Source organism: Scomber japonicus, chromosome 18, assembly GCF_027409825.1.
Source record: "Scomber japonicus isolate fScoJap1 chromosome 18, fScoJap1.pri, whole genome shotgun sequence".
In the NCBI taxonomy this organism is placed as follows: domain Eukaryota; kingdom Metazoa; phylum Chordata; class Actinopteri; order Scombriformes; family Scombridae; genus Scomber; species Scomber japonicus.
Genome location: NC_070595.1, coordinates 8,006,964 through 8,134,624, shown reverse-complemented (window position 1 = coordinate 8,134,624; position 127,661 = coordinate 8,006,964). Strand labels below are relative to the sequence as shown.

General features: G+C 40.2%; 9 protein-coding genes across 10 annotated transcripts; 7 read left to right on the top strand and 2 right to left on the bottom strand.

The window, feature by feature from the left end:
• The first annotated feature begins 42,798 nt into the window (after positions 1 to 42,798).
• Positions 42,799 to 55,726, top strand: tlcd4b (TLC domain containing 4b). 2 transcript variants are annotated; one of them, XM_053338759.1, is made up of 7 exons: positions 42,799 to 43,083; positions 46,204 to 46,356; positions 49,600 to 49,689; positions 53,283 to 53,341; positions 53,676 to 53,770; positions 53,886 to 53,959; positions 54,094 to 55,726. In XM_053338759.1, exons 2-7 carry the CDS (start codon positions 46,211 to 46,213, stop codon positions 54,443 to 54,445), a joined length of 816 nt encoding a protein of 271 aa, XP_053194734.1. In that variant the 5' UTR covers positions 42,799 to 43,083; positions 46,204 to 46,210; the 3' UTR covers positions 54,446 to 55,726. The 2 variants fall into 2 exon arrangements, with proteins under 2 accessions (XP_053194734.1, XP_053194735.1); XM_053338760.1 differs by lacking the exon at positions 42,799 to 43,083 and having other exon boundaries at positions 46,093 to 46,356.
• Positions 55,727 to 66,871: 11,145 nt separating this feature from the next.
• Positions 66,872 to 77,662, top strand: cnn1b (calponin 1, basic, smooth muscle, b). The gene is made up of 7 exons (XM_053338757.1): positions 66,872 to 67,102; positions 71,778 to 71,899; positions 72,028 to 72,094; positions 73,550 to 73,687; positions 74,065 to 74,181; positions 74,536 to 74,682; positions 75,831 to 77,662. The coding sequence occupies exons 1-7, from the start codon at positions 67,043 to 67,045 to the stop codon at positions 76,074 to 76,076; spliced, it is 897 nt and encodes a 298-aa protein (XP_053194732.1). The 5' UTR covers positions 66,872 to 67,042; the 3' UTR covers positions 76,077 to 77,662.
• Positions 77,663 to 78,522: 860 nt separating this feature from the next.
• elof1 (elongation factor 1) lies at positions 78,523 to 79,903 on the bottom strand. Its single transcript, XM_053338764.1, has 3 exons — positions 79,788 to 79,903; positions 79,623 to 79,693; positions 78,523 to 78,762 (listed from the first exon to the last, which is right to left on the bottom strand). Exons 1-3 carry the CDS (start codon positions 79,901 to 79,903, stop codon positions 78,698 to 78,700), a joined length of 252 nt encoding a protein of 83 aa, XP_053194739.1. The 3' UTR covers positions 78,523 to 78,697.
• Positions 79,904 to 82,930: 3,027 nt separating this feature from the next.
• Positions 82,931 to 85,927, top strand: tmem205 (transmembrane protein 205). The gene is made up of 4 exons (XM_053338763.1): positions 82,931 to 83,010; positions 84,096 to 84,211; positions 84,326 to 84,489; positions 84,674 to 85,927. The coding sequence occupies exons 2-4, from the start codon at positions 84,112 to 84,114 to the stop codon at positions 84,974 to 84,976; spliced, it is 567 nt and encodes a 188-aa protein (XP_053194738.1). The 5' UTR covers positions 82,931 to 83,010; positions 84,096 to 84,111; the 3' UTR covers positions 84,977 to 85,927.
• A 3,497-nt stretch (positions 85,928 to 89,424) lies between these two features.
• Positions 89,425 to 98,630, top strand: rab3db (RAB3D, member RAS oncogene family, b). The gene is made up of 5 exons (XM_053338762.1): positions 89,425 to 89,715; positions 94,027 to 94,263; positions 97,620 to 97,738; positions 98,228 to 98,352; positions 98,443 to 98,630. Exons 2-5 carry the CDS (start codon positions 94,027 to 94,029, stop codon positions 98,628 to 98,630), a joined length of 669 nt encoding a protein of 222 aa, XP_053194737.1. The 5' UTR covers positions 89,425 to 89,715.
• Positions 98,631 to 102,814: 4,184 nt separating this feature from the next.
• On the top strand, positions 102,815 to 107,182 carry epor (erythropoietin receptor). The gene is made up of 8 exons (XM_053338753.1): positions 102,815 to 103,072; positions 103,295 to 103,430; positions 103,817 to 103,983; positions 104,638 to 104,789; positions 104,933 to 105,089; positions 105,285 to 105,372; positions 105,461 to 105,548; positions 105,831 to 107,182. Exons 1-8 carry the CDS (start codon positions 102,970 to 102,972, stop codon positions 106,569 to 106,571), a joined length of 1,632 nt encoding a protein of 543 aa, XP_053194728.1. The 5' UTR covers positions 102,815 to 102,969; the 3' UTR covers positions 106,572 to 107,182.
• Positions 107,183 to 109,313: 2,131 nt separating this feature from the next.
• Positions 109,314 to 111,827, bottom strand: swsap1 (SWIM-type zinc finger 7 associated protein 1). Its single transcript, XM_053338758.1, has 2 exons — positions 111,483 to 111,827; positions 109,314 to 110,090 (listed from the first exon to the last, which is right to left on the bottom strand). The coding sequence occupies exons 1-2, from the start codon at positions 111,759 to 111,761 to the stop codon at positions 109,521 to 109,523; spliced, it is 849 nt and encodes a 282-aa protein (XP_053194733.1). The 5' UTR covers positions 111,762 to 111,827; the 3' UTR covers positions 109,314 to 109,520.
• Positions 111,828 to 112,106: 279 nt separating this feature from the next.
• znf653 (zinc finger protein 653) lies at positions 112,107 to 117,948 on the top strand. Its single transcript, XM_053338832.1, has 10 exons — positions 112,107 to 112,402; positions 112,604 to 112,644; positions 113,948 to 114,265; positions 114,410 to 114,942; positions 115,044 to 115,221; positions 116,607 to 116,691; positions 116,821 to 116,932; positions 117,030 to 117,144; positions 117,223 to 117,322; positions 117,452 to 117,948. Exons 1-10 carry the CDS (start codon positions 112,107 to 112,109, stop codon positions 117,627 to 117,629), a joined length of 1,956 nt encoding a protein of 651 aa, XP_053194807.1. The 3' UTR covers positions 117,630 to 117,948.
• A 3,739-nt stretch (positions 117,949 to 121,687) lies between these two features.
• Positions 121,688 to 126,702, top strand: tspan34b (tetraspanin 34b). The gene is made up of 8 exons (XM_053338761.1): positions 121,688 to 121,728; positions 123,945 to 124,022; positions 124,294 to 124,509; positions 124,670 to 124,744; positions 124,841 to 124,948; positions 125,053 to 125,193; positions 125,292 to 125,384; positions 126,278 to 126,702. Exons 2-8 carry the CDS (start codon positions 123,966 to 123,968, stop codon positions 126,335 to 126,337), a joined length of 750 nt encoding a protein of 249 aa, XP_053194736.1. The 5' UTR covers positions 121,688 to 121,728; positions 123,945 to 123,965; the 3' UTR covers positions 126,338 to 126,702.
• Positions 126,703 to 127,661: the final 959 nt, after the last annotated feature.

The following is a 127,661-nucleotide window of genomic DNA, read 5'->3' as shown; positions in this document are numbered from 1 at the left end:
TTTCCCTTTTTTGTTGTCAAATCTACAGGCGTGTTCATGGTCGTGTGTCACACAGCTCACACAGCCAGAATCTAAAAAGTCAACAAAGCAAACATAAGTCAAGTTAACAAAATGCTGTTGAAGTTAACATGCCAACAAACAGATCCATAATTAAACATCCAGCAGAGACAGAGCAACATTAGCATTCATTTGGAGTCATGTTTCTGGCCACCTGATGACTGTACGTCCAATATTCACTCCCATGTTTTAGTTTTCAACAACTCCTGAGGGAAATACCTGGCTCTTTAGCCAGGCTATGTTAAGAAGCTAGTAGCTAACATTGTCTGTTTGTCATTGGGTTCTGGGTAGTGTAAAGTGAGTGGTGTCAGAGGTTTTTCCCTGAAAAGGTCTACCTGCAGTGACTGGAAATAGCAATGTTTCAGTTGAATGAAAGCAGTAGACTTGTGGCCTCTAAACTAGGATCAGGTATCGGTATTCTATACCTTTTAATGTATCGACTGAAATAAAACAATACCAAGTAGTATCAAAACGTCTCCTGTCAAACGATACCTGCAATCGATCCTTTTTGTACCCAGAGCTAGAAAATATGACTATTTGTATGACTTTCTCATAGCCAATCAATACAAGCAGTCTTTGATTTAATGCCACATGATTGGGCCACTGCCACAGCAGCCACAACCCATCTGTGGTGGTGAAATTGTGGTGAATTTGAGTTAGCGTGCCCTAGTTGAGCAGTCAAGACGCCAAACATTCTGCTGAGCTGAGAACTACCAGTTCTCCATATTACACATGGTCATTTGATGCATTGTCAATATAAAATTGTTGATTAGTAGAGGTTTGTACTGGTTTGGTTGGAAATCTATGCTGTCCCCAAATTGGAGAAAGATTTTTTTTTTTTCTAATCTTTGTGCACACATGTTTTTAAAAAGTATCCTCTGAGACTTTGGAGGCTCTGTAGACATCTGAAAAGAACACTAGGAAGTTTTCTTCTTTTTTTTTCTGAATAAAAAGTTTTAATACCGAACCATGACAATGGTGATAACATTCCCTTGATGGTTGTTTGCATATAGATGCACTATATGCATGTAACCATCAAGAGAATGCTACCCTTACATATCGCATGTGAGAAAGTTAAAGTGGAAGTTTACTGATCATTTTGTACTTGTGAGAAGTTTAATTTCACTGAAGAAATATAAAAAAAACTATGACATGCTGTTGACTCAGACAGCCAGGACACTTATACCATGTACCTGCAAAGTTGTGAATTGGAGTCAGACTCATGACCTTTGCTGCATGATCTCCGTCTGAATCATATTTTCCCTTATTACTTTCCTGTCTTTAATATCTCGAAGAAGCAGAAATGCCAACAAAACATACATGACGTCAGTGCCCTCCTCTCATGTGTGCATAATCTCAGTAAATCTTCACTGATGCAGTCGGTCATTATCAGTGTTCACTGTGTGAGCGCTACTTTACTACAAGAAATACAAAAACAAATTTTACACCATAAGTATAAAAGCCTCCAGATCATATTCAGGTCAGAATATGTTCCCCTCTGGTTCCACCATCAACTCCACAGCTTCACTTTCCTGTAAAGTCTTTAGTGATTCATGTTTGAAATCAAAGAGCAAACACGCCGCAATTGACTGACATGTGAATAAGAAGCACCAGTCTCCTTCAGATGAGGGAGAAACACGTTTCCTTTGATCCTGTTGCAGCAAACCCTCTGTTTTGTCAAGATTTGTGTGACGAGAACAATAAATGGATATTGCAATAAGAAAAAGCTGTCTGTGTCAGTGCTCTCTTTGTTTTGCTACAGTAATCATCCAGTGATTTGGTGTGATGGGATTTTTCTTTTCTTACATGTGGGCTGGTGTGTTCATCTTGTGTATATACACACAGGTGTACTCTCTCTGTGTGTGTGTGTGTGTGTGTGTGTGTGTGTGATTGCCATTTTGCCGTTTATGAGGGACCCAGATTTCACAATCGCAGAGCTTTAGTCCAATCAGAGGGCAGATGGCTTCATCACTGCTTCTTTACTCAGTTATTGAGTCAGCTTACAAGCTTTTCCCAGACCTTTCAACCTCACATTATGGACTTCACCACCAGATGGATTTCTCAGCTGTCAGATTAAGGAGGCAATCCACATTGTTGAAAATAGAGAGGGGTCATCTCTTTGACAGCAAGCAGCAAACTCATCAACTGATGAAAACCATGAAATGTGGATGACAGCTTCAGAAAAGGCTAGTAAAGGGACCTTGTGTGAAGATTATTTACTCGGCTTTTTATTCATTATTTGGGATTTTTCCCCTCATAGTCATGGTTTAAATCTGTTTCAGTAAAAGGGGGTTTCCAGCAATTTAGTATTGCATTTACAGTATGTTAACTTTAGGGACATGGGAGTCGTCCACACCACATTTTTGCTCTTTCGTTGTTGTTGTTTTCTTTAACTTAAAGCAAATGTATTCAAAGTTTGTTATCTCAGTCGGTATTCAGTTTATAATGAAATAATAATAATAATACAATTAATAAAACACTGTCTTGACCCACCAAAAGTGACATCTCGGTTAAGGAGGCCTACTATGTGCCATGACAGGCTCAGCACTGCCATCATGTGGTTTAATGTCTTTCTCCCCAAGACACATCTTGAATGAATCTGCTGAAATCATATGAAAGATGTATGCAAGAATCTCAGTATTTATTTATTTTTATATATATATATGTTTTCAAGTAATTTGCACCTTTATAATTCTCTCGTATGTCTATAAGGAAAGTGGGATTGTGAGTAATGCTGCCTGTATATGCAGGAAATAACAACACCATAAATCACATGAAATGTATGCATCAAACTAAAATCCATGCTCGCTTTCTCTCTGGTGACTTTAACATATTCCTGTTGGGAGTATCTATATGTCTCCTGTCACTCTCTAGAGGTTATGCATTTGCAGGTTAAATCCACAAGATGGCAATGTACATCATGGACATTTAGTTGTATATGTTTTGAAGGGGCTACAGAGAGTCTCACCAAGCATTCATCTTTTCAGACATCTTACATAAAGAGATTTCTCAAGCTGTGTCATGAAGTGAAAGAAGGAACAATTGTGGTCGTTAATGAGAAGATCTGCACCTGTGTATGCTAATGAGACATAATGAGATCCATTTTCTTAATGTCATAGATAATGGAAACAATTACTTACACATCAAATGTCTGCACACCCTTCACTTTACATGCATCGATTTCCACAGCCGGCGTCTTTTCTGTCTGATTTTAGGAATTCTTGCCCATAAAACCCAAAGAAACACTATGCACGAATCGCACTCAAAACCTGATCAAAGAAACCTTACAGTACAACTGACACTAATTGCAGCCAGCTCAATTCTCTAGACTTTAGAGAGATGCACCTGCAATTCCTAAAAAACCCTCTTCTTGACTGAATTTAAACGACCACCAAACATCCCAGTCAGAGAGGTTCAAAGGATGACGCTGTTTCCTTGGTGAAATCCCACCTGCAGCGTCTCTCTGCCTCTTTTTTTTTTTTTTTTTGTCCATAAAGGCCTCATTAGTGTGGGCAGCACAACTCCCTCCGTTAGTTTGCTGGGAATTTTAATTCTACTGTGTTCTTCACTGCATTCCAATCAGAAGAGTTTTCTGGTATTTTTAGGTAATTTTATTTTCAACCAGTCTGCTCTTTGGGGGTTTAAAGGTGAACGTGATCAGTGTGTCCAAATACAGTGCCAACACAGTGCTGTGGATTAACAGTGTACATGAGTGGAAGAAGCTACAGAGAAAATGGACTAGAGAATATGTAAATAAGTCATATTTCTTGGAGAATAATCATGTTTTTCCTTTTTGCAAATGAAAATGTCTGATATTAGAGTTTTTGCTGTTATTATTCTGAGTAAGAAAAAAATGTCGTAAGTATTGTTTCTGGTCATTTTACATTTATCTACAAATTATATTGTAGTTTTACATGCTGATTCAATATCTTTAACTTTGACTGTTTTTAGGATGGAAAAATAATTAATTACCAAGAAGCTCACAGAAAATATAATAGAACAATTTAATCGCCTGTGAAAAAAAAAAGCTTTTTTGGTGGAAAATTAAAAAATTCTAATTACAGCTGTAGTGGGGGGTCTGGGGGATCTATGACAATAATCAAATAATCATAATGATCAGCATAATTAGACTTACTGACATTTTAATTACTTATTATTTTTAACCGACATATTGCTAACCCCCTCCCCCAAGCAGCAATTACCTGGTTATAGCTTTAGCTAGTGTAACTGACAGTTTGGTCACACTTTGGATTTGTCGACCTATCGGTGAGATACTTTGCCTTAAAAGAGTTTAGAGCAGGGGTGTCAAACATACCGTGCGTGGGCCAGAACCGGCCCAGCAAAGGGTCCAATTCAATCCATACTGGATAACTTTGCAAACTGTGAAAATGGCAGAAAAGTAATCCCAGTTTTTCAAAACAACACACTACTTTTCTTACTTATTTTTACTCACCATTCACAGTCAAGGCTTCTGATCTTCCCGTGGACAGCCAGCTTAAGACAACTGACTTGCAGCGTGATTCAGATCTGAAGGACAAATCTTCCTCGATTGGCTTGGACAGATTTTATTAGCATTTCTTACCAGGGTACCCCTAGATGGTTTATCGTTATATTATAATGTGTATTACATATATATTATATATTATTTATATGGTTTTACTGGTCCAGCCCACTTGAGATCAAATTGGGCTGTCTGTGGCCCTGAACTAAAATGAATTTGGTACCCCTGGTTTAGAGGGTTCTGCTTTTTCTCCTAGCCTTTCATAAACTAAAAACACAAAAGAAAAGTGTAAGCAATGTATTAAACAGTGTGTTTCTCTGCTCTAATACAAGTGTTATATGAGTGTTACTTTCAAAGCTAAGATAGGAGTAATAGTATATGGGGTTATACATCATGTAAAAACACAGCCCTGTTCACAGTAGTACCTCCTCTGTGTAGTATTCCCCACTGGAAAGCTGGTCCTAGATGCTAACAGGATTTAGGCTAATGTTAGCAGCTCTGTTCAGGGAAGTTTTACACCACAGCAACCACTGGTAACGTTACCCAAGATAACTTGACAAACACGTTATTCTCATAGAGTAAGTTATCTTAGAAACCTTATCTTAGACAGGTCACATTAAAAGTGAAAACTTCCTCTTTGAAAGAATAGACTGGTACATGCTAAGTAGCCAAACAGGGTAATGTTAAAAAGAAATATGTCTAATTTGCTTTGTTTTACTTATCATATAATACTAGGACTAACTAGTTCCACACTGTAATACAAGACCAATACTCTTAATTTCCATTTCTTCAACATGGATCATGAACTAACCGGCATGCTAACTTTAACCTTTAGACTTTTAGCACAATATAATTAATATAGCTATAAAGTGCAAGTTATGACTCTTTTTTTACAAGATTCGACATTTATGAGTCAGCTGGAAAACTTAAAAAAGTTGACAGCAAAACTCAAGAGCTAACATCAGCTTAACTAGCTAGCTAGTTACAGCTCATAAAATCTTCCCATTGTCATTTCAGACAGGAGATTGACGAAGATGGACGAAGCCTATACTTTCTCCTACACCTGTCCTGAATCATGATTATTTTAAAAAGAAGGAGAAAAAGTCATTTTGAGTGGTTTATCAGCCACCGTCATCATCATTCAGCCTATGTGCAGCTCAAGGGTGGAAAGCTTGACAGGTGTAGCTGAAGGGCCAGGGATTAATTGTCCTTTCACAATTCATACCAGCCTCTTTAGGAAGTATGTTGGTTGTGGACAAGAGCAGAAAGGGTTAACGGATAAGTTTGCAATTTTTCAAGTCTGTCTTAAAACAACAACCTAGGTATTATGTAGACAAATACATTCAAAAGTTGATCTGAGGCTAATAAAAGCTAATATGAAGCTTCAGCAGTCTCAGTTAGTCACATGTGCCACGTTTACAGTCTTCTAGCATCAAATTCCCTCTCTGTGTTTTCTGGGCAGCATTTTTGCTGCAGAAGAACTGTAAAATATATCGACTTGATTTGTTTGACTCATTTGGACGACTGAAGCTTCATATTAGCTTTGGGTAAATTTTAAGCACAGAAGGAGGCTTGTGGCCCCCATTACTTACGTTATGAAGGATCTTCTAATGATCAGTATGAACAGGAGGAATGATTATGGCAAGAAAAAAAACAATTTCAATGTTCATTTGGGCACCTGACTGTTGTTTTAATACAGAAAAAAATGTGAATCTGCCCTTTAAACCCACTTTATAATGTTTAGATTAAAGCTGTTACAGAAACCTACAATCTGTGTTAATGCAGCTCATTTTCAATCTCAAATATAATTTGCAGGCCCTGTTTAATATTCTTACTCCTGCATGTTTTTTTGTGAGCAGGAGGAAAAGCAGAAAGAAGAAAAGGCACCACAGAAAAAAAAATCTATAACAAGCAGACAATGGGGCATTCCCACTCGAATCTCAAATTCCATCCCGTCTCGTGTTTGTCTTCTATCTGCTGGAGACGGGACCTGTTTCTAAAAGCAGGTGCTGTGAGTTCAGGGCATCAGTTTCCCCTGACAGTTTGGAGGTGAGGCGTAGTCAGCTGAGCTGTTCCATTGAGGAAGTTGCACATGTCATCATCGTGGTTAAGTGGAGGAGAGGAGGAGAGACAAGCTGGATGAGTCATGATGGGACAGACAGAGACGTGGAAGAGGGAGGAAGGGGAGGGATGAGTATACGTGTGTGTGTGTGTGTGTGTATGTGTGTGTGTGTATGTGTGTGTGCGTGTGTATATGTGTGTGTGTGGTGCCAGTATTGAATTTGTATAGAATGTAAGCTACAGAGCAGGTGTAGACCAAGTTATTATGTTTCTTCTCCTCACAGCTCTGCCTCTTATTTCCCTCTTCTCTATTTACATGAAAAATAACACTCAACGGCATACACACTCATGTTTTCCGCACATGCACACACACACACACTCTCTCACATGCACAGATACCAGATGTCAGCTCAATATTAATTTAGTTAAATTATAATTGTTCAGGCAGAACTACACGCTGACACAATGAAATTACACATAACCGTGAGTTATTGATTTTGTGTTATGTGCAGAGGGTGTGAAATAAATTGAAAGTATTACTACAGCAAGTCGAGCAAAGTGTGCAGCGCCGACAAGAACATAATGTATACACTTAAATCGTCCCTCTAACATGACTAGCAATTACAGACGCCCATTGAAAAAGCAGGAAGATTCAATCAGGCAAAGTTGAGACTCAGATCCAGCGGTGGAGCGGGGGTTAATTAGTATACTTGGCTTTAACCAACCATGCAGGATGTTGAAGGGTTGAAGGATAATGTTTGTTTAGATACACGGGCGCAGTGTCCACAGATAATGTCTTCATTAACTATTGATGCGCGCAAGCGAGCGAGCAGGCAGGCAGGCAGGCAGGCGAGGCCGATAGCCCTCGTGCAGCACTAACACTGCATCTCTTCCAGCACCTTTCTTCCTCCCTCTCTCACTCCGTCTCCTCCGACTCCTCTTGCTTTATCTGAGCATCCAGGAAAATCTGTAAACCCCCCCCCCCGCACCCCCCACCCCAGGCTCCCAACCTCCAACACCCCCACGGTTTTTCACGCCTGCATTCTCCTCTCTCTCTCTCTCTTTCTCAACCCCCCTCTTCACTTTTCACTCCCCTCATCTCTGTCTTCATTCTCTCTTTCTTTCCCTCTCTTTCACTTGAACATAAGCGCAAGGTACACACTGCCTGCCCCCCCCATCTCCAAACCCCCACCCCCCCCCACTACACACACACACACACACACACACACACAGCCCTTCACTCCTTGCATTATCTTTCCCGGAAATTGCATTTCCAGCACAGCCAGGGCCCCATTATGAAGAGGGAGCGACATGCTGTAACCTTTTTAAAAAGCCATTAGTGATGCACCTGCCCCTCCCCTCACCCCCCCCCCCCCCCAACCTCTCCCTCCCTCCTTCACAGCACCCACCACACCACCCTCACCCTTAGACCCCCCCCCCCCCAACCACAACCAACCCTCACCCTTCATACATAGCCCCCACCACCCCTTCCTTCTCCCTTGTTTCACCCTCCCTGACCCCTCCCCACCCTTATGGCAGCTGTAATGTTATTAGGCCGTTTCTACAGCCATTACTCGACCAGCTTCCCTCCACTATTCCCCCCACCCCACCCACCCCCAGCTGAACATGGAGCAGATGCAGAGGGAGCAGCACGGGGCGACGGGTGCGGCGATAAGTGTGCAGAGGGGTCAGGTGTAAAGGAGGGTTTGTGGAGAGGATGGCTGGATGGATAGGATGGGATAGGATAGGATGGGAGGAGGGATAAAAGATGAATGCATGCAGTGGAAAATATAGGAATGTGAGCAAGAGAGAAGGGAGAGGGGGAGCGCAATCGATAAAGGTAAACAATGAACTGTCTATCTCTCCACCCCTCACCCCCCCCCTCTCCCTGCTCCCTCTTTTTCGGCCCCCTTATCTAAACACAAACAGCAAACTGTAACACCGGAGCGCCGCACACGCGCACAAATATGTAAACAGGCACACATGCGGCAAAGCAAGGGGGGGGTCGATACACAGTTAGTAGTGAGCCTGTCGGAGGAGCACTATTGTTGTTGCACTGTCATGTAGTGTTGTAGTTGTGGACCACACTGGCTGCATTATCGTCCAATTAGAATGCAGAGACTAGCCAAGGAGGGCAGTAAAGAGGGGAGTGGAGTGCCATGAAGCAGTGAGAGACAGAGAGAGAGGGTTGAGACAAGCCAGGCACACAGACAGACACTAAATCCAATTGCATGGGCAGGTTCCAGGAAGCGGATAGTGAGAGATAGAGGAGGTGGAGGAGGAGGAGGAGGAGGAGGAGGAGGAGGGGAAAAAAGTCTTTTTCTTCCCTTCTTCTTCTTCCTCTGTATAGCACACAGCAGAGCCCTAATGCAGCAGCTGTAGCTTAACTGTAGGCTACTGTACAAGCCTCCTCTCCTACACAATACAGCTCCTGCTCGGCTCAGCCCACTGACTGACTGTCAATGTGATGGAGGTGCTGCACTTCACCGAGGCATAGCAGGAAAAAAACCCAGAGGACACAAATCCATAAAAACAACCCAGTGTATATTTTATGATTCTGCCCACTTAATAAAAATCCCACTATCACACGGGGAGGATGTTCATTAAAAATAATTATTGGCAGGATGACTGGCCGTTCATACGCAGGCCGCTGTGTGGGGTGACTGCAGAGAGTGTTTATATGAATATCTCCTACGTCTATATATTCAGACTGCTAATGCGATCCTAATGCCTGGCAACGTATCGATCAAACTGCAAGAGATGTTGAGATAGGTTTAAATGATGGCCGGTGCTGGCTGTTAGGTTTGTAATCCTCCTCCATACAAGTCCCCTGTGTCTACTGGATGGTAACAGGACTTGATTCACTCCACTGTAAGTCACTGAGGGCACCTTCCTACCCGCACTGTCTCTTTGTTCCTATCTATCTATCTATCTATCTATCTATCTATCTATCTATCTATCTATCTATCTATCTATCTATCTACATGTATCCATCAACAGTGATAGAGTATTCAGATCTTTTATTTAAAGGACGTATGATAGATTTTTTTATATTGAAATAAACCACACAACTATGTTTAATGTGATGAGGTATTACCCAATTACGCAGTTCCCTTCCGTTCTATGGCTCTATTATCATCTTCCAGCTCATAGTTTTGGTTTTAATGGCCTATCACTTTACTATTGCTGCCTTCAGTGTCACTGCTTGCATAGTGTTGTTTTTATTTAAAGCAAAAAAAGCTCTATAGTTTTGAATTTTTCATTATTTTTTAAATGTTTTAATTATTTTTTCAGTTTGTTTTTTTATTTCAGTTTAATTTTAGTTAGTTTAACAAGTGATTAACTAGTTTTATTTTGAGGAATTTACTAGTTTTATTTCAATTTTTGTTTAGTTTGAGTCTTAGTTTTAGTTTTTTTCAGTATTAGGAGGAAAGTCTTGGTTTGCCTATTTTACGATCAACAACAGGACAAAATCTGGGTTCAGTGTACAAATGGGACATATTTTTAAAAAAAAAAGATAATATTCAACATTACAAAAGGTACTTTCTGCAAAATCAAATGGAAAAAATACATTCAATGACAATTTACAATTTGCACATTCCGTTTCAATGACAGACAGTTCAGACAATACTGCCTATTTTATTATTTTATTCTTTAACTATTAACAACGCTCAACCCACAGCAGAGCTCAGTAATTATCACCTGGAGCTACATCAAAAGCAAAACTTTCAATGGTCTGCATTGATAGCCAGAATGACGCTGATTTTATCTGCAATTCTGTTAAGTTTTTGTTCATTTTGCATTGTTCATTGTAGTTTTATTGTTTTTATTTTTGTTTCGATTAATGAAATTATTTTTTCACTGCTAGTTTTAGTTTTAGTCTTAGTTTGCCTTAACTATAATAACCCTGCTCAGCATGAATGACAAACATAGAAAAATACAAACATATAAACATACAAAGGTAGCAAATAGCAGGTAAACATAGTGGAGCAGTTAACCACTAAAGAGCCAGATATTTACCCCAAGAGGTGTTGGAGACCAAACACAGAGCTTAAAGCAGCTTTACTTAATAGCACTTTTTTTATGATAACCATTTTTTAATGACTGTAATGTCAGATAGAGTTGTTCCAGTAATGCTGGCATCGGTATCAGCGAGTACTGGAGTCCAGGCACTAATACCACGTAATTTATTAGAAATAGCAATCTATTTACTGGTTAGCTCCGTTAGCTCTGACACACTTCTTCTTCGCTGCTCTTAAAACAGTTGCGCTTTGCTGCCATCGGCAGCTGCTGTTTTAGAGGGGCGAAGAAGAACTGACCACCCGACACCTGTTACAAGGAGCTAACGTTAGCGCATCATGTTGGCAGTTTGGCTTCCACTTCACAGTGGATTTACTTAAGTTGCTGTTGCACTACTGTTTTATACTGTTCTATTTAAAAATAAATGGCTTCCATTTCCTGTATTCATTCATGTTTTACAAAGGGTTTAACCTGAGCCAGGCCTTACCACAATGATAATCATATCACAGTCATGCAGGCGTAGTATGATGTAGTATGACACTGGTATCTGTATCTGTACTCGGTGTCGGCCGATACCCACAGCACAAGTATCGGTATCGGGAGGGAAAAAATGGTATCGAACATCTCTAATGTCAGAGGCATCAGTCACAGTGATGAACCTACAGAACTATCAGCAATTCTGCAGCTCCTCTTAGTTTTACAGAGCTTTATTATATCTGTTGAGCTGAAACGTTACTGTTCTAGTTCACTCTCACAGCTCTCATAGTGTCCTTTTCGGTCGCAGCAGGAAGCTGTTTTCAGAGGAAAGAACCCCACTGTACACTACCTGCTCAGCATCAAACAGCAAACAAACATAGTCAACGACTAGCTGGTGAACATAGTGGAGCACTTAGCAGCTAAAGAGCCAGATATTTCCCCCAGGAGTTGATGGAGAGCAGAAACAGAGCTAAAAGAGAGTGAATATTGGACTTACATTCACCGGGTGGACAGGAACACGGCTCCAAATGAATAATAATGTTGCTCCATAACAGCCAGATGTGGAAATAAACAGCCGCCTTGTCAGTTTAAAAGAGGACAATTTAGCAAAGTTGTGTTTTAAAGCTTGTTGGCTAAAAAAAATAATCAGTTATTACAAATTTAAAGGTGCCTAAGGTCTTCTCACCAAAATGTGTTGTGTGTCTTTTTTTAAAAGATACATTTTTGAGTATTTTTGCGTTTAATCTGATAGTGGAAAGACACACAGGAAAAAAGGAGGATATGTAACAAGGGTCCACAGGCGGAGTTGAACCAGAGACGTTGTGGCTACATGGCATGTGCTACAACCATTCATCTACCACAGTGCTCAAAGTGTATCTTGAGGTCTAACAAACAAAGTGTTGGGTACATTAAACTTTTACTCTAAATTATGCATTGCTTACACCCAAGTTCGCTTACTAGCAGTCTTCTTCTTCACTGCCTTTTTGTTTATGTGTTGCTACATCTGTTGGTGCATTAGCCCCTCCAACTGTCGATCAGTGGAGTAGCGTAAAACCGTAAAAACATTAGCCATAGAACTACCAGTGGTCCCCAGGGTACCTTTAAATGAATTTGGTGAAGCATCATAAGCAAAATGTACTTTAAGTATCAAAAGTAAAAGTGCATGAAATTGCATCTTCTTTGTGTAGGTAACAAAATAAACCTTTAAATGTTTACTGTTAACAGTCTTTAATCATTATATCTGACTCTGAATCTTTGCTCTCTTTTTCATCTCTCTCCACCTAACCACATCAGCCCATCCTCTCTTCCTCCCTCTTTCTCTCTCTCTCCAGACACTGACACCAAATCCCACAACAGACGCCCTGCCGATCGATACCATGACATCATCAGGGGTGGACATCATCAGTGGGCTGTGGGCGAGGTGCTGACCTGACAAAACGCACACACACACACACACATGCAAACACGCACACTGTCATCCGCGTGCACACACAGCAGGTCCTGAGGGACTAAACCGAGCTGAGCTTCTTCATATCCCATCCCAACCTGTGTAACCCCTGCCTGCCTGCCAACGCTGCTGCTGCTACTACTGCTGCTGCTGCTGCTGGTGGTGTAGTAGATCTGACTGATGACAGGCCCAGGACCTCTTTCACACACACGTAAACACATGGACACACTCCGAGCTAATAGACAATTAGGACATTCCCCTTGAGTAAGCTGTTGAGAGGAGGCCAGGCTGATGGGTGTAAGTACAGTGAAGACAAAGTACTGCACTTTGAGACTGTTAAAAAGCACTGCAGCTGTCATATTTGCACTATTCCCCCCCCTACTTATCAAGATAATGAAAAACAAGTGTATCATAATCCTAATTGTGTGTAATCAAGCATTTTAAGACAGCTATACAGAGCATGAATGTCACTCTCCACTGGTCTATCTGACAACAAAACCTTTTTCATTCCAGACTGACTGACTGACTGCCTGACTGAGTGATTGACTGACAGACCTGGTTATTGTCTGAATAGGCCCAGACAATAGATGTACATGCAGTTTTATGTCGGTACTAGTTGTATGAAGCTGTCACTGGCTCAACAGCCAGCTGGGAGGCTCGGATCTGAAGCTGGACAGCCCGAATAAAAAAAAAAAAGCAGAAGCGGAGTCTATATCCATAAAGCTAGAAAAACAACTCCTAGTCTGCTTAAGATAGCTGCAAACAGGAAAATCACTCAGTGTTTGTGGTTGCAGGCTTGGCAGTGCATTTCAGCCTTTAGACAGACACACGGATTGACACGGAGAGACAGGAAGGAAAGGAGGGAGGGTGGGGCAGCAACTAGTGATCTTTTATGGAATAGAAACATCTGTAAAATGTTCTACATATTGCTACATTTGTCTGCCACTATAAGTTGCCCCCCAGCGTTTGGAATTTTGCGGAAGCTCTGCTTGTCATGTATCTGAAGAATGAGGCTCCAATCTTAGAACAACCTAGTTTGACATCCAAGACTCACTGAAGAATTAGTGGGTAAAATTTAACTTTAATCCTATCTTTAGCATTCATAAGCAGTGTATACACATTTAATTACTTGTTTATTACACACTTTAATATAGTAATAAGCAGATATAAGGGCATTTTTAAGTGTTATACATTTGTGCAATTGTAACTTCTTCAATGATGTATCTGTACCTAGTGAATAAACTGGTTTTCATGATTGATCGTACAATATAACATAGCTTTAATCATATTTAATTAAATAGTGTCATTAAGGCCTTTATTAACTGTTATACACACATACACAGGCTGGTTTAAAACTGCTGGTAAATGTGTTAAAAACTCATGAAGACATGTTGAGCTTAAAAATTCAGTATTGACTTCAGAAATAGCAAAAACTAAATTTGAACTTAAAGTCCACTTCCACTTTCAAGATTTCTTCTGGACTTTCAGGCACATCTGGTGGCCTTCATCAGCAGATGGAGTTTGCACAGTTGGAGAGTGGAAAAAAGTAGAAATAACAATGCGGAGGAAGAACTCAGCATCATGGACTGACGTACCGTCTTGTCAGACATACTGTGGCACAGTATTTATGGCAACTGTGGGGGGAAATTTGCTTGATTTTTTTTAGCAGGTAATTCATCCATTTTCAAAGCTATTTCAGTGAGGAAAATATACAAAGTGTTCCACATCTCATTTGAAATTATATTCAAATACGTTTCTGTCAAGCAGGAAATGTATTCATTACATGTCTGCACCCTGCCTGTTTTTTAAAGCACATTTTCGCTTCTCTGAATCCGAGATGCTACACGGATGTAAAAAATTCAAAAACAGTTAAGTGAAAATTGTTTTATTTTATTTATTTATTTTTTTGGTTTTGATTTGATGAGCCCCCTTTTGAATCATGCAATCACTAGTCATGTTTGTTGATATTGTTTGGTGATGTCAGTACCCAACTGAGCAGACCTGACACCAACTGTCACTGTTTACCAACCACATGGTCATAAACCTCAGACTTAGATTATAATGCAGTTGAGAAATGGTAACACCTTAAGCTTACATGGAGAATGTGATTTGCCTTCACTTTAATGTGATATGACAGGCAAGGTTTCATTTCACCGCTCATTTGATTGCCCATATTGACTCAATTGACCAACTGATTCAATACATATCAGTTGAGATCAAAGTGCATGTTAGACGAACTGGAAACCCTATAAATGGTAAAGATTGTTTGTTTGCCCTGTTATAAAAGTTTTGTTGAAGGTGTATCTGCTAAGACCTTTAATAGGCTAGTGGGAAGAAAAATGAAGAAATAGCTCATTTCTAATCACTGTTTGATCCATTCTTAAACATAGTCTTGAACCAAGTTTTTCAGCATGAATTTGTGACATCATTATAATGAAAGTGAATTAACCGTTAGCTAAACCCTTCACAGTTAAGCAACCCTAACAAGGTACAGCAGACCCCCAAAAGCTGTGGTGATATGTAATATAAGTGATTCTCTGTATGTTAAGAGTATAGAAAATTATGGTGGTGGGGGTTAGCCTTTTTGAACACAGTGTTTGTTTTAAAGTTAGCTGCAATCATTAGCATGTTTGGCTAATTATGTTAATGCCTACAGAAGTTTAACCAAATATTAAATACATTTCATACTACGTTATTTTGTGGGATGATGGGTTTTTTTAAAGCCCTGTTTACAACCAGCACATCCACTGTGTAGTATTTCCAGGCTTTGTAGAAGCTGATACTGGATGCTAACAGAATTTAATAATCTTAATAATCTTCATTGGATTTGAGGAAGTTTCTACTCCAGCAACCCCAGGGAATGTTACCAGAGATAGCATTACGCTTACCAAACACATTAGTAGTCGTCATCCTAAAAGCGTTCTGTCCTGTAACAGTCAAAGTAAAATATACTGATTGAAAATACACTCAATAAACCATAAATCAACATGCATACAGTACACTGCAATACAACATTTCTATATTTCGATGCCTTAGGACATGTGTTCATATAGTGTTTTTCTATGGTGCTGGGGAGCACTTCATACCAGCACTTTTTCAATGAAGTACCATGTAAGGGCACAACATATTACCACTCAAACCACTGTTGTACAATAGACTAGCATTGCCCTTTTGCTCCTTCTCATCAATTTGTTATTCTTAGGTTACTATCTATTTGTTTGACATTGTTTTTTACATGAGCACTAACCAGAAGATGCCCCATTTAATTTATGATTAGGTACTTAAGAAGGAGCAATAGTAACGACACCAGTGCTTTTCTTAAAATAAAAATATTGACAGTTGTCACGCAGCCAGCGAAATAATCACTGGCTAGAAATGAGGTGTCTGCCTTTGTTTACCTCTGGACAATAGACTGTAAAAAATAATGAATGTAGCCACTATGACGTCACCAATTGGTTTGTTTACTCCCGTTTTAAAACCTCAAATTCAGCATTTTGACCATCACCATCTTGTTTTTATGGACCCAGAAGTGACAATATTTGGACAAGAGGTTGGAGCTGATCCTAACCCTAGCGTTAGCTGCTACCTCGGTTAGCACAGTACATTTGAAGTCTATGGTAACTGTGGTATTACTACTGCTAATGCTCATTTTGACTAACCAAATATGGGCTTAAAACTAAATGTCGGCTACTTACCAGAAAAACTGAACAGCTGATTCCTTAGAGGGTCTTAAGTGACTGAAATGTTTCAATTAACTTTCATGCACTAAAAAAAACACTAAAATAGCAACAATTACGCCTATACTCCTAATCTGGGGTTACATTACGTTATGTACCCTACATGTCGCCGTGGTAGACTTGTCAATTACAAGGTGGGTAGGCCACCTGTATTGAAGAAGTCTTGAAACTAGCTGTTGTGACCATAAACTCAATAGGAAAATCTTCACTGAGGTTATAAATCAAGTGAGAATTTTCTTGTAGACTTTGGTACAATTGGACTGCTTTTTGTAATCAGTGGAGTCGCCCCCCACTGGCCATTTAGATAGTACTCAGGTTTAAATCACTTCGGCATTGGATTCATTTTTTAGACATGGCACTTCCCACTTGCTCTGAACCCACTGTTTCAATCATTACTAAAAAAAATTCCATGTGTAAATCTGCCTCCATTATCAATGTAAACTGCATATGCAGGAATGGAAAGCTTGACCAGCATAGCAACAGTTACTAAGGGGGTCAGTGCTAAGAAAACGGTCAATTGAGGCTGCCGGCATTGCTTTGGTATGTGGGATATGTCACGCTCAAAGTGACTGTATCTCTTGATGTAACAGGGTGCCATTTCAGCCTGTCACCCACAGCCTGCTGCCGGACCAGATGAGACCATGCAGCGGAAGAGAGGGGAAAGCAGCAGGGTGTATCACACCTCTCCTCCAGCTCAACTCCACGGACTCCCCATGTGTCCTTATATGTACAGTAGCGTGTAATGTATGTGCCTCTCACTTTAATCTCCCCTGTCACTTAAGCCCGGGGCAGACGTTGAAGAAAGGGGAGACTTCTATTCTCAATTCGTCTCCTGTACTAGAGCTCCTTTTCTATCCTCCTGTCCTTTCCCTCCCTCCTGCCATCCCATATTCTTGTCGTCCAGAGAGGAAGGTACAGGGGCGCGACCCTTTCCCCATTCCCCCTCTCTTGCTCAAACATTGCACATTCAGAGTGTGTGGTGCAACACAGTGAAGTGGGCCCATTGAGCCTGTGTGCTCCTCCCTGCATGAATGTATGCGTTTGGAGTGAATTGAGCTTGACTTTGAGTCCCCACGATCCCACCCACCTCCTCTCCCACCACCACCACCTCCTCCTCCTCCTCCTCCTCACCCACCCTCCCCTTCCATAGCAGGTGGCGCCACTGGCAGCGGGGCAGAGAGAGGGCTTTGATTCCTAAGCCAGTGGACTCAGTGCATATTCAAACTAGGGCCTTTTGTTTGTTGCTGCGAGGCCCGAGTCAGACTCGCATGCAGAGAATACAAATCAGACCTTTGACAGGAGCAGTTAACCTGCCGCTAAATATAGCTGCCCTGGGTCTGAAAGAGATGGAGGGAGCACAGGGAGAGGGAGAGAGATGGAGGGAGCACATAGGGCGGGAGCGATGTAGAGAGTGAACAAAGGGAGAAATGAGAGCCCTTTTTTTTCTTTCTGTATCACCATCTCACATTTTCACATCCTTTGCTTTTCTGCACTAAAAAGACAGAGCCGAATAGCCTATATAAAAGTATACGGATATGACTGCTGAGCCATGCACTGAAGAATGTAAAGCCAGTGTGATATGTGTGTGTGTGTGAGTGTGAGTGTGAGTGTTGAGGAGGGGGCAAAAGAGAGAATGAATATAAAAAAACAGTCTGAGAGAGAGAGAGAGAGAGGAGCATGGTGGTGGGGAGAGTGGCAAATGAAAGATAGGGAGAGTCTGTTTAATAAAGCAGCAATCTTGAGGGAGCGAGAGTGAGGGAGAGGAGGAGAGGGAATGAGAAATGTGCTCATACCACAGGGATCTGAGCAGACTGCAAAAGAGGGGAGAGACAGAGAGGAAAGAAATTAGAGAACCAAAAGAGCCAAACAGCCAGGAAACAGGACAGGGAGCGGGACTTACAACTCTGCTGGTCCTGTCTGGCCTCCTTAGCCTCTCGGATACAGACACCTCTTGCCACCAGGACCACAAAAAAGGGGGTGAAAATGACCTTAGCGGTTGGATGTGGGAGACAATTCACATCATGTGTATTCACGGCTGCCACATTATGCACCCACAGTTCATATATGGTGAAAATTCAAACCTGTCTTATTGATTGACGGACAGGCAGCATGCAGCAGTATTATGTAATACTACAGCTGTATCAGCCGCAGAGTGATAGATGGTCAGATGTGTGTGTGTGTGTGTGTGCTCTTTCCGCCCCGGCCTTTCTAAGATATAAAGTAGCCTAAATCCGCCTTCAGTGTCAGCCCAATAAAACCCTATATCCTGATACTGTTTGACAAATAATAAAACCATGATGAATGGTGGCGCAGTCTCACAATATGCCCACCTCGTCAGCTATACTGAGCCATTATGGAGCCGCAACCACTTCCACTACCACTATACCGCTTGGAGTACCACCTCTACTTCCACTACCCAGGGAGCTGAGCTGTGTAATCCCTGGCAGATAAGGAGAGGTTTGGGGAGATTTGGGAAGCAGAGATCCCGCTGAAGCTGCCAGTCCTCTGCTGTGGAAATTCAACGCCTGGAAATCCCATGGGATTGGATTAGGATGGATATAGAGCCAGTCACTGAGAAGTTGCTGTCAGGGAGCTGCAATGCACACAGTGGGCCACAACACACACACACACACACACACACACATATATATATATATATATATATACACACAGATTGTGCTCTTGAATGGGCAGGCGGTGAGACTTCCTTTACTTGTGCATCAGGCAGTAATGCACTTACCGGCTGTCCATCAGCTCCTATTATGTGCTGCTGATGAAAAAAGTCTGCTGAGACCATTTTAAAGCAAAAAAAAAGAGGGGGGAAAAAGCTAGATGGGCCCTAATTTTATGCACAATGGTGATTTTGTAGCAGGGGAGGCGGGACCCAAAATTAATAACAGAAAATGTCGATCATTCCGCCCAGAATTTAAATGCGGGGCCATCTGTAATTTTGAAAAGTTAATTAGCCTAACGCACAACGCGGTCATGTTCAGGGCAAACGGCTCCAAAGTAGAGCTCTCCAGGCAGCCTGCCACTGCCTAATGAGTGTCTCCCGGTGTGCAGGTTTATCATCTCAACACTTTGGTGAAGGTTACATTTGAATAATTTCCAAGCCTTAGTTAGAGACTATTGTTTAATGTGCTTATTATAGCCTAATGGAATTAAGACATTGAGACAAAAGAGAGGGAGAGGCCACGCAAAGTCCACCATGTACGCTTTTTACGCACAGGCTGTTTGTGCTGCTGCTGATTGGAGCTGTAAAATCATCATTATTGCTATTATTACTATTATTCTAATGATCAGATCTCCTGTAAATAAACATCTGAGCTGTCACTCTGTCTTGATCAGTGCACATCAGCATCACGATCATGTGTGAGGCTGAATCTCCTCTCTGTGAATCGTTGAGTCGCCTCCGCCGCGCCCCTTTGACCACGCTTGATTCGCAACAATGGGAGGACAGGAGGGAGAGAGAGAGAGAGGAGGGGAGGAGGGAGGGAGGGAGGGAGGAGAGAGGAAAAAGAGAGAGAGAGAGAGATGAGGGCAGAAGCAGCCAGAGATTCCAGGATCTACAGGGAGGATAAAGGGTGTAGAGTGTCTGCCTCTCGGATCTTTTTTTTCCCCCCTTCTCCCTTTTACCTTCATTTTTTTTCCTACAAGGGAGAGGCTCTTTTTTTCAAGGGAGGATGGAGAGAGAGAGAGAAAGAGAAAAAGAGAGAGTTAGAGAGGGGGCGTTTCCCCCCCCTCTTCAGTGTGATTTCCAGATATTACCAATACACTGGCGTCGACTTGAGCGCATGAGGAGGAAATTGACAGACTTCCAACAATGGGGTGAGTATGGAATAAAAAAAAATCCTCTAGAGATGCTGCCTCTGCTCCTTTTTCTTTCTCTCTCTCTCCTCTTCTCCTCTTTCTAATTCTGCTGCTGCTCGCCTGCTTAATGCTGCCATTCTCTTCATAATCCGTTTTCACTTTAAAATGCTGTGTAATAGAATTAACGCAGAGCCGTAAGTCACGCAGAAATGTGCGGCCAATATGGCTCCAGTGCACCGTGAGGAGCTGTCAGTTTTGTCAGGTGGGGCTTATCCAAATGTTTGACCACCATAAAGAACAAGCTCTCCTCGGTGCAGAGAAGCAAAGCGCTCACTGTTTAAGAGTCGCACCACAAAAGCCAACAGTGGTGTCATGGCATAACCTTGTCAGAACCATGCCTTTTCTTTCTCTTTCTCTTTCTATTTCTCTCTCTTTCTTTCTTTCTTTCTTTCTTTCTTTTTTTTGTGGTTTTATTCATTCACTTTCCCTCATTTAGCAACTCGCTTCCAAGCTTCTTTTCTTTTCTTTTTTTTGGGTTAAATTTGCGCAGAGAGAAGTAAGATTTTATAAAAGAAAAAAAAAGAAGAAGAGTTGGACGTGACTTCGCTTGTTGCTTACAATTTGCACTTCTCATCCTCTTCCTAACTGAATGGCCTTTATATTGTGTTGCAGATGATGAAATGGACTTTATTTCTCTTTCTAATCAAGCTCAGGAAATAATTAAACACTAGAAAATACAAATAAAGAGAAAAAAAGAGCAATTTTTTGTAATGAACAAAAACCACCTTCACTTCTTTAGAAATCCATTTTTATCATGTGTGTGTGACTGAAATGAAGCTCCAAATTTGACGTGTGCCAGGACTAATACACTAAAAGCACAAAAGCTGATGTGTTAGTGGATGTACTGTGTGTCTACTTGGGGCTCTCAGGCCTTCATTTCACATTCTCTTTCATGTTTTCGCAGCGATCTCGTGTGTAAGTTTTGTGTCAGTATCTATGTGGGCTTAAACACGGCTCTTTAAACTCTACATTTGTATAAGGCGGGAGAGCTGCTCTGACACAAGGGCTTGCATAATGTGATGTCCTCCTTCAATTGATTGCTTTCAGCTCACTTCAATGAAATATTCAGGCTGCTCTCTCCTATAGATTCCACCCTTCCCTCCCCTCCTCTCCCATCGGTGAGTCGTGTAATTCAATAATCAGTGAATTATTTCAATCTTGTATAAAAGCAGTTCTGCCTATAGGTTATAATCGATTGAATTCAGAGCATTTGCAATTCAATTCAGTTGGTAGTTTTTAGCAGCTTGTATGTGTGTGTGTGTGAGAGAGAAAGAGAGTGTGTGGCTGTGTGATGTGCACGTGTGTGTGTGTGAATCTGCGTGCCGTAGAGAAAGAACATCAGTTTGAATGAGTGTGTGTGTCTATGTGTGTGTGTGTGTGTGTGTGTGTGTGTGTGTGCGTGTGTTTGTGAGCCTCCCTGCGTGCCTCTCCGTGTGCATGCATGCGCTCAGCCCTCAGGCACGTTGGCAAGCATGAACTCCCTGAACTCAATCCTTGTCCATTAAATTCCTATTGATCAAGCAGCAGAGAGAGACATAAAGTTCCATCTCCTCGGTTTTCATGTGGGCTCGGCTCGGAGCTAGCGCCCGTCTTTTTAGACTCTCTTACCCCCTGTAAAGAGGAGAAGAAGAAGAAGTAGAGAGAGGAGAGAGAAGGAAATAGGAAAAAAAAGATTGGTTGAAGCCTTGGGAATCCATTAGAAGAGATGGATGAAGAGAGAGAGAGGAGGGGGGGAAATAGGAATGAGCCAACAGTTGATTACTAAATTGTAGTTAGTGCTTGTGTGTGTGTGTGTGTGTGTGTGTGTGTGTGTATAAGTGTGTGTGTGTGTGTGTGTGTGCATTGGAACACATGATTACATGTGCTTGAATGTGTTTAATTGTGAGCGTTTCATTTTGTGTACATACACAAGCATGCTCATGTGTTTGTGTGTCTGTGCTTTTTTTTTGCGCAATGCACGTGTGTGTGTGTGTGTGTGTGTGTGTGTGTGCGTGTGTGTGTGTTGCTGTACATGAGCAGAACGGGGGAGACTTCCATTTAGTAACGCAGCAAAGCAGCACATACTGTATCTCTCCACTGGGAGCTGTCCTTGGTTCTGATCCGTGGCCCTCCTCCTCCTCCGCCTCCTCCTCCTCCTTCTCCTCCTGCTACCTACCACCCACCCACCTCCCCCAACAAACACACACATACACACACACACACACACACACACACACACACACACACACACACACACTCCCCCCCAATCATTCCCTTCCTGCCCTCACCCCCCCTCCCTCTCTTTCCTCCCCCTTTCCACCCTGTTGATTGACATCCACATACTCTCCATTTGGCTCGCTAAAGGCTCTGTGTGTGTGTGTGTGTGTGTGTGTGTGTGTGTGTGTGTGTGTACATGTGCATGAGAGCTTGTGTGTGTATACATGCTTCAGCTAGTGTGGCTGGTGGAGGTTTTTTGTTTTTTTTTTTTGGTTGGGGGGGGCAGTGTGGGGGAGGGACTGGGCCATCCTCAGAGGGCCTTGAGCGGAGAGGATGCCGGGTAGAAAAAAAAAAAGCAAGGAGTGAGAGGAGGAAAAACAAAACATCTGTGTGGTAATTGGGCTCCCCTTAGTATTGTAACGCATACATTGACATCTGTTTGATAATTGGCTACCCTGGCTCCTCGGCGTGTGTCATGCTAAATGCCGGTTTGGTGGAAAGCAAGAGAAAGAAAGAAATGAGGAGGGGTGGGAGGGACGAGGAGAGGGAATATGTGCATGTGTGTGTGCCAGTGTGTGTTAGTGTGCACATGCATTTGTGTGCGTCTGAACCAATGGGGGGAAGGGACACTCACATTTGTTAGTATTGTGAAAGCTCCACAGGTCTCCTGTGCACACATTGTCTCTTTCATAGAAGAAGGCCCTACCTATGCGTTGTCTCTGAGCGGAGGTGTGCGCGAGTTCACAGCATGCATTTAGCCTGGCAGATCAAAAAATATAAGTGCTAAGTGTCAAGTGATTGTTTACAGCCTCTTCTGCTCAGCCTCTGGGGTTTGCTAGTGCTGTGATTCGAGCCACAGACCCAGAAGCGATATTAGCTGCTTCCGCAATTTGTTCAGAGCTTTAGAGGGGAGAGGCCGTCAAATTGCATAGATAAATATGTTGAATAATTGATGCGGTGCATAGTGGGGAGCTGTTTGGGAGCACGCTGGAGATTGCCGGTGATGCCTGTGCAGCCTCGCAGACAGTCTGTCTGTTTCAGACAAGCCTGGCGTGTGTTTCTATCCTCACAGGGTCTACACATTACAACACTTACTCTTATCCCGACGCTCTCAGATGCACACTCAGATCTCGCGCAATCAATCCTCAGTGTGTGGGTCCAAGCTTGCGGGTTTTACAAAGGGTTTGTGATGTGAATTTTTAGATCATCCTTTGCATCTCTTGTCTAGCTGAGGTGAGGAACGACTCGTATCAATAGGATTCATGTTTGAAACTCCTTTCACCTCGTCATCAGACGTGAAGGTTTAAGCCTCTGCTTAAAAAAACTAATTCCTAGTAATACCTTATAATACCTACCTATTCTGTAATCCTGTAGATCTATACAAGAGTGTCAGAGCTTATAGTAATGGGTGAAGGATTAATTTGGGGATTTCTCTTAGATGACACATGGGAAGTGGTTGGATTGATTCAGAGAAGACCAGCTGGACAGACCTCCAGGACAGTTAAGAGCTAAGATGTTGAGTCCCACAGGAGGCACGAGATCGAGGAGTTCGTCCTCGCTCCATCTCCTTCCCTAATGCTGTCTAATGTGAGAGCTTATGGTGAGTGGAAGCAGAAGAAAGAGTTGTAAAGACACAGGGATTTGAGATCTCAGGGCCTCGGATCCAGGAGGGTACTATCGGGGGCTCCAACCTCCTATGAAGAATCCGAACGTTTTCAAAACCCTCTCGCGCCGCTTTTTCTTTGCCGTTCTTGCCTTTTCATCCTTTTTTTACTCCACCCTACCCTACACACACCCCCCCTTTTTTTTCTTTTTTTTTTTGAAAAAGTGTGGTATTTCACATGCAGAGGTGTTTAGAATAATAGCAGGAATCACTCCTTTCATGTAGTCTCTTTCAGTGCAGAGGAGCGCGCCGCGGTGTTCTCCACCGTTTGATTCCGGGGCCTTGAAGATGCGAGGGCAGAGGGATGTGAAGACTGCTTATCTCTTCCTGACACAGCCAATCATGTCGTAGAATGACAGTCCGAACCCAGCTGATACCCCCCCTACAATCCCCTACCGCCGCTGCCACCACCACCACCACCACCGCCACCCTCTTCTTTCTCTCACACACACTCCCTCCTGCTCTCTATCCATTCCTTCTCTCTCATCTCTCTTGAAATTACACAGTCTCTTCCTCTTTTTTTCCCTCCTCCTCCTCCTTCTTCTTCCCATTCTGTTCCCTGACATTTCCCTTATTTCTGTCTCCCTTCGCTGCCTTTTCTTTCTCTTACTCGGATGCTGTCATGTTGCCTCACTCTGTCCTTTTCTCTCTTTCTCTTTCTCTTTCTTTCTCTGGCACACATTGGAAAACATGCACGCACGCGCCACCTCCGAGTCTGCCTCTTCCTCCTTTAAAAAAAAAAAAAAAAAAGCCTCCCCTCTGTATCTGTTTTTTTGTTTTCTCTGGGGTTTTTTTTCCTGATTCTCCTCTCATGTGTGCAGCATGGGGGCTCGAGCTCGCAGCACTGCGGGGGCAGCCCTCACTCCCTCAGATGTATGCGTGTGCGACTGTGGCGCTCGCTGATAAACACAGGGACAGGAATGGCAAAGCTCGCATCTCCCACTTCCTTAATCACACTCAGTCAGGGTTCCAAGCACACACAAAAAACAACAACAAAAAAAAATAAGCAAAACTTTATTGCGCCGTAGTGTGCAGTGACAAAATGACTATTCATGTAGGCACGGCAGTCCATCACACAGCCATATCTTCTCTCTCTATTCTCTCTCTTCTTTCTCTCGTCGCTTGCCTGGTGCTGACTGCAAATGTAGCTGGTGTGGCGGGAGACATGGCGAGGAGCACGTGCTGCGTTTTTATTGTCGCATTGTAGTTGATGCTATTAAAACAAAAGAGGTATTTACACTCAGAGAGGAGTGCTATACATTACAGAAGGTGCAGGCATAAAGCAGACATTTACACATCTATACATACCTATATTTAGATGGATATAACTCTAATTTTAAAGATTAATTACTCAATAATTATCTGTAGTTTTCCTCTCTTAAAGCAAATTGAACTTTAATATATCTGCAATCTTTCCCCATGCAGTATTTGTCTTGTCTTTCATTGCAAATGATTTCATTAATCAGTCCCAAAAGAGTTGTGTTCTTTCCCTTTCTCTTTCTCTTTTTTTTCTTCTTTTTCTTACAGGAACTGGACACTTTCAGCAGCTTATGAAATCCCCACCCTTCCCTCCAGCTCTCTCTCCTGCTGTATAGCGTCACACAGAGGAAAAAAAAAAGGGGAATGGGGATGGGAGGAGAGAGTGAGAAATAGAAAGAGAGAGAGAGAGAAGGTGGAGTGGAAGTGAGGTGGCGTGACCGTTTGCTCCCGTCTCGACCACGGGTATTCTTGGGTTGATAATACAGATGTCGATGTTATTGCTTGAGAATACGCGTAGCTGAGCGGAAGCTGTCCTCGACGATGATGAAATGAATGCTCCTACCACGTTCCACGGGGATGTTTAAAAGCGACCCTTCATCCAGGTTGCGAACTTTGACGCGAGGAGCATCTGTGTCGGCGATTGTAATCCTCTCCTATAAAGTCCTGCTTGTGGTCCTCCTCCTCCGCTGCTACCCCAGACTTGCCCTGCTCCTCCAACCCCGGCATCCTCTCGGCCTCTGCAGGAAGTAAGATCCTTCCAAGCGTGCATCACACACCTTTTTAGCTCTGATTGTTCATCCGCTTGACAGATGCCCTTATCAGAGTGCGTGGTGAAGAGGGGAATCCAATAAGTGCACACGGTAGAGGGAGAAGGGGGGTTGGCTAGCTTGATGCTTAGGTGGAGGTGGAGGGATGGGGAGGCTGGGCCCCCGATGGCAGGAAGACACAACTCTGCACGACAGGACAGAAGGTCCAGCAGTTGCACTAGCTCCTGTGGCTCTCTGTGTATAAGGTCACAGTAAAAGAGCAAATCCAATATCCAGACAGGCTGGCAGGCAGACGGGCGGGCAAACAGGCTGGCGGGCAGGTAGGGGCACGGGCATGAACGCATTTAGAAAGTCAGAGATAAATCTCAGTCTACTCTCAGCTGTTCTCCAAGCTGCCTGGAGGAGGGGCTGCGAGAAAAAGAGACAATAAGACAGACAGACAAATATCCACTAGCCTATGTATGAAAAAGCCTGTGTGGATCAAGAATTCTGTTAAAAGTACACTACTCATATACAAAAAAAACACTATGCTCTTAATGTTATTTTTTTGGTGATTTACTTGTACTGTCTCTACTTCTACTATCATGCAGGGTGGTCAAAATTGTCAATTTCCCCCACTCTCACTGCTAGTTTGCAGGGCATTGGATCATATTAGTGTTATTGTAATGGGGTGTAATAAGATTATTCAAATCCCTCTATTTCACAGTGGGTGAATGTGATGGTGGGGCTCATCCATGTAAAAGGGCCCTTTGACAGAAACTGTGTCTGTGTGCTAAACCCTGGAAATTCCCAGCCAAGAGGATTCTCCACGCCACTCCCTAGAGACTCCACTCACATCAGCACCACTGTCTCTCTGTCACTGTGCATGCATGTGTGTGTGTGTGTGTGTGTGTGTGTGTGTGTGTGTGTGTGTGTGCATGCAATTTTCCTGCTTCTTCCTCCACACAGCAATTAAAGATCCAATTGATTTCCCTGCCTACACTGATTACCTGCTTCACTAGTTTGGTTTTTCTATGATATCTGATTTAATACTGTGATTATATACAGGGAGCTGACACAATAACACAAGCGCCTCACATTTTAAAACAATAATACTACAATTGTCAATTAATTGATTTGGACAATCAATGAATTTAGTAATTCTTCATGGAAAAATTCTCATTCCATCCTTTCATATGTGAAGATTTCCTGTGTTTTTTTCCCCTCCTTTGTCTTATATGATGGCTGAATTTCTTTGGATTTAGAATTTGGAGAACTTGTAAAAGGCGTTTAAAATGATTATCTTAAATATTATAACATTTGATAGTCAGAAAGATTAATCAACTAATCAAAAAAGTATTCAGCAAATTAATTAATAATGAGACTAATTGTTCGTAGCAGCCCAAAGCATTTATTACCAAAAGTAGTATCTTTTTTTTACTGGCTATTGTATTGTATTACATTGTATTCTACAGGTATATAAGTCTATCCACTCCCTGTGCTCGCTGTAGCTGCTTTATCTTGTTAACTCCATGAGATATTGGTACCACTCGATCTTCCACTTGACATACCATTGGAATTATGTTTCTCCTGGCTGCACACACATGAACGTGCATGGAGACATTTACGCAGCTGTTTCTTCAATACTTGTTTTACCTTTACCTTACCCTTTGTCTCAGATATAGACTGACAGGAATATATGGGAACACAGATTGGAAGTAAACGTCTAGTTTGCTCCAAATTTGTACATATTAAGATGACAAACAATACCCTGTGAACATCTTTAGGGGTCAAAAATGTGGTGCTACCAGTTGATCAGTTTATGTGGAGAAAGTCTACATACAATCATTGCACAAGAGAAAACGATTCCCCACCCAATCTGTCTTGTATTGAGGTTAAGAAATAATATTGATTGAATTGGGCTCAATCAATCATATTGATTCATGGTGACATTATTAACATCTGTAACCTCAGCCACCAGAGTTCAAAATTACCTACGCAATTGATCCACCCCGCACAAAGTGTGTGGACTGTCCTGAATACAAAATCACAGTCACCTATAAGGCACATGATAGGTACGTGGCGCAAATGTACTCACGAGCAAGAGCCCACTGTAATGACCGCTTCCTGGGTGTCTAGAGTGTGATGTCATTTCCTCTTTTGAGAATTGGGAATTTTGTTTTGATGGGAGAAGAAGCATGTCCGAGCCTTGTAGCCGGCATTATGTTTAAAGTATATTTCAGAGCAGCTCCCTGCGTCAAAAAGGATAGGGTATGTTGAACCCAACCAATGGCATGGAGGCCTTAATGGTCCAGATGTTTAAAATGGACGTGTTAACAAGGTATTTTTCTATCTTAAGATGTAAAAATTTGACGTATTCATGCGGACATTGAACAAGATGGTCCAATCTGACTTCCATCGAAATTGAATCAATTAATGAGATTGGTTGATGCACAAGTCCCCATGACATGCTACTGATATTTGCAGGATGTGTGCATACAGACTCCTCTGTGAGCTTCTGTGACCAAGAACACCCTTCACTGTAAAGGTTTCCATCGTTTACGTGTTTCTTCAGAGAGGCAGAAGTCCAGTCTACAGCCAGTGGCTCAGCAGTGCTTTGAGCTTAATCCATAATGTTTTATAATAACATTCGCAACGCAGCACGAAACAAACCTAGAATGATAGGAATATCAGCACAGTATCGTACCAAATAGTGCCACGTAATTTTGACCCCATGATGAAACTACAAGATAAGTTTATGGATCACCAAAGTTATTAGAAGGGTTAGGGTTAGGGCTTAAGGGTTACCCTAACCATTAGAATTTATCTTGGGGGGGAGGGGGCATTAATGTGTTTACTAAATGTAATGGCAGTCAATCAAATAGCTGTTGAGACATTTCACTCAAAACCACAAATATCAATCTCATGATGGCTCCAGAGGAAAAGAAGATGTCAAAATAAATCAGAGGGATTCATCCTCTGGGGGTAATGAAGGTCTGCCAATCTATTCGATAGATGTTGAGATATTTCACAAGATAGTGAACTTTTGACCTGCTTGGTGGTGCTATATGAGATCAAGGGTCCATCATCAAGAGTCCATCATCAAGGGTCCATCGTCAAGGGACCCTGAATATTTCCATAGCATATCAGCTCAATCTATCCAGTAATTGATGAGATATTTCAGCTTGGACTAAAGTGGACCAATAAACCTATATCGCCATCCCTATAGAGCCTGCTAGCACGGCAGAAAATATATTCATATACAGTACAATCAATGACCTGTTTCAGTTTCTAGAGAATATTATGTTGTTCAGATGCACAATCAATTGAACTGCCTACACTGTTCTGTATAATCAGTGACACTGCATACACACCCAACGCTCATATCACCTATATTTCTTCATCATTCACTTCCTACAGGGCTGATTATGAACGCCATTAATCTGTTGTCTTTGCTCTTCAATAGCAAGCTGCCTCTCAACAGGAATGCAGCGAAACAGGGCTGACAAACAGTCTGCTACACTGCATCTGTGTGTGAGCCCACATCAAAGCAACCTCCTTCAGACTCCACCTGGTCAGCTGGAGCCCCTCCTCCCTGACCCACCATCCATCCATCCTCCTCCTCCTCCTCGGCACTTCCTCCTTATCCGACCCTTTCCCTCCGTCCGAGCCATCCCCTCTATACCTCCGCTCTCCCCTCGGTCTGCAATAACCACAGCACTAAAGCAAACACAGACAATGGACTCTGAATGAGTAAGTACATCTTGGATGTGGCCATGCGGTGATAGCAGTAATTCCCCCCTCGATGGGTCACTCCATTACAATTACCCTGTAATATTTATCCAGACAAACAAAAGGCCTGATGTGTGCAGGAGTGGCTGGAGGGATCTGATGGATAGACGGATGGAGAGAGAAAAAGATGCTGCAGGTATAGAAGGACGGAGATGGAGAGAGAGAGAGGGAGGAGGGGATTGAGGGAGGAAATCACAGTGCAATAAGAGCCCTCTCATTAGGGCCTGTCTTTATCACTGTGCAGCTCCTATGAGACGTGGCAGATGAGAGGAGGGAACAGAAGGCCAGGAGGAGAGCAGAGCTCAGATTAGGATCCTTATTGCTATGATAATCACTGTTTGTCATCCAATGCGCACATTTCACACCTGTGGTAAATGTATGAGCGAGAGAAAGAGTGTGAGAGGAACAGTGATAACAATGTGTGTGTACTGTATGTGAGTGTGTTTGCATACGTGTGTATTTCTGGCACGGAGGGCGCGCACGTGAACGCAAGTGCGGACGCATTTAGAATGAACAAATAGATAAAGATAGAATTAAATAAATAAGTAACAATCACATGCATTGCTCTCGGTGCCTGGCAACCGGATCTCTCCGTTGCCTTGGAAACAGTTGCTACAGAATGTGAGGTGATTGGCAACCGTGACAACGAGGAGGGAATAACATTTGACCCCGCTTGCTGACGAGGGGAGGCTAGTTGGGGGTGGAGGGAGGGGAGGTAGAAAGGAGAGGGTGGAGGGGGGTTGGGGGGGCAGAGGGTGAAAAAGAGAGAACAGTAGATAGAAGATGGTATCAGAGAGGGCGTATTTAGAAATTCATCCTCTGAAGCTGCCTCACTCTCACTCCTTTCTTAACACACACAACCTCTTCTCCCCCCCTGGCTTGCACATGCACACACACACACACACACATACACACACACACACACTCTTATTCTCACTGATACAGTAACACCATGCATACAGACGCACACATGCACGCACACACGCTTGATGCTTTAACATACCAGCACTCGTGCCAACCCAAACTCACACTCACCACCCACCACCATAGCGCACACACACACACACACACACACACACAGTTGTCTTCAGGACTCGACACATTACACACTTAAATCTACACTTCCCAATATCACATGTAAAAATCTGCGCAGGGTGTGTTTGAAATGGCATGAAGGTGTGTCTGCAAGCAACTGCGAGTGTGCGTTGGCTCTGTTCGTGAGTGTTATCCAACACTACACTGCATGCACACTTTTAGCACTAATACAACCACAAACACTATACAGTACAGACACGTATTAATCAGGGAGCCATTGCTTTGCTCCTAAAGGTACACTTTGCCAAACAGAAGGCAATGCGAAATCACAACCGAATCATGTGCCAAGAGGAGAAACCCCCCCCCCCCATCTTTCCTCCTCCTCTTTCCCATCCGATTGCACTTTCCGTCTTTCCATCCCCCTCTTCACTCTTCCCCTCTCTCTGCCTGGCTAAACTAATAAGGGTGTGATTAATGGTCTGCTAATTGCTGTAATCTCAGTTAATTAGAGTCGAGATTCTTCAGTGGTAGAGTGCTTAGGGAGAGATGCATGTTGCACTGATCTGGAGGTACAGAACTGGCAACACTCCACGTAGACAGAAAAAGAGACGTACTCACAGGCACGGCAAACCTGAATAGTGTAGTACAGTAGTACTATCTCAGTCCAAGTCTCCCTTTCTTTATTTTACACGCCTGAGCACACGTACAGTACAAATGATGCTGTTTGAAACGGTGTACAGGTAGAGCAGAGGCGTTTAGATTTGTAAAGTATACAACTGCACTATAATTGTTACAGTTTGGTCATTTTCTTTGTTATAGAAATCATCTGGACCCAATCTGTTGATTCATCATTTTGTCTATAAAATGCAAAAGTGAAAAATTATCCCTCATTTTTTTCCAGAGTCTAAAGTGACATCTTCAAATATCAATCCAAATCCCAGGTAAATATCATGTAGGACTAAGAAAACCAGAATAGATTCTCACTCTCTTAAAGGTGGGACCATGCGGTGAACGTTTGGTTGTTTTTGCTTTAAAAAAATGACTGAAATAATTATTTAGTTATCAAAATGGTTGCAGATTCGTTTTCAGTGAATCATTTCTGCTTTAGTCTTAATTTTTTATCAAATCTTGTAATCTAGAATTCTGTATTTTTATATCTCTCATTTGTACAATCCAATATGAGGTGTGTTATTTGACATATTGGCAAGATATCTTGTAAAATTGCAGATTTTTTATATAATTCAGATTCTGTAATGTTATTTGTCAAGTTGTTTGCTGTTGCTGAACGCTTAAAACACACTTTAAAATGAGACTTTAGTGTAACTCAAAGTTTTGCTGGTCAAATGAAAATAAATATAAATGGCATATATATTTAACATATTTGATTGTTTTTTCTCATATAATTACCTCTTTTTTCATCACAATTTAAATAGGTCTTCAACTCATTTTCATATAAAGAAATCCACAAATTCTTGCCTCTTTCACCCAAACTTTAGTTTTAATATTTTAAATTCTAGTCATATGTAAGTAGTAATGCCTTGGGTTTATAACTATGAATATTTCACTCAGTTTGAAATACATTTAGTGATTCACTGGAACATGTACACACAGGTTATACAGTATCTGGGGCATTTTGTGTTTGGAAATTATGTAACTTTATATTTTCCTTAGGTTAAATTCAAGGGTAATATTTGAGTTGAGCTGGTTCGAATGTAACAGCAATTCTCTCCAATGTTATGAATAACATAATAGGATGTCACTCATGTTTTCACGCCTCCTGTTTAAAAATGAGTGACATTATTTGACATATTTTCATTGGTTAGTCTAAACTGTATTTTTCTTTAAGTGTATTTCTGATTTTTGTAAAGGTAAGCCTTCAAATCTTTGACCCATATTCACTCTCTGGTTCCACTGCCTGGTGTGTCTTTCTGGGTGTGTTTTTAACTGAGAGGTGTGAAGACTGGAGCCTCAGCCCTGAGGATATACATGTACCCAGTGTCACGCACACACACACACACACAGTCACTAACACACAGACCCTCACTTGCGCACAGACACAAACGCATACACGCTCTGGTAAGCACTCCCAGTCTCTCTCTCTCTCACACACACACACACACACACACACACAGAGCAGATGTGGCAGTGTGGATGCACATGTATCTAACGCCTTATGCCTCTACCAGTGAGGTGGGCTCCAGGTAAACCGGAGTGACAGCTAGGTGTCTGTGGGACGCTGTGCAGACGTGTGAGGATCGGGACAGCTGGACTGCCGCCCAGATGTGGATTCGTCAAACGTACGGCCCGCGAACACACAGACACACACGCACCAGATGTGGCAGCAGGAGTCATAACACAGAAGGCCCCAGCTGTGCACATGTCAAGAAAAAGGTCATGAAGGACCACCTCCTCTTGTCTGATGGCACTCGTCAAACTTCCTGCGATGGAGGACAAATGGGGTTAAATCAGACTGACAATAGCTGCCAGTGTGTGTAAAGACTGACAGGCGCATATGAACCTGTGTGTCTGCACGTACATGTTTTGTTTACTCGTGAGTAGCTTTTCTTCTGCTTTTTGTTAGTTGTTTCAGTAGTTAGTTTGGTTGCGTGGGTGTAGAATGGAATAGATTGCGCATGGCACCACACAAACTTATGGCACCCCCCCCCCCCCTTCCCTTTTTTTGACGCCTCCACACACCCCCACACACATACTGAGACCTGGCATAAGCTGCTCCTCTACCCATTCGTGTCTAACTACTTTACATTCCTACCACCAATATTATGTAATGTGGCATAATGCTAAATGTTAAAATTCAGCCTTGCAGGAGATCAGTTCTGTCCGGAGGGATTTGGAAGTTTTAAGATTAGTTGCTCACTCCTTCCGCTTCTTTCTAATAAACACAGGCCATTGTTTAGAGTAATGCACTGATGTAACAGCCATTGAGTGAATAGAGAAGCTACCCCTCTCTGGGCCCAGAGCAGTACAGTTACTGGAAGGCAACATCAAGCATGCCATCTAGTGTTCATTATCAGAATAACAACTTCTAAGCACTGGGTGGAAATTTGCAGTCACTCTGTAATCACACTTCTTAATATTTACCTGTACATGTGTGATTGCTGCATATCCCATCATATCTTTTATGGCAATAGGTCTTCCACATGCTTTAATAAGTATAACTATTTATTTAAGCTTTCAAATATTCAACTTCATAAGAACGTGATTGGATGTAGTTCCTCTGCAGCGCTTACAAATGTTTCCCATTTCTTTCTTAATTCTTAAAATAGAAATTAATTTGATGATGGTTCATTTGACACTTTTGATAATATAGTAAATATGTTGGTCCTTTCTAAAGTGAAATTGCAACAAATAGCTTCTCAAATGTGAATTTTTGCATTTTTAAAGATAATATATAAATAAATATATTTGGGTTTTGCCCAACGAAATGTTATCTTACTCTATAGAATATTGTGCTGGCCAATTGTTTTGTATTTTCTGTCATTTTATGAAACTTGACAGATTAATTGATAACAATGATCGTCACCTGCACCTCTCCTGTACTGTACATGCAAAACTAATCACACCTGGCACACAATTTCCCAGCTGCTTCTCATGTTCAACAATGATATCAATAGTACCACTATTGTCCAGTTTTAAAGCACTTCATATGAGTCATTCACTATTAGATTAGAAGCACTTTTACTTCCAGGATTGCCAGGACCAAAGGGAATCTATTAATCAAAGCCCCACCCATTCCCACCTCAAATTTCTTTCCATCATTTCCATTTATTTTTTTCCATTTTAATTTTAAATCCAATCTTCAAATAGTTGGTAATATCTGGGAGGAATGTGAGGGTGCTGCGGTTCAAACTTTAAACCTCAAACATTTAAATAATAAGGAAGTAGTCTTGTGAAAATTCACAGATGGAAATATGGAGGATGTCAAATCGTTTATCTGCCCATGGCGAACAACTTTGTCAATTCACGTCTGCGATTCTGAACAACAGCAGCTGCCAGCAATTGCGCACATTTTCTCCAGAAAATGCACCTTCCAGTTTATAATAGGCTTCTGGCAAAGCTACCCTACCAGACTGTTTATTCATGAAATGCTATGTTAAATGTATTATTTTGTGTATATAATGTCGGAAAACACACATGGGGTCTTCTCTTCCCTTTGGCTGTGAGGCTGTTGCTGTATTTTGACCTTCTCCCACTGCTCAAACGCAACAATTAAACTTAAGACAAATTTAAATTGCATGTTTATTTGTTTGAATAATAGCTGTTTTTGACTCACTACCTGCAGTAGCGTGCTAATTAGTCTCCTCCTGAGATAATTAAATATTTCGAGCCTTGGTAAGTTCAAACATTGCTCAGAGTGCCCAGGGGAGGTTAATAATTACTGTAATTGACTATAGACGGCAGCATAATGATTTATTCTGCCAAGTGTTTTCTTGGGATTACAACTAATGTTATTGTTTTATAAATGCGCCAACTCTCTTCATCAAATGGGGAGCAGAAAAAGAACTCGGCATTAATATATTAATACGGCACATGAATATGATTTACATTAATACTATCACATGTGTTTCTGCACTGCGTCGTCTGAATGTCTGCTCACATATCCCGAGGGCACACACTAAACATATAGTCATACTATTATTTCATAGTAAAAGCATGTAACAACAGTATTTGTATCCTCATGCTGCACAAATACGTCCATACCATTAAAATATTTAGGTTTCTGCCATGGGCATTTTACACAGAATTTCCTGTACTTGAACATTCTGATACTCTTTTCCTCCTGGATCAGACGGCTCAGTATTTTCTCATTATTCTGTATATTTAGCCATAGTTCTAAGTAAAACCTTCATCTCTTTTTCTTTTTGCTCTGCTGTTTTATGTGTTCTATCCAGATAATTTCATTATCCTTTGTGGCCTTCTCCCAGTGCCTGATTGTGTTTTATAGGTTATCTGAGGAAAAAGATCCAATCAAGGCTCCAAATGCCCCTGACCTCAGGGCAGAGCCGGTGACATTTCCTGTGTGTCTGCTGCTCTGTCTCATGACTGCGTCTAGTGAAAAGAAAGACAGACTGCGGCTCTGCTTTTTGCCGATATGTCCATTTCTACTGAGGCAAATGAGCTTTGATGATTTAACCCTGTTATATCACAAGCCGAATCAAAACATATGAATCCCCAACTTTCACAGTGCAGGGTTAAACGCCAGAAACAGTTGTTTATTATGATGAAGTTTTATGTGTAGATATAGGATTTTAGAAATATATCATCATCCAGAGTAATATCACCCTGTAATGTAACTGCTGCCTTCTTCAATTTTTTTGTCCTAGACTATAAAGAAATCCTGTTTTTAATTATGTGAATTTATCTGAATGGAATTTTTGCCCTGCAAACTGCCTGTAATAGAAGGAAGAAATATAACCTTTAATTGTTTAAACTGCAGTTTCTGTACTAGTGTAGAGCAAGCTAATCTTACTATCATAAATAAAATACTGTTTAAGTTCTTAACTCACATACTTTCAACCTAGAGGGTTAGATGTATGCTTTATTGATTGTATTTTTTATCAGAATGTTCCATTTGTAACATTACAATTGAAAAAGCTTTTAAAACTTACAAATGATCTTGACATCTTGCACAATGAGTTAGGCTGGATTTCCTGGAGAGTAAACTTCCCCATTAAAGAGCTAACGTTAGCTAACGCAACACTTAAAGCTGTTAACAACACACAGAGGATTTAATACAAGTTAAATGTGAGCTGGAAGGATGAACTCTCACCAGTGTGGTTAGAGTTAGATTAAGGTAAAGTTTAGGGTTATTAAGAAAGACAACACATTCCCCAAATCTCTGGAGAGAGTCACAAATTGTCCTGTGGCTGATTCAAACTACCACCAACCCTAATACAATGGTTGTGCTACTAGTGAACAGGGCTTTTTTTTAAAACATGAACTGTAACCCGCACGCCAATACCTAACCTTCTAAGTAACTCTGAGTAAGGTTAAGTTAGCTAACATTTAGCAGCTCACAATACTGTGGCGCCACAGAGCAGACAAACATACTATTTATTCCCCACTGCTGACACTTTTTCCAAACTGTTTTTGTACACTGTATAGCTCTAACAACAACACTGCGTCATCATGTGTAGAAATCAGACGCTTGACAGGCTTTCAGTGTCTAATTATGGTGGCTAAGCTATGATTGCACAACCACTGAGTTTAGTGAAAGGTCACCTCTCAGGAAATATAAAGAGAACATGACCTCTGTGTCCTCAATTGTGGCTATGGCCCTGGTCAGCTCACGATTTCATCAAAACTAGTAACCACAGCAGTTACTGTACATCTACTATTGTTTCCCCAGGGGTACAGCAGACTCTGCAGATTGTTTCTTCACTTCACTGTATCTTCTTCTCCTGCACAAACAAGTGTTTTACCAGCTCACCTCACCATAATCAAAGATCCAAACCATAACTGGTTGTCTCCACACATTCCTGTATTAAATATATGTACAGTACAGTATGCTGCTCTGCACAGTATATGAACATCCGCTGCAGGGCTACTGTAAACCAATTACCTCTTTGCCCTGGGCTACAAGCCAAACACACGTCCCCTTCCAGCAAATGACCTCAAGCTTGGAAAAAAAATTCCACTTCACACAGACTTTCTGCCTCATCTAAACAGAACCAACAGGGATGGCGTGGACCCAAAGACTCAGCAGGCCTGCAGACTTCTACACTGCCCCACTATGGCTTGCCCTTTGTCCTGTTGTACACCTTGATGAGAACAAGCCTCGAGCCTGCAGTGAGATGAAGTAGCCTGCTGTATTAAATTACTCTCCTAATGCAATAAATAGTGTCATTGTTGTTCTCATTATCATAATCATTACAGGTTAATTACAGTAAGTCATCGGGGACATGAAATTTCCATGCTGGAAAATGTAAATTAAGAATTTGTTTAGTGAGTCTGCCTACATTAATTAAATCGAATAACAAAAGCTTTCGAGAACCCTTCAGAGATTTTCTTTTAATTTCATAGAATGGTTTTGTTTACTGATTAGTAACAGTCATTTTAGGCATCAATGCCGTACAGAGTTTGAATTTGCCTCCATTTCACACACAGTGTAAAGGACTCAAAGAATGCATGTAATTATATAACATTAATGTAATATGACAAAGTCAATGTGCAATGTGCACCACTAAAGGGTCAGTTCATTCAAATTAGACAACAATACATACTGGTCATGAAGATAATAATAAACTTTAATAATAAACTTAATTGCTATAGCACCTTTCAAAACCATACTAGGTGCTTCACACAACACAATATTAACAGAATAACATACACAAAACACAATAAAAACAATAATGATCAGGTATAGATAGATGAAACATTAAACAATAAATAAAACAACAAAAAGCAGCAGTCATACAATATTACAGAAATGCCTATCTGTACAAGTGGGCCTTTAAAAGCTTTTTAATATGAGGTACCGACTCAACTGACCTGATGCTGAGGGCGAGTTTATTCCACAGAGTTAGGACTACAACAGTAAAAGCATGGTCTTTAGTTTTAAGCCTGGGCCTTGGAACGTGTAACAACATCTGATCCTCAGATCTGAGGGATCTTGGTGCATAAGAGGATGTGAGAAGTTAAGAGATGTAAAGTGGAGCCAGACCATGTACGGATTTGAAGTTATTAGTAAAATTTTTAATTGAGTTCGATTGGGATGGGGAGCCAGTGTAATTCAGCCAGGATGGGAATGATGTGTTCTCTGCACATTATGTGGAATGTGGAAATAATTATCCTGGAAAGGACAATAGTCTATCTATCTGTCTATTATTGTAGTCTTGGTTGTCCAAGTTTTGAGATCTCCGTCTCTTACAATGCGTGAACAACTTCATGGTTGGATTAAAGGAGACCAGAAGTCATTCATCCAATGGAGGATGAATGACAAGCAGTAACAAACTAGCGCTCCCTTGTGGTCATTGGATCCCCTGGCCATTGAATCATGCATACATTGAATTTTACAGGTACTTTTCATTCAAGTAACATAATTAAAGTAAAAAAAAACATTTACTGATATATTGCACTTAAAGGTGCAGTGTGGATTCAGTGGAATCAAGCGGTAAGGTTCCTCCAAGTGTGGAGGAGAAAGTACAGTGACTACAAAAAATGTGAAAGGCCCTCTTTTGTGAAAGAACCCGTGTTTGGTTTGTCCGTTCTGGGCTACTGTAGAAACATGGTAGTGCAATATGGCCGCCTAAATGGAAGAGTTTCATTCTAAGGTAACAAAAACACAACAATTCTTAATTTTATTCACTAATTAAAACATACTTGTGAATGTTATATTCCATGTCTGCCAAGTCTGTTCTGCTTGATGCCACTAAATTCTACACACTGCACCTTTAAGTACAATTTTGAGGTAGTTATCACTTGAGTGTTTCCGTTGTTATGCCACTTTATACTTCTATACTGCATAACATTTCAAAGTTAAATGTAACTTTTTACTCCACATTTATTTGACAGCTTAAGTTACTTTTCAGATTAAAGTTGTACATTAAAGCATATCATATATCATGATTTTATCAAATATAATGGGACTATTAAAGATTAAATCACCCAACAGAATATGAAGTAGTTACACATAGATGCATCAGTAATAATAATCCAATAATATGATATATAATGTATCAATCACAGGGGCCATTTTTCTGAAAAGACTTTTATGTATTTTGCTGATGACACTTTTATGTGCTTTTACTTAAGTAGGATTTTGAATGTAGAACTTGTATTGCTACTTTTTCTTGAAGCAGGTACAATCAATATTTTCATATTGACAATGGATCAAATGACTGTTTGTAAAAGGGTGCACTAATGGTGACCAACCTATATTTGTCTTCTGTCTGTAGTTTCCCTCCGCAGGAATTACAGCCACTTCCCCCTCTTTGTTGCGGTTTTACAATCCACAACTTTATTTACTGTTTTGGTTCTCTCTTGGCAGCAGGAAGTTTGTTTTCAGGAAGAAAAAAAACGGGAAAAGAAGTGGCGACTAAAGGGACCGAAAACAGAGCTAAAAGGGATTGAATATTGGACTTCCATTCTCTAGGGGGCTCAAAACTTGTCTCCCAATGAATGCTAATGTTGCTCCATATCTGCTGGATGCATAAATAGGCAATTGCTTGCTAAATAGTTCAGCATATGAGCTTAATATGGTGAAAAAATGTGATATTCACAGCTTGTTTCTGCTGCCACCAAAGAGCCCAAAAAATCAGGTAAATTGCAAATGTAAGTATAGGATCTGAGTCACACTGTTTATTGAAGCAGGTGTTGCTGTTTAGTATACTTTATCTCAAAATCTGGGTTCTTTAGTATTTTTGGTGATCAGATTCCAGACACCTTGACAATCCAATGCACCAAGAGAACCAAATGAAAGCACACCCAGCTACTGCTTGCATGCTTGCTCCTGTCCTATTATCTGTCATTATTCAAACGCATTATTTTCTCGGCTCCTCTTTATTTCACTGCGCCGCTCCCGTGATTGGCATCTGATCTGCTCTAATTAGCAGCTGATGTTTAGTAAATCTGCAGGGCTCTTCATTGTTAGAGAAAGGATTACATTCAGCCTGTCTCGACACACTCTTTCAATCGACACAAATATCATTTACCCATCTCTGTGTGCTTTCTCACACGCTGACTCGCTCAACCAGTCAGTCTCTATGCTTTTTGTTTCCTCTCTGCTAGACTGGTAAGGAAATATTAAAGTCATTTGAATTTTTTACACTGAAATCAAATTATCTTTAAATTTGTATTGCATCATAAACTCATTTTATCGGGGCTTTCTGGTTCTAATCGACCCATAATGTCTAAGGTGTCTCTTATCTGAGGTTTTATCTGGTTGCACATTGAGTTAGTAGCTCTTGGCTTCACATTTCTGTCTCTTCCATTTTCTCAGGGAATATGCACTCCATTTTTCAAAAATGCCTAAGCCTGCATGCTCGCTCACCCATTCATTTAATAAAAGGTACGACTACTTCTCACTCTCTTCATTTCACTGCAATTCAATAAAACCGATACCTCAAATGTATGTCATTGTGTCTATTTTAACTTTGCTCAAAGGGGGTTATTGAGCCTTTGGCGCCACACAATGTAAGCTCAAGGCTATTTCCACTAAACATGCAGGATGTGAAAAGCCTTGAGAGCTCTATACGGGCCAGTACAGGGAGTGTGGGAGAAAATTCCTCTCCGTTTGTGCGATGGAACCAGACAGACAGCCTTGACTAACCACCATGACAAAGAACAACATACTCAAAAAAAAAAAAAAAAGTCATTCATTTCAATCCACGTGTCAATTCCGTCAGTATGCTCACAATGCAGCTTAGATTTGACTTCTGCCTTCACTGTGTGTGGGTTAGATGTTTACTCCTAAATGTACCCGTTTTAAGGAATTCACCAGGTGTGTCCATTTCCTACTGCATTCCAACGTCTTTTGGTTGATTATCACCAACAAAGAAACCAGACTAACACCACACTGCAAGTCATGTGATCACTATGCTGCAGGACGGGAGCTTTTCACTGCTTATTAATGAACCACACTAGCCCCAGTTTGTGCCTCACATGTATTACCATTAAATTTAAGTCACAAAGTACGTTTTACACTAAAATAAATCCAGAACAATTGTTTAACTATACATATTGCTGGTTTAGAGGCCATTTCAAAAATTCTTAAAAGGCTCTTCTAAGCATCTCAATGCACCATTAAAATATGTTGAATCTATTTCTAAAGTTGGACCACTGACTAATTTTGTTTTGAGATATGAAACTGAATTTTAAATGTGTATTATCACTTCTATATATGATTTCTAAGCCACCTGGATAGGAGAAATAGTTGTAACTTGCGTAACAGGTTGAAAGTCTTTTGTATCATGCTGCAAATGTACACACACACACATACTGTTCACAGTTCAGTTCATTTAAAAATAAATAAAAATAAAATGTATATACGTATATATACACACACGTACATACACACACACACACACATATATATATATATATACACACACATACATACATACACAATAATAGTAGTAATAATAAAGAAGATAGCAAGAACATACAAAAAAATTTCCAATGGTTAGAAGAGTATTTGAAGTTTATGAAAATACCTTCTGAACTGTGGGAGCTTTGGTTGGCTTACCTGGGTTCTTCAAACATCTGTGGTTTTTTATTTATTTTATTTAAATGCCCGCTCTGTGTCTAAACTGTAATGGATTAGAAACATAATCTGTGGCTGCACTCTTTAAGTGTATTTTACATTTTTGAAGGTAAGCTGTGCAGTTTCATAATCATAAACACTGTTTCACCTTCCAGTCACTGCATTATGATAAAAGACAGATTCTTCAGGCTTAAGGAAACAGATTGGAACTTGCTTGTGTTGTGTAATCCGTCACAGCACCCTTTCAAGTTTGCATCATGCCAATTATATTACAATTGAGTGGTGACTCAGTTACAGTGTAGAATAGATTGATTTTTTTTTTTAAAGGTTTCTACTGTTTTGACTTAAATTACCAACAATGAATGCAGATTGCAAGCAAGTTACCTAATAGATGTCTGGAAATGAATGGAAACCACAGCTGTGATAGTGGAAAAATAACACAGTCAGCAGCATGGTTTAATGAATGAACAAATGATTTGTAGTAAATGGGGTAAAGCATGCAAAACCACTATCCCAGCTGCGGTGGGTTATCGTCATCTTATCATTATAAGGTTATCAATAATACAGCAATGTGGCCTTTGTTCCTCGTGGGCGTAGCCTGTGCCTTGAGGGGGCGTGTGCACGCGGTTTTGGGATAGGAGGTGGAGGGGCTACGTGTCGACGTCACCGACCAACTCTTACTGTCAACGCCAAAATAAAAACCAGTTAAAACTTTTCTAATCGGACACATCAGTAGAAAAACACATGGCAGTAAGGAGACGTTGCCGTGGGGGAGAGTCGTGTGTTGTCTGCGGGCTGTGATGGTGGTTCGGCGGCGGCGGCTCTGTCTGCGTAGCACGGGAGGCTGTTTCTCTCTTTCCTGGGGTCGCACAGGGAGAGCCAGCGGGCTGTAACAGTTTAGCCGACTTGCTAGCTAACGTCAAGTTGTAAGAAAGTGGAGAAGACGGCGGCTAAACGGGAGCTATATCCGCCCTACACAGACCTATGCGACGGATAGCAGGTAACAGAGCTGTCTATATACCCTTACAACACGGAAGGTATAACGCTGACCGACGCCTGTTGTGTTTATCTTCCCCAATTTAGATATATGAACCGTACAAGTGTTTGCACTGCAACCGCTCTGCGCCTCCTCCGTGGCAGCAGCAGACGTAGCAGTTCGCACAGTTTAAGCCAACAACTTTGCTCTTGTTAATCAGCGGGTTGTGACTCGACCGCTTTTTTATTACAACTCGTTAAAAAACCCTGCCTTACTTGTATTGTAACGCTCCGTTTTTCTTTACGAGTGATAATGTGGCCGATATCCACGGTGTCTCCGCGGCTTCGCCATTCTCAACAACTGCCCTGCAATGCCTTTATTATGCACTTTGCAGCCGCCGCTAAACATATAGGAATTATCGAGGAGAAAGAGCCACTTTACTCTTTTTAAATATACCTTTTAGACTTTTAAGTTGCACACGCCCGCTGCTTTTGTGCAGTGAACACTATACTCCAAATCACAAGATGAGTGTGTTTCTTTCTCAGAGTTTGTGTGCATAAAAAGGGGAACATCCCAGTCAGCTTAAAAAACACCCGGCTGTAATCACTATTTATTCATCAGTATTCATGTCATGACTCAACCTGCCTGCAGAGATTGGTCAGCCGGAGCTGGCCGAGGATTGTGCTTGAAGAGCTGCTCCACACAGCGAGTCAAACCCATTGGTGTGGTGTAGCAATGCGGTAGACATGGGGCCGGTTTACATTTCCAAAGGAACAAGGGAGGGTGGGGGGGAAATTGAACCGCTATTATTTATGTTAGGTCGATATGTCACGGGGTCACGGTTTGCTGACAGCAGCAGGATATTCCAGCGGAACAAGGTCAAACGTGGACGGTAGAGCAGCTCTCCTGTCCGGGCTGTCAACCGCAGTGAGGGAGGCTCTCTCTCTCTCTCTCTCTCTCTCTGTATATATATATATATGTATGTGTATGTGTGTGTGTGTCGCTTCTTCCCATGGGGCAGTGTGAACCAGTCTGCCAGGTGAAGAATGCCAATGAATTATTCAGGCACATGCAGCATATGATCAACGTGGCCCAGGGAATGTGCATAGCTGCTGTAAGGGAAGGACAATAAGAGGCACTCAGTGTGTTGTGGCTTCCTCCAAGAAGAATAATGCCAGCCTCAGCTTTCCTGTTGAACATGCCAGTTTTGTAGAAACAGTGGAGAAACAGTTGTACGCCCCGCAACCACTTCGATTGTGTGTGTGTGTGTGTGGGGATCAATTATGATCCATGATCCGCTTTGAAGTTCTTTCTGCAGATGTTTCAAGTGATTGCAGAGCTCAGCTGTGAAGCTTTGAGTAGGATGATTGAACTATTTGTGGCAGCATGGTGTTTTGCTTGTTTGTGGCAGCATGGGGTTTTTTGCTTGTTTGATGCACTTCATCTTGAGGGGCTTTGTTCTCCTCAGCAGCTTGTTACCATGCTTTGTTTCCTTCTATTTGACGGAACAGTATGCACACATGACATCGGACATTTTTCGAGTAAAAATAGATCTTTAATGTAGGGCTGCGTGCCTGCAGTGTCATGCGCTGTCCTGAGGCTATACTACTTATGTTGCTTTAGACATGGCTATGATACATACATTTTCCCACCTTTCTTGTGTACCAATCTCTAATAATCCTCACTTTGCGCAATCCTAATCGTCAGCTCTCTTGGTACAAGTGGTTTTCCGGGGCTTGCATAATTTCAGTAGTTTAATCAGAATTCCTGGACCTTTCTCGGGCCAGAGTCCAGACAAGCACAGCGTGTGATATGTTGTAATAGCTGAGAAAACCGATGAGAGGTCAGGCTGAGGATGAACTGTAGTATCCAAGGTTTCCTGTAACTTTTTTTTTATCAGTTTTGTGGTGTCATCCCACTTGCGATATCTTTTCAGCTTTTGTGAAGGTGGAAACTGAAGATTAGGAGGAAGGCTCCCAAGGTGTGCCCTATGTCCAGATATCTAGTCATCAATCCAAGCTCAGGACTTTGAATTATCAGGACAACTGTACTTCACTTCCTATTTTGTCTAGGAGTCCTGGCAGTGAGTTAGCGGGTTGTTGATGCTCTGGTCTGACCCTGAGACATCCGGCAGCTCCCAAACAAAACAGTCCGAATTTTGTTGTTGTTAAACTTAAACAACTTTGAGATAACAATGACATTGTGAGAAGTTGTGCCATCTACTTAAATGAACCTACTCCGCTTCTCTCATTCAAAAACGGGCCAGAAAAGACCAATTTTTTGGACTATTTCACACTCCATATTTCCCAATTGAAAAGACAGGTTTCTAGTCAGTTGACCTAAATGAGGACAAACATGTCTCTTCAGTTTTTGTGTAAACTCTGTACGATTGTGTGTTTGCACATCTGCATACAACCTCTGTGTTTGCTCTCCTTTTGTTTCAATTCCTGCCAATCCACGACTTGACCCTCGATCCGCTGTTACCAAAAACACTTGAACGCATGAGATCAAATGAAACAAGCAGAATTTAGGCCTAAAACTGAGCAGTGTTTCACAGCCTCCGTCTCGTCAGCTGAGCCCGTTGCTCCATCTTGACAATCCTCTTTTCTTTCCTCGCTCAGCCTTTGTTTTCTTCTCAGGGATTTTTTTTAGCATGTCCCAAACAACCCACTGTAATCCCCCTTGCAAAATATACATAATAATGAGGATTTTTATTCCCAATCTAAACGCCATGCTACGTACTGTATTCACTACACCCCATAACTTTTTTTCATTTATTTTTTTCTGTTTTTGCACTCAACTCCAGTGCCTCTCTTTCTTTCTGCCTTTCATCTTCTCTTCCCTCTCTATGAACTGTCCTGCTTGTCTAAAGCTCTCATGTCACTTGCATTAGACAGCCCATGTCTTCGGCTTATATATTTTTTTCCCCTCTGTCTCTTTCCCTTTCTTCTTTTCTTTGTGAACTGGATAAAGCACGTAGGGTGCCACTTCTCCCTCTCACCGCCGCCGCCGCCTCAGTCTGTCCTCTGGCGCTGCCCAGGATGACTGACAGTCGTCGATTGAACCTGTCCATGTGTGTCACCCTCTCTGTATCCTCTCCTCCTCCCCCCCACCTTCCCCTCTCTCCTCCCCCGGTGTGTTTAGGTGAGTGATGGAGACGAGAGAGTTGACCGTGGTAGCTGGCAGCTTCGTGGGTTTCCAGCTTCTTTTCTCCGTGGCCAGTCCTCTGCTCTCGTCCGCCACCTCGCAGGGTTATGGACGGCTGCCTCCCACCAAGCTCACCGAGTGGAACTCCAGGTGTGTCCCGTTTCTCCATCTCTGCAGGCCGCTCTTAATGCATCTAACCTCTAAATGCTGTCACTTTCATCTAGGGCCCTGACCAATGCTGGATTTTAGGGGCTGATGCGGATACTGATATTAGGAAGCAAAAAAATACACTATCAATATATTGGCTGATAATGTATGTACAGAATATATACATTAACCCGCATTATTTTTGCAATGATCCCAAAATGTGGTTATCAAACACTTGGATATTGATATGTTCCAGCTTAAAAATAAATTTATGGTCAAGGTTAGGGTGTAAAATGACATCAATGCATATAAACGTACATATATTAAACTTGAATTAAGAAAAAGGATCAAATATACATAAAATGCTGCTTATATAACTTTTAAGAAATTAAAAAAATATCAGCACATATTGGTACGATATGATATATCTGTGATAGGCCAATATCAGCTGGTAATATCAGCTCACCAATGCATCGGTAGGGCTCTAGTTCCATCTTTGTACCACATGGAAACCAGAGCTTTTTGTCAAAATGCTGAAAGCAGTTTGACAACAAATTTATAATAATATAACATGATTCATGTCAAACATTGGCTGTTTCCAGCTTCTTAAAAGTTACGGTTTGTCATATGTGATATTTCAGCAAATAAGATGTGACCTTTGGCTTTAAGGAGATAGTGATGGACGTTTTAATACATTTTTAAGACAAATGATGTTGAGATTGATAATGTAATGATCACTGGTTGCATCTGATTCAATGTTTTGTCAAATTTCCCACAGCTTAAGGTAGGAATGTCCAAAATTGTTCCGTAAAGGGCCACGTGACTGCAGGTTTTCATACCAACCAAGCAGGCTCGACTCATTTAATCAACTGATCTCGGCCTTCAGATCTCAAATGTCTGTCTCCTGATTGGTTGGAACAACAACCCTGCAGGCACGCGGCCCTTTTATGGAACAGTTTGGACATGCCTGGCCTAAGGTGACATCTTCAAATGTCTTGTTTTGCCCAAACAGTCCAAAACCCCCTGAAAATATTCAGTTGTCTCTCATACAAGAAATGCAAATCTTTGCACTCAAGCTTGAAAAAACAACTAAAACCAGTAAATGATTATCATGAGCCCGGTCCTGCTGATTGATGAATAGTTTCATTTCTCTTTTGATATCCAGTGGTGACTTCCAAACAACAAATTAGTATCCAGATGTACCAAATTAGTAGATTTGGATACTAAGTTAGTGAGTAGATGGCAGCTTGAAGTAATAGCATAGCATTTGCTGGTGAAATTACGCCTCTGCTCTTCTCCCCTAAAAGGTTTAATGTTTTATTTCAAAAAGCAGGATTTTAATGATGTTAGTAGAGGTGGTTTGTTTCACACGAGGTGGCCCGCCTCCACTATGAAGCACTGCAGAAAACCTTCCTTATGTTCATGTCATGGTTACAGGTTTTTAAATACAGTTCATCACTCAAAAGCAGTTCATTAAAAGTAGTCAGTGAGTCAGTGAACTCTCACTGGATGTAGTGTTTTGTGATCCAGATGTGAAAGACATACTTGAATGGACGTTTTCCTCTCAGATATTGCAGATTCTAGCAAAAGAGCGCCCACCAGCATCTCTTTGTGTATTTGATTAAACTGTTCTGGATTTACAGTTTTTTTATGACGCGTGCACCAGTGTCATAAAACCATCCCGTCGTTCTGCTGAGTCACTCTTCCCTAGAACAGGGTTGTTACACGGTCGTGACACCCTGACCATACTGACCTCCACTGGGAAAGCAAACAGCAGCGCGTTTGGTGATGTGGCTCTGACCGAGACAGACCCCAACACGCCTGCGGGGGGGGGGGGGGGGGGGGGGGGGCTCAACATCATTCCGCACAACTACAGCTGTGAAGCAAAAGGCCTGGCGGGGCGCGATCCGGTTTCAAGTTTCAAACGGAAAGCTTCAGGGGTGAAGTTCAGAGGGCAATAAATTTTGTAGTTGTGTAACGCATTTCACCGACTCACGGCTATTGTTTTCATTATCCGTCTGCTAATGCTCACATATAATCCTTCATTCACACAACCAGTCGATATTTTTGAAGTACAGGCCGCATTGATCGAGTAGTGGTTGCAAAAACAGTCAAAGGTCCAGGTCCTGATGGTTCACCTTTTTAGAGTGGTCTGCTGTTACATAACATCCAGCACTCAGTGTGTCAGTGTGTTGTTTATGTAACCATGACTTAAGTGCAAGGAGGGAGAAAGCATTTCAAAAGAAAGAGTGGGGTCACATGCTTGATGTTGAACACAGCTGCCACAACTACAAGACTGTTTTTAATATAGCCCCCCTCCCCTCACTCCCTTTTTTTCTGTTTACCTCACTTCTTTTCTTTTTTTCTTTCAAATATAATAAAGAACATCTCAGTATAAGAACCAGAAAGTGGCTGCAAGATTTGTAACATCTCTTCGCCAAAGCCTCACAACATTGTATAGAATGTTCCCTTTTAAATACATTGCATTTATTTTCCGCTTTCTACCGTAAAGAAGCACTCACACTAAGCCTTGTGAGTTCTCGTCAAGCAGAAATTATCTACGCTTTTTCTTTTTTTAGACCAGAAATAGTGTGATTGCTTAGATGTGTAACATAGCCCACACAGCTGAACCACACTCGTTTCGGCCAAGTTCCTCCATGGCCGTTTCACTCTAAGACACTTCACAGTCATTTTTTTGTCAGTGCCAGCAGTAGTAATGGACTCATCCAGTCATATACAGTAGCTGATCTGTAGAGCCGGTCTTGGCCGGGGCTCAGGCCGGCCGGCTGCTGCTGCTGCTGTTCCAGCTGCCTGTGAACTGGGGCCCGCCGTGCCCCAGTGGGCTGCATGGTGACAGTGGAGGAACTGTGTTTCTGCTAGAGGACAGATAAGAGACACTGGAGCTCTGGAGTATCTCTTCAGTGGTCCAGATAGCTACTCCAAAGGTCAGGCAGGATGCTGTAACAGCCCTGATAAAATAAGAAGTTGACGTGGACATGGACACAAAGAACACGTGTAGCAGAGACATATGCACGCCCGTATTTAATGATTGCCTCTTTATTTTGTTACGATAAATCATTTTATTTACTACAGTGTGTGTGTGTGTGTGTGTGTGTGTGTGTGTGTGTGTGTGTGTGTGTGTGTGTGTGTGTGTGTGTGTGTGTGTGTGTGTGTGTGTGTGTGTGTGTGTGTGTGTGTGTGTGTGTGTGTGTGTGTGTGTGTGTGTGTGTGCCCATCTATCTCTAGGTTGGTGTCGACCGTGCACGCCCTGATCGTGGGTTTGTTCTGTTTGTACATCCTGTGGTTTGACGACGAGGTCAACGCCAACCCCGTCTGGTAAGAGGAACTTACACTACAGCATATCTTAAGGCAGCAGAAAAAAAGTGTGAAATGAATTAATACTGACAGTTATTTAATTATGTAAACTGACACTCTAAAGCAATTAAAATAAAAAAAAAAAAAAAAAACACAGACACAGTATGCTTTGTCATTTTGGCAGGTTTAAAAGCACTTTTAGGAGACACCTTATCTGTCTTTTTTGTTCAGAGAGACAGCCAGGAGTAGCTCACAGGAGAAAGGAGGAAACAGATGAAGGTGGAAGAGTTTTTTTGTGTTTGTTTGTTAGTGAAGGATTGTCAGAGCTGGTAGGTAATACCTTTTTTGGAGTCAGAGCAAAACAGTGAAAGGGAGCGGGTGGATCTAATGTGTCAGCCGAGCCTCCAGAGAGTTGAAGACTCAGTGGATTTAGCCTCTGATTATTGTCTTTACTCTTTCCTCTCTGTTTCTCTCTTCTACTCTCTCTGTGCTACTGCTGCTCCGTCTTACTTGGATCACTGACTTCTTCACTCTCCCGATATCTCCAGTCAATCTCTCACTTCTCCCTTTTTACATTCTTGTGACACTCCTTCCTCCTCTTCTCTCCCTCTTTCCCTTTTTCCCTCTGTTTCGCTTCCTCTTCGGCTATCTAGCAGACACACTAGAATCCCACCAACAAGGCTCCTTTTCATAGCAAACAACAGCAGCCTAGTCTTCACCCCCCACCCCCCCCCAAAAGAAAAAAAACCCTCTATGAGAGTCTCCTCCTCCCTCTAGCTGTCCGTTGTAGCAGCACCCCACATCTCTGTGGCTGTCGAATCAATGCAGCACACCTCCCTCACTCTTATTGTCTCTCTGTCGGCCCCAGCCAGCACCGCTGATGGAGCGAAAAAGAGGAGAAAAGAGAAAGTGAGAGGAGGGGGAGGTCAAGAGGGAGGAGCGAGGGGACTAAAGATGGCGGGGGGGGGGGGGGTTACTAGTCTTCATCTGCTGAGTGTTCAGGTGTTTAGCATCTTAGCCCTCCTCCCTGAAGCTTTTTTTTAATGTACAGTTTTTCTTACTAAATTTAATGCATTTTTTTCCTATCACATGATTTCCTTCAGCTGCCGTGAAGAAAAAGGTGATTTCTATGTGAAAGTAGTACCAGTAGTATTATAGTATTCCCGTTCCAGCTTTAGCCGGCGTGCAGTTTTGCCGTTTATTTCTTAACTCCCTTTTTTTCCCCCCCAGTTATATTTCTCAACACCCCAGCCCGATCCCTCTGTAAAAACACCGGAGTGGCGCAAAAAAGCATTAATTCTCCAGTCAATCTGATTATATCGCAGCATCATTAAGACCTGTCACACATGCAAGCATTGTTCTCTCAATAGAGCCCGGAGTGGCCAGATCCAGGCTGTTTAGAAAACCCGCATTGTTTTCAGCTGCTCGGGGGCTCTTTCAGCGTGTCGCTCTGGCCGCCGGCTCGGGCCTTGGCTGTTATCATAATCCATTCAGTTAACGAGCAGCGTGTCTGACCGCCCCTCCGCCCCTTCTATCCACCCCTCTCTCTCAACCACCATCACCACCACCACCTCTGCTGCATTTCTTGATTGGCTTATCTGGACTTGAACTTAACATGTGCAGGGCCAGTGTGAGGGAGCACATTTCAGGGTCATGTTAGGTTAAGGTCAGCACGTACGAAATGTCCAATATAAACTCGACATTAAAGACATTGAGCCTCATTATTATCCTGTTTTTATGGTAAACTAAAGATCTAAAAAGCTGTAAGATTAATTTAACATTGCAGAGCTGGAAGTCCAGCTGTTGAGTCAGTAGTAATAATAACAGTAAAAAATATTACTACATCTGTCAACACCATGTCATCACAGAGCTGAGCGGAGACGGAAATAAAGTGGAAATAGTTTGACATAAAATTTTATGCCTTTTTAAGAAAAAAAAAATTCTTGGACGGCAGGCAACTAAGGCGACGTGACAGTCACAGAGATGTATGAGAGAACAGAATCCAGGACATTCATCACAGGTGATGTTACAACAGAAGATGTTCCATTGAAAAGAAAACCCTGAAATGCAGCTGCTGCATTGTAAAAAATTTACAAGCAACTACTGAATATTCTCCATAAATTGTCAATCCATTATGTAGCAAACGCAATATAAATTCTACATATCATTTTACATTTAAGTTAGTTTTGTGAACATATTGGAACTCCCTTATCATTTAGATTTGGCTATTGTAACTCTCAAAGGCTAACAATAAGGAAGGATTGGCTATCAGTATATGTCATTTTTATAATTATATAACATCTCTTAAAATCATAATCATAATTGCCACTTAAAGCTAATCTGTTATTAGAAGTGGTTTGAGAGACTCGTGGAGTTCAATGTTCTTATGACAACTCCTGTGTAAAAGCCTCCATATCTCATTCTAGGCCAAATTCCAGTCAGTTAAGCATACGTTCAGAGAGGAGCGTAGCTTTACCGTCCATCTAATTAGGATCACACCGATTTGATTATCAGGGAGCCTTTGGACTGTGACAGCAGCCGGCAGACTCTCTGACTGTAGCCGGCAGACTCTCTGACTGTCACGCTGGCAGGAGAGCTTACATTTGCTCGCTGCATTTCTTTCTTTCGTAAAGTGATACAATGATCACTTTAACAGGATGTGAACCTAGCGCTAGACTTGTGAAACCGAGATTAGATTAGATTCATAAGGGGAGCAAGAGACACAATGCTTCATTAACAGTGCGAGCAAGTTCTGTACAAAGTTGCCTAGTCGGGGCAAAGAAAAGCCTCAAGGTGTTAGTGATGTAGCAGAAGATGCATTTATGTCTCACATGCCTACAAATACAGGCATATATTCCACACTGTATCTACATGGTTAAAATACAAAGGCAGATGGCGAGGTGAGTTATCTCTGGTGAAACGGGCAGGGTAAGGTTTGACATCGGTGAGCTCAGGGTCATCTGTTGGGTAAGGTGTGTCTTCAAGCAGCAGACGCCAGTTTGCATTCAGGGTGTATACAGTGTGTGCTTTCACAGGGTTCTGTTACACAAGCCGTCCGCCAGAGTCATTTGCTATACGATACTCGCGACTGACACCGGGATCAGGTGTCCGTCAAAGCGAAGACATCCTCATTCTTATTTTGAACAATGTTATTTGTAAGGACGCCGAACGGTCACCAGAGCAACTCGTGGGTTCATGAACTTGACCTGACCACAGTTTATTCAGAAGGGTTGACAAAGGAGAGAAAGTCAGTCAGCAACGCATATATTCAAATATACAAAGCTTACCACAAACAATGCTGATTGCAGCTGTTCTTCTTAATCAAGACCTAACTATGTCACAAGGTTATCACAGCAACTCATCAACGTTACACAATCATTAGACAATCAACCTGGAATGACCTTTCTACCCGATTCCTGATTAGTGTGTCCACAGTGCTCGTGTTCTCTTTACAGGAGTAGATTATCGATCAGAGAAACTGATGTAATAGTTTTTTTTAGATGTCTTTATAGCAGCAAGTAGCTTCCTCCTCCTTGTTTGTTTGTCTTGAGGGTTGTATTGTTACGCCCATGTCCACAGTAGTGTTTACACTGTGTTTCTTTGCTGTTCCACAGGGGTGACCCCGGCCTTGTCAAGTTAAATGTAGCCATAACATGTGGCTACCTACTTTATGGTGAGTTATTTCTCTTTTTATAAGTCTGTTGATCATTTTTCCTAGCTCACAGTCCATAAGGGCAGTGAGTCATTGTGTTTAGTGTTTACACTACACACTAAACACAAGACCTTGATTAACTTGACTATACCGTAGTAATAATCTCAAATGCAACAGTGCTGATTTTAGATTGAATACTGGTCAGCTTTTAAAGAGGTGTGGCACTGCACTTTAATAACCTCTAGTTCTCTGATTCACCACTGGTGAAGTTGTTATGTACATAATCCTCCTCCTAGCCAAACAGACATATCAGTTTGCTGGTTCTCTGTCCAACCTCTCTCACCCTGTTCTCTAGACCTTGTGCTGCTAGCCTGTAACTGGAGCACAATGGGGGACAGCTTTTTCGTCTGTCACCACTTGGCGGCGCTGTACGCATATGGATACGTGCTGGTGAGTCTACCGTTCTTCTTCAAGAGTCAGAGTGTAGAAACTGAAGACGGGTGATTTATTTAAGTCTCATATTTAATAAATGACATTATGTTCCTGTGTGTTTGACTGTTTGCAGACACGCGGCGTGCTTCCATACTTTGCCAACTTTCGACTCATCTCAGAGTTATCCACACCTTTTGTGAATCAAAGGTGAGTCAGCCCCACTTGTGAAAATAATCCGCTTCTCTGTTCTCAACATATCCCAGGATTCATATAAAGCTTCACTCACCATATGGCTGACATATCTTCCACGCTGACATTTCTTAATTACCTTTTCCCTCCAGGTGGTTCTACGAGGCATTAAAGTACCCCCGCTCACACCGGCTGGTGGTATTAAACGGCGTTGCCATGGCGGTGGTCTTCTTCCTGGTGCGCATCGCTGTCATGCCATCGTACTGGGCCAGTGTATTCGCCACCTTTGGCACTCCAGACTTTGAGCGGCTGGGTTTGGGCGCCCAGGTGGCATGGATCACCTCCTGCATCGCCCTGGATGTTTTGAACACTATCTGGATGTATAAGATCACCCGCGGTTGCTACAAGGTAATCACCGGGAAAGGAGGACGAAAGGTTAAGGAAAGTGCGGAGGCGTCGCCCTCCCCAGACAAGACGAAGCACATCAACAACCACACGGACTAAAGAGACATAGAGCAGAGAACACTGGGACAAAAGGACATAAGCGAGGATTGAGGCTGGACATCCAGGAACCTCACAGCCTCTCTCTTTTTGCTGAAGCCTCTGTGTCCCTCTCATACCACCCCCCCACCGCAACCCTCCAATCCCCAACCTCAGCTCTTGACCTCTTTGAAGTTGGCTAGTGGACGGGCTTACGAGTCCTCAGGTCCCCGACACCTGACACGAGACAAAAAGGGGACTGCTCTCTTGACTCACTCATAAACCTTTGCAACCTCGTTGTTGCTCGGCGACAGATTAGCATCCCACCGGGCGATGACTTTCGGTCGCAGATAGCAAGGTAGAGCTCACAAGCACACTTTTAACTCCGTCTGTCACTCGTCCTCTACTGTCACCACCACCACCACCACCATCACCTCCCGTCTTCCTCTCTGTCTCAACTTCAGCCAAAGCCCAATCCTCTGAAGTGCCTGCGAAAGACAGGAAAGCAATAAACGTGGAGTAATAAGATCACAAAGTGTAACCGAGCTCAGCCACCTTCAGAAGACAACCATCCCTCGTTCGCCATCGCTCCTGACACAACCAGATTCTCCTTCTGATCTTCTGCTGACCCCCCGAACCCCCTCGTTTTTCTTTTCATACTCCGTCCACACACTTGAGGAGACGTGGCCTACGACAGAGTAAATAACTCTCACATCAGACCCGTGCAGCGTTTGTGAATCTATAGGGCTCTTGTCTTAAACTCATCAGACCTCACAAAAAAAAAGAAAAAGAGACAGACAGACAGAGAGAATAACACCATAATGCCTCTTCTATAGTATCACCTGCTGTGGCCTCCTATATCACCAGCCATGCCCCTCCAACCTTCTTTATAATTTGAACTACAAGTCAGAAAACACTCTAGCCTAAGAATATGCATGCAGGAGAGATAAAGACACATACAGACGGGAGACTCTCCAACATCTTTAGCCTTCTCAGTATTCATCGTATCGGCGTCACTGTGTTGTACTTTGCTCTCCTCGTGTACAGCCGCCTGTTTTTTTTTTTGTGTGTGTTTTTTTTTTTTTTTTTTTTTTAAGATCTGTCGTTGTTTTCTTCTATTTTCACACAAGCCTCAAGCCCTCAGCAGTCACGGTAACATGTCTAACTCATGTAACATTTATCACAACCCGCTGCCTCACTGGATAGAGCTCTGCTATCCAGCCTCAACTGTTTCTTGGGGTTTTTTTTGGTTTCGTTCTACCTCTCTCCCACCCCCCCCCCCCCCTTCCTCCTCTTCCCCCTTACCCTGCCTTACAATGATTTCGTCAATCCCTTCACGTCACGAGTTAATCAATTTAATGTTGGTTTATAATTTCTTTCTTTTCTACTGTGAAGAGTGATTTTTTTTTAGCCTTTAAAACACAGTATCGTCTGTGATATCACTGGTTCGGAGGGCCCGAGAGAGCTTCTCCCCCTCCGCGTCACTTTTTTCTTGCAAAACTGTGTCCAGTGTATCCTTGTAGAGAAACACCCACAGGGAGGCTTTTACACTCCCATTTGTCTTCTCATGTTCCTTCTGTTCTCAGTGACTCAGAGAACCTAATTGAGGAAGAGAGACGTGGATGTGTGTGTGTACTCGTGTGTGAAGTTCTTCCCCCTCAACCTTTTTTTTTCTTTTGCAAACTAACACATACAAAAAGTCACAGTATATGGTGCCCTTTTAAAAACAGACATGGTGCTCTTTTCTTTCTTTTTTTTTTTTTGCAGAAGTTCTGCGATCGGAACGCTAGCAATATGCGTACAGCAGCACAGACTGGTTTCTGGAAATCTGCATGTTTTTGTTTTTACTGTAGAGTAAGTCATCACTATTAGAGCATGATAAGATTGACATATTTCTGTGATGCCTTAGCGAATAGTCAACATAGATGAATAACATCTAAATATAAATTAATCTAACGCAGAAAAAGGGGGGTTTGTCTTCCGAAACAGTTAATGTTTTTGCCTCTTAGAGTGTACTGAAAGCATGTCTTTTTGATTCCCTTCTCCTCTCATCTGCATGTTTTTATATACACATGCAGGTGCTTTTTGCGTATGGTAACCCACTATTTGTCACCACATTTCTCTATATTCTGGACGGCATTGCTCGGTTTTTACAACTTCATCATTATAGTCTTGTCGTTGTACTCTTGTCAGCAGACGCTAACACAACTTCACAGCTGATGTCATGACAGACAGAAATACAAGAGGGTTGTTTTTCAGACTGTAGAAATAGACGACAGGGACGGAAATCTACAAAGGTTAGGTTTGTACTCCGGCTCGCGCGTTTTTTGTTTTCCTTCTCGCTCAAGTCTTTCAGTCTTCTCTGCCGGGAAGGTAGTTATAATAGTCTGAGAACGTCTCATGTTTTTCACTGTGGAACTAAAAAGCACACTCCCCGCGGAGCAATAACTCAGTGATCTCCTGTATTTCTGTCTGTCAACCACAGAGGACGGGCTACAGTATCTGGTGCCTTTACACTAACGGTGGATGTGACACAGTCAGATTTGGATCAGCATGAATTTTTTTATGTAATATCCAGCAAATTCGATTTTCACTATTAACTCCTCTGTACTCCGTATGTATACTCTATGTATATATTTTTATAATCTGCCTGCACAATGATTAATCCGGCCAAGTATTATAATCCAAAACTGCTCCCTCTCTGGGGGGGAGGGGGGGTCTGTTTTGTGTTGATTTGTTTGCTTTCTTGAATACAGGGGTATGTCTCGATGAATGTCGTCATGGGTTATATTTAGTGGCATTAAAAAAAATGAACTTACAGTATCCAAGGTGATGAGAATGGAAATCAAAATATATATAATATATATATTTTTTTGACACGCTCTTAAAATATACAGATAATTAATAGGTAGGCTAATATCTCATTTCTCTGGCCTCCTAAACTCAAAGCTGTGAATAGTTGTAGGATTTAAACTGTAATCTCGTTAACAGTCAACAAAACTAGGAAGAATCTGACTAAAGAGAAGAATGGGGAGGTGTATGGAGACTGGCTGACCAGTGATGTGTTGGATGTCTTTGAGTTAAGACTGAGACTGTTCTCCGGAGCAGATCTCGTGCACAAAGTTAAAAAACTAAAGTACGTTGTCTACTTGGTTGTCTAAAGACTGGAAGAAAAAAAAGCAACTGGGAGTTTTTGTACTTGTCAGGGTTTTCTACAGACTATATTTCAAGCCCTTGTATTTGTGCTGTATCTCACAATCTGGGGTCATATGAAAATTGACAGAATGAATAAATAATTTGATGAGGCTGCTATAGTAAGGCTTTGATCTGTATTAAGTATTGTATCAGTTTAGAACAACCACATTGCCTTTTTTGTTTCTTTGGGGAGGCCAACGTTCATTATGTTCTATAATGAATATATATATATATCAAAACATCCTGTTCTGTGATCAAATATTGCTACCAGATGCACACTGTACTAATGAAACCACTTCATTTGGATGACACGATGTCTTTTCTCTCTGAGGTACATTACTCTAACAAAGCTGCATCAGGATTCGGTACTGAAACGTTAAACTTTGCTGGTCTTCTCAAAGTTACACGTGGTATTAAGGCAAGTATTATTTTTGCCCCCTATATTTTTTTTTTGTTCTTTTTTAAGATCTTTTATTTCTCCATAGACTGATCCTATAGGTGAACAGGTGATAAAAAAACAAATAGGATGGAATGAATTTCAGTGTCAAAGATGACAGCATTTGTGTAACAGTAACTGATAATCAAATGACTTTACCAGTTGATTTCCTTTTCTTTAAATGACTTGCCAGTGTGGCTTATTTCCCTTCCCCTTTTTATTTTTTGTCTTTTAATTCAGTGCAATTTCTTATTATGATCTGTCTTTTTTTTTTTCTTTTCTTTTTTTTTTCTCTGGAGATTTTAATGTGAAACGGCGCTACACTACACGCAGGCCTTTTTGGGGGTCCCCTGTCTGAGCATTACCTTGTGACTCGGATGGTAGCCGTCTACAATGACCACTACTAATGATCATGTAATTGTAGTGCTGAAAGCTGAGACTTACTTGAAAGTGTTGTTCTTCAATAAAGTTTGAAGACGAGAGAAATACAGCTGCTGGACTCTTATTCATTGTGACTTCACCTTTAAATGTTTATCCTTTTCTTTTCTTACTAATTCATCAGTCGTTGCTCATTCTCAGTTTCGGGGCAGTGATGTCAGCATGGCAATGTCCCAATGTCCCAGTTGCATACAGTATAACATATCCATGTTCCAGTCATTTGTTAGCTGTAGGCTTGTAGTATGACAGTTTACACAGGCAAGCCAAGAGCAGCTACAGGTAGCTAGCACTACAGTGCTGTGTGTGTGTGTGTGTGTGTGTGTGTGTGTGGAAAGATATGGAGGCATTCAACAAAAAAGGAAAAGTGAAGTACAGGCTTAGAATTAAAGGGTCAAACAAGAGGATTGACTGAAATAGGGATGAAAGAGAGATATATAGAGGTGCGTGGAGAGTGAAATATTTCGAGGGTGTCTGAGAGCTACAGTAGGTTTGTGATTGAAACCATCTCCTCTGTGTGTGTATATATGTGTGTGTGTGTGTGTGTGTGTGTGTGTGTGTGTGTGTGCGCACAGTTGGTCAAGGGGCTTGGTCAGAGTCCGTGCCTGAGGAGCTTTACCAAACATGGTCACATAACAGAGACTCAATGAAAATTTCCTCCTGTGCTACTACAGCACACATTCATAGTGCAGAGTTTCCGCTCAACTTCAGTCATGCACGGGACAAAAATCATCACCTGCCTGTCGTTGTACACACAGAAACACACCTGCACATGACATACACATGCCGTCTGTCGTCGAGCGATTTAACACAATTACTATCACGTTACAAGCACACAAAGAAGCATGTGCGGCATACCTCAGCGTTGCAAGAGAGCACCAGTCTCTCACAAGTGTTTACCTTCCGTCAGCTGTGTTTGCGAGACGTTTTAATTTAATGAATTCATACCTATAAATGTCAAGTCATCTCTTTCCTGCTTTACAACTTTCAATATATGTGTTTTGCTTCTTCTAAGCACAAGCCAGACACCACAGTATATCAAGCCAGTTGCGTTCAAATAAATAGATTATAAGGATATGCCTATTTCAAGAGGAATTCATGCTGAAGACCTTTCCCAGACTTGAGGAAACAAAAACATATCAAAAATCAACATTCCAAGCTTTGGAGAGGCTATAAACAGAGCCAAGTTTACAAGGTGCTTAAACACTTGGCTGGAGTTGATCGAAATGACTTTTAAAACCAGCTTGTTAACAGGCAGCACCTGACTGTCACCACCTACCTCACCCAAAGATGTCATGAGCACGTCCCAGCCTGTGACTACGAGCCAAGATTAAGACGTGTGAAAAGAACTGAAAGCAAGGAAGCGAGGATTTTGTCCTACATCAGCACGTCACAGGTACTACAACACAAAGAGATTTATGACATCTGGGGGTAATTCTAATTAGAAAAAGATGAATTTTCTGAATGTTTCTTTGCAGTCAGCGCAGTTGAAGTGGAATTCGATATATAAATACCAAAATACTCTGAGTGTAAGCACAGAATGAAGTGGAACTCATCATTTCAAGTGTTTTAACAGAGTAAATTGGATATATCAGTTGAAAGGAGCAGAAACGTCAGCTTAAGTTTAAATACTGAAAGGAGTTGAAATGTCACCCTAAGTGTCACTTATCAATTGAGCTAGAAGTGACATTTGAAGCGGAAGTCCAAGATGAAATCAGAGCCAGAATCCGGTTCATGCATTAAAACTGTCCTGACGTGTGAGCAGTAAGTGAAAGTGCTGAAAGGAGCGGAAGCGACAGCTCAAGTTTAAAAACTGAAAGGAATTGAAATGTCAGCCACTAATCAATGGGGCTCGAAATGTCATGTGAAGCGAAGACCAGGAAAAAATTAGAGATGGTTAATGTGTTAAAACTGAAAGAAAAGATCATGACGTGTAAGCAGTGAAAGCAGTTGAGGTGAGTTGTGTAGTGTCTTTTGAAGTTAAAGTATTGAAAAGTGTCAGCTGACGTGTAAATGGTCAAAGTAGTTGTAATTTCAGTTCAGTGAAAGAAGGTGAAATCTAAAAGTGGTTGAACTGTCAATTTAAGAATAAAATCAGTTAAAGTGTCAGCGAAAGATGAAAGCGCTTCATACGTAGAGTAAGATAATGAGGTTTGAGTAATGAGTAAAGTTTGAATGAAGTGGAAGTCTAGAGAAACAATTGCCGGTTCAAGTGTATAAACTGAAGGGAAATATCAGTGTAAGCAGTGAAAGCAAAGCAATGGAAGTTTCTGGGAGTTGATTTGAAGGAGTATTTAAATGAGTTAAAATGTCAGGCTGACAAAAACTGTTGAAATTCTCATTGGGGAAGATCTGAAAGAAGTTTAACTCAGTTTAAGAATAACAATTGTGACATGTACTACTATTAAAGCAGTCGAAGTGTCAGTGAATTATGTAGTTCTTCAAATATAAGTGTAAGATAGTGAAGTTTTGAAAAGGAAACTTCATTACATGTTTTGAAGTTTGAATAAAGTTTCGAAAGTATGATGAAGTAGTTGAAGCACAGTAAGTCTCCAGAAGAACAAGAAAAAGAGAAATAATAATGATATAATTACAAGAAAACGAGTGTTTGTAGTTGAAGGCGGACATGCTAACCAGTGATTGAATATGCTTGGCTTTTATTGACCAAATCCAGGTTTGTATGAGGCGTCCTGTCCTATTGTAGCGACAGGTTGGAATTATAATGCCATGAACTCAGCCTTCAGAACTCTCTCTGTGTTACGTAGGATCTTGAGGCCTTCTACCATAAATAGCCAGACGGAGTGGAGTGAGGAGAGGGGTCGATGAGTGGGTGGAGGGAAGGAGAAACAGCTTACTGTGGAAATGCCCTTCTGAGTTTCTGAAAGTGTATTAATCTCCCCCTTTCTCCCCTCCTCTCCCTCCCTTTTTGTGTTTTTTGCATCTTTCTCCCTAAACAGTTTTTTCGTCCTTGAAACTATCGCCTGCGTTTCATCACAGTTCACGACTCGAAAAAACTTCAACTTTTGCTGATCTTTGCTGATCTTTGCTGATCTTTTCCTCGCTCTGAAATACTTCTTTCTGCGTGTATGTCGAGAAAAAAAAAAGAAAAGTGAATCAAGAGTGAAACAGTTAAAGTGCTCTCGCCATTTGAATTGAGTCATTGAAAAACACAGCCTCATAAAACAACCATTTAAAGTTAGAACACTGTAAATACAAAGCACATTATCGCTGAATTTCTCCCTCCGGTTGATAAAACTGACACATTTATTGTCTTTTCCTTACATGAGCTGTCTTTACTCATCAGCTACCATCCACGTGACACTTCGCAACACAGTAAATGCGCCCAGAAGTAGCCGATTAGCTGAAGTGTCAGATGAACTTAGAGCCAACGTAAACAGTGAAGCCCACCTCGCAGTGAAAATCAGACTGTGGTCTGTTATTTTTAGTGTGAGGGATTCCTCTTTCACAAGACATTACATCTTTATCCCTCTCCCAGCCTGCTTAGGCCCTTCCCTTCTCCCATCATGCCCAAATAAAGTGTCCAAATTCCATGTGTGTGCTTCTTCTTCTCTCTGTGAAATGTTTATAAGACCCTCGCTTGGTGTGTGTGTGTGCCTCTGTGTGTGCGTTCATGTGTGTGTGTTTGTTTGTGTGTGTGTGGAAGGCGTGCATAAATGAGCCTCTGTTTCTCTGCGCTTTTGTATGCAGATTTCTACATTCCAGCAGGCTGTTTATGGTAATCTACTGTGCTTTGATAACCTCGATTCATCCCAGACACACACACATAAAAAAAAGACAAATAACAAAAGTAAAAGTTTAGACTATATTTTAATAGCATGAGGTAGAAGATTAGCCAGATAATGAGGTCCATTATGGTGTTTCTGTATTCTTCTCTGTTGGATATTTACTAGCTGCTTGTTGGAGCACTGAGCTCATCAGGGCTGTAGCCAGAGTGTTATAAAATACTGAGGTCATGTATCCAGATTTGACCTGTGAGTGTGCATGTGAAATGTTTAATATTTTAACTTTATTTTTCTTATTTTCTATATCAATTTAACTTTAATCATACTTCCTGTAAACCATATCAAAGCCTTCATCACACTGCCAGAGGTGTAATTCTGGAGGAGAAATAATAAAAACCCTTTATTAAACGGCATTGTTATATTTTTATTCAATATTTTCTGGCTAAAAATGATCAAATTTGAAATATTAAGTGTGTAAATGTCAGGATCAGCGTTCAGATCCCATCGTGGGAGATTACAGAATTTAAACTCATTCTCAGGTTGTTAAAAACACTTAAAAAAAAAGAAAAAAGAAGCAACCTCAGTGTCTTCAAATGCAACCACGACCACTGCGCTCATCAGGCTGTCTCTCTCTGTTAGTACATGTCAGGTGTATTAGTGGATAAAGCCTTGAACATAGTGCAATTACACCCGCTACTCTCCCCTTTATCAGATCTGTCCATCACACTACAGTACATCTTTATCTCTATTTGCTCCTGTGGGATCAATATCAATCAGCTGCAGGATTTAGCCGAAGTTTCCATATTCCCTACAGAAAAGGTCATGTGATGTGTGTTTTTATTCTTCCGTCACCTGGCTCTTTGATTCCAAGGAAAAGCACAGCTGCAGCGTTACATTGTGAACATAACTGTAGTGTTGTGGTCAGTCGAACCCTGTCATGCAGACCGTTGCTCTGCACTAATTATTCTCAGCTGTGTGTGTGTGTGTGTGTGTGTGTAAATCCTCTGCTGACTGATTGAAGCCCTGTGCATTGTTGCTGGGTAACGATGTATGTCCAGTAATCTTGCATTTGCACTCTATTCATTGTCTATCACCACTACCTCAGCAGCTACACATCCCCTTGTACTGTAACTCGGCTCTTTCTGCTCCCCTCTTTTCTTTCATCCGTTTCATCCCTGGCCTTTTCTAGAATGTTCCTCTCCGGCTCCACCCGCCATATCGGTCATGTGTCTGGTGGTGACACACATGCAAACACACACAAACACACACACACACACACACACACACACACACACACACACACACACACGCACACACAAAGAAAGCAGAGGGTGATTCATGCTCTCCGGGGAGCAGCCGAGCCGCCTCTTCTGCTAACCCCCCTCTTCACCCCTGACTCTCTCTCTCTCTATCTCCACTCTTCAGACCCCCTGAATCTGCCGCATTCTTGTCCTTGTCATCCGCCTGCCTGCCTATGGCCGTGAGAGAGGAGTAACACATTGGAGTAAAATAGAAAACCACCTCATTGTTCCCAGAGTGACGTCAGAGGCTCCACAGTAGCTTCCACGCACATACAAACACATGTCAAATATGCTATGATCAATCCTCCAGCAGTGAATACAGTATATACACACAGTATATTCTAGTCACGACAACAGCGAGAGCAAAGAATTCAAGGTGATCAATAGCCATCTTTTTACTGTGAGAGCATTTTAAAACTGATTTTTCAGGATTTTCCTCCTAGTTAAAAAAAAAGTTATTACCTTAAAGAAAAAAAAAGCTTATTAAGTTAGTGGCCCTGTGTTAGATGAGAAGATTGATACCACTTTCATATCTGTGTGTTAAATTTAAGGCTACAGTGAGAAGTCAGCACACAGATTGTTATGTGTCGGCCTATTTCTTGACTGAAAATGTTAAACTTTTCCTTTAATTCTGAATTTTTTAATAAGAAAGCAAAATTCTGTAGATGCCTTGATCCAGCATGTGAAACCAAATTACACCACATGTTAAAGAGTTAAAGGTTAAAGAGTATAATTATACTGTATAAGATACTGTGGGATCATCTGTAATGCTTTTACAACTAAAGAATGAATGTGGTTGAAGTGTGTTTCACATCACTGTCACCAAGATGCTGACTGTGGTTTGCTGGTTAGTTTGTTAGTGTTAAAGTTTTTGTGGTTGTAATGCTATGAAGAGAGGTTTGCAAAAACCAGAATAACAGCATCCTTCGAAAGTGAAACAGTTCGGGGGATTTTATGAACACTAGTCCAACATCCAAGTACTATGATGCAGGTGTGTGAAACATGTAAAATAACACGGAGAACAAGTGGAGAGTAGTTTACAGTCATGTAGCTTGTGAGGGTCTTGAAAAAATCAAATTGAGCCCTAAATTGCTCACAAGTTTACAACTAAAACCTAAATCAGACTAACATTGAGACTGAACATTTATTCTAGACCTTGGAAATAGTAGCTGGTTAAACAATCTCACCACAGGCTCAATTTAGTAGCTGCTCTAGAGCTTTTGACCATATCCCACCAGAGAATTTTAAGGACTTTTCATTCATATTGGCTTAAAATTAAGAAAAAATAATGATTTGATACCACTGAATGGCAACATAACAGCTATCCTGTGAGACTGTTTTGTCAGCCGCTGTTTACGAGGTCAAGTATGAACATCAACATAAGATGAGAAGTCCTTGAAGTGCTCAGAAGAGCGGAAATTTGAATATTTCGACACTTCCATGGCAACATGAGCAGCTACACCTGGATGTGGACCTTGCCAGGAGATTATTTTGTCAACATCATCATTTCTTAACTCGGCTTGTCTCTCAGATTTTATGTTGGCCCTCTATTAGCATTCAGAAGGTGTTCATAAGCAGGTTTAGATATAATTGAAATGTAAAAATCATTGTCCTATTGTGATAAATGTAGTGAAAATGACTTATAGGAGATTTCAGACAGTTTGATAATTGCCTAATGTATCTTATCTTTCAGAAGAACATCACATAAATAAATGTCCTGGATGGCATGGAAGATGTCTGGACTGTCTGTTGGTCCACCACTTTGGTCCAGACTGAAATATCTGAACAAGTTTGATTGATTTTCATTCAATTTTATAAATATTTATGGTTCAAAGATGATGTGACCTTCTGACCTTTTCCTCAGTACTACCACAAAGTTCACATTTTTGTTGTGAGTCAAACATTTTAACAAATAACCTAATAACCTAACAAACTCATATTATGACATCAGTGACTCCCTCCTGCACTCTGCTTATGTTTGCATATGTCAGTATGCTAAAATGAACAAACAGTTAGCATTGTCATTGTGAGTATCCTGTCAGGCATGTGTGTATTATTTAGAGCCATGGATTTTTGGGGTTGATGCCAATACTGATATTAAGGAGTAAAAAAAATTCTGATGTCAATATACTGGCCAATAATCTTATATATATATATATATATATACAGAATATACTGTATATATAAACACACTTTTTATAAAAATGTGGTTATCAAACACTTGTGACAAAGATATAAAATAGAGGTGTTGATATTTAACAGTTTAAGAATAAACTTATTTTTTTATAAAAAATGACATCAGTGCACTAAAACAGTAAACTTCACTGGGAATATAATATGTGTATATTAAACCTGAATTAGGAAAAAGGATAAAACATATATAAAATGTGGCCTATATATCTTTTTAAAAATAAAATCGATATCTCATGGATTAAATACTGATGCTGATATACAATACATCTGGGATAGGCCAATATCAGCTGATAATATCGGTTGACTGACATATCAGTCAGGTTTTAGTATTATTGAATTAATATTTTGACCTATATCAATAGTTTAGTTTAGTTCAGTTTAGTTTATTAGGATCCCCATTAACCATTGTGCTGGGCAACAGCTACTCTTCCTGAGGTCATCAATTAACACAGAAAAAAACAATACATATAAACCCACAATATTACTACAAAAAAAGATGAAAGAAAAAACAGAGCATGCAAGAGAGTAGCGATATATGTTCAAAGCATACAGGGGGAAAACACAGTAGAAAGAGGAAAAAGAAATATAAAACCACACAAATTTAGATTGTAAAAGAAAGCTAAAGAAAAGGAGAGAAAGTCATCCTATTAATTCAGGATGACACAGTTGGCATTATCATCATCATATAGCCTACTAATAATATTCAGTCCGTTTCAAATTTGATATTTTTCACATGTTTTTATTTGTAGGACATCACTGTATTATGTCTACGTGCATTTTGCTTGTATAGTTTTACTGTAACTTGATGATTCATCACCGTTGAATCAAACGGAGGGAAAAGTGTGTTACTGATGCTGACACGCATTGTAAAGCTCTGACTGATCACTGCGTATGACAAATGACATAACTCTTCACAAAGTGCATCTGAACGCGAGTAAAAAAGCATCCCCATTACTTTGCCCGAAGGTGGAAAAAGTGACACTGATTAAATCTAATACCCGAGCGGTGACATCACTCCCCCCGATCAGCGGAGACTGCGCCCTGATTGGATGACGGCCTCAGCCAATCACAAAGCACACACATGGTAAGAGTTTAAAAAAGATTCAGAAAAGTGTCGGAAAGTTGCCCTGAACGCCTCACCAGCAGGTCCGAGCACGACCAGCGAACAATAAAAGGAGATACCAGCGGATTTGTTCGGGACTTTTTTGCCTGTGCGCTTCCCCTGTGCTCCGGACTAACAGCTGAAAACCTGCTGCTCCATTTTTAAAGCTCCCCCTCTCTCTCTCTACTCTCACTGTATATAGACAAAAACAACAGAATGACAACACATTTCAGGAGCGGCCCGGCCTTCGGACTGTCTGCAGAGGTCAAGAGTAAGGTACGTTCTCCTTTTTCTACTTTATTTTGAAGTTTGTTTAGGATATAGGTATGTTGTGAGTGGTGTGTATTGGCGCCTGAAGTGGGGTCAGGGGTCCCACAAGGGTCGAGGATAGGGGCCCCTGCATGACTACGGATACTATAATCCCTATAGTAATCCCACTGTGACTGAATATTTTTATTATTAAGTTATAACTAAACACAAATCTGGTGCTCCTTCAAAATAAAATCCTATAAAGTGGGTTAAATGGTTGTAACATATCTGAGCTTTTGGCATGGAGAGAACATAGGATGGTGATGGATGAAACCTGCTGCATCATAGATAAAAAAAACAAACAAAAAAAAACACAAACTTTTACCAGACAATGTAATGAATCTTATCTCAAGGTCTTTTTTTTTTTTTTTTTTTTTTTTACATCTTAATTGGATCCAGTTTTGGATCCAGGTTGTATGCTTGGGAACCAGCTCTGGTGACACAGTCCTGCCTTACTGATAATAGATCACACAGTGAGGGAGGTGATTGTTTTGGAGCTGAAAGTAGGTCTTACTGGCCAAATAATCTGAGTGATTAGGAAGGGGTCAGGGCATTATTAGTCTGTGAGAGTGCAACCACGACTGCCAGGAGGTTCAACTTGTACTTTGCATGTGCTCTGTTATTCTGTTGTTATTGTTTCACTGATGTATTTGGCATTAAAGAAAGCAGACAGTGAAAGTTATGGCTTGTTGTAAAAATGATGCTAATGAGTCAAGAATGCTTGGGTTGTAAAACTAAAGATACATGACGTAGATTATGAGTATGAATTAATAGGTAGGTTGTTCGTTTTAAAGTGAAATAGAGCAACATGGGGTCAGCGGTAAAAGAAGTATTTAGATCTTTTAAAGAAGGTAAAAGTAGTAGTACCACAATGTAAAAATACTCTATTAGAAGTAAAAGACCTGCATTCAAAATCCTACTTAAATAAAAAAGAATTAAAATACCCTAAAAATGAAAGTACTTGAGACATGAGAGTTGGCACCTGTCAGTGTTATATTATGTTATTGCACATTATAATATTGTGTTATTATTTTTGATGATTTAAACATGTAAACCGTATAAGATGTTGCCAGGAGACGAGTTGGAGCTAATTTTGGCTATTTTTATACATTATTTTATTTTTACGGTATTTTAATATAAAAATGTATCAGATTTCGTAAGATGACGATGCAGTAAGTAGCATGTGATAGAAATATAATATTATAATATTAAGTAGAAATACACACACCCTCCCATATCCTTAAATGATGAAAGTGACCAAACTTTCGAGGTCTGATCTGAACTTTAGTACAGTTCCAGTCCGCCGCTGAATGACTGAAGTCTGTATGTTGGGATGAGTCAGAGCTGCTGACAGTCTGTGTTCAGGATGAGAAAGGTCAGCCTGTGACTATTCCAGCACCCAGACCATCATCATCATTGTCCTGGAGCTGGAGCTGGAGCTGCCTCTTCCCCGAATGGTGCCATCTCTCATCGGTCCTTTAATCTCACACAGAGGTGCACGGCGCGCTATGAAACCCTGCATTCCTCTCATTGCTGTTATTCATCTACAGCAGGGTCACAGTCAGGAATGGAGGTTTTGAGAGATATTTTGAGGCCATCTTTGTATTTTGGATGGTGGATTATGCTCACAAAGTCAGGGGAGAGGAGGTGGAGGTGGTGGTGGTGGGGGCGGGGCGGGGTGGGGGAGGGGGGGGTTAAAGTTTCAAGGTATCAAACAGCTGAGTAGGAGGGCTTCTGGAGGTCATGAAGTTCCTGCAGCGTTACATCACAGAGGAGCAGAGATGCAGCAGAGAGACTGACAGGTACATCAGCATAATCTAATGGCCTTTTAAGGAGTGACCGGGCTCTGACTTGGAACTTGAGAAAGTGTCCTTACTCTAAACAGTTTACATCGGAGTCAAGAACGACAAAACAGTGTCCTGACAGAACACAGGTGGACAGCAGCAGCGTCTGATAGATAGGGAGACAAAGCTGTGCCAGCACCTCACACAGGGAATCTATTTCACACCCCAGGAAGACAAGAAATCATGTCAGCGGAACTATTTGATAATAGTTTATCAATTAAAACCTTTTTTTTTCATTTAACAAAAGAAGACAAATATCTATTAACATGAGCTTACAATGACTTCATAAAAATGTGATGAATTTCTATTTAAACCCAGTACTGTGTGAATAGTCCCTGATTCAAGATTAAAAATTGAACATACATCAATTTTTAATTTAACCCAACATTCAGCACCAACTCTTAGTACACTACATGCACTGATGGAAAAGTACATTTACTCAAGTACTTTATTTAAGTACAATTTTGAGCTACTTGTACTTGGATGTTACCACTTTATATCTCAGGATACTTCTACACTACATTTTATAGGGTAATATACTGTTTACTCTGCTACATTGAGTCTATTTGACAGTTGTAGTTACTTATCTTATCAAGACTGAACATAAGCACCTATGTTCAGCTTATGAAATACAACACAATGTTAAAGATGAAACCTGAGATTCCTGACATGTTTATCTTGTTTGGGCCCATTTCAAAGAGTTGTTAGCAGTTCCATAAAAGAGCTTTTTTTTTTTCCTCCCCCCTCCAAAACTTCTCAGATGACTTCATTGAAATATCTGTTGGAGGCCAAAGAGATAAAGTCAAATATTTAACAAAAATATAAATCTTAAATTAATGAAAAAAAGGTCCACATTTGTGTAGTTGTCTTCTTTCTTCTCGCTTTAATCATTTCACAACTCCTCCAATTTATATTGTGACCCTTCGGAGGGGGTGCGACCCTCAGGTTGACCACCACTAAACTAAAGGAACCCTAACATGTACTCTATGTAATGTAGTTTAAACACTGTAGCTTCAGCATGTACAACAGCAAGATGCTGCTTATGCATTGATGCATCAATAGTACATTTCTCTGCAGAACGAGAACTTTTCTGTTTGATACTTTACGTACACGTTTGCTGATAAAACTGAAATACTTTACGTGGTATTTTAAATGCAGGACTTTAAGCATGTAATGGCGTATTTTTGAACTGATGTAATAGTACTCCAGTGCATTAGTATCTAAGTAAAGATCTAAGTCTTCCACAGCTGGATTCTTGACACAATTCTGGTTGTTTGATACCCAGCATCACCTTCACTATAGTCCATCAATCAGTTACATCATAAAACAATATCATCCTATCTTCCTATATGTTATTCTGCTGTTTATCTTTATGTGATTCATGTTTGTGAATCAAAAATGTTTTTTTAAAAGGTCAGAAAAAAACAAGCAGTTCTGCCTGCGTCCCCCCGAAGAGAACAACACAATAAAAATCTGACTCTGAGCTGAAGTACCTCGCCTGGAAGCAGGACCTGTCGATCTTGGCCTGCCTTTATCAGACGTGGTTTGCCTGAATAGTCAACTCACTGTAAAAGGGCAGATTCTGGAAAACCCAGAGGGAGAGAAAGAGAGTGAGAGAGAGAGAGAGAAAGAGAGAAATATGAGCCCGGCCAATGGGAGAAGCAGAGCAGGACAGTCAAGGGAGAGGGAGGAGTGTTTGGGAAAGCTGTTTCTCCCAAGTTTGGTGTGATGGACTGGAAGCTACGCTATCCCTGCTGCTTTGAAATACTTGTTTGTGTTGGCTGCTGAACCCAGACTGTGAAGACTTATCTGCAGAACATTCAGGAAAAGGGGACAAGGGGTGTGCGTGTGAGTGTGTGTGTGTGTGTGTGTGTGTGTGTGTGTGTGTGTGTGTGTATGTGTGTGTGTGGGTGCAGGGAGGAGGAGGAGGAGGAGGAAGGAGGGGGGAACAGTCTTAAACCCCATGCCAGAATTCAAAGTATTAGGGCGATGTGTTTGTGCCAATAAGGAAATACATGGAGAGACGCAAAGGAGGCCAGTATGTTTCTTCATGCAGGAATGTCCACAGGCCTTTTTCATTTTCATTCTTCCTCCTGTTATTTTTACATCCCCTCATCTCAAAGTATTTTTTTATTATACAGTAAGACTTTCAAAGACAGTACAGTCATTGCATGCCTTCCCTTTATGAGAGGAGTTATTTTAGTCATTGAAAACCTTGAATTAGGCATGAGAGAAACATTGTATTAAAGTCAAGTTGAAAACCATCTCTTTGTGTGTGTGTGCATGTACTTTTTTTTGTAAGATTTGATTATTGTATATACAGTATTTTAAGTGACATTTGACTACTTTTATAGCAAATGTCTGTATTTTTCCACTCTAATTTCCTCTGAAGTTTCATGAAAAGAAAGAGGAAAAAATGGCATTTGAACACAAGAGTCAATTTTCTAATGATTTCATTCCAATTAGCTGTTAGTGTAATTAATAATGAATCATAAAAGCATATTTAACTAGGTTTAAATGGAGCCTTTCTTTCAAGGAAATTCCTAATTAGTACACAGGTTGCACATCTGGAAATGTCGCACCAGCAAAATAAACATTATCAACCGATGCTAAAAATTTGAGTAATCTGAAAATGGAGTTTCTTTGTCCTTATTGTGAAGTTCAGTAGATGCACTAAATGCTTGCCAGTTATTTGTCACGGACAGTTTAATGAGCTAAAATCAGAAACACAATAATTGGTAAAAGTTAGATGTTATGTTTGACCTCTGACCTCTGCTTCCCCCTCCTTTTCCCCCCAGCTTGCAGGGAAGTACGACGCCCACAAGGAGGAAGAGCTGAGGCTGTGGATCCAGGATGTGACTGGCAAGAAGATCGGGGATGGCTTCATGGAGAGTCTGAAGGATGGAGTCATGTTGTGCGAGTAAGTGGAGGTGGAGGATTTCTGTCAACACACACACCGAAGCACAGAAACTTCATCATATTAATATCTGCTTCTTTTTTTTTTTTTAATAGCGATTATAATAAAAGTGTGTTTCTCTCTCTTTATAGACTCATTAATGTTCTCCAGCCAGGTTCTGTGAGAAGGATCAACCGCTCCAATCAAAACTGGCACCAGGTAATGCACCAGCTCCACACGGAAAGAACGAAGCCTTATTTGTCCTGCTAGTCTCAAAGTCAGGGTCATTTTCCAGAGCATGTGGAACTTGGTTAGTCTGTCGTATTGGCACTGACAACACAGAGCCTATTTACATTCCATAAAGTTGCTGCCATATCAAATGAGAGCACGGCTTCATTAGCCTTTTACAGGACTGGACAAAGCAAACAGGGTTTTTAAGGGTTCATTAAAAAATCTTTCCAAAGAACACGTAGGTCATCTGAACTTGCACTCTTTGATAAGTGGGTCAAAAAAAAGCTGTGTTAGAATCAGTAGGCTTCGTTAAAGTTAATTATATAGCTTCATTAATTTGCACCAAATAATTATTTAATAAAGATGTGTAACATTTTTACACATTTTAAAAGTCCATTTTACTTTTATTAGACATTAACCTAACCCCATCACTGATTCCTCATCCAGCATCTCTGAGACCATTTCAACTGTATATCTAGCAGCATATTAAGAAATGCTACATTCATAGATAATATTAAATGGCACATTCATATAGACAAACAGCTTATATGATTGTGAGTTGGCAGCCTAAAATCAAGAAACAAATGCCATCGGTATATAGCATCAGTTAAAGAAATGTTCAAACTAGCAGATTTATCAAGATTTAACTGCATGTCTCTAAAATATGCTTCTTGGTTACTAAGCTAAGTGGCTAAACTACAAATCTACATAGTTATGTGACATCAATACACCCACAACAACTACAATAATTATAGCTTTAAAAAAAATAAAAGAGTATGCTAAGGGACAACAGCTTGCATACTCTTTTTAATATAATTGTAAATGTGTTAACAGTATGTAAAACAGCTCCATTTAGCAAAATAAAATACTTACATACTAAATACTTCATGTATTAAATACAAAAATACTTCACGTATTAAATGTAAAATGCTCTTTCTGTGTAAAGTAATGTAGTGAATATTCTGTATATGCCAAGAAGAAATAACTGACCAGGATGAAATGAAAAGAAATGCATACAGGTGATTTTGACCCACTTAGTGAGTTTGTAATGATACAAAAACTTTACAGGTAAACAAACAAAAAATAAATGATAGGATATCAAAAACAAGAATTTTGAGAAATACCTGGAATAGGTTTTTTAATATGCTGAAGTATGTTTGTCTGAAAAATATTAGAATGATAACTGTAAAACATTCCAGGGGCATTGCACAGATAAAATACAGGTCTACATATTAATACTGATAAATGAATTTCTTACAAAGTATTAGCATCCCAATTATTCTTTCAGGTGTCCACACAAAACTATAATTACATCATAAGATAGAAACAGCTGATTCTGTTGCATTCCATGAACACAAACAAATCAGGCTGGATGCAACAGACCAAACAGACGCTCCTCTGTCAACTTGTCCCATTTTCCATTCTTTCCGCTTTCTTCCTCAGCTGGAAAACATTGGGAATTTCGTCCGTGGAATCACAGAGTACGGCCTGAGGCCTGATGACATCTTCGAGGCCAACGATCTGTTTGAGAATGTCAACCACACTCAGGTCCAGTCCACGCTCATCGCTCTGGCTGGAATGGTGAGGACAACTACACACACACACACACACAAATGATGTTAATGTAACATCTGTTGTAGGAATGTCTGATATTTGTGCTTTACTCACCACTAACTACTCCAAAATCAGGTGCAATCATGAACAACTGGACTAACTGTTTAGATAGAATTTAGCATACAGACACCAATGACTGCAACATCTGTGCATGAGTATATTGTGATATTTATAGAGGTATTCTGTGTATATCAGCCTATCTATGTGAGTGCTTTGTGTTCCATGGAATAAATTTACAATGCAGCAACAGTATAGTATCATAAATAATAAAAACAATATGGGTATGAAAATACACTCTTATTACCACCATTTTCCTTTCTGTGTCTGCCATTTCTCTCTCCAAGGCCAAGTCCAAAGGTTTCCACTCCAAGTACGACATAGGAGTGAAGTATGCTGAGAAACAGCAGCGCCGTTTCGCTCCAGAGAAGCTCAGGGAGGGACGCAACATCATAGGCTTGCAGGTCAGAACAGCAGAAGGCTTAAACCTGTAATCTACTTTACGACCATGCCTGCATGAAGCATTGTGTCCAGAGAGGTTTTGCGGGTTTAGGACATCTCCCAGTAGGTTGTTGTGGTGCCCCCTGCTGGATTTATGCTGAATGAACCTCCACAGAAACATATTTTCTTGCATCTTCTCACAGCTGCACTTCTTTTGAAGTTCATACAAACAAAGATATATATGTGTGGATGGAGGAATGATTCATGTAGAGTAGAATATTAACGTAGCAGATTAACAGGAAATTTAGCATCACAGATGTGATCTTAAATTTCCATTTATTTGGCAAATGCTCATTCCACTCTTGCTATGTCTCTAGATGGGAACCAACAAGCTTGCCAGCCAAAAGGGCATGACCTCTTACGGCACACGACGCCATCTGTATGACTCCAAGATAGGCATGGACAATCCACTGGACCAGTCTACTATCAGCCTACAGATGGGTACCAACAAGGGAGCCAGCCAGGTGAGTAGAGACATGATGCCTGTATTCGTACATTTTATACTTTTATCTAGAATTACATTTCATTTGGTATGAAAAGTGGAGATGATATAATTATTGTAGGTAAGGCTGGTGAAATTCTGTACTTGCACTTTCTGTCAAGAGACCCCTTAAAAATCCAAACCATTTAATACATTAGTCATATTGGTTCTTATTGAAGATATAACTGTTTTTCTCTGTCTCTTATGTATGTATGTACATGTATGTACAGTATAGCATTGTAGTTGGTTGCAAAATGTACTAAAACAGGAGTAAATGGTAAATTTGTTGGGGACTATATTCAGCTGCAGATACATTCAGTACTCTATTACAGTGATTCCCAAACAAGTGTACGGCATTTACCAGGGGGGTACTTGAAAAGATTGCATAATTAATTTGAAAAAGTATATAAAAAGTATATATCCACATATTGAGGCATTCAGTCACATGCTTTCTCAGTCACAACACATAACTGTCACTGCTAAACAGAAAAGACAGCTAAAAATAATGACTAAACCATTGAAATAGTTAGCTAAAAGTAATGGCTAAACAGTCGAAATAGCAAAAAATAATGGCAAAACATTTCAAAAATAGTTAGCTAATAGTTAAATGGTGAATGGGCTCACAGTAATGATAAATGGTTTAAATTGAAACTTTTAGCTAACTATCAATGTTTAGCTAAAGGTAATGGCTAAATGGTTGAAATGTCAGCCTTCTCCAAGTGGTAGCACAAATGCCAACCTAAACATTGACAGTTAAATTGTATGAAAACAATATTGTAAAAATATCCACTTTTATATAACTCATAAATAACTTAACAAACTTTGTCCATATTTATAATGATGGAAAATGTCACTGAGTGCATCAGTGTGGCTCATTATGTGTTGTTGCTCTATGACACAGCTATATCAGGCTTTGGATACTACTTGTTAGTTGGATCTATTTGGTGTTAGGGTTAGGGTTTTCATGGGATTTGTTTACAATTATAATAATATAGAATAGAGAAGTCTGATTTGAAATTACACTATAACGTTTTGGGGGAATTTATTGGGATCTGTTTTTATTATTATTTCTTAGTTATTACTTGTAGAATGTTTTTTCAAGAAGCCTTTATCTTGCTTTCTTTCCCACAGACTGGTATGACCGCTCCGGGAACCAGGAGGCACATCTTTGACAAGAAGCTGGAGCTGGAGAACTGTGACACCTCCACCATCTCTCTGCAGATGGGCACTAACAAAGTGGCCTCCCAGCAGGGCATGACCACCTACGGCCTGCCCCGCCAGGTCTATGACACCAAGTACTGCACCAACCCCGCCGAGGCCTACTACAACAACGGGAGCGAGGTTGAGTTTGACGGCTACAACCAGTACTCTGACTAAGAAAACCACAGACAGCCTCACCCCCCCTCCCTTCCTCTTTGCTTAACTTCAGACAACCAACTGCAACTGTCTTCATGACGAGCAAAACTCCCAGACTGTTATTTAACACTGACTGACGTCATCGCCGTCTTGATTCACCGTCTTTTTCTAAGCATATTTGTACTCCTAAGAATTGTTTGTCTTTCCATGAGCAAAAGAAATAAGTGTTTAACTTCCATCAAAATTTTTACTTCGTGACCAACCTCTGAGCAAAGTTGTTTGCTCCAATGAATTTTAAGACTGCTAAAAATACCCAAACACCCAAAGTTGAGATTTTTGACCTTTGCTATTTATAGATTTTTTTTCTCTTCTTTTTATACTTGCATTGTAATTAGAGATGTGTAACTGTTTTTAAACCCTCGCCTCACCTTCCCAATGCAGTTTGAACACTGACGGAGCAGAAGTTGAGAGTTCCTTGAAAGGAAACAACTAACCGTGTTGGTGCTATTGAACTTTAACCCAGTTTGGAGCAGAGTCCATGTCCACATTGGAGCTCTGCAAGCTCTTAGGATGGCATTTCTGCAGGATGAAACGGAAGCTTAGGGCCATCTGACTGACGACGCAGACATTGCTTTGTTTCGCGAGCACCTGCGCTGATAAATAGTCATGTTTATGAGCCTGCCAAATTACCCTTGACGCTGTTTAATAGGGTGAATTAACATGGCTTGTGTGCATTGAAGGAAAAGTAGAGGGGTCTTTCAGACATGGTACAAAGCTTATAAGAGCAAATGTAGGTGTTGTGATATTAAGTTGTAGGACGCCATTTGAAATTAGGGTAAACCTGTAGTTTTTGTAATGCATTGCCTTTTGTAAAAGGTCTTCTACAGTGAACTTTGGCTTTAGCGCTGTTGCTTCGTTTGCACTTACCTTACTTACCTGCCTTCACTTTGTATTAAAAAGACCCATGTGCAATGTGAATCATGCTAAATATAGATTCCCCCTTTTAGAAATTTCCACATCATACTGTTATGACCCACCGAATGTCTTGAATGTAATGTAAGATTAGAAGTGCCACTAGCTGTTATAGGATTCGACATTAGAATTTATAAACAGGAGTGTCCACAGTGTTACAACATTAAGATTGGCTTTGAGTTATGAAATGAGGTGCAGACTGTCAGAATTTGCTGTTAATGTGCTAAATGAGCTAACAGATTTGAGCTCTTAAAGTGTTAATACCATTTAAAAAGGATGTTGGCAGCCATGATTTGTGATAGTGTGCCATCTAGTGTTGTAAGACCTTTATAGCGGGGAGAAAAGCACATGTACATTTACTGTATTTTCAATCCATCAAAGGTTTAAACATTGCTTTTTATTCAATCAAATGTAGGAACATAGATTTTTTTAAACAGTGCATTCACTTATCATCATTACCACTCTGTTAGATCCAGAATGGAAATAATGTTGAGTAACATTTCACCTTTTAATGTGTTGGCTGTGTTTCATCGTTGTTCATACTATACTATCTTTGCTAACCTCTTGATTTTTTTTTTCCTATATGCCTTTCACTAAACATGACATTTGTGCAATAAAAACACTTAAAAAATACACTTCTGATTTACTGTCATTACCTTAAAATACACAGGACATGAAATACACAAAAGAACACAAAAGTGGAGTAAATACAAAGTACATGATTAAAGAAGATAAAACATAGCAGTACAAATCTATAGTGATCGGAAAAACTATGGCAACCAACAAAAAAATTTTCAGTGCATTAGTGACATGGTTGAAATATTAAAAAAAAGACAGGATCATATTTTCTTCATCCATAAAACACAAAGATAAGTGGAATGTTTTACGCTGGTGGAAGTATCGGATAACATTTTTATCTTAATTGTGTGACAGTTTGGTCCAAAAACAAACTAATGTTCTAATAATAAAAAAACACTTACCATGAGCTAATCACTGACATGAGACATGAGAACACTGAGAACTGATACAGGTAGGTTTGGACATTGGCAGTGCTCTGGTCCAGCCAGAGGGACGCGTCATGCTCAGCAAGCCGCATTCTAGCTAAACTAAACTAAACACGTCACACACTTTCATGAAAAACAGTGGTGAAGATTTTGCTACATGGTGCTGAGTGAACAGGAAGTAATTCACCGGACCAAATGAAGCAGTGGAATTAGGGCTGGGTATTGTTTAAAAAATTATGATACCAGTACCAATCCAAGTACCCTTAAAGATTCTGATACCAACTGAGTACTTCATTCGATACCCATCATGTGAATAGAATCGTTAAATTGTACAAAATGCCACCGCTCCTTCACATCTAAATGATTTGATTTTAACACAAATGCATTTTGGAAGTCTCAAAATTAATAATATTTGACCATCAAAGACTGCTTGCGTTGATTGGCTATGAGTAAGTCCATAAAAATAGTCATATTTTTTTCTAGCTCAGGGTGCAAAAAGGATCAATTACAAGTATCATTTGATGAGAGATATTCTGATACTACTTGGTATCGATTTATTTCAGTCGATACCTTAAAAGGTACCGAGTACTGATACCCTGATACCCAGCCCTAGGTGAAATGTGGGTGAGGTTATAGAGAAGGTGAGTCACAACATGGAAAACATGACTATTGATTTGCTGCTTCACAGGCATCAATCCAATCACTGTAAACATCGACAGGCTCGGAAAGATCTGATAATACAAAGTAAAGGAACATTTCAAACAAACACAGACAAGAGTCACACGGTCCCTTTTGATTTCTTCTTTTACACCCCCCGGACTGCATTAAAGATGGCCTGCCACTACTATTAACTGGCATCGTAAAATTAATCTGTTACTTTCTCAACTATTTGATTAATTGTGTGGTCTATAAAGTATTAAAAAACAGCAAAAAATACACATCACAATATCCTGGAACCAAACACAAAATTATCATGTGTCTTGTTTTGTCTGACCACCAGTCCAATATCCTAAAATATTCATATTTAAGTTCAAATTAATTAAATGATTGATAAACTTTCAAAATAGTTGCTGTTTCATTTTCTGATGATCAACTAATCAGTTTATTGTTCAATTGTTGCAGCTCTAGATTAAGCTACACATAGTGACATATATTTGTGGCATAATCATATGTATGAATCTCTTTAGGGCTGCAACTAACGATTATTTTAAATATTGATTAAACTGTCAATTATTTTCTTGATTAACTGATTAGTTGTTTGGTCCATACAATGTCAAAAAATGTTGTCTCAATAAACAGCCCACACAATGATATTCAGTTTACTGTCTTTGAGGACTTAACAAACAAGAAAATATTCACATTAGAGAAGCTGTAACCAGAGTATCTTGTAATATTAAGTATTACATTATGTGTATTATATTCCTGGTCAAAAACCAAAACAAAGACTTGTTCTTCTGCTTATGCCCTAATTTAATTTCATGGAAATCAGTTCACAAGACTTTGAGATATCCAGGTGAATAGGATTTTTTAAAAACCAAACCCCTACATAGCAATTGAAAGTATTTGGTCAAACATGACCTTAAAAGGATACAGGTTATGGGTGTCTGGAACTCCTCCAAGCAAACGCTACATGATATAATTCCTGTGTTCCGGGTTCGTTCCCTGGTAAAACCAAACAGTTATTTTAGTCATATTGTTCATAAAGCATTTTGTTGTATTTCTAAGGCATGGTGATGTCACACAGAGCTGAACTTACATTTTGACGTCGCAGGACTTTTCGTGGTTACAAAACGGGCACGTGAACTGAGTGTCCAGGTTACCCGTCATTTTCTTCTTGGGAGGGGGCTTTCTTTTTGACTTTCTGCGCCCCATTTGTGATGTGGTATCTCTGCAGGAAACAAACACACAATTAAATATGAACTTTTTACCTCCTCTTTCATCGGCTATCAGCATTAACAGACACTTTCACATTGCCTTTTAAGCAATTTTATACAGAGATGGCAAAGTACACTGATGAATGACTAGTATTTCAGTCACTGCCGCAGTCACTTTATCTACCGTACCTACGGTATGATATGGTATGGTATGACATGATATAGTATGATATGGTATGGTATGACATGATATAGTATGATATGATATGGTATGATGTAGTCCGACATGGTATTGTATGCATCAACAGAAAACAATAATGAACACATTATCCTCCATCACTGATGACTCACTTTAATCACTGCTCACCTGGCTCAAAGGCAAGTACGTTCATAATTATTTTAACTTTATGGATATCATTTCATATTTTCTGAAATTCCCTCCAAACAGCTCAACTGACGCCACATAAGATCGGAAAAAGACTCCACAAAGAGCCAAAAGAGGAGCTAGCGTTTCACGAGCAAGCTAACTCGCTAACAACTGCTAGTATCTAGGTAAAGACTTACTGAGGTTAAAAACAGAGTTTTAAAATGTATTTTTTCAGCATGATGGAGCGGTGTCGTTTGTGTTTTAACTGTACTGTATTGCAGTATTTTTCATTTCCATTAACAACGTAACTGTTGTCTTACCTTTCTGTTTTTACCTGATGTGTTGAGCGGAGTAGAGGATGCTCTGCGGATTCAACTGTATCCGGATGCAGCGTCTCTACGGGACCGCGTTTGATTGGTTAGACAGCGGAGACTGACAGCCTCGTGTATCCAATCCAGTGTCGGATCTAGATAGATAGATAGATAGATAGATAGATAGATAGATAGATAGATAGATAGAAATAAAACACATTCTCAGATCATCAGGTGCAGCAGAGATTTATTTCACATACGAGTTAATCAGCAATATCTTTCATTTTTGTGCCCGTAAAAGTTTCAGAAACAAACCAGAATGACAGAAACCTGTGATCAGAAAGCATCCTCTCTTAAAGATCCCTCCAGTTTATTTGTTTCCACAGGTTCTGTTATTTGATGACAGGGATGCAGCCAAACCTAACCGTTAACAGTGAGGTAATATTCTGACTTCCGGTTTGTCTGTAACCATAAATATTGGCACAACCCTTGTTTAGACAATTAACCTGAATTACCACTTCTGTTATTGTGGTGCTCCATACTGGTAAGTAAGTTCCCTACCAGCGCTTTGCTTCAGAGAGGTTGGGTTTACTGTAGAAAATCACATTTGGGTACAGCGGTAGAAATAAAAAATCTAAATCCTCTTAGTATTACCCAGCTGAGGTAGTAGAGTCTGTTGTTTGCTGCATTATAAGTCCATTTGCTGCTGAGGATCCCATTGCTACAACATTTCTTCCAAACAATGATTTTTTAAAAAAAGAATAAGTCTGCATATACATGTGAGGATCCTGCTGTGTCACAAAGCCACAGGAATAAATGAAAAATAGATGAGAGATGAGTGTCAGTGTTTCACAAGGTGGTCCTATCAAAGACTTTCATGGTTTAAAACTTCTGAGATCTGAAGTTAAAAATAAAGATAAATCAGGACTTCCTGTGACAGACATAACTGCAACATCCAGAGAAAGACCTCTGGGGCATCCTCCTCTCACTATGTTTCTCTGTGTTTCCTGATACTGATGTCAACTAAGATAATAATAATAATATGAAATAAAATAAAAGCCTAATAAAAAGTCTCAGTCTCTATCTCCAGACCTGCCAGCTCTTCTTACAATTCAGTCAATAAACATAGATAATTCAATTCATATACTAATTAGGTATATGGACTAATACATATGTATCTTATTGTCAGGAAAGTAAACCAGTACATTTACTGTATTTAAGAGCAATTTTAAGATACTTATTGAATTTTTCCAGTTTACTCTGTTTTATACTGCATTTATCTGATAGTTATAATCAGGCTTAAAGTTACTTTTCAGATTAGGATTCTTAATTTAGAAACCATATAAGTTTGTAAATTACACTGCATTGCTAAAGAATAAAAGATGGGTTCCCAACCTTTTTCTGTCTGTGAGCCTGTACAACAAAGCAAAGTGTTGGTCATGTTTCAGATGTCTATGAGTTGTTGAAAGACATGTTTTCCCTCTAACACTTCTCTGTTCATTTCATTTAAACAACAGTTTGAGGCCCAAACAGGTCAAATCATTCAATATTTCACAAAGATTAGAGAAAACTCTGTAAAATCCTAAATTTGTTATTCTTTCCTACCCAATTAACTATGTCATGACCCCTCTTACTTATCTTGTGACCCTTTGGAGTAAGGCATGGTTGAATTTAAGTAAAGTAAAGTAAAGTAAAGTAAAACTAATAAACAATAAGTCATTGTATGAGTATTAACAATATAATAATGTAATATATAAATATCACTTTACTTTACTTTTGGAGTTGTATTTAAGCATGACTTTTCTTCTAATGGATCATTTCTTACATAGCTGTGTAAGTACTTTTACGTCTATAAAGGACCTGAGTACTTTTTTCACCATTACACAGCCACAGTGTATACCAGTGTCATACAAAAAATCTGTCATAGCACATTTCATGGTGGAAGAGATGCAGCTTGGGCAGCAGGGGGCGGTGTTTCATTACTCTTTGAAATGAGATGAGCAATTCACTCAAATTCAGACAAAAACATGATAAATTTAATGTAAGAAGTTTGTAAAAACAAATCCAATACAAAATATTATATTTGCTATATTAATTACTAATCTTATAATATATTTCAGAATGAAAATGTGTGTCTAAAGAACACACAGAAACATATTAGGTTAGTAAATAAGTAAACTAAATAAAGTAATTACAACTAACAAAGCGACTGTGAAAGCAATATCACATGACTAGATGAATGGATGAAAATATTACATGCTGTAAAACTATATACAAAGAATCTCATTGGTCCGTTCCGCCTCGAGGGGCGGGGTTTGTGGACATTATTATTATGACAGAGGAAGTGTCTCAGTTGGACAGTGGGTCAATCTGACGTTATTCAATAGTACCCGACTCGCCTCATTTCTTTAAAGAAGCAAAGCGCAGGTAAGTGCAGGTTTATGTAAGTTACAGTTAGTAAATGTTCTTTTCTTAGAGGAATACTGCTTGATACAGCAGCGCAGCTCAGATAAAACTTGTGTAACTCTCTTAGCTTAGAGGCTAAAGCTTGTTAGCATGTCAGGTCCAGGCTGGAAATAAGTCTCACCTGCAGCAGACAGACTTCAGGTTTCACTGCTTCTCTATCCGCCCTCATCACTCCATTTTCACAGGTGGTCGCCTCAGTGATGCTTTTATAGGTTATAACTGTGAGTGTCGTGTGAAATGTATTTCTGTGCTTTGCCTCTGCTGTCTTATCTCATTCTTATCAGGGCTGCTACACATGCTGAGCACCAGGTTGAATAGATAGTAGACTTTAGCTCTGTGGCGCTGCTCTTTAACACTAATGCTCTGTTAATTTTATGATGATTGCTTATAAACAAAAGCTAGTTTTCTTACCATGCATTTCTTCTGATTAACACGTCGCCAGCAGCAACACTTGGTTAAATATAATGTATTATTATATCCTCTATATCTGAGTGGTACTGTTTACACAGCTCTACCTCATGTAAATTCTAAATAACCTCACTTGCCATTTATGTACACCCATAAAACACGAATGCAATATAATATAACAGCCCTGCAATAAATCCTTAATGAAGGTTATAATGTTTAGTTTTTATTTAAGCATTTTATTTGTTCATTTATTTTATGGACATTTATAGAAAACAAAATGACTTTATTGTACCAGTCAAAGGTTTTGAACACACTTTCTTATTCAAGAGAAAAGGATAGTGCGTCCAAACGTTTGACTGATACTGTACACCTGTTCATGTCAGTATTAACATATAACATACATTATATGTCCTCTGGTGTAATAACAATTCTTTATGGTCATTTTCATCTTTTGTCACCTTAATTAAATGTGCAGACTCAGTTTGTTGTGGTGAAGGGTCACCACTTGTTTCAAGAATATGTTGTTGATTTTGAAGTTATTACTATTTTTACATATATGTGTATATGTATATGTAAACCTTAAATGCTGTAAATCCAATGTCAACAAAACACATGTAGCTAATCTTGTCTATCTGTAGCTTGCAGAGTAACACCATGGCAACAGAGGGAGATCCTACAAATTTGATCAAAGTGCTACACCTTCTGGTGCTCTCTTTCTCCTGGGGCATGCAGATGTGGGTCTCCTTCATTGCAGGTATGAGGCACACAACAAAAGTCATCATGGCTGGAAATATGCATTCCTGCTTCAACGCTGTATTTGACCCCTGAACCCCTTATTTTGACCCTCATCTCATGTCTGTGCCTACAGGTTTTGCATTGGTGAAGCAGGTAACTCTCCACACCTTTGGTCTGGTGCAGAGTAAACTCTTCCCTGTATACTTCTACTGTCTGCTGGGCAGCAACTTTGTCAGCCTGGCTGTGTATGCTGTGTATCACCCCAGAGAGCTGCTGGACTGGCACGAAAGTTTGCAGGTCAAACATCCCACATACATATACAGAAACTATACCTGTGTAGAGTAACAGAGGCACGAATGTATTACATATTGCTGCGCTAATGATACGCATATCATATTTAGATCGCTTTACTCATCGTGATCGATGTAAGTAAATCATCATCATGTTACTTTCCATTAAAGTTTCTCCTCTTCTTCTGCAGATGGCTCTGTACTTTGTGGCGTTGATCATGGCTGGTCTCAACGCCCAGTGGTTTGGCCCAGCAGCCACTGAGGTGATGTTCCAGACGAGGGAGGTAGAGAAGGAGCATGGCCTGGGGAACCAGATCGGCCTTGGCAGCCAGAAAGAGGCTTATGCCAAACTCAAAGAGCAGGACCCCAAGTACAAAGCACTCAAGAGGACGTTTGGCCGCTACCATGGGTTGTCCAGCCTTTGCAACCTGATTGGGTTCATCTGCACCACAACTAATTTGATCTACACAGCTCTGAATTTGTCTACAATTTAGAGAAAATTAGGTTTCAGGATTCAATTAATGAAAAGTACCCAACCATCCATTGCTGCTGCAGCATTAAATATGTCATAGCAAATATAATGTGAGGAGTCAAGAGAGCCAGAATACTGTTTATGGGCTTGAGTTGAATATGCCCACAAATAAGTGTAAGTGACATTATGTACTATAAATTACACAGAATTTTGCATCACTTTAGTAATAACTGATGAAGCTACAGCTGTCTTAAAGTGTCCTTATGAGTGAGTGTGCCCAAAAAATCATCATTGCTGTTCACTTTTATCTGGCTCTCAATTAAGTTAGCATTTAATTAATGCTCTCTCACAGAGTATTACATATTTTTGTATACATCTATTTTCATATTATTTCAAATGACTCTGTGAAGAACAGTATTTTTTTTTAAACATGCTTAGTAAAATTTAATCAATAAACTTTAGGTCCTGTGTCAGCAGTTTACTTGCATCACCAGCAGGGGGAGATGTTTGGGCACAGGTGTATTTAGAGAAAAGTTTGTATTTCCAATGGTGAGCTCACAACAGCTAACCCTGCATTTCATTTGTGAAATGTTTTTGATTTTATTATGGAAATGTATCACAAATATCTCCTCCATGCATGTCTTAAAGCAAATGAAAACCCACTGCTTAGAATAATCAATGTCTAATATGTTTGTTTTTGAACATACATTTAGAAGTTCAGTCACATCTACAGTACTCTCTGTCTCTCATTAGGAAATTTTAACTGCTGTACACAAGATGTCTCCTACTTAACTGAAAAGAATATTTGTGGAAGTTGCCTTCCAACCTAGTTACGTTACAATCAAATTGAAACTGAGATTTAATGTGAACACCGTGAAACCTTCTCCTTTTAGAAAATGAATATGAAAACCTTTTCTTGTCAAACTGCACAGACATTGTTGAATTAACACAGGAAGATTAAACAACATATTGTTCATATAAAACCAGTGTTATCATTTCATATTTGGTGCTACAATACTTTCTGTATTTTTTTCCCCTTCTCCAACAAAGAAAGAAAGAAACTGTCTCCTAATCCTTACACTGTGGTTTTTACTCTGATATGGATGAGTGAACCCAGAGCCAACAAACTGGGCCTGGATTTGGAATCGGCAGGTTTTTAATGTCATTACCAGTGACGCACTTCAGATTTTGAGAGCACCAGCCTTGAATGCAGATAGCAGTTTTGCTGGCCAGCTAGAGGATGAGGGAGGAACTCCACCCATTACAGCTACAACATCAGCACTAATGGATTATAATGGAGTCATTTCAATATAAACAGCAGGGACTGAAACTAAAGGGATGATGTTTTCCCAAATGTAATTTATGTTGGCCTTTTTGAAGAGGTTCCCTCCATCTGTGATCATGAATTCAGTAATCATTTAATGAGGTTTGTTTGTAATTTTCTTGCTTTAGTTAATGAAATAGGCTCATGTGTTAACACACATAATGACCTCTAAACACACTTTGTTTTTATCTTGCTGACATTGTTAATGTGTTATGTCAATTGGGATATTGCACAAGGAAGTTAGCCCAAGTGTCTTGAGGAAGGAGGCTGAGAACATGCTCTCAAGTTCTCAGAGAATGCACTGGGTCTTTAGCTGTGCCGTCAGGTTTCTCACTGCAGCAACATCAGGAAATAAACCCTGACCAAAGAACAAGTTTATCCACTCATCTCTTCAAGGCATGACTTACAAAAGCAAGGAGAGATTTAAAGTGAAATCATTTATACAGTTTGAGAAATGACAGACCTGTTTGTAAGAATACCTTCAAAAACAATATAACAATGCATTACTTGGATAAGTCAAGTACGGACATAAAGACAATGAGGATAGCATATACTGTTTAAAAATTCCCCTACTATGGGTGTGTAAAGTAAAACACGAGGAAGCAGGGAAACAAAAGGAAGTGTTGAAGACTCGCACCAGACAAGTTCCACCATCCTCCCTCATTCCTGGCCTACACAAGGAAATGAATTTATGTGTGTTTGTGTGCAAGAAGGAGAGTCACTGCAAAAATCAGACACTATGAACCTTAGACTACTGCCAGTTCAGGGCTCATTATTTGGACCTCTAGTGATACTGCAGAACAGCCCCGCAGTAATATGTTGTGTTGAATTAATTATGAGCCAGAGAGTCTCCGGCAGCTTTATTCAATCATCTCTAATGTGGAAATGTGGACCTAATTTGCAATTGTCTGATCTGATGGATTTTTTTTTATTATGCTGTTACAGATAGACAAGGTTCATGAATACAATGTAGAGAGCCTATCACTGATCTACAGCTTCTCACAAGTATAGCAAGCCTGATTTGTATATATTTGAAAGTGCTTTTGCAGTCTCCTGCTGAGGAGGTGTTTGTTCTGTCTCCACTTGAACGCATGAACACTACTTGATTTGATGTCTCTGACGACAGGGGGGATAAGGCTGTTCCATATTGGTACAGCAGAGTAGAGAAAGCTCCTGTCAAGGCATTCGGTGTTAGCACTGGGGAGTGACAAGGCATTGACTTGGTGGTAACCTGCAGGTGGTTTGACCTGGGACATGAGCTCAGGGGTAGCAGTGCTGTTAGGTCTGCTGAACAGTTGAGAATGTGCATCTTGAAAAGAACAGTTGTAGCAGGAACTGTTCTGTGATAGCCCAGCTTGATAGCATAATCTTTTAGGGTGTAGTCCTAAATGCACACCAATGATCTTGCCTTTTTCTAGATGATATCTAGCTGCCCAGGAGTGGTTTGTGACACATTCATCCAAACAAGGCAAGAGTGTGCCATGATGCTCCTGACCTGGGTTTTGTAGACGTTGGCTCTCCTTTAAGAAGCTTGTTTGGCAAATTCCGCAATGGTCCAAAACATTGTCCAGCATGTTTACAGATGTTTGACAGATTGATGGTTCACTGGAGTTTTCTGTCAATGCATATTCCTAAAATTTCGATCTGCTCATTAAGCTTGGTTTTGGTAATCCTAAAGAAGAGATTTTGCCTTACACTTGCTGGGTATGTAACCCTCCATGCATCAGGCCACTTTCTGGTCTTTGTTTAGGCTTGTTGCCACCTCAGACCCTTATGATAGTGTTATCACCCATATCCACTTGCAGTATAAAAACACTGAGACCTAAAACGGATGTGCAATTTATCAAAGGATTAGGCTGCTCAGTTTGATAAAAGTGCTAACACAAACTGACTCCTTGACCCAAACAAACAAAACTACCAAAGCACGTAATGAAACCAAGAGTGAGCAGTGATACCATACACTGGTCAGACCATACACATAGCAGTGAGACCATACACTGGTGACTATGAGTTCCACACCAAGAGACCATAGGTATTGTAAAGAACTATGTCACATAAGAGAAAATACCATAATACACTGCTGACATTGACAAAGATACAAATTGAATAGTTGAATCCTTAATACACATAACAAAATATACAACCTAATGTCCTAAAAGGCAAAACTGTATTCTATCTGAGGTCTGCATCGAAATTAGTTTGTGGAAAGAAAATGGACTGAATTTTATTGAATACGTTTGGTAACACAATAAAGCATGATTTACGTAGGTTGAAATGAAATGATAAGAGCCTCACACTGGCTTCTGAATTTTTAATCATTGAATACTGGACCATTTATTTGCTGGAAGCAGTCAGTTCCTGGAATCTTCACTGTGAGACTGCAGAAAGTTACTACTCCCTGCAGTGTCTTATTTTTTATACCCTGCCTCCATTCATGAATTAAGAATGGGACATAGAATGCTGTTTTAGAGGTGCTGGTAGGCATATTTTGTTACCTTTGGACAAAGCCAGACTTGCTGTTACTCATTTTCAGTGATTGTACTAATCTAAATTTTCCAGCTTCTGGGTGAAGTCTACATTACATTACAGACATAAAAGTGGTATCAATCTGTTCGCTTAATTCTCTGCAGTGATAACGCGTATTAGACCAACCCTAAATGTTGAAATACTCCTTCAAACATAACAGATTACAAACACAACTGAGAGGAATGGGACCCACAGCTCATTTTTGCCCCAAGGCTCCCTGACAAATTAACTCTGCACTGCTGATAGGATTAGGATATTAGTAATGTTAGTATAGGAGGGAATTTGAGAGAAAAAATATTAAAAGGTCAATATAACTAGGCCCATTGAGTCTTACAATCTTTTCTATAGAGTTTCTATAGAGTATGATTGAAATATTAGGCTATAATGATAGCATAAAAAAGGCAAGTTGTGAATATCATAAATAAATATGGTCATTAGAAAGTAATGAATAACCTGGGCACAGTCCTGTATAGTAGTCTATTATAAAGCTGTTTCTTTAGGGCGTGTGAGTTCTGTGTGGTTCCCGCGCGCTCACGTGCGCAAGCTCGAGGGACAGCCCTCTCCACGCGCAGCGTCATGTAGCTGTCTGCTCTAGAGTTCGCGTTAACTGTGACAGACTGAGGAGCTTCAGCACCGACTGTGTCAGCTCTGTACACAACCGAGATCCGGGAGCAGCTCCAGCCCGTGAAACAGCGAATACCGAAACGGGAAACAAGTAGCCTGTCGAGGAAGGAAAGCTCCTCGGCTGCTGCTTGCTGCTGCTGCTGGAGCAGGAAGGTGCACTTTGCTTTGTTAGCTGTACTTTTACAAGCTTCTTAACTCAGCATCTCACCGCCGGACAGAAGATATCACAGTATCATTCCTAGAGGTGAAAGGAACCGAGTTGGACATTTGCATTGTTTTGTGAAAAGGTGAGTTTCTGGAAGTTTCTGGGTCTGGTGTGGTGTTTGTGTGTGTGTGGTGCTTCACATTTTTTTCATGCCTGAGTGTAATGTTAGGACACCTTCACTAAAAATAAAGTGACTTGTTGCCTTTTTAAAATTGCGTGTGTGTGTGTGTGTGAGAGAGAGAGAGCGAGAGCGAGAGAGAGAGAGAGAGACTTTAATTGATCCCTACGAAATGTATCTAATGGGATTTACCACTCTGTTTCGGGCACACAATTGTTGCATGATGTGAGCATATTTGGCACTGAGTATTAACTATAATGGCTTTCTAAAAAATCGAAACAATGTCCAAGCCTTTTATCATCCGTCTATGTTTGCGTCCCAGCCCCTTCCCTTAATGACAGAACAGATGTGACAGCTGCCAGCTAATCAATAGTGGTTATTTCCTGCCTGCCGGCTCCTGGCTCAGCAAACAGTGCCAGCTGAGGGACCTGGCTGCACCATCATCCGGCCCTGGCTGGCCACCACAATGGCTTATATTTGTTTTACTTGAGATAATGCACAGCCATAAAGAGCTTCCATTCTCATCTGTGCTGCACCACACTGAAGATGACTGCCTGGTGATATTATCATAGCAGGTGCTGATGTGGGACACTGTGATGTGGTGAGGCTGTTTTGTTTGGAAGACTGAAATGTCACTTTAAGACATCATCACCATGTGAAGGAGGAAGGCTTTTATAATTGCAGCTAGTTGCAATGTGTCATGTGTCTTCGTGAGTGTCATTTACATAGTGAGAGGGAACTTAACACCACAACATTAAGCAACACAGTTACAGGAAACACTTTATAATGGACCTATGTAACATGTTTATGAGTAAATATGTACACAGGCTATTAAAAGAGATCATTTCACTAATGTGTTTTACAGGCCTGCACAGTAAACATGGAGCACATGTGACTGGGTTTACCTCAGGCTTAGGCTCAGCTGATGGGGAAAGTTGGAGTAGGAAAATAGTGTAACATGACTGTGAGTGGATCCATGCTATGGGATCTGTAAGTAGGTCCCCCTGTAAAAAGTCCCCTCAGAGACCCTCACACAGCGCAGGCGTCATGTGATTTGGGATTTCACAGCTAGTGTTTGTAGGGATTAGAGACTCGAGTTATGGCTTTTATGTAATACACTTCTCTAGTCTGAGGAGATGGTATTTAAAGGGCATGTACATAGACTTCAGAATAAGCGGTGAAGTTGTGAAAGAGCGTTGTGTTATATTTTCCACTGTATGTAAAGCAACGTTCATTACAACATGAGCCAGCACATATGTAGAGAGTCTACCTCATGCCACAGTGCATTTATTAAGCTGAATGTAAGTTAATAAATGTTGAAAGTTAGTTTTTACTTAATCAGCCAATAGAATAATTGAATAATCTTTTTTTTTCTTTTAAACTGAAAACAGGAAACATTTGCTGGCTAAGCTTCTTGAATGTGAGGATTTGAAGCTTTTCTGCATCATACATGGTCATAAAATGAATATCTTTGGTTTAAGGAGTGTTGATCAGATAAATCAAGACATTTTAGAATGTCACCTTTAGGCTGTAAGACATGATTACAGGTATTTTTCACTAGTTTTTGACATTTTATAGACAAAACAGATAGACTAGTCTAGAAAATAACTATCAGATTCATTTATAATATTTAAAATAATCAATAGTTTCAGGCCTGGTTTTCATCACTAGATCACCATTTATCACCATTAGAGAGCAGCAAACAAAATAATCATGTTTTAAATTGACACACAACTGTATACGACACCAAGCCACCAGTACATGTACAGAGTCACTCACTCTCTCACACACAGGCGCTGTAATAGTTGTGAGAGTAAACGTGTACAACACAGTAAACAGTTTCGCCAAGCTCGCCAGGCTCAGTAATGAGCTTCCTCTCCTCCTCCTTTGTTCCATCGCCCTTGGTGGTATCGTGATAGATATCTGTGTTCCTGCTCTGGAGACCTCCATCTGGCCAGTTAAAAGCTCAGCGGACTCACTGCTTTGACCGCTAATGGCTCTTGCCAGCAGCTGAGTCCTAGTCTGGTCTCCACGGAGACGAGACTCACCAGAGAGAGAGGCAGGGCTTGAACCGCAGCGATTGATCATTGTGTGTGTGTGTATGGGTGGGTGGGTTTTGGAGGGATAGACATGGGTTAGGTCTCCTTTTTTTCACACCCTGTGCTGTGCAGCTGCTCTCCCTCCTCCCTCTGTTTGGATGACAGACAGTGAAAGGCGTAATGTCAGGTAAACTCCCACCTGCCCTCAGGAGAGATTACGCTGAGATGAATGGGTATAATGATGGACAGATGGTGTATCTTTCTGTTATTTCCAAACACAAATGTTAGCCATTCTAAACGTTATCTCACTGTTATCTTTTGTTTCACTTCGATAACAAAGCCTTTAATGGAGTCGCAACACGATTACCTTTATGATAAATGGATTTCATTCACTATCATCTGCCTCAGCTTTGATTTAATAGTAGAAAAGTAACAAGTACACTCTGTAACTTCTTCAGTGAGTGGGGCACAGTTCATTCTAGCACTGAAACCACTAGTTATTAAGTGAAAGTTTATAATTAATCTGCAACTATTACTTTTTAATGTTTGCATATAATTCAGCTTTTAGATGTGAGAACTTCCTGCTTTTCTTTGTCCAATATTAATGTAATTGGATATCTTTTTTAGGTTGTTGGTTGGACTAAAAAAAGACTTTTGGGAATTATGATGAGCATTTTACACTATTTTCTAATTCTATTTAGAAAAACAACAGATTAGATAATCAGCAGATGAATCCATAACAGCTGCAATGATTAAAGTGTTTCCAACAGAAGTTTGAGAGACTATGGTTGTAGAGTCTCAGTTCTCATTCTGGTGCATTCTGAGAGCAAAATTAAGAGGCTATAAATAGATTTTTTTTTTTGTGCTTTGGTAATTTAACTACTGGTTGAATGGTCACACCCACAAAACACAGGAAATACATTTTACCAGTTAACACATGTTTGAAAAAAAATATCAAAAAAAGACTAATGTCCATATTTGTCCATATTTCAGCTCTAAAACAAAGAACGCAGATTTGATTATCTAATTTCAACTAGTTCATTCATTAGGAACATATAAAATACTGTTTCAGGAAATATCTTTTTCTACATTGCATTTCTTCCAATAACTAAACTAACTGTCTTTGCTGATCAATAACAGACCTCCAGATGTCTTAGAAGTGGATCAGGATCAGAGTTGATTTATTTTACAGATGGAAATAAAGATCTCTGTTTAAGTCTTAGCTTTTTTTTACACTGAACCAACTAAAGCAGTATAATGGTGCTCTGTGTGTTTTTAAATAGCACCCAGGTGTTCCAGATTCAGAGGTGTGAGGTGGAGGTGTGTGGGGAAGTTTATTTGTGCTGTTGAACGTAACCGCTGTGAAACAATCAGAAAATAAGGTGTTATTGACCTGATTCACTGAGCTGACCCCTCACAGCAAAGACAGAGACGCTGGAAAATTGTGAAACTGGGGGCAAAAATTAGAATATGGTGGGCCGCCACAGTCTATATAATTAATGAGACACATGGGTTATTCAATGAATCTATTAGGTGGTAGAAAGACTTTTTGGCAACTATTTTGTTAATCGATTGATCATTTTGAGTCATTTTTTTAGGAAGAAATGCTGAAATTCTCTGGTTCCAGTATCCTGGATGTGGATATTTCCTGGCTTCTTTAGTCCTCTGTGATAGTAAACTGAATATGTTTGTGTTGTGGACTGTTGGTTGAGACAAAACAAAATACTTTAAGTTGTTTTTTCTCGTCCTACATTAAAGTTAGCTGGATTTCTCAGTCAGTTTGGATTTTTCACTATTATCTGACGTTTTATAGAAGAAACAATCAATTTATTAGATCAATTAATATTAATTGTTAATTAATTATTGTTAGTTGAGGCCCTACAGAACATGAATCAACAACATGCTCTGGTGGTTTAGGGATCTAAGTACTGACCATGAACTATTGTGTCTGACCTTTGTTGCAAGTAATTCCCCATCTCTCTATCTCCTATCATTTCCTGTCATCTATCTACTGTCTAATTAAGACAGAAAATGTAATAATTAAAATAAAATAAACTGACAACAAATCTAATAATTGAGGATTTGTTTCTTGATGCCACCCGACCACACTGAGGTCACATGATATCTAAACCCATTCCATTTGTTAATGAAGTCAAATCTCATTTAAAGCTCTGTCAAAGCTAGTAGACTATGACTTTTTGACCTGGTCTTGTTCTGCTTCCCCATCCTTCTCCAGATGGCATCAAATGACTCACGGCTCCAGCAACAGCCGTCCCAAAAGGACGCCGCCGACCAGAACTTTGACTACATGTTCAAGCTGCTGATCATTGGCAACAGCAGCGTGGGCAAAACCTCCTTCCTTTTCCGCTACGCCGACGACTCCTTCACCTCGGCGTTCGTCAGCACCGTGGGCATCGACTTCAAGGTCAAGACAGTCTTCCGCAACGACAAGAGGATCAAACTGCAGATCTGGGTGAGCGGGTTAAAAATGCTGATATGTTGTGGGTTTGATTTCTGCCATTTGTAACAGGTGAACAGAGTTTAAACAAAGTGGATAATGCCACCCGTTCAAGATTTTATTATCTATAAAATCATAAAAACAGGAAGGTAAAGATGCACACGTGAAATGCTTGTTTACACTACGACTATTTTATCAGTCAATGTTTTGGGAAGCTAACCGCAGGTTTAGTTGTAAGTTGTGCAAGAGTTTAAAAAGAAATACAAAAAAACTTCCTCATAGTTTCATGCACATTCTTACTCCCTGAGCTTATCTGACATCTACTACCAGTTCACATGGCTTCACCTTTAAGAAATGAGCTTTCACTTTGCCTGGTTTAATACCTTCACATTTGGAAATATATGTAGCTTTTTACTAAAAATATGGTTGAATTTGTAGTTTGGGAATTGAAATAATAATCTGCTAATGTTTGTTATTTACTATTTTAACTTTGTCAATACCAACTTACAGTTACAGTTCTAACAGTCACTGTTTTAATTTTATTTTACACATAAAGTCAGAACTTGTCATTAAAAGTACTAGAAAGGCTGTCTTACAAATTGGGGAAACAGAGCAGGTAGTCAGGGTGTAACAAAAAGACATAAATGAGTTGCATTATGGGAAATGTAGTATACAGCATTTTAGGATTTTAACCCAAACTAGGGACAAAAAAATCAGGATCTGTAGCTTTGACGTCTTTTTTCTTTTTTTGGATGTCTTTGTTGTGAGTTCCCTAAACTTTATAGAGGTGCAATACTATGGTAGCTTTTAGTTAATTTACATTGTAACTTATTTTCTGTATAATGTACAGATTATGAGGCTTGATACACACTGCCTGAACTAAAACAATCATCTCCTGACTGAACCCTGCTATTTTATATGGTACATGGCATTCCTCACAGTACACTACAGATCCCATCGATATACATTGTTAACGCTGTTCAAACAGATGATTCATTTAAACCAACAATGTACGAGCCACCATATGATGCACACAAGTTGACCAAGATGAATCAGCGGCAGAGGAGCCAACACCAAAACACACACTCAAGTCGCCTACCTGACCAAACATGTGTCTCTGACACGCAGCATAAGAAGTGTGTGTGTGTGTGTGTGTCTGTGTATGTGTGTGTGTGATACTCTAAACAGCTGAGAATGAGCTGTAATAAGTGTATAATGTGTGTTAGCTAGTAATGTGATTAGGAGGGTTTTAAGAAGGTGGGCAAACTTGTGTGCCCTGACTTGACGTAACAACTGATGGGGCTGTTGAATGACACAGAGACCTGGTATTTCCTAAGCTCAGGAAGCGGAGGAAGTTCCCTATCAGCATCTGACGTAGACATAATGAAGATATACTGTGGCACTACTACAGCAGGCAGTGTATTTAAAGGGTGTGGGAGCGGTGTCTAAATTTCAAGTCCTCCCTTTTGAAAGTGTGATGTTAATAATCAACTCTGTGAACTTTTACCCACTATTAGATTCATGTTCATTCATTCTGAGCACCATCTGTAAGAGATTTCACTTGTTTTTTAGAGCCTCACTGTTGTGTGTATCATGGTAACAAGCTAGCCTGATAACACACCACATGACCCTTTGCACTGGGGATTCATGAGCCCACACATGTACAATATGGACACACATTGTTTACATCCCTCCCTTTTTTTCTGTCATGGAAATATGTTTCCGATCTTTAAGCAAACACACATACACACCTTTCGCACACTTATTACACTGCCACACATATGTTGCGTGTGTGTGTGATGATATCCTGTGTGTGTGCGCCACTGCTTTGTGCTGGTAGCCAATAAATATAACCCAGGTGACGCATGTTTGAAGATCAGTCTTGGTCCTCTTGAGCGTGCAGGAGCCTGATTTAAACCTCTCCTTCTCTATCAACATACACTCATACACTCATACACACACACACACACACACACACACACACACACACACACACGAGGGAGCAGCTTTTGTTTACTGGCTGGAGTTGACTGTGGCAACCTTGGAGACCGTCTGTTTGGTTTGACGTCCAATTACGCCGCCAAATATTTGATCATCTCTGCCTGCGTGAGATAAAGATGAACCTGGAATATGTCAAAGCCAAATGTAAGCTCCTGACAGAAAGCAGATTGTAGCTGTATTGGAAAGAATAAAAGAATATGCCATCTCTGTGAGTCAGCCTCTGATGCAGGGATTCATGACCTGTCTGCCTTGCCCATTTTGTAAAGTGAGAAGGGATCATTTGAGGCGACCATCCGGAGCTTCCCTGGCTGAAATGGAACATTCATAACCCCTCAATGGCCTCTGTTACCTGGACAACTCACTCCTCCTCCCACTCGTCTTCAGTGTGAGGAAAACATCAGACAAACACATAAGCCCTCGATGCAAATGAAGGACTCAAACAGGTTACTAAGTAACCGTAAGAGTAGAGGGGAGTTGCTCCACCAACTCGTGTCTACCTGTTTGATGTTGACCTGCTATAAACTATAAACTGCAACATGACCCACAGCCTCCTTTTAATTAGAAGATGCTTCAGATAAACTAGGTGGCTCACTGGGACCGGGAGGCAGCGTTGGCCACACCTCCTCAGCCTCTGTGACGCTCACTTTTGTGTTATCTGTGTGTGTCTTCTGGTTATTGATGTAAGCCAGAGGTCCTGGTTTGATGGGAAATGATGGTGGTGGGAGCTCATAACTAAATGCCATCTACTGGTAGATTGTATGAAGCAGAGCAAGTGGCATAGAGATGTGGTGATGAAGCTGAGTGCTTTAGATAGAGATGAATGAAAAGAAGTTTCACAAATATTTTCTTTTTTTCTACCAGTACACAAGATTCCTAACTTTTTTGTACATTTTTTTACCTGCAAATGAAACCCCACACAAACCCGACTTTCATAACTCAAACAACTTATTACAAGCTTCTCATCATGATAAAAATTGTCAGTCAAAATGTCAGTTTGAAGAAAAATTCAGATTGTCATTGCCATTACAAGAGATTATCTAAACCACTCTTAACACCAAAGTTCAGTATAAAATAACTCTATCTCTACCCTGACAGATGTTTTTGCATCATACAGCTGGACTTGAGTAGACCACTCACTTTAATAGATAACTGTTGTATTTGCTCCACATGGACTGTGTCAAAGGCAACTCAAAGCTGCAGGTAAAGTTCATAGTTTAGACAATATTGCCCCCTTGTGGTGTAAAATGATTAAGGGAATTTATTATTTTTGTTTAGTTTTTAGTTTTTTATAGGCAAATGTATAAATGTAAAGCAGGTATGAAGCATTATATTGTATTGAAATATATGCATGTGTATGTGTGTAAATGCAGGACACAGCAGGGCAAGAGCGCTACCGCACCATCACCACAGCCTACTACAGAGGAGCCATGGGCTTCCTGCTCATGTATGACATCACCAACCAGGACTCATTCAACGCAGTTCAGGACTGGTGAGTTTCTGTTGGTACAGACACCAGCAACATCTCAACAACTTCAAAAGACTTGAGTGAATGTTGGTGCAATGCCACAGACCAGGGATGAAGTCAGAACTTTTTAGTATGGTTACTGCCATGCTGTGGTCATTTATGGAGCACTTTTGCTCATCAGTCTGGAAATCTGAGCATCCTATTGAGTTCTTGGCTCCCTCAGACCATCATATTTCTATCCTTATAGGCAATAGGCAGGAATATAAATGCATTTAAAACCACTTTCCTATAACTGCTTAAAGGATTGACCAGTTTAACAGACATTGCCATAGATCTTGAACAGGAACTTTTGCAAATACAAGTTTTGACTGCGCTTAAGTTAATACTGTGTTACCAGTTATATAAGAAAGGGTCTGTGATTTGTTGGATCCTTAATTGCTTCTATTGTAGATTTATATACTTTTTACTGCTTTGATTCATGGAGACTGTGCTAACTCTGTGTCTGTCCTAAAGGGCGACACAGATCAAGACATACTCGTGGGACAACGCTCAGGTGATCCTAGTGGGCAACAAGTGTGACCTGGAGGACGACAGGATCGTACCCACAGAGGATGGTCAGCGTCTGGCAGAGGATCTAGGTAAAAACCCCTAACCCCCTCACATGCACAGTACTACCTGCATGCATATACAGTATAAATGACATTCTGCCACCTGTGCCACCTCTGCAGGTTTCCAGTTCTTCGAGGCCAGCGCCAAGGACAACATCAACGTCAAGCAGGTGTTCGAGCGTCTAGTGGACGTTATCTGCGAGAAGATGAACGAGAGCATGGAGGGAGAAACCAATCTTGTTTCCAACCACAGGAACCAGGGCCTTAAAGACTTGCCTTCAGAGAACCACGGGGGCTGTGCTTGTTAAACCGTCTGCCTTCTTACCAAGTTCCCTCAACATACACACATCTGCACAAACATACTGATACTCATACATAAAGACCAAGTCCTTCTCTGTGCCTCAACCATTGTAAAGAGCTGCACCTCTTCCTCTCTCTCTTTACTGCAGCCTAACACAGCTCAACACAGACCAAAGCACAGTTAGCTGAGATAGTCATCATCGGCTCTGTCAGACCCCTCTACTCCCCAGAACCTGCCTCTTCTTTCTTGTCCTTCTAAAGAGGCCCACTCTGTCTGTGATGTCTGATAGTCCACTGAAGACTATCCTGTGCTCTGTTCCCCTCCACATCTACCACCTTGACCGCTGCTGCACCATTAGCATTTTAAATTTACAGTACTTGAAACATTTTGTTCAGTGGCTTACGATTTTCGGAGTCAAATATTTGCGCAGATAGCTTGAAGCTAGTGATGCCAAATATGATGGAGACACGACATGTTTAGAAGGCTGTACATTTGGCATTTATTGTTCTGTTTGAGATTCATACATATGCTTGAGTTTCCCTTAACCTTGTAAAACCAGACTACATGCCTCTAGGCGACATAAGATTTGATTGTTGCTCCTGAACCTTAAAAACAGCTATTTAAATTCCACAACACTTCCTGCTAAAAGACCAATGTCCAGACCGACAGTATCTGGGACATTTGATGCTCATGACAGACTGAAGCAGAGAAGAATTAATCATTTTTTGTACTTTAAATAATGGTCTCAAACAAAGACAGATTGAGTTTTGCGAGGCTTAAAGGAATGCTTTGATTACATATTTCGGGAAATCCATTAATTCTCTTTCTTGCCAAGTGTTAGATGATTAATACTGTGCTTTTATTTGTACAGTAACTATGAATCTCCAGCAACCACTTAGCTTATATTAGCACAATGAATTAGTTTTTTCTACAGATTAAACAAGTTATTGAGCTTTAGAGGTGCTGGTAGGTGGATTAGACAGATTGGATTGGACAGAGCCAGGTTAGCTGTTTCCAGTCGTCATGCTAAGATAAGCTAAGTGTCTGCTGGCAATAGCTTTTATATTTATAGTACAGTCATGAAAGGGGTATTCATCTTTTCTTCTAACTCTTGGCAGAAAAAGAGAGTACTTCCCCAAATGTGGAACAATTCCTCTAACAGAAATCAAATGCCTCTAAATTCCTTTTAAATGTGGACATATCAGTACAGCACAGCCAAATGAAATTCACTCGTGAGAAGAACTGTATGCCTTCATATTGTTGTTTTTGGGGTTAAACTTTATATTAGGTGCTGATAATTACCTTTCTTCCCTAAATTACATCTCAGTTATAAAATTCTGAGGTACACATCTCATTACTCATTACTTATTATATATATATAAAGCATCAAATCCATCAGTCAAGATGTTTAAGAAAACCAACTAGAGTCTTAATGCCAGCACTTTGCCTGCCTCAGTGCTTCTCAGCGGCCTCCTCTCTCTCTGGTGCACTAATGCTGAAACAACAGGAGGGTTAGAGCGATGATAAATGCTGCCAGCGTGCTTGTGTGAGGAAGTCGTTAAACACCGGTGACACTTGTATTCGTCACATGCCTGCATGTCCTCACTCACCCCTTTGTGTCACTCTCTCTTAAACGGCTCGCTCTTTCTAATGCACACCACCATGTTTTCATCATTATACACATTATACAACACGCACACACTCTCAAGCACTGCATGGCAAAACATGTAGAATGGGAAACCTACTATGCTTGAAAATTTGAGTTTTACAAAGCAGTCAATTGTCTTTTTTTTTGTTACTGACATAATGACTATTGCGTGGAATTGCAGCACATTGTGTGTCTGTGTATGTGTGTGTGTACTCAGAAAGGGAAGAACACTGAACTCTGAGTTACATCAAGGCCTCTGTTAGCTAACAGTAAAACCTGTAGCAGAATGTTTAAAAAACAACAACTTTGTGTCACTTTATATCCCTTTACTGTAATATGTCACATTTTCACTGTGAATAAAATTAAGTTTTTAATCTTCATTCCACAGTATGTTATGTTTGCCAATGGTTAAACTGTACATTCAGTTGTTTTTGTTGCTCCATGATGCCATTTTTAACATTTCAGTATTGAACAGTGAACCTTCCCCCAGCTGAAAACTGTACCCTGATTGATGAAAATTGGCCAGGTTGACTTTTTGATCGCTCCACAAATCAAGAACGTACAAAAAAGCGCACTAAAACACGTTTTATTTTCTCTGCTTAATTGTCTTTTTTTTTTTTTTTTTTTTACAGTGCCATATTTTGACCATCGCTGTCCATGTACGGGCTACTGCCTGTCAGTTACTCAACCACAACTTGTGTATGATAGCAGCCTCACATTACCCCGCCAAAGTCCATCGTTCCTCACAGCTCTGGGGTTTGGTCACAACTGGTGGTCACTCCACTCCCCTCCCCCCTCTGCTGTTGTATAAGCCTGTGGTCAGTTATCTCTCCTGTCAGTGTGTGCTGCTGAATAGTGATACAGTTTAACAGTTATCAAGTGTTATCATCTCATCTGTACCACAATGAGTTTTGATGCAGGGCTACTAACATAAGGAAGTGGCATGCACAGGCTGGGCTATAACACTACATTTGTATTAAATGTGTAATGCACTGTGCAGTTTTGCAATGTATTTGAAAAGAATGCAGTGTCATTTCTGTGATGGTTTCACAAAGGAGCTTACAGTGGTGGCAGCTGCATGAACACACATTGAACGTCCAGTATCTACCGTGTGTGTTGTAGAAAAACTACTGACTCAAATAAGTTTGTAGCATCTAAAGCTGTTAGTCAGAGATGTGTTCTGTCTTTCTTTCTTTATGTTTATCGTTTCTTTGTTTTCATGTGTTGAATCCTTGATTGGTAGCTTCCTAAAAGATGGGAGATCAGATTATGTGAACCCTTTATTTTATGTCCTGAATGTGTTGGATGGAAGCATTGTTTAAAAAAAACTGCATATAAACAAGAATACATTTAATATGTTGAAATGTGTATATGAAAATAAAGAATATATTCATTACAAAAAAGGAGAGCATGATTGCCAATTATTGTCTTAAGTTATGAAACAAGTTATAAGCAGTTGTTTAGGTCAAGGTGCACACACACACACACACACACACACACACACACACACACACACACACACACAGTGGCAGCACTTTAAGCCTTTGGTGGCAGCAATAAAAAGTGTAATATATTACCATGCATCCACCTCCTAACCCCAAAACACCAGGTCACGGCTTTTTTCATGTTTTATCTGAAGAACCAGAGAACCCACACTCTGCCATTGTCCTCCACAACAATACAGATTTCCTCATCCTCCTTCCTGTCACCACACAACTACTTTCCTTGTGCAGGGCCTCTGCTTTCAAGCTCAACTTATCTGGAGATGAGTTTTACTACGCTGGCTCACAATCATGCGGAGCTGAATTTGACTAAGATGGTTCAATGTGAAGCCAAATGTCGTCATGTGAGTGAAATGCAGCTTTTCTTCACATAGGTACCAATTTGACCGGGATCAGGCTGTCCTGCCCACTTTCAAATGATGTAAAGAAGCGCTGAATTGCATTTTAAACTGAAGGGGATGGGCCGCTACGCCCCCCTGGGTTACTTATCGTGGATGAAGAAACAGGGATGCCTGCAGCGCTGATAATGCTAGCCAAACGAAGAAAACACATGGGTGCAATATGTAGATAAGCAACCGTTTAGGACTACATAGGTGTGCGACCACTCCACGGTTGTTGACACATGCAATGATTAAATTGGCCCGGGGCCAGCAAGGAGCTGAGCGACACCTCCTCAAATCTCCTGATGGGGTTGAGACCTGCAATTCACACATGAGACAGGTGTTCAGGAGATACTGACTTTAAGAAAATGATCAAATGATTCCTCATATTTCATTCTTAAATTTCTTCTACATTTTGCGACTTCTAATATCCATCTATCTCGACGTTTGTGCGCTTTTACGCACGGGACATGGCTGAGGCTCATTTCCTCAGTCACCACAGCCAGCAGAGGCAAGTTGTAAACATCAATGAGCGCGTGATTCCCGCCCATCAACAAGAGAGTAAAACGTTTTGCACGACTTTTGCCCCACCTCCTCTTCACTGACTTTAGTAGAAAGTAAACAGCTCTGCTCAACACATCTTATCGCTCACAAGCAGGCGCGTAACCGCGTTGCGCTATCCATGGTATCTAAACAAAAAAACAAGCCTCCCCAAAGCAAGAGCTGCAGCAGACGCGTTTGTAACAGGTTGTTCTCCAGTTATGCAGGCGCATAACAGAAGGCCAAAGTCTTTCTGTTCACAGAGAAGACAAAAGGATGACATATGATCACCTGAACCGATTGTTGGCACTTTACACGATATTCTGCGCCATGCGGACGGCTTCCGTCGTCCAGGGCGCACGAAATTTCGAAAAGAAAGGTAGGATAACATTTTTTACAGTAAAACAGAAACTCTTACAGTAGAATACGTATGTTTTTATTACCCCTTCCTCGCATTGTAAAATACACTAGGAATTAGATTTCATAATCAAGACAACAGGCAAGAATGCTTTTGGTTGATCATAACAACATGCCGCCGCTGACGGTACTGCTCCTGACACTTCTCTGTTGCCCCCCTCTCCCAAATACATTACATTTGCAGCATCCATACTGCTGAATATGGAGCCAGAAAATCCCAAATGCTTTGCTGAGGGCAGGAAGGACTTCACGTGCTTCTGGGAGGAAAATGAGGAGAGGGCTGGATCTGTGGATCAGTACTCTTTCACATACAAATACCAGTAAGTCACCATGAGAGGGTATGGCAACAACCCATGCAGTGTTCAGTATTGTTAGTAATATACTTTAGTTAAAGCTAACAGTTACTGGATATATTTGTCAGCCTTCGTTTATTTTCTGGAAATAAAAATGTAAACTATTACACCATCATGTGGCACCCATAGGGATTTTTTTAAGGTTTAGTAGACCAGGGCCATTGAGGAACTGGTTTCTACAGTTTTACAGAATATTTAAGGGGCCTAATACTTAACAAAAAGCCAAAATATCAGTCTAGATATATATGAAAAAAATGTGTATATAATATCATACAGCGTAGTGTTATGTCAGAATTCTTCAAGAAGTTGTGCTCTGAAACCTCACTGTTTCTGTCTTCCCCTGTCCTGAGCAGAAATGAAAACAGCAGCAAGTGCCCACTGAGGACCCTCCATACAGCTGGCGGGAAAAGGTTGTACATCTGCCATCTGAACCGAATCCAGATGTTTGTCGAAATGGACATTCAAGTTCATCGAGAGGCGATGCTGATCCACAATCGCAGAGTCCTCATCGAGCTTCTCTGTACGTTGTTTGACTGCAAACTGTGCCACTACCTCAGTCACTGCACAGTTAAAGGAATTCATTTGGAAAGTTTGTGTGAGATTGAAGGCTATAATGTTCATACTTTAAAAAAAATGTACTGGTTAAATTTATTTTATGTATTTACATCGAGGATCAATATTTCAAACAATGGATCACATGCCTACTTGTATGTGAAAGTGGTTGCTTAGAAACCCATCCAATGCTGCAGTTCAGCACTACAGAGCTTGATAGCATCTTTCTTCTCATTGTTTTGGTTTTATGGTGCCCAACTTTATGGTTTTGGTTCACTCTCACTGCTCTCATCAGTGTCTTTTTCAGCAAAAAGCTCTGACAAACCAATTGTACTCTTCCTGTCCAGTACAGACAGTCAAAAAGGACAGTGTATATTGAAATTACAGTACATTCATCATGTACTCCAAGTGAATGCTAATGTTTCTGGGTCTATTATATGTCTAAGTAGGCAATTATTTTCATTATGTTAAGGTTTGGTTTGCTCCAACTGCTCCAAAGTGGACATACATTCAGTTATTGTGTGTATTACATAGGGTGTGGTGTGACATACTTTCGGTGAGAAATAACCTTTCCTTGACCGCTTTCGAAATCCTTCCTAACAAGCTGCCTCTTGTACTACAGTTCTTCTGGACCCTCCGTCTAACGTGACAGTGAGGAGCATGGGTGAGACAGGTCAGCTGAATGTCACTTGGGTGCCACCTCCTCTCAAGTACATGGACGATAGCATGATGTACGAGGTCGGCTACACTACATTGGACAGCCACGTGGAGAAGGTACGGCAGTTGTTTTAATGTTCTGCATGACCTCAGTGATATGTTAGAGGCTGAACAAAGCTTTGAGCAGCTGGTTTGTCTCTCAGGTTGGAGGGCAGGTGCCCACATGGACCTGTATTAATGAGTTGAGGACTGTTTTGCAGGTAGAGGTGGTACGTGCCAGCTCAGAGTTGATCTTGAGTGGTCTGCAGCCAGGTACCAAGTACAAGGTACGGGTCCGTGTAAAGCTGGACGGGATTAGCTACAGTGGCTATTGGAGTGCCTGGACTGACCCGGTGATCATGGGAACACTGCCTGCAGGTTTGTATTAATTGACAGATGCAATTAGAATATGTAAAAAACTTTTAAGAACCATTTGGCTCTCTCACATATCATATTCATAGTAGTATCAGCATCTCTTGGAATATGTAGCCTCCAAAATAAAATTTGCAGGTTTTATTGATTTTGAATTGCTTGTTTCTAATGCTTTTTTTCACCACTCTGTGCCTCCTCCAGAACTCAATCCTCTCATCGTGTCCTTGACTCTCATCATCTCTTTCATCCTTGTTGTGCTGTCTCTTGCTGTACTCATGTCGAATCGCAGGTAAGTCAACCAGCCCAAATCCTAGCCTAACATTAAAAACAAATGTAGAATGTAGAATTATATTTTTCACTTTGTGTGCTCTTTTCAGTTTTCTTGTGAAAAAGATTTGGCCAACTATCCCAACTCCTGACAGCAAGTTCCAAGGCCTTTTTACTGTCTATGGTGGAGATTTTCAGGTAAGAACAAGACTAAGAGTCTACACCCATGTTTTTGAAGTTGTTCTCGGACAATACGCTGCTTTAAGCCAAGTGCATCAGCACGCTTACATGCTGATGTAATCTTTGCCACGTGCACCATCTTAGTTTGCACCATCTTAGTTTGCTATAATAGCATTCTAATATTGGCTAATTAGCCCTAAACACAATTTACAGATGAAGCTGCGGGGACTATACACATTGTGGGTCAGTACCAGACATTTTTACAGAGATAAGACAATCTTTTGGTGTGTTTTTGTACAGGAATGGTTAGGGCATACCAACGGAGGCCTGTGGTTGACTCCAACCTTCTTCTACTCAGAGGAATGTCCCTCTTCCCTGGAAGTCCTTGCAGAGCTCAGCCTGAGCCCCTCAGTGTCCTCCCCGCCTCTGCCACCCAAGGTTTCTAAAGCTGTAACCATTGGCAGAAAGGACGAAAATGATGTGATGAAGGGACTGGACGAGAGAGCGCAGCTGGAAAGAGTTGATTCAGCTCCGATGGAAGGATGGAGAGCCACACCACATGACCCATGGTTGATGGACCGCTTACGGGCGCTCCACCAGCAACCCATCCCCTACTCCCATTCCTCTCTGTTGGAGTCTCAAGACCCTTATGTCACCCTCAGTGGCAACAACCGTGGTGAGGACGAGCATTTAGATGACACTCTTGAAGAGACCTTACCCCTTGAGGTGCTTTTTGCCTCCAAAAAAGCAGTGCTGTCTGAATCTCACTCTGACCTTGGGTCTGTGCAGCAGAGCTCCGGGTCGGGCCACCTTTCATCCCAGTCCAGTTTTGAGTATCCAAGTCACGCCTGGACAACGAAAGGTCCTGGGTATACCTACATGGCGGTGGCAGACTCTGGGGTCTCAATGGATTACAGCCCCATGAGCAGAGTAGATGACATTGGGAGATTGGTTATCTATGCCAACGACTACAAGAACGAGATCCCTGCTCAAAGAAGACCCTTTCTGCCAAGGCAGCACTCTGTCCACAATGACAGCTGAGAAGGAGCTGAGCTGGACAGGCTGCATATGGACTGAAGAGGCTTGAAGCATGGGTTGTTAAGGGTATTTGGATATTCACCCAAAACTACATGGCCTCTCATCAACTGTTAAGAAAAGCACACCAGGGATTAAGGCACTGATACCAAAGCCTAAGCTAAAGGACTCAGAACTAAGAGTCCACTCAATGTACATGTCATCTCAATATTCAAGTCATCCCTGATCTGTACAGGACAGTACCATTACATGGAAATGGTAGCCGTGTGTTTTCACACCAAATACTGATATTCAGTGTAAAGGTCTCCATGACAATCTGTTAGTATCCAAACCTGTAGATCAGATCAGGAATTCTTTTATAACTAAACCATAATTCAAGTTAAGGGGGTAAACTCCCTGAGTGTTCCCAGAGTGATTTATTCATATTTGAGCTAAGTATACTCTTATTTCTAAGCTTTTAATGACAGAATGGCTATGAGGTTAAACTACACAGTAAACATCTTGAAAGACTGGACAATACAGGCCCTGATGTGTCTTTAAGCATAAAGCAACTGATATTCTATACTTTTATTTTCATTAAAATCCCATGAAAAGTGATGAACTGATTTTTCTTTAAGTGTTGCCCATGTATCCACTAGACAGCTATAAATTATTCCTCTGTGCCATATAGCCCCACTGTTATAGACTTTAGTGGAAAGCCATGCTAGGAGCTTTATAAGGCTGCTGTCACAGCAGTGCTTTGAGCTAAATGCTAACATCAGCATAATAACATGCTCACAATAACAATGCTGAAGTTCAGGTATAATGTTTATCATCTTAGTTTATTGTGTTAGCATGCTAACTAAAGACAATCTATAGCTGAGGCTGATGGCAATGTTATTAGTTTTGTTTGGCTTCATTCTCTGTGGACCATGGATGTCTGTACAAAGTTTAATGTCAATCCATCCATTAGTTGTTGAGATATTTCAGTCTGGACCAAAGCAGTGGACCAAATGACTACATAGCTTCACACCACAAACTATGCTTTAAGAAACTCAAGTCAAACTGTTGCACTGAGTGACCTGGTCCTTGTCACACTCATTGTGATGAGCATGGGTACTGTAGTTTACATTAAGTCAAACTCATACACCATCATAGAGCTGCAAATAGTCACTAGTGACTGAAAATTAACTTCTGTTTGATTAATGTTTGCTGAACTCTACAGTGCCCAACTGTTTTAGGAAATTACTGAGTCTTTTTTTAAAAACTGAAGCCATATATGTGTCACCTTCAGGAGAAACAAATGGGCTTGAGAACAATGTAGGGAAGTCAGAAAGTGCTGAGACAGACTACCACGATTTTGGTTTTGGCTTTTTAATTAGTTGACATTCAAACAATATGTAGAATATTTCCAGCCTCATACTTGTAAAAAAATGTTTTAATTCTAATTCTAGTCTAATTTAAATTTAATGCAGCATTCACTCCTAAGAAACTCACTGTATTTGTACATAATATGATGATGTTTGTGTTTTATCACACTTGTTTCAGAGAACATTCAAACTTGTTGCAAGTGGTTGCCACTTCTACTGTAGGCTGTGCAGGAAAGTTTTAAGCCAATATTCATTCTCAGGTAACTGTAGCTGTTAATAACTCTATTTCTCATCAATGTTTAAGTTGTTTTTAGTCACTGCTGCCATCTCATAATGTCTTAATCTTGAGATTTTTAGTCACAGCAGTTGTTCTGAAATCAAACTGAATCATTTCCTTCTGTTTTTTTTTTTTTGCTTTTGTGGCTTAAGTATGATTAAGTGCATTATAATAGATTAACATGTAAAGTAACTGAATTATAAAAATTAATTAAAATTGTAGCTATTCTAAAAGTTTATAATTACATTTATTTACAATGTTGATTTATATTTTAAATTTTAAATTTGTATTATTGCAGAAAGAGGCACAAAAGGGACACTGTGGTTTGCTATTTATCCACTCAAATAGTGGATATCCTTTTCCTAGGGTGAATATTTGAGTGTGCATTTCCTCATTAGTAGCTTACGTAAGAGTAATATTTTTACTATGTTTTTCATTTTCAGAAACATTTAAAATATTTTCTCCTGATAACATTGTTTATATTTTTTAATTAATTTTTTGTATAATTTTTTCTGATCTATAAAATACTCGAAATGTGATATCAGCCAAATGTCGCACATGTATAATACTCCAGTGGTTCCCAACCTGATGGCTTACAAATGATTAAAAGGGATAAGAAAGAGAAAAAAATTAAGACACTATTCAAAATATATGTTTATTTTAAATGTGAAAGTTTTACTTATACTAAATACTTACTTGGTAATTTTACCTTGCCAAGTCTCAAAAAAGAATTTGTTCAATTCAATTTACAATCTCAGAAGGGAAAAAAACACATTTTGGTTTAAGTGTTAAAAACTTAAAAAGGTACAAACAACTTGTAATAAATGCTCACAAGTAGACTTCGCTTTAAGGGGTCCCAATTGGGAGGGACATTCGTCAATGTCTATGTACAGTGTAATATTTTATTCTTATGTTTGAGGATCTTTGTCATTTACAATTCAAAGTCATTAAATGTTATACATCTACAACCATTGTGGTCCTGTTAACTGTTGTCTGCATGCTATACAGTACCAGTGATAAGGCAATAAGGTGTAGTGAGAGGTTTAAGTTTTATCACATGGACTTAAAGCAGAAGCTCAGCTTAGCTCAGCTAAATGAACAGAAAGCCATGGCAGAAAATATGCTCATAAAAGAAAGATCTGCTCAATGTCATTCATTCAAAGGAATGAGGTATAATAGTGACTGAAGGCTGTAACACTGCACCAGATCTTCTTTTCACTGGAAATGACTAACTGCTTAAATCTAAAGTTGTGTGTTGCTGAAAATGAACATTCCCTCTGAACAAAACTCCATGAGTGAGCAACTAACCAGCCACATCTCAAGCCAATTTTAGATCAATTTAAATTCCATTAAACCATCAGGAAAAATGAACAGCTGCCACTCCTGGGCTACATGTGGCTTGTCATCACAGTTTTTGGTGGAAGAGGTCTCTCTGATGCCCGTCCCAGAAAGGTAAATGTTCCATATCTCCTGCAGTCCAGCTGCTGCAGCTTCATAGCTTCTGTCTCGGTCCAGAGTACATCGTATCTTGAAATAGCGATCGAGGACATTAAGGATGCGATCTGTGGCAGATGGCCCCCCACTCTCTTTCCCGGTGTCCCTCTCTGACTGAAAAGAGGCGATGACACGGCAAGGGGCCGAGCTTGACGCCCTTTGCTGCAGGACTTGTGTGAGAAAGGCAGCTGTGTCACATAAGAGTGCAGACAGGTGTGCGGCGCAGGACTGCTCTCCTGAGTGAAATCCACTGTGGCTGTCACCTGCAGGAGCACGCAGGAAACCCTCCAGCCTGTCAACTATGATCAGTGAGGGAGGTATGGGGGACGTGTTGGGGGACTCGTGAAGGCTGGCCACCTGCTGGAGCAGCTCCTCCACTGTCCTGGGATAGGAAAACTTGATTTTCTTTAAAGAAGAAAAAAAAACTCAATTGTCAGATAAAAGCTGAGGGAGTCCAGGCAGCTGATCAGCCTGGACTGTTGCCATGGGCTTTTTTCTATTTTGGAACAAAGCCAGGAACACACTTGGCAATTATTAAGAAACCATGGTTCACAGTCTTCCTCAGTGAATGAAGTTTGCTCAGTTGTCCTCATGTTACCTCATGCTACCCTGAAGGTATCATGGAGAGCTGTGTCTCTATGACAACTGACCAACTCTGATCTGACGAGGAAGACCATGAGATATGTGGTTGAGCGCCCAAGAGACATGACAGAGTGGATTTTAGCTTTAAATCAGTGTCCTCTGTTAAGCTTCTCTTAACTAAGTAATGTCATTACTTACTAACTACTACTACTACTACTAACATTAACTTAGAAATAAATATGTTTGTTTACAAGTTAATAAAGCCAAAACAAATGCAAGTATGCACAACCTATAACACCAGGCCTTGTATCAGTTAGATTTCGTCATAAGAAACCTTTTCTTTGGCTTTATCTTTAGTTAATCATCTCATTATTTATTTACCATTAACAACCATTCTTGAGTTGCCAGCTTGTAAAAAAATACTCGTGTCTCTTAAGTTGAGTCATTAAAAGTCAAATAATTTCTAAATAAGTAGTTTCTCACTTTCTAATTAGTAATTAGCCATTAATAAAGGATAATGCTCATCAATTCTGCAGGTACACATGCAAATAAAGTCATTAATTAAACATTTCACTTTCTAAAGTTACTGACTTCTCACACCAATTAGTCATACATGCTAAAGATCCCCTGCTGACATGTTTTAATGTGTATATAAAATACTCTTTGAATAATAATAATTTGTGTCTAATATGTTTTTTTTTCCATTCTATTCAAAAAGTTCACTTATCTTGTTAACATAGGCTACTTAAAATTACATCCACTCCTTTTCCCTCATTAAATATTCCAGAGTTCATGATTTATCCAGTTTTAAGGGGCGGGCCTACGAGCATGATCTGTGACATCATCATCATCATCATCAATAGTTTGGACGCCAATCATGGATCACTGAAAGTGGACTTTACAGTGAAATAGGAGACACCTTGTGTCCAACAAGTAAACTGTAGAAAAACAAAAAACTGTTGCACATTGATAAATTGTAAGATTATTAATGAGGGCGAAGGAGTAGATGCAATTTTAAAGATTTTAATAAAGTGTAATTACATTTTTTTTGTGGAAAAAACATCACATAAATTAATGCGTTCAATTGATCACTGTAGTTTATTTTATACACACCTAAAAATGTCTGGAGGAGACCTGTGTATTACAAACTAATAAAAGCTGTAAGCACAGTTAGAAAGTTATACATTAAGCACACAGTTTGAGTGTAACATCTACCTTTAGACTCTCTGGGCTCAGGCTGGGGACGCATTTCTGCAGAGTCACTGGCAGGCTTTGGATCTGTGTTTGAGTGAAGAACATGACTCTCATGCCCATCTGTGAGGCCGCTGTGACGGCCGCCAGCAGCAGCACGGAGCGGCTGGTGCTCCGCTCTCCGACCAATAGCACTGTGCTGCAGGCTTCAGGAGGAAGAGGAGGGACGTCGAGCTCCCTCCTTTGGTCGCTTTGTGACATAAAAGTCCTAAACACATGTGCTAAAATGTCTGTCATGACCATAAACTCTAGTGTGTCTCCTGACAGTGATTTTCAAGCTGGCGTTTCCCGCGTCTGTTTACATGTTTCACGTTGGTGTTCGTGTTGCTTTGGTCCGGGTGAAAAACACTTTGATTCAATGTAAAGTTCCGCCGCTGTTCTCCGCCTACACAACCGGCACATTTCTCAGCAGTTTGACTGATACTTACTTTTATGATGCACAACTGTGTTTAATACTGGTTGAGAAAGTTAAAAACCCTTTGGTGTGAAAAAACAAGCAGAGTCAGCGTCTTCATGAGCGCTTCCTCTCAGCTCTGAAAACAACTTCCGGACCTCTGGATAATCACAACACCAGCTGTTGTGGCTAAGATGGCGAGTAGCCTGACAGAGTTGGAGGTTCCCCTGGACGCCGACCACGCTGTGGACCAAGGGAACGGTGTTTTGAGGCGCTGCAGGGGGCGACCGAGGCTCACAGATACGGATCGAGCGCAGAGGCGTCTTGAATCCCGAAAGAAGTACGATGTACGGCGGGTGTACCTGGGAGAGTCGCACAAGCTGTGGAGTGAGCTCCGCAGGCGGACCAGTCTGAGTGATGCTGGTCTGGCAGAGTATCTGATCCTGCTGCACTCCACATATGGAGACAAAAACCAGCAGAAACAATGCGGGTAAGTGTGGCTGTGCTCAGGTTAGCTCTACAAGATGACATTGCCTAACAAGACAGTGCACGTCATTATGAAATCAGTCTGCTCACATGTTATTAGTTGCATGCTCCTTCTGTCCTGTCAGCCACCAGTGTTTGTATTGAGAGATTTGTTTCTACTTATCCTGGCCAGTCAGTGGCTAAATGATGTGATTCTGCATTATAGGAAGAAGACTGCCTCAGAAGTCTCAGTTAAACAGAAAAAAGGTGAGTGCTCTTTAGAAAGCTTAGAAAGAACATGGGTTGCATGAAGCCAGTTTGCAGATTAAATATCATACTGGATAGGCAATAAATGAATTATTTGTTAACATTTCACAAAGGTAAACCACTAAGTCTGCTTCAGTAATCCTCACTGCAACCACACAGCTAAAAGAAAAAAAGAAATCGGTGAAATGTGAGAACATTAAAATGTTCACAATAAATCCAAGTCATGAGATACATTTTAAGTAAATGGGCCAATTTTTTGATAATTCAAGTTTCTGAGATGTGAGAATTTCCTCCTTTTTCCGTCTTAACATCAATGTAAACTAAATATTTTGACTGTTGGTCAGACAAAATAAAACATTTTGTCGTCACCTCGGGCTCAGGAATTGTTCATTGTTTTGTGATTGTTTTATAGACCTAGGGATTAATCAAGAAAAAAACTGGCAGATGAATCTGTAACATAAATAATCATTAGACGCAGCCCTAGACATAAATTGCAATTTTAGCTTTTTTGGTTAAAACTGTGCGATATTTATAGTAATGCTACTTTTAAGTAGTTCTGACTTGCTGTCTCAATACTATGACTTATTATCTCATCATTTCGACCAAAAGTATAAATATGCAATCATGATTTATATAGGTATTGTAGCTGAAATGATTAATTAAATTAATAAATTGATGAAAATTTAAATTGTTGTTTAAGTTGCTCTTAAAGCACAAATTACAAACATCAAGTTCCTGCTTCTCAAATGTGGAAATTTATTTATTTATTCTTTATCATGTGAAGGGAGATGTTAAATTTTTTTCGGTTTTGATGACGTAGCCTCAGGCTTTCAAACATGTTGTGGGACAAACAATTAATTGAGAAAAAATAATCAACAATTTAATTAATAATTAAAATTACCATGGATTTCAGCACTAAAAGCTATAATTCTTTTGTCTATTTTCTGGCTCAGAAAATCAAAATTCTGATGTATTCTCTCTAAATTTAACTTTAAGAGTCAAAATTTGGTCTTATTATCTCATAATTATATTATTGGTATTGATTTACCATAAGTATTTTTTTCATTCTTAACTTTTCATCTTTTTTTTCTTTATTTGGCAGAAATGATCTTCCATATAAAAGAGTATTGTGAACCAAAGGTTGTGTAGATGTTTGCACAGAGAAATGTGTACCCTCACTGTCTAAATGTATATCTAAAAAAAGAAAAAAATCAACAAGGAGTTTTAGAGGAATTTGAATCTGTTCAGTACATTCACCGGTTCTTCACTCATCTGTCCCCTGATTCTTTTTGTCATCTCCCAGGTAGGAAGGGGCGTGTGTCCAACCTGCAGAGCCTGGTCTGCTGGTACCAGGAACATGCACACACCTGCCCTCATGAGCCCCAGCTCAGAGCCCTGGAGCCTCAACCCAACTTCTCCACTGCTGCTATCTGGGAATGTGACTCTGACCACTCTTTTGTGCAATACCTGTTCTCACTGCCGAGGGAGGCGAGCGACTCTGAGCACGAGGCGGGAATGAACGAAGAGGGCGACGGAGAGACTGCGGCAAAAACAGACTTGCCTGTGACGAAAGGTGTAGTGAGCAGGAGGAGAAGAAAAGAGGCGCACAAACAATACAAAGGTGAGGAATGATCACTTTAAACTTTGACTCAGTTTTGTTGTAAAGTTTTGTTTTTTGTCTATCAGGAAAAATGAAACCCTTTATATCTACAATATCTTATTTCTCAATTATAAAAAAAACAATTATTTATCTGCTTTTCTGTAGATTTGGGAGAAAATGTGGATGTTCCTGAAGTACAACATACCACCATGAGTCCAATAGAACAGGCTGCAGCTCTGAACCACCAGCCGAGTATAGAGGCTTCTTCTAAGGATGTCCCGCTGACAGGGCAGCCTGTGTGGGAGATGGAGATGGTGATGGAGCAACAGCAGGACTCCCCGGAAGCAACATTTCATTCCATCGACTCGGAGGAGGAGGCTGAGGATCTGAGGCGAGGCAGAGATGAAGAGGGAGGAAGGGAGAGACTCGGAGAAGAAGAAATAAGGACTATACCACATGGTTACGAGTGTGTCACCGTGACAGCATCTTTAGCCGATAAATTGGACAAGACGGATGAGGACCCAGTGCTGTCACAGACCTTGAGCGGCTCAGTGCGACTGGGCGCTCAGGCTGAGCTGTCAGTCCCGCCACCCATGCAGGTTCAAGAGCAAGGAGAGCTGTTTGACCCTCAGACTTTGCAGACGGTGGTAGCCAGCTGTGAGATTCCTGACCAGAGGACTACTTTGGAAGGTTCACAGGTGGGTCAATTCTTGAGATGTTTAAAGGAAGTAGAATTTTGTTACTGCTTTACACAAAACTTACTTTGCTTCTCCATTTTTTCTTCTCCCGTCACCCCCAGTTAATTATCATCACTGGTCCCAGCTACGAGGCGCTCGCATCAGAAGGTATCCAGCTCAACATGGGGGGCGGAAACGTGGAGGAAGTCACTTGCACTGTCATCGGGGGTGTCACCTACAACCCGGTTTGTGAGTCTGACTCAAAAATCAGAACAGTGGAGGATGAAGACTCCATGACAGGTGAGCTACATTTAGAAGTGGCACTGCAGGAATGGGCAGGTTATAAAGTTTCGGGCTTTAAACACAGCGAGCACAGTGACATCTAGTGGTTTGCAGAAGTTATAGCAGCTCTTCAATAGTTAGGGGAAGCATCTCAACACATTGTGGTTTTATAGATTCAAAATGCTACATATTGTTTTTTAACTCTATAATATTGCATACTAACATTTTAAATAAATTCATGTTCTTGTGTAATATGTAGTAGTTAGTTATTAATAAATATATCCAAGAAGGCTACATATAAAACCTTATTAATGTGGTGTAGTCCTTGTGTCCACTATGGGCTTATGGTTGATATTTAGGTGACATTTCGTTACTTCATTTCTTTTCATTACCTTATTACATCAGTTACCATACTTCATTTTGTCTTTCTAACATTAAGTTGTTCTAAAAGTGCAAATTACAAACATTATCAAGTTCCAACCTTTTCTTTGTAACAGTAAATTGACATTTTTTAGGTTTATATTGACATGTTATGTATCAAAAAATGTATCAAGAAAATAATCAACAAAATAATTGATAATTAAAATTAAAGTTGTAGTACTAAAAGCTTTAACTTACTGTCTGGCTCAGAAAGTCAAAATTCTGACACATTATCTCTTAATTAACCTTTGCATTATTATCATCTCATAATTATATTATTGAAGTTGATTTACCTCGAGTAGTTTTATTTTTTTCATTCTTAGCTTTTCATCTTTTTTTTCTTTACCTGGCAGAACTGATCTTCCATATAAAGGAGTGTTGTGCACTAAAGGTGGTGTAGATGTTTGCACATAGAAATGTTTACTCTCACTGTCACGCTGGATGAAGTTCTCTCTGAACCAGCAGTGATATTTGAAGCTTTGGAAGTTATCAGCCACATGATGCAACACAACATATTGAAACAGCACCCTTCACAGCAGTGGAAAAAACCTTGTTTTTTTATTTGTAATTGTCTGCCCATCACTACTGACTCCAAATGTTAAGATGTGCCCTGCAAATGCAAATCCACACACTTTGCCTATCAGTGAAATCTAGACAGCACAGGGCTTTAAATGGGGATGTGAAAAGACACATCTTCTATAGTACTAGACTGTATTTATTTACATGTTTATTTTCATATTGAGGGTTTAGTTTGCACACTTTTCAGAGTTGTTCAGAAAAATACTCTGACATGGCTGACATGGTCAAGATCTCAGCAATGATCTGATAAAGGCCCCAATCCCATTTTATAGCATTTTCTATCCTTTCGTGACCCAGCCCCCTTTCAGACTTAAAGTCAAAGGTCTTGAGTGCTTAGTTTGCAAGTCTGGAAGGTGGACATTTTAGAGCACTTATGTAATCTGTTTTTGCACTATTTTCTACAGATTTGAGTGACAAGCAGTTGCTGCAGCCCACCGTTGACACGCTGGAGCTAAGCAGTGACAGGGAGCTGCAGCGGAGTCTGAGCAGGTTTGTGCCGCATATGGGATGGTGAAGACAGTTTGAGAAGGATTTGAGGTCTAGGAGCACAGCAGAGATGGTAATCTGTCTCTCTTACAGGTATACCATTTTGTTAAGCCTTCAGTCTCTGTTTTTCAGGTCAAAGAGAAACAGGCGAGGTCCGGTCATTGAGGCTGACGGGATGCTCAAGATGTTCCACTGTCCATACGAGGGCTGCAGTCAAGTCTATGTAGCAATTAGCAGCTTTCAGGTAAAACTATGTTTTTTATTTATACCTAACATTTCATTTTGTTGTTAACAGGAGATTACATTAAACGCCTCTTTGTTCCACTTCCTACTCTCTGTAGAATCACGTGAACCTTGTGCACAGGAAAGGGAGGACCAAAGTTTGCCCCCATCCAGGCTGCGGAAAAAAGTTCTACCTGTCAAACCACCTGCATCGCCACATGATCATCCATTCAGGTGGGCTCACAAAGACACACCTGACATGTCAGAATCTCATTTTAATAAACCTTTAAATGTAACAGAATTTTTCTACAGGGGTGAGAGATTTCATCTGTGAGACATGTGGAAAATCATTTAAGCGTAAGAATCACCTGGAGGTTCACAGGCGGACTCACACGGGAGAAACACCACTCCAGTAAGTTACTAAAGCTGTAAATAGATTTTTTTTGGGGGGTTGGGGATTTGTATTGAGTGGGTTCCAATCTGTCACTCTTTTCCTCTGTGCTTCATCCGTCTTTTTTTCTCCCACGTCATCATCTGCCAGATGTGAAATTTGTGGCTACCAGTGTCGTCAGCGTGCATCCTTGAACTGGCACATGAAGAAGCACACTACAGAGGCCCACTACAACTTCACATGCGAGTTCTGCGACAAGAGGTTCGAAAAGCTGGACAGTGTTAAATTCCACAAGCTAAAGAGCCACCCGGATAAGCAGGCAACCTGAAGTGTTCAGACACTACTGATGGGAGCTAACATTACCAACCAGCAAGTGTAGGTTGGCCTTCGGAAACCAAAGGAAGACATCTGGTGAAGAGAAAAAAACTTTCCTTTGCTGTGTTTGTCTTGCCTGTCATGTCCAGGATATGAACATGAATTGTGGTGGTTAAAGGCAAAAGTGGGCTAGCCTAACAGCTGTGCAGGACACAAGCTGTTTTAGAGTATAGGCCCCAAACATGGGTTTTGAACATGTTTAATACAGCAGGAAAAAATGCGTAATCTACTGTTGACCATTTTCTAAACCCCTCCTGTGCTTATCGGTTTTCTAATCATAGCTTAGCAACCATAACTAGGCACTGTAGGTCTGTCAAGCTTTGGGTTTCTCCATATGCACAGGGCTGTGGTAAAAGCAGTACTGTGTACCAAGAGTTTAAATGGTGGTTCTGTTTTTTTTACCCACAAAAAACAAAAATACAAGAGAAAAACTGTGAGGAAAAGATTAAAATGTGTGTTAATCTACTCTAACATGAGATGTAAAGGATAGCATGTCCAGCTAACTAGCTTACTACGCACAGGAGTTATTTAGTTATTCTTCAATCATCAGGGACATTTCATATTATGTTATTTTGTAAGTTTACAGGTTACATTTAGAAAAAAAGTTCACACCTAGCGCATTGACTGTGTGAAAGCAGGTCCTGAATGCTACAAAGTTTTATGCTAATGTTTAAGCTAACGTTAGCAGCACCATCCTGCTCTTTATTGGATTTGGATAGTACTTGGATAGTACAGTTCAGCAAACATAAAATTGGTTTACACATTGGTATGTAGTTGCAGAATCATACATAGAGAACTAACTAGCTCTACACTGCAATACATGAGCAATGTTGTTTCTTTATCTTCATGTCTTCAACTGGTGAGGGCGCTGGCTTTCTTCATTAAAAAATAGAATATATGCAGTGCAAGAATGAAAAGCTTGACAGGCTCTGCAACAGTAAACGGGAGTATGGCTTAGCAAGCAGTCACTTAAAGTTTGATAGAAAATGTTTGCCATTAAAGGAAATATTTTGGTAGGCCTTGGAAAGTGTTGTAACATGCACATGATTTATATTAAATGCGTTTAATAAAAAAAAAAAGAAGCAAAACATTGATATGATTCTTTGAATATTAAATATGGTTATTCGGGTCATGAGTGAACCACCAAAAAGATTATTAATGACAAACCAGTGAGGTATGAAAATATGAATACAGATGTTTGTTGTTAAATTAATACTGTGAAAATGACATCATTAAGGTTTGACCCTGGTGTGTTTCAATACACTGCTTTTGCTGCTGCAAATGTAGGTTCAGTTTGAGTTATTGAAATTAAAATATCTTTTTCACTTATCTTTTTTTGCTATCAGAGTGTCTTGACTCACATGTTTAATGTAACAGTTATTCAGAACATAACAAGAATTTTCTTAACAGTATTTCAGTTTTTAATCAACTATACACTTTTACTTCCTTCTGTCAGTTCTGGTAACTGATGACTAAAGTATGTGACTCATATTTGTATTGTGCCATTCTTTTTCTGAAGGCACTTATTGGTAATAATATGTAGCTTATTTGTGCCTCTTGCATAATGCACTTGAGTTTTTGTGACCAAGTGTGGGTGTGCATAAATAGAAAAAAACATCATGAAAAGCATAAGTGTCATGACACCTAGTCATAAAATGACTGATGCTGGACGCTTTCATTCAGCTGAATGTTGGATATGTAACTGGTTTCTAGATGTTTGTGTAAATAAGGTTTAGCCTGAGGGAACGTTCTGATGTGTCCAACTTGCTAGACCTGTTTGTAATGCTTGTCATGCTTACATGATTTTTGATTTTGAAATTAACATATTTATTTATGTGAAATTGATGTTGAGAATAATTTCACAAATATTTACTGTATGTAGTAATTAGAATATGACAATTTATTAATGACATCATACACCTTATGTTCACACCACACCTTCTCTTATCAGTCACATGGTATGTCACCACTGTCATACTATGATTGAGTATCAGTATTCATCTATGCCGCATTATTTGCATTTGAGTTTGTAGTTTCCATGTCACTCTCCTGTTTCTTCACCTCCTTTTTAAATGATAGTGAAGGTTAGATAAAGTCAATGTCAAACTGTAAAATATATGTGGGGGAAGTCTGAGAAACATTCAACTTACTGACGTAATTTGGAAAGCTGAGCTAATGTAGACACCATCTGACAGATCTCTTCCTGTTGTGGTGAGTAATTAAATGTTAATGTTTACCAGGCAAGATGTGGCAACTTTAGTTATATTTAACAAGTTATGTGAGTCTACCCTATTAAAATGATTACAACAACATACAATACAATGCAACAAACTTCAAGCAGTAACAAAAAGAAAATATAAGACCACCCTCCCTACAAAAGACCAGCAATGCCCTGTGAATGTGGAGACAGTTGTAAGAATTCTCACTCTCTCATGTCAATTAAGTGATTTAAATACGGGAGTAATATATTCAGTTTTACATGTATACACAAAGACTCGGCTGGGTTTTTATTAAGACCTTTATGGTAGCCTGAAATGTCTCAGATGAATCAAAGGACCAGTTTCTCTGTATCAGCTTGAGATATATATCATTTTTTTTCAAGAGATAAAAAGTTGTTCTGGTCACTTTCAAATAGCTCTATTGTCGTAATATGAATGATTCCTATGTATCATGTGCAAGAGCATGTATAAAGCAAAAAGCACTGGTATTAGGATTGACCATTGTGAAACCCTTCACAACATTTTTGTTTCAGCAGATTTAAAACTACAGACCACCTTTTAATTAGTATAGTATGATCAATTATGTTAAAGGCAGCATTAAGGTCAAGCTAAACAAGGTTAGAAGTTGTTTTTTAATCAGTGGTGATCTTGTGGTAACAGATTACTTCAACAAGGTTCTGTTCTGTTCAGTACTGGGGTTAGATCTGGCTTTTTAACTGCTAAATGCTCCAATATGTTAATCACCTGGTTACTAACTTTGCCTGCTGTTTTGTGCTGAGCTGGTAACAGATAGTGAACAATGGGTTTATCAGAGCTTGAAAGAAGTTGCCTGATGTGACTGTAAACAATGTCGAACCAAACAGTGAAGTTTCAGGCCATTAAACCAAAACAATGAGCTGAGGAGAATTGAAGAGTCAGATAATAATTACCTGTGGGTTTGTTACTAGTGGCAACACCTTTCATATTTTTCATAGTCATGTTTACCCACCATTAATATTAAAAATAAGTAATATAAGTTAAAAAGCAATGGTCTTGGAATTGATACTTGTGGAACCCCTGAGAAAACGTTCTTTGTACCGATTTAAAACTAGAACACTATACAGAAGCTCCTGTCCTTTAATTGAGAAGAAGTATGGGGTTCATTAGACCAACTCAGTGTCTTAGTCTTTGAAGTACAATATCATGAAGCAGCTAGGCAAAGGTAGCACTGAAGTTAGGAAAAAGCTACAATGCTAGTTCCTGTTGATCTTAATACTCTGATAAAAGCTGTTTCAGGTTAGATCTGAAACCAGACTGGAACATCTCAAATACTATGTGGGCAGGAAGATAATTCTCCAATTAACTACAAAGGTTATAATTACAAATGGTCATACTATTTTGTCATATTCACAAGCTGTCTTCAAATTCACACCTCAAGGCATATGTACATGAAAACATCAGTGTAACTACACACAGGTGCAACCTCTCCCTCTCTCCCAGTCCCTCCCTCAGGGGTGAGCTGTCCAACTCCATGGTGATGTGTGTTACTCTGCTGCTTAAGTCACGCCCATCAGTCCCCCCTCCCTTCCCAGTACTTATGACAAGCAAACAGACTTAAAATAAGCAGAGAGCTGAAAAAGTCACTCAGAGGCTCTTTCAAAAGTAACAGAGCCACAGGAAGCAATAGACAGGGAGTATATTGTGAGTCATTTTTAGAGGACAGAAGAATAATACACTTCTGTGTTCCTGTTATCTCACAGTCTGTAGCAACAGCTTCCATCTCTGGAGTCAAGGTAGAGACTCCCCACGAGTAACCCAGCCTAAGAGCACATCCTTGGATATCTCCTCTGAAAGGTAAGCCGAAGAGTAACTTGACTTAGACTGAATGTGAGTTACATGGTAGCTTCTTTGTGACAGTTTTACATCTGTTGATTATTTTTTATTGGTAAAATCAAATGCTGTACCAACATAGGGAGGGACCCATCCAACAATGATCCTTTGTCTGTCTCCTGAGACCTGCCTGCAATTATTCCTATCAATGGAGTCCTTTGAGATTTGCCTGTCCTTGTTTTTGATGGATGTTGCTCAGTCGGAGACAAGGTTTTCTTGGCCATCAAATACACAACATAGTCCATCTCCTGACTTATTTAACATAACATAATGGAGCAGTACTGCATTTCATGAGGATTTACATTGAGTGCACTGATATGAAGGTTTGACATCTGCGCAAGTCAAGATACTGTTCCTGATATTGAAAGATATGTTGCCATTGCACACTGGGTCCTTTTTCAAACATTGCTGGGGCATTTGCATGTGACTAACTTGTTAATACATCACCAGTCTGACTCCTTGGTCTCAGAGTGCAATCAGTTAACAGAGCTGACCATGAGGAAGCGGGAAAACCTCTGAGGAGTGAAATAATAAAGGGAGATTTGGGAGTCAAGGCAACTGCTTATGTCTCTAAGCAAATCCTGGCTATTGCTCTCTGGCCCCCAAATGTATGATTAACTTGATGATGACCAGAAGGCTAAATAAAGTGTCAAGCCACTTCCTGCTCTTGGTTAATTTGATATGTTTTTTCTGAGTGAATATATTCTTGAATGTGTGAGGGAGTTAAATTAACTGTAAAGACTATAACACAAGTATGAAGGAATAGTGAGAAGAGGCTCTGAGGGATATCCCAGCTTTCAGAAAGCTGCCTCTTGCTATACACAATAGGGTTCTGCTCAGTCATTGTCATTGGGGATAACAATTTGTCTGCTTTGTCATACCACACAAAGGGCACTGTTCCCCATCTGGGAGGTCTACACACACACTCACACATTTGGAAGTGACAATCTTGAGGTGACTCCAAAACAAAAACGGCTTGTAAAAAGGGAGGACAAGATTTGGAGATAGGGTGATTAAGGAAGGTATTTATTAGGCTATGTCATTTGTGTGAGTACACTTGAAAAACACACTAGTGTTTTTGTGTCAGTGGATACAGAAGTACACTGTCACCCATGAAGTTGGAATAATTTTGTTTCCCGACACAATCCTATGTTTATTCCTATTTAAATACGATTCCAGCTTTATGGGCGACAGTGTAGTTAATGGGCTGTTAATGTTGCACTTCAATTGTTTTTTAGTATTAGCAACAGAAAATCTATCCTCTTCCCTGGTGCTCATGTCACAGTAATTTGTGTGACGCACAGACCAGCCACAGAGTTTTCTATGCAAATACACACATTAGAGTCTTTTTTGCTTTAATAGACAGCATTTGTGAACATGTTTGTCCAGGTATATCATCTCTATGTTTATTAGTTTAGTGAGAACTACAACATATAATAAAACAATGTTCTAAATTTGATTTTAAAAAAAGTTGTAAAGAGAGGAAACATTTCCTCCAGTAGCATTGCTTTGTAGCTGAGTTTGGATTCGTTGCTTATTTGCATACCACTGGCTTAGCATTTCATTTGTTTAGTGAAACACTTTTCAGACAACACACTGAGGCATACTTCCTCAATCTACGTCTCCCTGTACCGCAATGGATTATAAACCAAACAAAGCCTTCACACAAGTTCCATGCAAGGTGATATGTGTACAGTAAATGTCCTTAGAATGGAAATGAAAGGCCGAGGTCACTCTCAGTGTTTGAGGAAGATAAGTTATTAAGCTTATGAAGGGTAAAAGGTGAGCACTTGGGAAAGCAACAGGTGTTTTCCCCTGCCCTGCTCTCCCACATCACCATAGAGGAAACAAGCTCAATCCCACTGTTAATTTGTCACCTAATAAGGCATAACAATGTAGTGAATGTCTGAACAACCCATCATCAAGATGATTCATCCTGTGCACACAAATATCTGTTCACAAATGGTTGTTAAATTGGTACAAATGGACGAATGAAAAATTACATGCAAAGATAAAGGCAGTTAAATCTGTGAACGGTCATATAAAATCTTCCTGTATGAAAATCACAGAGCTAAAAATAACATGGTATAAAATTATTAAAGAGGTAGCACACGGCCAACAACTAACTTGAACTGTATTGGTTGACCAAGTTGTCCTTTTTTCTGTTTTCTCCTATGTAGGTTGAACACTCAACAGCAAAAATGGGATGCTTTGGATTCCTCAAAGTCATGATGTTTATTTTTAATGGCATCATCTTTGTAAGTAGAGACTTCAGTAATTTGGTACAGCACTTCACTGAAGTTGTTGAACTTGTGAGAGATAGATTAGAAAATGTTGGTAAAAATCTACTTCAGAGGGCAATATATCTTGTCTTTTAATCCCTAATGTAGGTCAAACTCTAAAAGTACTCCCAATGACAAGAAAACTGACTTTTACATGTAAAGCCGGTGGAGTGCTCACTTAATTCTCACAACTTTCTGCACTTCTCCACTCTCCCTGTTCCCCTTTCTCTCCATTATGCTCCCTCAGCTGGCTGGTGCCGCCATCCTGGGTGTTGGGATCTGGGTAAAGGTGGACAGCGGCTCGATCCTCAGCTTCCTCGGGAAGATCGAAGACGCACCTGCAGAGCTCAATCAGGTGCTGAATGTGGGTTACCTGCTGATTGCAATAGGACTTCTCCTGCTCGTCATCGGCTTTCTAGGCTGCTGTGGAGCTGTGAGAGAGAGCAGGTGTATGCTGATGCTGGTAGGTTGTTGTCTGCTATTTTATGGAGGAATAAAGACATGTTGGGAAATACAAAGTGCTATCAATGTCCTCATCTAACTGAGCAACAAAGCACAGTTTATTTTCCAAATATCAATATCAAGCTCCAATAAAATTCATAACACTCTGATCTTTCTCCTAGTTTTTTATCATAGTCTTGGTGGTCTTCATAGCGGAGGTTGCAGGAGCTGTGGTGATCTTAGTATTCAGACCTTTGGTAAGTTGCTTAACCTTTTAAGTTTAGTTGCCAGATTATCATAGTTGCTGCCTTTTGGTACCTTGATGCTAAAATTATTATATACTTGTATTTTAGGCAGATGAGTTGTTTAAGAAATTTGGAACAGCAGCAGTTAAGAACATCCAGAAGGACTATGGGAAAAATCCAGACATCACAGGATTGTGGAATACTACAATGACCACGGTGCATAATTCTGCTTAACAAATTACAAAATGAAACCTTTTCACACCATTTCACTTTGCACCATGCTTTGTGTAACATGTACTCTCTCTTTGTGTCTGCATTAGCTAAAATGTTGTGGATTCTACAATGCCACTGACTTTGTGGGCTCTCCATATTATGAGGACCACAACAGCCAATACCCACCACAGTGCTGTTCAACCATGAATAATAACCCATGTAATCAAACGATGATCGACAGTGGCATGGTATGGGCTTTGTAAGAAGAAGAAACAAGAAAAACATCCGCATACATGATCCAAAGTTATTTTCCACTTTTACCTTTACACTTTCTTTTTTTAATCAGGGAGTCACTGGTTGCTTCCCGATGATCAAGAGGCTAATTGATGACAACGCCATAGTCATTGTGGGAGTGGCACTGGGAATTGCAGCACTGGAGGTATGACTGTATTTCACACCCTCTTCATTTGTAAGGCCCACTTTAGAAAAACCTGAAGTGCACCAGAGAGAAGGAAAAAAGAAAAAGTAAATTAAGCAGTTGATGACAATGCATATTAATGCATTATGAATTTAAATGATATATATTATCATATTATATCATATAATTTCTTAATGTATTGTGTATTATCATAAATGTACTTACAATGTAAGTGATGAGGACCAAAATCCACATTCCTCCCTCTGTGAAAAACCTGTATTTAAACATTTATCTGAAGTTACTATGAAACTTAATCTTCCACCTCATCCAAATGAGTCATATAGAGTAGATATCTTTCAACATTACAATCTTTTTAGTCCCTATCTATGTTTCGATACTTTCACCAACAGGGAAACACTGTCCATCCATTTTTGTGCAAATGTATTGTGTGGACACACTGCGGATTTTTTGCCCCACTTCCCATCTGAAGGGAATCTTTTATTAGTCAGTATAAACAGTAGGAATGATAACAGTGAGGAAAACCTCTTTCATTGTTCATATGGACATCTGATGGTTGTTTTAGGAAAAAGTTAAAAGTTGTAAACCTTCCCTTTAAGGCATATTATTGTATTGTGGTGATTCATATTGTATCGCATTGTATTGTATCATAACTCGTTATCATATATTAGTATATTTTATTAGTATATTGTATTGTGTCATATTTTATTGTACCGTAACTTATTGTATGATATAGTAATTTATCATATCATATGATATCATCATTTATCATATCATATCATATCATATCATATCATATCAAACAGCATCCATTCTTTTCTCTTTTTTTTTTACACATATACTTACAGTACTTTTAAATTGCATGTTTTACTAATACATGTGTATATTTCCCTCAGATATGTGCCATGGTTGTCTCCATGACCCTTTACTGCAGAATAAAATCAAGGGGAGACTAACTGCAAAATGTATCGGCCTCAGAGGGATCATTTTAATCACTGCAGCCTCTCTACTTCTTGTGTCCCCTCTAGAGGAGTAAAGGGCCATCTATGCCTATATCTTGCAAAAATGCCTCATCACTGAAGACAGTTAATGTCAGATTTTGTGCAATCAGAATGACTGAATGAAGGACATAACACATCTATTTTTTACTACACTTAAATCTAATAAATGCTATTTCTGAATGTATATTGTCTATTTCTCAAGAACACTACAGTTCACTTAATGAACCATGCTACAGACATTGTATATTTCACCAAAGATTATTTTAAATATCAAGTAGTACTACTGCCAGTAGCACATTGCCAGTCATTGAGGAATTACATGATAACTGCGTTCTTGTGATAATGAAACAAAGGCTGGTGTCAATGTTGGAGGCAGGCCTCACTATTGTTAAAGTTGTTGCTACTATTCTGATTGTAATATGGCAAAAGAAAAGATTCATTATTTGTACGTACAATGTAAAGTGATCAATTTTGAAATAAAATGCAATGTGTTTCTAGACCCTGGTGTGTCTTTGAGCTAGTCACATACATATAATAGTGTTTCAGAAGGGGAAGGAGAACCAAGAAACGCTTGAGAGAAAATACCTAAAGATTATCCTTCTGTTTCCTCTTTTACTGTTTCAACAAGCAAACAAGTCTCACAATGAGTATATGTGTCAACAAAGCCATTAACCCTCACATACTGTTCATATTCTGACCCCTCACTCTATATTTCCTCATAATTAGTCTTTATACCAAACTACTGAACCACAAATTATTCATAAAGACCTCATCAGTTACAAATAAACATGATTGATTCTTAGTGAAGCTTTCAGAGAGCAGAGAGAGTTTAAGTTCTAGTTTCAGTCAAGAATTATATAAACTATATAAAAAACAGTAAAATATGGTCCAATTTCAAATATATATATATTAAATGTGAAGAATTGACACATTTTGAATGATGATATGATAAATATGGGTCAAACAGGTTACTAAATGATTTTTAAAAGTTGAAATATGTCATTCTTTGTATATTCTCTGGGTAACATTAGGGGAAGTCATTGTATTTTAGGCTAAAAGAACAAAGTATTTTTACTGCTGTCAGATCTTAAAATGGGTCAGATTTTACTCTGAACAGTATGTAAAGGTTAAGGTTAAGGTTAAACGTGCCTATTTAGCCACTAAGTTTAAACTATAAATCAGTTAGCTAAAGATATTAGTAACACTAGGTGCCATTTGCCAGAAACAACAATGGAAATATGAGCTCTGGTTTCCCACCAAGATATTAAAGACTTTGTTT

Excerpts from the sequence above, each read along its gene's own strand:
- tlcd4b (XM_053338759.1), top strand. The coding sequence starts at position 46,211 with ATGGAGACGAGAGAGTTGACCGTGGTAGCTGGCAGCTTCGTGGGTTTC. Across the intron at positions 46,357-49,599 it reads CTCACCGAGTGGAACTCCAG|GTTGGTGTCGACCGTGCACG; the intron begins GTGTGTCCCGTT and ends ATCTATCTCTAG. Across the intron at positions 53,342-53,675 it reads ATGTGGCTACCTACTTTATG|ACCTTGTGCTGCTAGCCTGT; the intron begins GTGAGTTATTTC and ends CCTGTTCTCTAG.
- cnn1b (XM_053338757.1), top strand. The coding sequence starts at position 67,043 with ATGACAACACATTTCAGGAGCGGCCCGGCCTTCGGACTGTCTGCAGAG. Across the intron at positions 71,900-72,027 it reads GATGGAGTCATGTTGTGCGA|ACTCATTAATGTTCTCCAGC; the intron begins GTAAGTGGAGGT and ends CTCTCTTTATAG. Across the intron at positions 74,683-75,830 it reads CCAACAAGGGAGCCAGCCAG|ACTGGTATGACCGCTCCGGG; the intron begins GTGAGTAGAGAC and ends TCTTTCCCACAG.
- elof1 (XM_053338764.1), bottom strand. The coding sequence starts at position 79,903 with ATGGGGCGCAGAAAGTCAAAAAGAAAGCCCCCTCCCAAGAAGAAAATG. Across the intron at positions 79,694-79,787 it reads AAGTCCTGCGACGTCAAAAT|GGAACGAACCCGGAACACAG; the intron begins GTAAGTTCAGCT and ends TGGTTTTACCAG. Across the intron at positions 78,763-79,622 it reads GTTCCAGACACCCATAACCT|ATCTTTCCGAGCCTGTCGAT; the intron begins GTATCCTTTTAA and ends TTGTATTATCAG.
- tmem205 (XM_053338763.1), top strand. The coding sequence starts at position 84,112 with ATGGCAACAGAGGGAGATCCTACAAATTTGATCAAAGTGCTACACCTT. Across the intron at positions 84,212-84,325 it reads GTGGGTCTCCTTCATTGCAG|GTTTTGCATTGGTGAAGCAG; the intron begins GTATGAGGCACA and ends CTGTGCCTACAG. Across the intron at positions 84,490-84,673 it reads ACTGGCACGAAAGTTTGCAG|ATGGCTCTGTACTTTGTGGC; the intron begins GTCAAACATCCC and ends CTTCTTCTGCAG.
- rab3db (XM_053338762.1), top strand. The coding sequence starts at position 94,027 with ATGGCATCAAATGACTCACGGCTCCAGCAACAGCCGTCCCAAAAGGAC. Across the intron at positions 94,264-97,619 it reads GGATCAAACTGCAGATCTGG|GACACAGCAGGGCAAGAGCG; the intron begins GTGAGCGGGTTA and ends GTGTAAATGCAG. Across the intron at positions 98,353-98,442 it reads GCGTCTGGCAGAGGATCTAG|GTTTCCAGTTCTTCGAGGCC; the intron begins GTAAAAACCCCT and ends CCACCTCTGCAG.
- epor (XM_053338753.1), top strand. The coding sequence starts at position 102,970 with ATGACATATGATCACCTGAACCGATTGTTGGCACTTTACACGATATTC. Across the intron at positions 104,790-104,932 it reads TGGACAGCCACGTGGAGAAG|GTAGAGGTGGTACGTGCCAG; the intron begins GTACGGCAGTTG and ends ACTGTTTTGCAG. Across the intron at positions 105,090-105,284 it reads CATGGGAACACTGCCTGCAG|AACTCAATCCTCTCATCGTG; the intron begins GTTTGTATTAAT and ends TGCCTCCTCCAG.
- swsap1 (XM_053338758.1), bottom strand. The coding sequence starts at position 111,761 with ATGGTCATGACAGACATTTTAGCACATGTGTTTAGGACTTTTATGTCA. Across the intron at positions 110,091-111,482 it reads TGAGCCCAGAGAGTCTAAAG|AAAATCAAGTTTTCCTATCC; the intron begins GTAGATGTTACA and ends TCTTCTTTAAAG.
- znf653 (XM_053338832.1), top strand. The coding sequence starts at position 112,107 with ATGGCGAGTAGCCTGACAGAGTTGGAGGTTCCCCTGGACGCCGACCAC. Across the intron at positions 112,645-113,947 it reads CTCAGTTAAACAGAAAAAAG|GTAGGAAGGGGCGTGTGTCC; the intron begins GTGAGTGCTCTT and ends GTCATCTCCCAG. Across the intron at positions 116,692-116,820 it reads CTGCAGCGGAGTCTGAGCAG|GTCAAAGAGAAACAGGCGAG; the intron begins GTTTGTGCCGCA and ends TCTGTTTTTCAG.
- tspan34b (XM_053338761.1), top strand. The coding sequence starts at position 123,966 with ATGGGATGCTTTGGATTCCTCAAAGTCATGATGTTTATTTTTAATGGC. Across the intron at positions 124,510-124,669 it reads GCAGGTGTATGCTGATGCTG|TTTTTTATCATAGTCTTGGT; the intron begins GTAGGTTGTTGT and ends TCTTTCTCCTAG. Across the intron at positions 125,385-126,277 it reads TGGGAATTGCAGCACTGGAG|ATATGTGCCATGGTTGTCTC; the intron begins GTATGACTGTAT and ends TATTTCCCTCAG.